The 108,369-nt window shown below is 37.5% G+C and overlaps 2 protein-coding genes across 5 annotated transcripts; one reads left to right on the forward strand and one right to left on the reverse strand.

The window, feature by feature from the left end:
* Positions 1–11,616: 11,616 nt before the first annotated feature.
* Positions 11,617–76,856, forward strand: LOC131683904 (phosphatidylinositol transfer protein alpha isoform). Of its 3 annotated transcripts, XM_058966306.1 has the most exons (9): positions 11,617–11,953; positions 12,013–12,215; positions 41,547–41,577; positions 57,650–57,761; positions 57,836–57,987; positions 59,052–59,129; positions 75,081–75,190; positions 75,263–75,442; positions 75,600–76,856. In XM_058966306.1, the coding sequence occupies exons 2-9, from the start codon at positions 12,199–12,201 to the stop codon at positions 75,736–75,738; spliced, it is 819 nt and encodes a 272-aa protein (XP_058822289.1). In that variant the 5' UTR covers positions 11,617–11,953; positions 12,013–12,198; the 3' UTR covers positions 75,739–76,856. The 3 variants fall into 3 exon arrangements, with proteins under 3 accessions (XP_058822289.1, XP_058822288.1, XP_058822287.1); XM_058966305.1 differs by lacking the exon at positions 59,052–59,129 and adding an exon at positions 58,576–58,653 and having other exon boundaries at positions 11,617–12,215; XM_058966304.1 differs by having other exon boundaries at positions 11,617–12,215.
* A 1,752-nt stretch (positions 76,857–78,608) lies between these two features.
* On the reverse strand, positions 78,609–92,454 carry LOC131683905 (cryptochrome-1). Of its 2 annotated transcripts, XR_009304585.1 has the most exons (6): positions 92,257–92,454; positions 91,457–91,791; positions 79,778–80,439; positions 79,479–79,727; positions 79,094–79,401; positions 78,609–79,036 (listed from the first exon to the last, which is right to left on the reverse strand). XR_009304585.1 is itself a non-coding variant. In XM_058966307.1 (5 exons), exons 1-5 carry the CDS (start codon positions 92,402–92,404, stop codon positions 79,161–79,163), a joined length of 1,635 nt encoding a protein of 544 aa, XP_058822290.1. In that variant the 5' UTR covers positions 92,405–92,453; the 3' UTR covers positions 78,611–79,160. The 2 variants fall into 2 exon arrangements, 1 of the variants encoding a protein (XP_058822290.1); XM_058966307.1 differs by having other exon boundaries at positions 78,611–79,401; positions 92,257–92,453.
* Between the last annotated feature and the right edge of the window lie 15,915 nt (positions 92,455–108,369).

Genomic DNA, 108,369 nt, shown 5'->3' on the forward strand with positions numbered 1-108,369 from the left:
CAACGAATATATTCACAGGGTATCTTTGGACGAATTGTATGTCAGAATATTCCCCAAAAACTGATAAAAATCAAAATTAGGCATGGTTTACTACGATCAAACTTAAAAAATAACTTTTTTATACTGACGGGGTAGAAATTTGGTGTCTTCGACAAAGTTTTAGAAATGCTCGTAATGAAGAATTTTGTTGAACAATTTGAACTTGTAGGACTTATAGTTATCGATTTATAAAGCGTTTTCTGAAGCGACACCCTTAAATTTAGTTTTTTTAATACAACTTTTTCCACTGTGACTTTTCGTGCAAACCATGTTCCAAACAAATGTGGAGGGCCTTAGAAAACGCTTTATAAATCGATAATATTAAGTCCTACAAGTTCAAGTTGTGCAATAAAATTCTTCATTCTACAACTATGTCGAAGACATCAACTTTCTATCTCGTCAGTATAAAAAGTTAATTTTTCTAGTTCAATCATAGTAAGCCATACGTCAATTCAATTTTTATCAGATTGTGGAGAATATTCATACGAACAATTCCTCCATTGACACCCTGTGAATATATTCGATGGTTTGGCCTCTAGTGAACGTTTTTGGTATTTCGGACCACTGTGCGCTGCCTGCTGGCTCGTGGTGGATTTGGATTGGTTTGTGGTAGTTGTTAAGCCAACCGACTAAACTTCAACCTCTTGTATCTCGCAAACATCATCCATCCGGGGCAACCGTTAGGTACTGTTTTGTGTTCTTACTTATTTTGTTTTGTGTTAATCGTCATGTTTTTATCCATAGCTACTTTTCCTTACTTGCTGTCCAACCTTTGCAATACGTCTGACCTGCTCAGGTCTGCTACAAATATCGTCACCTGTTGAGACATGAACCGATCCGGAGGTGTCGACCAAAAGGATTTACATATGTTTACAGCCACCTTCGCCGGACTTCCTACCCTTCTTGGTGGTAGTCGTTCCTATTTATCTGCTAGCTGGTGCTGAGAACTTCTCGGCGGCGGTATTTCACCCTATACCGATGCCCATTTTCGCGATCCATTTCGCTGCCATTCCAACGGAATAATCATCGGCGGTAAAATTTCTCTAGACAACGTGCTTTTTCCTCCTTAGCTGCCGTGGCTAGCCTGCTGACCGTCATCTGCTTTCTACTCACTACTGTGGCTAATATCGAAGCTTGTCGAAACGTGAACCGATCCCTCAGAGAAGCCGTCCAACTTGTCATAAGCGGCCCTTACACATTCAATATTTTTGTCAATACGCGTATTGACGATATTGTTACAATATTTCAGTCCCGTTTGAAATCCACATCGTCAATATTTTTTTTTCCATTACACGTACAATACTTTTGTCAATACACTCTAGTATTGACAAAAATATTGAACGTGTAAGGCCCGCTATACATTCCTTTCCAGCCACCCTCGCAAAGTTTTGTCCTTGGTTTCTTCATTGACTTTTTTCTAGAGTGACCGTACTCGAATGACATTTTATTTGTCAAAACGGTTTGCAGTATATTTTTTTCCTGAACAGGATGTTAATACATTTTTAAAAGTAATTCAAAACCTTTGGGGGAACTTCTTCCCAGATTTTCCTAACGGTGGTGAAAATGCGTCCTACAAAACCCAATCATTCAATGTAATCCAATTCTTTACATATATTTAGACCATTTTGGCTACGCAGCCTGGACAGACACCTACATGCTATTTCTGCAATCTGGCGCTACACGGATCCCGTGAATCAACGGAAATTGGCCTACATGATTTGGCCCATAGTACTGTGGAATCTTTTTTCCTGGCATTCTCAACGGTTTTCGGATGGTGCGAAAGCGGCTGAACCAACCTATACCGTCTTACTTGACTTTCAAAGGCAGATCATCTCAAGGTGTTAACTACGTACAAACAACGCCATGTACATACCCTGGACAGACGCCCATGTGCACGTTCTGTAACCAGATGGCACACTACGGTAAGCCATGCGCCAAAATAAAAATTCATCTACTACAACCAACACCACCAAACAGCCTTCGACATGTGCTGATACACCACAGACTGCCGGCCAACAAATAAATGCCGGACAAACAATATACCACGGTATCCCCATGTCAATAGTTAATATACCTAGGGAAATAATAAACTTTCAGAAGACGGCAGAGTGACTCAAAAACACAAAAAGCACCGGAAGTGTAACGGCGAAAGTCAAAACTCTAGCGACGACGACATGGAGACAGAAGACACAAGAAGGCAGATGGAATGATCAGTAAGCGGCAGACCATTGTAAACCTGACCATTGCTCACCACCAAGAAAGAAAATTAGCGCAGGAAGCGGAATCCAATGCGCCCAGCAGGCATGCACAAGAACGGTGCTGCTCCGTGTCCTATTGCTGTGCACTGACTCATAATGTGTCAGCGTTAAATTCATTGAGCTAGTGCTTGCGCTGGTTTCCGATGAGCTAGAGTTAGCAAGTAGCACGAGCACCGATGAGCGAGAGCCCTCGCTAGCACGGTGATTGCTAGCACGCTGCACGGAGCTATAGCTCAGCTTGCTATAGCAGAATAAAAAAAACAACGCGTTAGTGTGAGTAATGATGCCTGCATCGTTTTTTCAGCAACCTGTCGCACATTCACCAATGCATATTTCTTGCTTTGTCCTATTCTTTCGTTCTACTACTGCACCGTTCTAGCTCATCGGATAAGCTTACCGTGCCAGCTCATAGAGTTAACTCGTGCTAGCTCACTGAGCTAGCTCACCGAGCTTGCTCGTGCCAGCTTACCGAGCTGGCTCATGGTGCTAGCTTATCGTGCTAACTCGTTGTGCTAGCTCTTCGAATCCTACAGCTCGAGCACGAAGGTTACCTAGCACGAGCGGTGTCATTGCTTATTGCTTTTGGTTCGTTCAAAGCGGCCGATCAGCTCGTGTTAGGCTCTTGTGCTGTGCTTCATGCATCCCTGGCGCCCAGGATAGTCGACAGAAATAATATTCGATTATTTATTTTTTATCTATTTGAATTTTAAATCGAATGTGCATAAATAACAAAACAATAATATTAAAAATTAACAAACACATGCAACCATGAACATCAGAAAACAGCAGCTCCCTGAATAGAATGCAAACATCGGGTTCCTAAAAACTTTTTGGAGTAAACGCAAATAACAGCTGCCCTAATAAACATCGTTTTATTTAAGAGCCTAAAGACCTGTATCCTCCAAACAATAAGTGGAATCGTTGCACTATATGGGTTAAAGTTTGTGCATTTTTTATTATGGTGACGAACTGGAACTGTCAGCTCACATCAAAACCTCGAAACGTGTGAAAATCCCAAGTTTAGATAACATTTTCAACTCAGAGATCTAAAATGTTGGTGCCTTCCCCTTTAATAATCTTGCTTTAATCCTAAATCTATGCCCCCGACTTGGCTACTTCCCCTCGTCTTGAAAGTTAGCCAAGGTAATCCCCAATAGGAAACCTGGGAGGATTCTTCCTCTCCCAAAAACTCTTCACCCCTCCCTCAGGTTTATCCAAACCCTTCGAAAAAGCTATTTACAACTGTCTTCTAGCGTCTTCCGAGGAAAATAACGGACTGATATTAGAACAGTTTGGCTTTCAAGGCAGTCGATCCACCATCCACCACTGCGACCAGTATTTGACACGCTGAAGGTGTCCAGTACTGCCGCGCCAGTAACGTACGAAGGCGCCTGACTTCAGCTGGCCCAAAATATCTGCGGCCGGGACAAGTCGGGGAAGACGTCGGCGGGCATATCTCCTCCTGACCGCCAGGCGATCAGCCCTTTCATTGCCGTCGATGCTGCAGTGACCGGGAATCCAACGAATTGTGGTGTGTGGGTCATGCCTGGCCTTAATAGCCTGGACGAAAGGGTGGCGGGATTTTCTCGACTCAAGGGCGGATATGGCCGTCAGAGAGTCCAGTACAACGACGGGTTTATCCTCTGGTTTCTGAACCAAAGCAAGCGCAATAGCCGACGCCTCGGCAGAGAACATCGAGCATGGCGCCGGTAGGCGAAAGGAGAATCCTTCCCCTATTCCGCATACTACCGTCCGTAACAGGAAGCAGTCCTCTTCGGCGGTCTGCTCCAAAAATCCCAGCGCTAGTGATGGTGAGTGCAGCCCCCTAACGAAGGGGTAGAATCCCGGCCTCCATACAGGTCGCTTCAGCAGGTGTGCTGGGAAGCACACTAAAAAAAATAAAAATATCCCCGTAAAAAAATCTTAGTGTAGGTAAGTAAAATATCTCGGTGTAGATAAGCACCTGTCTAATATTCAGTGCAGTGCGACGATTGTAGCGCTTGGGCCAGGAGCTGATTGTTTTAATTAGCCCTAGCCGGCTACGGCATTCGTCTTTCATCCGTCGAAAGTGTGGCAGGAACGCAAGGCGACGGTCTATGGTTATCCCCAGGGCCAGAATCTTCGGTTCCTTGCGGTAGGGAACAATCACACCGTCCAGCAGGATTGGCCTCCCTGTTGCGATGTTAAAGCCGACTAATGCCGCCCACCTGCTCACCGCACTTACGGCGCGGCTTGAAGTTTACGACGGGTTCGTCCGGTGGTCCTTCCGATCGCGATCAGCACGATGCCATCGGCGTATACGAAGACGTAGATCCCCGCCGCAGGCTGACAAATAAAAAGTTCGTGAACACCCGGAAGAGTGTGACGGCGAGGACTGATTCCTCGATTCCCCGTTATCTTCCGAAAAGGCGTCGGATTGGGGACCCTCGATTCCCACCCGAAAGATGCTCAAGAAACGACCCATGCTTCTGGTGATACTCCAGTTGGCCAATTGTTGCAGTACTCTGTGACACCACATGGTACTATAAGCCTTCGCCATGTTGTGTATAGCGATATCGACGTGCAGGCCGTCAGTTACGGATTGACGTAGCACCTCTCTAAAGCTGGCGAGAGGCACCCGTCGGAACGCGAACTGTCGTTGATCCCATATGGACGCTATAGCAATGCACGCTGGTTCAATATTTGACTTGAACCGGTGAACAAGGAAATAGAAAAAGCCGTCACCCATGGCACTCTCGCTGCTGTTCCAGCCGTCGCTCATGCAGCTGCTCTATCCAGAGCATGCGGTGAGAGTACGAGATGCGTGCATGGCTGAGATTGAACCGGTCATGCGCAGAAAGAATTTTTTTGAAATGTACTTGCTTGATATGCTAGGATGGTTTTGTCGTTTGGATCAAATTGTCGAACTTCAAGGTTGGTAGATTATTACTTTCATTTAAATTAATTTGAGTGCTGCTGCTATTAATTTTGACTGAAATGGATTTCTGGTCAGTTTTTGTTTACCTGTTCAATGAACAGGTTGAACGTACCGACGCGTCGCCTCTGCATCGTGTAGTGAGCCTATTAAGACACACGTTCCAAATTTCTTATATACAGTATTGGACACATTTACTTATTTAAAGGCTTTAACCTACTGAGTTATTCGCCTTCCAGTAATTTACATCGCATTGTAATGTGTTTAATGTTTTATTGTAAAGGTATAGTTGTTCCTGTAGAGATGGTGTAGTCGAATCCATCACAGCTGGTCGAGTAATCCCGCGTCCTTCAGAAAGGCCAGTAACACTTCTTCTCTGGCGGGGTCGCTGACAAGGATCTGTCTAATGCAGCGGTAGTCTATGGTGCTGTCGGAGGCCACCGAACTTTGGACAGTTCACTAAGAAATGTTCCACAGTGGTTCGGATTTCACATGTAACGCATGTGACCTTCATGTGCCTAACTCTGAGCCGCGACAGTACTCGTTGTTCCCTCCTATCGGCCCGGTCTGTCCAACGATCGGGCGGGCCTTTGACACGCTGAAGGTGTCCAGTACTACCGCGCCAGTAACGTACGAAGGCGCCTGACTTCAGCTGGCCCAAAATATCCGCGGCCGGAACAAGTCGGGGGAGACGTCGGCGGGCGTATCTCCTCCTGACCGCCAGGCGATCAGCCCTTTCATTGCCGTTGATGCTGCAGTGACCGGTAATCCAACGAATTGTGGTGTGTGGGTCATGCTTGGGCTTGATGACTTGGACGAAAGGGTGGCGGGATTTCCCCGACTCAAGAGCGGATATGGCCGTCAGAGAGTCCAGTACAACGACGGGTTTATCCTCTAGTTTCTGAACCAAAGCAAGCGCAATAGCCGACGCCTCGGCAGAGAACATCGAGCATGGCGCCGGTGGGCGGAAGGAGAATCCTTCCCCTATTCCGCATACTACCGTCCGTAACAGGAAGCAGTCCTCTTCGGCTGTCTGCTCCAAAAATCCCAGTGCTAGTGATGGTGAGTGCAGCCGTCTAACGAAGAGGTAGAATCCCGGCCTCCACGCAGGTCGCTTCAGTAGGTGTGATGAGAAGCAGACCAGAAGCAACGCGGATTGTTCCGTGATATAGGGGGCTTAAAATGTTGATTAAGTCTTTCATATTGCAGGACGTCAGCTCTACCTCGTAAAATATCTCGGTGTAGATAAGCGCCTGTCTAATATTCAGCGCAGTGCGACGATTGTAGCGCTTGGGCCAGGAGCTGATTGTTTCAATTACTCGTAGCCGGCTACGGCATTCGTCTTTGATCTGTCGAAGTAGTGGCAGGAACGCAAGGCGACGGTCTATGGTTATCCCCAGGGCCAGAATCTTCGGTTCCTTGTGGTAGGGAACAATCACACCGTCCAGCAGGATCGGCCTCCCTGTTGCGATGTTAAAGCCGACTAATGCCGCCCACCAGCTCACCGCACTTACGGCGCGGCTTGAAGTTTACGACGGGTTCGTCCGATGGTCCTTCCGATCGCGATCAGCACGATGCCATCGGCGTATACGAAGACGTAGATCCCCGCCGCAGGCTGACAAATAAAAAGTTCGTGAACACCCGGAAGAGTGTGACGGCGAGGACTGATTCCTCGATTCCCCGTTATCTTCCGAAAAGGCGTCGGATTGGGGACCCTCGATTCCCACCCGAAAGATGCTCAAGAAACGACCCATGCTTCCGGTGATACTCTAGTTGGCCAATTGTTGCAGTACTCCGTGACACCACATGGTACTATAAGCTTTCGCCATGTTGTGTATAGCGATATCGACGTGCAGGCCGTCAGTTACGGATTGACGTAGCACCTCTCCAAAGCTGGCGAGAGGCATCTGTTCCTGCTTCACGTCGGAACGCGAACTGTCGTTAACTTTACGCACTTTCAGTAAGTGCATCAGCCTGTCTGTTGACCATTCGCTACATCGTCTTAGCGAGGCAGGGAAGCAGGCTGATTGAGCGGAAATCATCCGGCGTTTTGTGCCTCTGGCATCGCTTTTGGATGATAATTACTAGTTCACCACTCTAAATGCGGTTAATGCTGTCCAATATCGCTCGTTTGGGGCGGGGAACGTTGCATTAGGGAATAGCCAACGTCGTTCAGTTCGGCAGACTTGTCGTGTACCATTTCCAACGCCGCACAACGTTCACTTCCAGTGAACGGCAGGCCTATTTAAAATGCCAGTCAGTTTATCCGGGTGTATAACTAGTCCCGATCTATTAGATCGTCAACGTTCTCCTCGTAGCGGGTCCAGTCTGCCCGATAGTAAAACCACCTACGTCAGCGGATTATTGAATTGTTGGTCACTGTTGCATGGTTCGGTAAGGCCTGTCCACCCACAAGATCCTGCTAGCGCCCCGAGCAGATAGAGACATCGATGACTGATTTCGTCTGTCCGCGGAGAAAAGTCGAACTGCCATCGGTGAAAACCACGGCGTCGTTGTTTTCGGCGATGTCGTTTTCTCTCCTGTTGCATGATGAAGAATGGGGTATCAACTTGCTCAATGAACCACTGAAGTTTGTTATCCACATTCCGAATACTGCCGGGAATGTATAGGGATATAACGGTGCACTGGACTGGATATTCTATCCTTCTGGTTCCTGGCTATTAGTTCGGTATCCGAAGATATCGGTCGGGATGGCACATCGATCCAGATGGTCAGACCCACCGTCTGGTAAATGTTATCTTAACCGCGGCGTCTTACGAATACCAGTGTCCAAACAATGATGCTCTGATTCGTTTGATCCAGGATGTGCGTTTCCTGGTAATGATCGTTTGCAGGTCACCCAGGCATCCTCGCAGACCATTTGTGTTCCACTGGATGGCCAGTGTTGTTGCTTTTATTTTCGGAGCAGTGAAATGGAGGTACCCATAACCTCCGACGGCGTTGTTGTAAATATCTGTGGAAGATATACGAGCAGCAGATGGTTCCGGACTTATTGTAACGTACGACGAGCTTACTCGGGGAGAGGTCGTGTCACCCGCACCAGCAGCCACAGGAAGAGGGGGGCATCGCTACAAGGCGGAACGTCCCCGGTCAGGGCCGGCATGGGGAAGCGGGCGCTCGTGTTGGCGCCGGTCAGATTTTTATTCGGGCTGGTAGATCTTCGGTGGGGGAGCTGACACTCTCGTCTTGGTAACGATGGTCTGTTTGCTGGGTGCTTCCACGCCAAAACCTTTCCGCTAGCTGTACCTGTGAGTTTGCCGGCAGATGGATTTCGATTGGGGTTAAGTGTGTTGGTACTTACCCGGGTGGTGCCCGGGCCTCCCGCACAAGCAGCCGCCGCGTGTGCATCGCTATAAGGCGGAACGTCCCCTGCCAGGGCAGGCACGGGGAAGTGAGCGTCATGGGTGGTGATGGTGACAGATGTACTATTATCTGTCTTGGTTGGTATGGTGCTCTTGTTGGATGATTTGAATAGTACCGGGTGCCCGTTGTTGGTGCTTGTAGTCATCCCGGCTGAAAATTCTACCTGGTGGACCACCGGGTGCAAGGGTATCAGGAGACTGGAACCGGATAGCATATTTGGCAATACTGTTTTTCCTAGATTCCCTGACTAATTTCCTTCAAAATGCATCCCACAGATTGTTTATTTATATTTATAGACCAAACTAAGCCAAAGATATGAATAAAAGTTTATAATTGGCACTTTTTTTCTATGGAAAATTTTCCATGCACGATCATGACACGCCATACAAATTTTGTCATGAATACACACCTGTAACACGTGTGAGTGCGACTTTTGTTTACATTTTTAGTAAATACTCGCAACATAGTCAACCGATTTTCGTAATATATGAGAGATTAATATAGAATAGATAGAAGCATCAATTGTCTTCTTTGAATTGTTTATATCATTTATAAGTTTCAAGATATTCAATCTCAAACTTTAATAATCGTTTTTCTCGAAATGTGCTAAATGGCGCTTGTCATACACTCAGAAAAAAGATTTGTAGGTTCAATAAAATTATGCATTAAATTCAATAAATTAAATTATTGGTCGGGAGACAATAAAATTATTTATTGAATTCAATAAAATTTATTTATTGTTTCAATAAAACAAAATTATCGTTCCGTTTTTCAATAATTATTTTATTGAAATTAGGGTAGACGAGCCCTTATTCATCTCATTAGTCGGGATATCACACTCTTTCGCGGATAACTCGGCTTTCAGTGATTGGAATGGTCTTAAATCGGTATCAACATCTTTGCTTCGTCTCTAAGAAGCAGTAGAATAAAAAATCTTGCCTGGAAAATGTAAAATACTCCCGTTTGAGCGAAGCGAAAAGTCGAGTACAACGCACCCTTATTCGTCCTACCATTTGAGCCAATGCGTTGAATAGAGAGAGCAGATACTGCTCTAACTAATGTTTTCAAATGGGTAGGATGAATAGAGGCGCTAAGATGAATTAGGGCACAGTAACCCTAAAAGAAAATAATTGATACTAAAAATGTATTTATTGAAAGCAAAAATTTGTTGTTGTTCTAATAAAAAAATATTTTCAACCAATAAGTTTGTTTGTTAAAGTGATAAACAATAAATGATTGGATTCAATAACACATATTTTTGGTTTAAATATGCTAATTTTGTCTGCGTGTAAGATAGCACAACAGCGAATGAAAACACATTTAAAGTCTCGTAAATAAAAACAAACCAAAAAACAACAGCGGCGATATGCGAATCCATGTGTTCGAATATGTTTGAAAATTTTCGATTTCGATGTACGTGTATCGATATTTTAGTATTTCTATTAGAAATACACATGCGTGCATACTGAACTGACATGAGTCAACACGGGCACACATATTATGGGTTCAGATTGTTCTGCTCGTTTTGCTGCAAGCATGATCCACACTTGATAGAAACGATACGGCATAACGCGACCTTTAGATGTTTGTCGCCTAGCTAAAATATTGGACAATAAATTGAAGAAAATTTAATGTGTTGATATCAATATGTTGATGAATGGAAAACACTTTACATTACAAAATGATCCATCATTAATAAAACGAATTCGAACATCGCAGAATTGTGTCGTATGGAATCAATTCTGTTCATTGTGGATCGACCTTAATATGACGTTTGAGAGGGCTTGAAAATCATGGCGGCGTGCCAGATGCCTGGTTCTATGGCCTAATCACGATGACTCGAGAAATGTTGATGTTGATTGCAAAGTTTGGAAGATATTCTGGTTGCAGTTGAAAACTGGAAAATTCAACCAGCGACAATCGTTTTTTCTCTTGTTTAATGCTAATCCAAGATGTCGGAAATAGTCATAAAACAGTAAATATTATAGTTATTACCGTTTCATCTTTGTTCGACGCAGACTTCTCGCAGTAGATTTACAATAAAATTTCATGTAACAATCAATTTTACTGTTCAGCTAAAAACTGATACGGTATTGTCACATTAAATTCAAAATTAAATGCTTTCGAGAAAAAAATTGTCTAGAGAAAAATCGATTTTTTTAATGTTAAGATGCATAACCACCCTAATAAAAAAATTATACCCAAACTTTAACTCATATAGTCCAACGATTCCACATATTGTATGGGTGATACCCTGAACAGGTCGTTAGGCTCTCGGATCATAAGATGTTTATTAGGCACCCCTTTTTTACTGTAAAAGTTGATTTCACATTGAAATTTACTGTAGAAACGCTAAAGTTTATTGTTTTTGTATTGTAGCATAACACTAGAACTTACTGTCAGTTATTGTAAAATTACTGTACACGGTTAAATAAAACAACCTGCAGCATAAGTTCTTTTAACTTACTTTTGAGTTGTGCGTCGCTTTCGCACTCATTAGTGTTGTCAAAAACAAAACGAGAGATTCGACTCAGTCGAGGTCTTCCGTGGAGGAAGGTACTTTTGAGTTGTTTGGGGTATACTCAAAATTAGGTAAATTCAACTTAAATTTGAGTATAAAAAACCTATCAATGAGTTGTAATTTTTGCCGTGGTTAAATGGAAACTACCTTCAACACGGTTTACCTAATTTTAAGTTCCCCCACGATACCACGAGATTGAGTCAAAGGAACTCAATTTTAGGTAGTTTTTCGTTTCCGTGTACTGTCACAGTGAAAATCATGGTTTTGTTACTATATTCGGGGCATCATTGCAAGAATACAGCGCACTACTTCCGAGGTGATTCCATTGTTTAGAACCAGAGAAAATCCGATTGTCGCTGGTTGGATTTTCCAGTGTTCAACTACAACCAGAATATGCTGACCTACGTTATTGGTGACATTGGTTCGTATGCACACGTGTGTGCGTGTGAGTGCCTCATTCGCCGAGATAAAATTTTCATCTGTCGGCGTGTTCAGTCGAGCAAATCTTTCAGTTCGTTGAGTGATTCGGTTCTGTCAGGTTCTGCTGGTGGCTTGTCATCGTCGCCGTTGTTGTATCATCTCCACATTGGTTCTGTACGGGAGAAGGAATATCAGTCTATTGGCAACAGAAAAACGTGCGGAACAGCTACCTACCCCGATCATCGTCTAGTGCCGTGGTGTGTAGGCGTGAAGCGATTGGCCCCGAAAAAGCAAAAAGTTGCTGGTGACGAATTTCCCTCTGCATTTCCAGCACTAACCTTCAGCTCGTGGATCGACGCCCCGTGTGCAAATCTTGGTGCGGTCTAGCACGAAAAGTAGTTTGCTTCGATTCGAGAGGTTTTTCTGATACTGATTGGCCTCGAATAGTTTGATATTGATAAAGTTTACGTCGCTAGAAGAGTCCTGTGTGATTGCTTGCTTACGTTCGCGGTTAGAGAAGCCTTGTGTAACGTTTTGCTGTGCAAAAGTTGAAATCACCCGAATATTCTGGCTCGAAATCCAGCTCAGTCGCGAATAAATTGAGTGACTCATTGCTGCCTCAAGTTCCAACTCCGGCTTAACACGTCAATAGAGAAGCAAAGATGCTGATCAAAGAGTTGTAAGTACAATTGATTTATTTTTCTCCTGTAACGAGCTATCATGCTTCATTTGATGTCATTTGGAAAAGGTTAAAAATTTCTTTGTATTTGACGAGAATTAAGAACAATGAATCCTAAATAGTAATTTTGTTTCAAAACTTGTTAAAACAAGTTAGTCAACTGGACATAAGAAGGGACGTTGGTACGGCATCATTGCGAAGAAGGAAGAAAATTGATTTTTCCTCCTACAACGAGAAAATTGCTAAAAAGCGAGTGTTAGTCTGGAAGCCGTGCTGCCAGTTAGGTTTGATTGGGGTCTATTTGGATGTTTCTGAAGTGTTAGGGATATACCCTAAATAGGACCACGAAAGTATTATAACGAAAAATACGGCATAAATAATTTAGTGTCTTGCATTTTATTCATCTGACCTGTTCACATTTATATCTTAATCAAGAGTTATTGGCTATATTATGATCTACATGGTAGCAGTTCATGCAAAATTTCATGCCTGATTACTTCGATTGTATACGTTAGCTTTAATCCGTATTGGAACTTATTATACACGCATACGTTCAAAATCACTACTAACCAGATTTCTTGTGTCCGACTTGACGACCTAGTGTTGGCTGATTAATACTTTAAATGCTTCAAATACAAGACGCTAGATTATCAATTGCGTAAGGTTAGAATTTTAGCCTTTTTTCGGTGAGCACTTTGGGTAAGTCCTGTTTCAGTTTTGTGTATGTAATACAAACAAATAATCTATAGCGATTTGTTTTGGTACTTCTTATACGGACCAAAATCTTAGAACATTTTGAAATTCTAACTAAATTACCCATAAAAGTTATTTTGAAAAAAAGTGATTTTCAGGGGTGTATCATAGAAAACTCCACAAATATGTATTAAAATCAAAAGATAGATACATAGTCTCTTCAGCAAAATTGTTTCGTATTATATTCTCTACAACTTTGCTGATTAAAGTTTTTTTTATTAACTTCATAAATGACCAAACAAACATTTGCTTCTCAGCTTTAGGGGTATTAATCACCAAACTAATGCTTTGATAAGATGGGGAATATTTTATAGACAAATTTTGCTGAAAACGGTATTCCGATCACATTTTTACCTATTTGGAACCACTGTGGCGGTGAATTAACCAAAGCCCAGCGTCTATTTAAACCCACTTTGTCGCCATTTTGTTTATTGGGGTTATGAGACGACCAATCTCAAGTTCTGCACACATTTGTTTACCCGATTCAAAAGGAACGCGATTCTACAGGAGACTTCAGCAGTGTCAGTACTGAGTATGTCACTTCTAGGTTTTTTAGGAACCCCATAACGCCTGGAAAACGGAGCTGCTTATTGTAAAACTCTGTGTGATTTGAAATGTCAGTTGGCTAATTTCGATGGAATTCGCAGCACAACATTTCCAAATAGTTGGCGAGAAAAATAGTTTACGCGTTTCTGGCAACTCTTCCTTACATTAAACGACGGGTTTGTCAGTATGACGGATCACGCGGCTTTTTCCTTCTTTTTCGTTGTACTTCATTTCGTAAACTGTCAGAAGGTCACTCACTTCCGCAATTATAGTAGTATTAGTGAAACAAAAAAAAGAGTGCCTGCGAGCATGTGTTTATCGGACGTTCATCGTGTCGTAGTTGAAGTAGGTGTTGGTGAATGGATGAATGAATTGAAAGAAGCGCGGAAGCTTGCGAGAAGGATAACAGAAAAAACATGAATGGAGATTGTAGGAATATAGTGACGGCGATGGGATTGTTTTGTTAGCCAAAGGCTGCAGTTTGTTGTTGCTGCACTGATGTATCAGTAAATCTAATAGGAATTGTGGATTTACACTCGCGCAATGGTTGATAATCGGAATTTTATATGCAAGTAGTATACAAATAGTTGTCAACTCTATCTTCGCTGGATATTTTTGCATGTATCCTATTTTATAATTGCCCTCCAGATGAGTGAGTGTACTATACATTACATAACACGCTCTGCTGGGAGAATGCCGAATAAAACACGATTTTTTTTGTTTTGGAAAATATTGTTAGAGCAATTTATAGCATTTTGCGGTAACAGCAAACATTCCCTTGTAGTTTCTGGCTTCCTTCTCAAAATGTAAAAAATCCACATCGAGCATATCTGATTGCCAAGAGTAAATACAGTAAAGACCCTTTTTTATCAGCCCCTTGGCGAATTTTAAGCTGATAAAACAGGGACATTGATAAAATCGGGACATATATTTTTGTTTTTTTTTTAATAAACCGAAGCTCTTAAAATATTCTTCGTTGTTCCTTAGATATAGCCTTGAAACCTTTTTTGATTATTTACTTTAAGTTCCCATTAAGGGGTTCTGACAGCGCAAAATAAAAAAATAATATTTTAATTTTTGCATTTTTTGGATCTCTAAGATAAGAAATATATGCCCAAGAAAGGATTTACTCGAATTCAACTTGGTTCGTCTGCTAGAGCCCATCAAACTACCAACTATCAATTTTCATATGAAGCTGATAAAATCGGGTCAAAAAGCTGATAATATCGGGGGGTTGATTAAATCGGGGGCTGATAAAATCGGGTCTGCTTGGATGGGCTAAACATCAGTCGGTTGTGGGTAAGATTCAACTCCTAAAAGTGGTCCCTTTTTCATTTTTTCGGTTGGAGTAAGGAGTACATATAATATACTGGTGATTAACGCAAGCTTTTTCAAGATTACACCACGACTGAAGAAGTATCAGGCCAAAGAACCAATGTGTGGAACAAAAGTAACCGACGGTTCAAAGACTTAGAATGAATAGAAGAGCTGAGATGTATTAGAGAAAAGAATTGGATAGGACAACCCGGGAAACATCTATATCTATGCAATCTAAAGGAATACGAAATCATAAAAAATAACGCTCGCATGGTACTTCAACTGGCGAAAAACAACCGACCTTGACCTACGAACAATTCCTTTTAATTGACGTCAATTATTGTAGCGATATTAGTTCTCCATATATGTGCTAGGATCATTAGTCTGTGATGGGTGGTATGTAACGGTCGTTAATAGGATAATATTCGTATTGTGATCATTCTGTTCAAAAGCGAATGCTTGAAACGACAACGATGTTGAATGAAAGTGTTTCGAAAGCACCAAGGATAACGTAGTTAACGTTTGGTTTTTAACACAGGCTTCAATACCTTGATATAAGATTTTTTTTCAATAGAATAGCATATCAAAAGATTTATGAGTTAAGCGAGAGCAATATTATGAAAAAATTCCACCAGCAACTGTATTCAAACTTGGCCCTAACTCTTTGGATTTTATTCAGTCTGCTCATTTGAAACTGCACATGTGTTAGCTTGAAGCCACTAGGTCCTCTAGTAGCGGTAAGCTTGAATCTAGTTGGTACCGCCACACGGTACTATCTTTGATTTTAGGCCTGAGTTTAGTCCGGCCTAAGACGTTAGTACCTGTCATTGCAGAAATGACTGCATCCTGAAGCCAAATGAAAACAGTGTAAAAGGCCGCCATTTTCCTCTTGCATACATCTCAATAATTTGAATCAACTTTTCGAACTTTATGTGCAATATTATGGCCCATGTTGCACACAAACCATATAAGGGCAAGTAAGCAAGCTTTATCCCGTACGAAAAACAGGTGTAATCGAATTTTAAATGCATTTTTTTAAATATTCTTTATCGTCCTATATCTAGAAGGTGCTACACGCTCATTTAAAAACGCCACATCGAAGAGTTATATTGCAGGTTAGCAGAAGTCGAGTCATATTGAAACAAACTGTCGAACGAAATTTTATAATTGGATTGGATGAAAATTATTTTCGTTCGTTAGTTTACCTATGGCTATCAAAATGAGTGAAGTTTAATTTGCTCACAATTTTTTAGTTATTTTTACATGAGGAAAAGAATATATAATCACAATTTGTTCCCTTTTCTAGTTGTATCTTCTCACAAAGAACACCATAAGCAAGTGGAAGTTTATTTAGATTTTTACTGCTTTTGAACGAGTTCAAAGCTAAGATTGAATAACAAATTGTAAATGAAGCCATGCCATACAGCCTAAGTAACACTTTTAAATATGACGGCAAAAAAACTGTTACAAATATTCTCATTTTGATCGTTATTTAAATGTTATCGGAGCTTGCTTGTATTGTTTCGTAATTTATAATTTTCTAGCATATCTTGAACGATTTGCATTTCCGCTGTAGTACAAATTTTCGTTTAATTCTTTATGATAGAACAGATATGCACAGGGTATGAAAGAGCTGTGAAAGCTGAGACTAGACAGATGACTTGGCAAAATGACGCAAAAAGTTGAATACGGAAAAATCGCTGAAATCGTGTCGGAACTTAAGGGGGTTGTGTAAGGTATTATATATCGGCAAAAAAATGGATACTTTAATTTTTTTTCGATGCAAAGATTTTTTGTTTTTTCAGTCAGGCGCCACATCGAAATCTTGTTTTGCGGTATACACCATAACTCAAAATCTACTGGACAAACGATGAGATATTTGCACAGTTGTTTTTCACAGCATTTCACAAGTAATTAAGGGAGCTTTTATTTTTTTATCGATTTTCGATTTTTTCGTAGTACTTTGAAACCAAAGTCCGATTATTGCTAAAACAATGATTAACATGTTATTGTAAAATAATAATATTTAGCAGTTTGCAAAAAGCTCTTGTAGTTGCCTGGGCAATGATGTGAAGAAGAAGAATTGTGCAAAATTCAGAACGATTGGCCCAAGAAATTTTGTCTGCATCCAGTATCAGGTTCAATTTGTAAATTTATAATTGTCAATTCATTATCAGACAGAGGGCAGACTATACCAAGTAACTAATTATAATTTTTATTAATTAAAATTACTGGACTTTTGGTATTTCAGGCATGATTGGATAATCGTGCTGATAATTTGAATTACTTCATTTTCAGCAAAGTAGGTCTGCCAAATTCTATATGCATGGTTAGTTGGGTAGGATGGTATAATAAGCCCCACCAGGCTAAAATTTCAGATTTCCATTCCATGGACGACATAATTATCTGAAGCAAATAAATAATTCTTATGGCATTTTTCATGTGTTGCAGAACAGCAACTGATACAAACTTTTCAAAAGATGTAAGCTTCCACTCTTTTTCTAATAAGCATTTGATTTAATTTGGAACAGTCAGATTTGGCTGAACTGACAAACTACTAAGTGTAATGTTAGAGAAGCTCTTCAAGCCCTTGGAGTGGCTAGCGCCTAACAATACAACTCTATAACGTTTTCGATAGTATGCGCCATTATTAGCAAAATAACGTTTTAGTCAATTATGGATCTTAAATAATAAATTGTTTAAGCTGTTACTCCACTGTAGAATTTTAAAACAATCGATTTTTTATTTATTAGGCTAAAATGTGCTTTAGGATGTAAAAAATGAGATCCCAAAACATGGAGAACGAAAACAATTGTATGTATAACCCATGTGTACTGCAAACTTTAACCGCGTTTTTCTCGAAACCACTGACCGGAAATGTAACTCGAGCAAATGATTTTTGGTCGCTTTGAAATTTTCACAGCATATTCAAAATTGATTTTTCTAGTCACGTACGCAGGATTAAATTTTTTATTGTTTACCTTTTTATTGATTAACAATTTTGTGTAGATTTTTATGACATTCTCAAAACTGCGCCATTTCGCTTAAAATCAAAATATCTAAAAAATCCTACATACATCGCTATTGACATAAGGAATCAGAAAAACTTTAGTTTTTGGCGTTAGGTCAAAAATCACGGGAGATAGATTTCCGACCGTGGACCCCTTCCAAAAAAACGCGCATGAGGTGAAAATGCTGCAGAGCCGCCATCTTGTGATGAAATTGCTCGAAAAAATTATTTTATTTGATGCAATACTTATGTTATAAATCCCATTCAACAAGATGTCGATTCACCATTTCATTGAGCAATAAAAAAATTCTCGAAATAATCAGACTATTAAATAACATAAACAGTGAATTTTAAATTAACTTTATTGTACAGTTTTTTAACATAGCCGTGTATTGCTGATCAGAACGCAGCAATGCAAATGGCAGCATCATGTTACCGGAAGAAGACAAAAATATGCAAAAATTTGTCATGCTGCTCTTGCATACATTTCGTTATTTTCAATCCTCTTTTCGGCTTTCTTCTGGATAAATATGATTCTCTTTGCTCGCAATAAATAAGCCAGTTTATCAGGTAGGAGAGACAAGCACTGTCGAACTACACTAATCAAATAAAATACCAATTAATGCGTAGAAAACTACGCATTTTCAATAAAAGTGGAATAACCCTTTTAAGTGGGTAAAGAGTTCGTATCCATAAATGAATACAGCTCTTGTACGTCAACCTGGGTATGTTTTACCCTTTATTTTTTCGCAGAACTGTTACAACAAAATGTATCATGAAAATCGCGCCGGAATGAAAAATACTGCCAATAGAATTATTTCTGAATTAAAAAAAAACATAAAATAACATTCATTTCACATTATTGTCTCCTTAACTACTTAACAAAATAAAACCGCCAACTGGATATATTTTTAATGGCTGGATCTTTTGGCTGCTCTAAAAATGCCAAACGCATATTTGCAACATCCTCAGTAGTTTAAACAGCTATTTTTATGAGCATTGCCGAAATGTTCCGTTTCCGCCACGCACTCAGATGCAGGCCGGTAATTTGCAGCTTCCGCTACGAACCTTAGTTTGCAGGTTAACTCGCTTAAAAAATGCTTAATGACTTTTCACTCATTATTAAGATCAGTATATCCATTGACATTATCTCATCGAGTAGTTGTGAAATAAATAAAAAGCACCAATTGTTATAAGCAATAAAATACCCATTTTTTGACAGCTCGAATAACTTCCGAAAATGGGCAATTTTAATACATAAAATGGCTAAAGTTTTTTTATCGTGTTTATCTACCCGCATTTTTTTTTATTTCCCCGCATATTTGGTGATCATTCCTGTAAGATAACCGCAATGGTATTTGAACCTTAAAAAACCATTCCCTGAAATTTCCTCTTATCATTAACGAAACGATAAACCAACGCTACCAGCAATCATATTGACTATTCCACTTATGGTCAGCGCCACTTGTACCATTTACCGAATAGGTCGTTAAGTAACGTTACCATTCAAAAATGCCGATTTCCTCGAACAAATTTTAGGGCATATTATAAGGGGAATGGTGATCTTATAATCCATTTTTGCGGCACTACATTATGTTTATTGGATTTTTTTGACAATATGACAAATCGTGACACAAAACAAACATGGTACCATACCACAAATCGTTTCAATCATTTGGTGTATTGTGACCACAGATAACCATTTCTCGAATAGTACAGTTATAGTTTTCGAGTGACACTATGCCATAGGCAAAATGTGATGAGTGTGTATAATAAACTACTTTATCGACACTATCAAATGCGGCAGATGTAAAAAGAACTTTATAAAGGTTTTTTTTTTGATTCACCCAAGAGCCTCTTCCCCCTCCCCCCTCATCAGTTCGAATAACTTTTTTTATTCTATCGATTTATGGTAATCTGTGATTTGATCCATGTTCGCTTGTTGATATCTTATGGTGGTGGTACTGCCGCTTTTACCAATTCAGCTTTTTCTGTAATCTTGTGGAACGTATTTTGGTCTTCATAATAACCTAGCCACAATCGACTTTAGGAAGAGGGTAAATCGACATGTCATATACTAATAAACGGTTGATGATTACAAATGGCCATGAATGTAAGAGCTGAATAATTACGGAGCATACCGTATATGGTTGGAACTTCAATTCAAATTTTCCCTTAATTTTCCTTGAATTGGTTTAAGAGGAGGTTTGCGAGCCTTTCGGTGATGGTTAGCCGTGTGTTTGATACAATACATTCATATATAATATATAAACCGTTGAATCTGGTTGGTTAGGCAAATCGAGAATCTGGATGATGCATCCGTTATTAGAATTGACCGTCTCTCCTCGTCTTGACAGGTGTAGCAACTTCCGGCAGCTGTGTACTTACGTTGTTAAAAAGACTCGTGAAGTATACGAAAAATGTAATACATTTAGATTGATCCACTTAAGAAAAAGGTATAAGCTCGGATATTAGAGCAGGATTAGAAATTCTTGAGTTGCTAGAACTGCAATACATGGTGTTAGCCCTTCTCTAGAAGTCCATCCTAAATTCGTGAAGCTCCTTCCTACTAACAGAACTTCTTAAACGGCAGTGTTACTATGTGATATATTTTGCCATATACGAAATTTGATTATGATTAGTTTTACCATTTTGCTGAATGTGCTTATAAACAAATTGTTGCTATAGATGAAATGTGAATTAATCTAATCGACCTTCGCTGAGTAAAACATTATTGACAGCCTTGTGGATTCATTTCACCTTTTACAGAAAGGTATGAAACTTTAGATTTTGTCCAAAAACGAAACCTGTATGCCAAAAATTAAATTTGGAATTTCTTTTATCCAACCTAAATAATCTGATTTCCACTTGGTAAGAAATATTAATAAAGTATTAAAGCACTTTATTCATGGATAAATTATTTTTTTCCCAATAAATATGTGCAATAAACAAAGATTTGTTATTTCATTTTAACAACACATTCAATTCAATATAAAGGATTACTGTAAACTGTAACCAAACGATTCGACTTGATGTGAACATTATGGTAATCTTGTAAGGAAATTGTAACGATACACGTTTTTCTTTAAAGCAAACCTTACAGAACCATATGAAAACGACTAGTATAATTGTGACTTCAATACAAATCGTTTAGATATATTTTTTTAATAATCCTGCGGAAGCACCTCAATTCTTTTCTAACTTACAATATTATATTATAACCATTCCCTGTATTGTAACAATAACTCGTATCTTCATTCTATATTTTCATATAATTTTACAGGAAAACGCATTTATCGTAATATCATAAATAGACCTTAACGTATGTGGTTACCATAGCACTTATGATTTTTGTATAATATGGAGGATTCCAGATAAAGTTTTTATTTATGCGGGTCCTCCGTTCTTTCCCTCTCTCTACACGCTTGATTCCAATTGCACATCGAAGGGTTACAGTAGAGCACGTTTGGATAAATTGAGATCTATTCAATCAATTCAGATCAAAGTTGTTTTTGTGAATTAGAAACAGAACTACAATAAGAATTGCTTTGATTCTTTTCGTTTTGCTTATCGCTAAGAGAATAAGCGGGACCATTTAATTCGTTAATATAAATCGATAACATATTTTCACGAATGATTGCCCATATATCTATTGTATCACACATCAAAGAAAGTAAATAACGGAAAAAAATTATTGTTTTTGGGGGATAGATCCAAACAAATGACAATTGGATATAGATCGTAAAATGCAATATTTTATGAATTTACTTACACTGGTCGTTAGCAAATTGAATCAGAATGTTAACAGCTTAGAAATTAGCTCCACAAATACCCTAAGCTAAGAGTAAATAATTGATTTTAAATATGTGCAATGTTCCAATAAGAGTAAAATCACATAAAACTTCTGAATACAAAATGTTTTGAAATTTATTATGAACACAACGGTGATCAATATATTTATTTCGATTTTTGGCATAAATCGTTCCAATTTGCCTTGATGCATTATAGAAATATATCTATATTCTGTCTGCCACAGCGCAAAAAAAAATTAAATATAACGCTCGTGAATATAAATGATCATTCTGTCAAAGTTTAATTTTCTGTTTGATCTTTGTTTACTTTTTATTAAAACTTCGCTGAAAAACGTGTATAATTTTAATTCGCAGACCTTCATTGATAATTGATCTTTATTCCAAACTTGTGAAAATTCATTTGAAACGAAAATGAATGTTCTCCCCCACGTCGATAGGTATCATGTTCAATTAGAATGACACTCACAGTTCATTTTAAATTCAAATTGAAATATTTTAACCAATTATTTAATCAAAGTATGAAATCTCGACAAACATATAATTCCGGCATGAAAGCCAACTGTCAAAATTCTCTTTGAAAGGAAATTCCGGACAAACCGTTACTCACCAATCACAGATGTTGGCAGTAAACAAAAGAGAAAAATTTTCTCTTCCATTAACTGCTATGAACTGTGTTTATCCAGCGACGGTTTGTCCGGAATTTCCTTTCAAAGAGAAATTTGACAGTTGGGTTTTAACCAGTAGTCATATTTTTGTCGAAAAATAACTATCATGGCACCAATTACAACCGATGGTTTAGCCACCTCTAACTCGACGAGCGCCTATTCAAACTGAATAAAAACATGCATATGTATATCAATTTATTTTCTTTTGTGCATATTATGTCACTACAAAGTACTGCACATCATCGGCCAACTTTCAACTATCCAACACGTTAAAGTTCTATGTTCAGAAACATATCGGCAACAAGTTGACATAATTGTTCTCAAATCCTATGGAACGAGATATTTAACGAAGAAAAGCTATTTTACTGCAAGAAAATATCGGAATGAATTTACTCATTTTCTTTAACTTGAATTTGTTGTTTTTTAACATTGACGTGTAACGCAGATCAGAACGCAGCCATATAAATGACAGCATCGTTTGATTAAAGCTTACCAAATATTTTAGGCCGGTTTAAAAGTTAGTCCGGTTTAAAAACAGTTAGTACGGCTTTGTGCTTACGGCTAGAGGTTGATAACAGTCTGTTATCTCCCTCCGGACAAAACCAGCATTGTAGTATTTGGTAGGTTGAAGTATCTCAGCAAAGAGTCGATTCCTACCTCTAAGTCGTAAGAGGCGAATGAAAACAGAATTCCTTAAGTTAAGGTGTTCCTTCGCGCCGAGGACTGAATGACTGGTGAGACTAAAATATATTCCAGTCACGCACGGAGTGTCGAACCTTCCACATACCACGTGGACACGTGGACAGTTTAGGGGAGACTAGCAGTCCTAAGAAAGTTTACACTTGTCCATGGGGAGAGGGAAGGGGGTATGGAAAATTTTCATGTTTTTTCAACATTTCCATACCATACAAAATACCAAATACCATCACACGAGTTCGATAAAAAACTGACCTACTTGACCCCACTCTACTCTATTTATTGTTCTGAAATGATTAACCAAACCTTTCGAAAATATAATACAACTAACGCTTTCTTTGAACACATACACTGTCATGATGAAGCGTTGTGTTCTATATTTTAGGTACCGTACATGCATTTCATTCGGAAAATTGCATTCCTCTAAAAATGGTCGAATCAAAACTTCACCAGAGAAGAATGCAGGATGTTGCAATCGCATCCGCCCAAATCTCCTCATATATGGCAGAAGCGTCAACAAGTTATTCATTGTTGGCTACGTTACGAATGTGTTCCATGCAATCAAGACCTTGAGAAGCGCTTGGTATCTTGAGCTGGCAACAAATAAGCGAATCTGCTCATATCTTTTTCGATTCGCGGTACTGTTCACTATTGACCGCATCTCTTCTATCTACCCAAGTCAGCCCCGCCGCCGATAACGCCTGTTTGTCCCACAGCAGTGTATCCAGGTCAATGGTGACATTGATTTCAAAAACTTCTTGCGTCTACCAAATAGGGTCATCTACTTCCAGGCTTTATCAGAGAGTGCAACTACTTTTCCTTCACAGTTTCAGTGGCAGCATTATGGTGGGAGTAAGTTCATATTTCGTCCCATGACGCAGGCAGGCAAAGGAGTGCGCTGAGTGGCGTCATTCAAGGCTACTATTGCTTCATCCTCCTCCATCTTCATACGGTTTGTGCTGTGTATTACATACATATGTGCACTGTTTGGCACAGTTTCCTTTTTTTTTTTTTTTTCATAAAATCACTGTCAAGCAGCGGCGGTGTCGCCTGTCCTGCTGAGAGCACAAGGTAGTTCTCGTATTTTGTCCATTATGTTTGTACTAATCGTGCCTTAGGACTACCAATCTTGCACTGGGAGATGTGTGGGATATGCTGCAGTCGTGAAGGAAGATTGAGTTCATCTGTGTTATGAAAGTATCTTGATTAGAGAATGGCTACTTATATTGTATTTTTTTAAACAATCGGAAGCAATTCAGCACTGGTATCCATTGCCCCTTTTAGCTGGTTTTAAACTAAATGAATGGTAGAGCTGCACGACTAACAATATGAGAGATTTTATTTTTGATAAACGTAAATTTTTATCAGCTCTGCCCTTTATTTCTATTTTTTAAATATATTCTGGTTGGGCAAATTGTTGCGATGCGACAAGCATCATGTAGAAAACACGTGTTTTTATATTCACCATGGAATATGTTTCGTATATTGATTAAATAATTAATTACCACCAAGAGAGCGGAGTAACTGTAGTTGTATCTCACTCTGGTTTGGTTGTACAGAAAAAGGGTGAGCTGAGGTCACATTGTGCATCCACAGCGTTCCTACCAATAAGTTTTGTGTTAGAGATGTATAATGTCGCTCCAGGTCTCATTTCCCGCTAGCAAATAAGCGGGGGGGTGGAAGTGTGACCTTCTTGATAACATTTGGAAAACAACTTTTTTATATTGTAACGACATATAATTAGCAAGGGACTGGTGAAGTATTTTTCAAATATTAAGAGCCATAGTACTCAAGGGAGAGCAAGGATTTGAAGTAAGAAAGTAGAAAAGCGTGGAGTAGGGTCAATGAACAAGCTTAGAGTTTCCCGGTTACTTAGTATTTCTGGAGTGAGAGAAATATTAACACCGTGGATAGCACATGATAAATTCAAGTGATAATGACATTAAAAAGTGTCGCGAATAAGCCATTACTGGGATTAATTTTAGTATCTTACCTCATATTGTTTAGAAATTGTATCACTGTATGCAGATATGTAGCACAATCGGACAAAGAGCTTCGCTTCGTTGTTGATTCGCTTTGGGTATATGAAACTTTTAATTTTTCACAACAAAAACAACACGTGAGGGAAAACAGTCCAACTCTAATCTGAATTTACTACTAAGCCGACTGGTATATGAGAGTTCAACGGTCTCATATACCAATTGACTCAACTCGACAAATTGGGATAATGTCTGTATGTATGCATGTGTGTGTATGTATGTATATGCAGTAATATCCGTTGCGGTTGAACCGAACGAAACTAGTTTCAAATAAAAGGCCTGACGTGACAATTTGACACTATTATTTTTGTTTTTGGATATGTTGTTTGCGTTCTGAGATATGGGTGATTTTGTTAGAACAGGACATATTTTAAGCATATAACTTTCAAACAAAGCAGTCGGCGGAGATATCAAACATTTTATTTTTCTATTCCACACTTACCAATTTCCACTAACTAAACGTGAGAATGTTACATACAAAGTATTGCTTTATTGATGTTTTAGGGACAAAAGCAAGTTTGAAAATATGAACAACAACAACAACAAGTATGAAAAAACACCTACGTGACTCAGGGATTTTGATTCCGAACACATTTTGTGAATTTATTCGAAAATGAATTAACTATTTCTCAAAAATTAATTTGAAAGTTCATTTCAAAGACAAAACAATATTTAAGTTCACCTCATAGTGAATTTTTTTACAGAGTTGTTCTACTTACCACTTGGATTACGCGTTGCGTGCAGCCGTGAGGTAAATGCAAGATGCTATATGAATGTACAGATCGCCAAATAATCCCCCTAATAGTGAGAGAATAGCTTCCTCATATATTTCAAATTCATAATATATTCGGGGCATCACCGAGAGCTGCTCCTTACACGCCCCCTCCCCCTCTGTTCCTTTTTCTGTTCGTGGTCGTGCTACACATTAATCTTGGCATTTCTGTATCCATTTCTAAGTTGTGCCGTAAGATCTTCTATTAATCGAATATATTTGCCAATGTCCAAGACAGAATTATAAATCCCATTTTAGTGTAAAATAAAATTTTTCGCGGGAATAAATCATAGGGTGATGAGCCTATTTTGGCACCATTATGGAGAGGGTCGCACTATTTTTTGAACAACTTAAAAAGAAGCCATATTACCTATAACCTTTTCCAGAATAAAGTATCAGTGTACTGTTTCTTAAACATCTGTATAATGCTTATTTGGCAGAATTGTCTCAATTTTCAGCATAAATGAAAATAAATGTTCTATTCTGTGCATCTATTCCCACCTGAACGTTCCAATTATAGCCTCATGGGTGTGCCGATTTCCACCTCATCGAAAAACAATCTAGTTGAAACGCAATGCCTCATATTTCATTTGCGTCGATTCTAACTAGGTATCCAGATCATGGACGCCAACGCGTGATTTGTAAAACGAATCATTCTGCTTTTTTCAGCCGATCAAAACAAACGTAAACATCACGAACACGAAAGAAACTCATCAGCTGTTAGTAGAAGAGCGCCCAGAACTGCGCATGCAGGAAATAACCATGCGAAAGTTAACTGGAATATAAAGTTTCACATCACACATTACTTCCTCCCGATCCAAATTGTATGTGCAGATGAAAATAAAATATGCAATCAACAATTAGTTGAATAGCTTGAAATAATTGATTACCGATACATGAAATTGCATTACAATATATTTTCAAGTTCATGTTTTGGGTTGGCCGCACTGGTGATTCTTTTCTGTACGATGGATGCAAAAAAGTTTGTTTTGATTGTGGTAGTGTATTGGCAAAACATGGTAAAATTATGAACGCCAGTATTTAATATTTTCCTATTATTCCTAGTGTTTGACGATTGCTTTTAAAGTGAAATAATCGTAAAAAGGTTCTCCAGCTAAAATAAACGTATGTATCAGTGCAATATTTAATATATTTGTGCCGGAATAACGAGATATGAGGCAGTAAATGCTGGCTCGAAAGTGTTTATTTTGCTAAGCGCCGTTGCGTCCTGTTTCGGTTCACTACGCGAGTGAGGCGGATCAGCAGATATTTCAATAAGGTGATTTTGTTTTAATTAAAAGTTGGATTTAGTGGATAGTTCTGAATACGTATGTGCACAACAAATAAAGAATATAACTTGAGCTTATTTTTGCACACCTGTTTTAGCCAAATCGATATTGTCATTATCTCATATGCTTGGTTCGAAACCAAGGGGTACGAAATAGGGTCACAATAGGCTCTACTGCCATAATAGGCACATCACCCTATATTACATTCATGGTAAAGAAAATATTTGTAGTCTTGAGAATATTTGCAAATTGTTTGTATTACGTGAAAACTATAATTTATGTAAAAACTCTGCTTTCCGTTGAAGATGATGAAATGTTGCCCTACGGGAAGGCATGCGACTAGAAATCGAAAACCACATCAACAAATTCTAAATAATTTCTATACTGAGTGTTTGTGTACACTACAAGTAAGGAAATTCTTGAGTATATCAGAAAGATATTCGGCTTAACTGGGTAATATGGATGTTTTCAGATAAAAATTTTCAAAAAAGACATTCCACGAGCGGTTTTTAAACTCTTCGAACCTCTATTGAATTTTGAATGAAACATATATTCAAATATGTCATTTAAAAACTAAGGATACCGGCTTTGGTACGATATTATTCAAAAGGTATTTTCATTGTATTGGTATGCACGGTGTCTTTTTTCAATAACTTTTTGCAAAAAAATCAGTATCTCTAAAACTTCAGGGTATGAAAGAAGGGACTATCCCCTTTCATTTGCAAATAATTTCAAAATAATCCGTCGCGGGGGCCAGAGCAACTTTTTTTGAAGATTTTGTTCGTGAAACATGGGTTTTATGTTGGAACTAGTTCACATTTCTGTTCTAGATGGTGCTTTAGTAAACATTCGAAAAACATTAAAAAGGAGAATCTGATAGATAATTTAATAGACCACAGCTTTGTTAACAATTGAAAATCGATCTGAAATCGTCCTGAAAAGTTGTTTAAGATTTTGACGAAGTCAATCTAATTCCAGATTATCTATCAGCTTCTTCGTATAAAATTCATTTCATTGAACTTCAACCATTCTATTTGAACAAACTCGATGAAACTTGCAAAATTTGAGGAATTTCATCGCAACGATGGGTTAAGAACTCTGGCTTTTTTTTCAAAATTAACGTAATATAAGTGTCAGTGAACAAAAATCTTTGAATTTTGGGTTCATGATTATTTTTTGGGGTGCTTACCCCCCCCCCCCCCCCTAAGGTTGAGTGTGGCCGACTAGCGGGTCGACGTGGATTGACTTTTACTGTATACCGTGTATACAAATATTGTTCCACAGTTTGATGGCGATATTCGTGGACGGGGCTCACAGTGAGGCTCATTGTGTGTCCATTTATCAGTCGACTTTATCATCGTGAATAGGCTAATTAAATCAATATAATAAATAAATTAATTTAACAAATGCATAAGTAGAAACCTATTAGTTGTCGTTTATGTAATAATTGTAGTTATTAGTACTAGTGCACGATTGTTTTGTGCTAGTCGTATGTCTATCTGTGTATGTGTTTGTCTGAGTATTTGTGACAGTTGGGTCAGGGAATGGGTGTAGAACTGGCATATATGATAGAATAGTGGCTAATATTTTCGGTGTTCAATTTGTGGATTCGATTCTATTCATTCGGGAAAATCGGATTGGATAAATTAAGGTACAATAAATTTACAAGAAAGCCTAACACAATGCAATTGTCGTTAATGGTAAATAAACACCATTTGCTGTATTTAGATGAGTAAAAATAGTTTGATGGCATGTTACATGTATTTTTCTATTCTACTTCATTAGTCTGTTTCTTTTGTACATCTATTAGTTTACTTTTCCATTACTCATGTATACCAAAATAGTATCGGTCAATTTATACATTACTAATCAAGCTCTTTGCATCTTTTTTTCTTTATTCAGTTTGCTATGATTTCTTTTAATAATATATCGCGATATATTTGCGATAAGACAAACCTGATCACAAAGGCGAACATGCAATTGCAATCATCTACACATACTTTCGCCCGCGATTTCGCCAACATGAAAACACCCGGATAGTTATGTAAGCGTAGCACCTATATAAACTTCCAAACGTGGTCTCAAACATTAACCCACCACTCGCGCGATAATTAAACGGTCACGTCCGGAAGTCTAGCCTCGGTCCTAGTAGTCTAGACTAGTGTCTTCAGTTGAACCAATCAAAAAAGTGACGCTTATATTCACTAGACAACACGTTCTATGACGACATGACCTGGAACTCTAGTGATAGGGGGAAACTGACTCTCTTCTACTATCTGTACCATACACTAAAAATTAAGCATCAGATTCACGGTCCGCGCGTGATCATTCAAGACTACACGCTACATGATTATAAAATCTAAACTATACACGCGAAGTCACATATACGTGACAAACACGCTAACATACAAATGCTTGATCCCTTCGCGACCATCAGTGGCACCTACACCCGCGATCTCGCAAGCAAAACATCCCGGTGATAAGATAAGCCCTTAAAAATTTTCAAGCGCGGTCTCAAGTGTGACTCTAAGAACTCCCGCGCTCGCACGATCATGAATCGGTCACTTCCGGAAGTTTTTATCCTTGGTATCAGCAGACTAGGTGCATGCCTTCAATTGGACCAATTAAAAAAAGAAAGCTCTCGTATCAATTGGACAACACGTTCTATGGCGACATGACCATTAACTCTAGTGATATGGGGTAAATCGCTCCCTGTCAGAATATGAATTGTACACCGAAAACTAACTATCAGAATGAAGGTCCGCGTGACCATCCAAGAACGCACGTGTATATAGGAATGGCCACACGGTTACAAAATCCAGTTTTGTACACGCGAAGTCTCATGAACGCGAGCACACGTGACAAACGCGTTAACATACGAACGCTTAAGCCCTTCGCGATAAACAACGCACACCTACGTTCGCGATCGCACAAGTTTGATAACACCCCGGTAATAAGGTGAACGTTTTAGCACTTACGAAGTTTCAAGCGCTGTCTCAAACGCGAACCTACAAACGCCCGTGTTCGCGCGATCATGAATCGGCCACGTCTGGAAACCATTACTCAGTAGGACCAATCAAAAAATAAAGCTCATATCTACAAGACAACACGTTCCATGGCGACTGACCGGGAACTCTAGTGATATGGAAGATCTCACTTTCTTCTAGCATCTGAGCCGTACACAAAAAATTAAGTATTAGATTCATGGTCCGCGCGTTAGCATACAAGAACACACGCGAATATGCGAAAACACACGGCTATAAAAGAGAATTTATACACGCGAAGTTACGTACACGTTAGCACACGCGACATACAAACGCACACGCGATCGAATACGTTAATGTACAAATGCTCCAGTGATTCGCGATGATACACGCGATCGCGAAGTCCCTACGCCCGTATATATCTAAACCGTACAATGAATATCACATTCAGAATCACAGCCCGCTGAAATTGGCCTTAAGCAGTGTTTTAGTGGGTGTCCTTTCCCGTCTCGTCTGCAATTGTAGTGAGTGATTCTGATAGGGAGCCCGGCCGACACTCTAGCTCTTTAGCTCCCATAGGACAACTCTCGAAAAAAAAGTTTTAACAGCCATTTTTAGTACTATGTGTGGAATATATGCATTTTGTTCTGGAACGTATTGTATCTTCGACATTTCTTATCTCAAAATTTTTTTTGATAGCTGAGGTAATATCGTTCAAGTATATGGTTAATAATGAAGGGGACCTAATTTACGCTTCATAGGAGTCCAAAATTGCTTTGAATTGTATTAGATTTCACTTACTTTGAATTTCGTAATTTTATGTCTCTACACGGATTCTTAACGGAGGCAATGGGATTAACAATAAATAAAAGCAAATTTGGGTTGGGTTTGTTATATTCGATGCAAATGAGTTTTCGCTCTTGAGATCTTATTGTACTTTTTTTGTAATAAGTCTGTATTTTTTGTTTTTAGTGCCATAATATTGGTTTCATCCGTGGAAAACTCATTTTTTATCGAAAGTTTCCTAGTCTCCTGTAACATGTTAACAATAGGGGGACTATTTAGCTTATTTTTAGGACCAGTTCTGTTACCATATCTCTTCTTAGGACCGAAGTAGAGATATTGATTCGAAGTCCATTGATTGTAGACTGAAGAATAGAATAACAGCTTAGAGCATACTAATTAGATATCACCTACTGCACTAAATGTGCAAGTTCATAATACAATAGGGATCATCCATAAATGACATAGCATTTTTTGAGTGATTTTAACTCCCCTATCGTAGCATTTCGTCACAAACCTCTGTCTGGTTATTACGTATCTTGACGGTAGCTCTCCCCCCCCCTTGTCCCCGCAAAAATAAAAAAAAAATAAAAGGCGGTGTTAGATGAAACGGGTAAGTTTGTCGTGGCATCAGATCAACCCCTATTCCCCTTTAAAAAAGCGACGCAGCATGACATGACCCCTACCCCCTGTCGTCAGAAATCAATACAAAATATAAAACTCCCCCCTACCCCGCATAATGTTACGTCATTTCTGGATGGTCCCATATACTAATACAACATCGTTTAAACATCAAATCGAACAACCTTACTAAGCCTCTATGAAATTAATGTTTAAAGGATGTTATTTTTCATTAGATTCAATCGTGTGCACATCTTGTATAGGATTGTTTAGGTCTTCACCATAAGTTAACCATAACCAATCTACCATCGTGGACGCGAACTTGCCAACTTGCGGTGTGCCAAGATTGTACAACAAAAACCTAGCCGTTCATTATCAAGGTGCGCGCATCTGGCAAGCAACCTGATTATGCAAATTTGGTTTATGCGCATACACAACTATTTTTAGCAAACTTTCCCACGCCATCGTATCCCATATTGTTTACTAATGCGTGCGTAAACCGAATATGTTTGCATAAATAGCTATCGCAAAAAAATGAATTCTATTCGAAATGCTAGAGACGATCTGAGGTAGTTGCGAAGGTGTGGCGTTCCAGATGGTACGGTACTGTTCTAATCAAGAATGATTCTTGAGCAAGTAGGATCGTAACACTAGTCCGGTAATGTCTTATTTATTAGACAAAGTATCGGCTACGATGTTTGTTAAAATAGAGTGTTAAGGTTCCATAACAAAATGTACCATGTTCGCTTTATTTTTATTTTTAGTTTTAATTTTATGTGTATAGTTATTTCACTTGTCGAATGTTTATAAAACAAGGATGAATTCCAGCACATCGTCTCTCGTTAAACATTTGTTTTTTGTTGTCTTGGCTAGGTAGGTGGAACAATATTATGAAGAGCTTTTCTGCTTTTTGATTTGATTTTGCCAGCCAGATTTTGTATTCGACTTATTTGAGGTTCATAAAGTATTAGAAGGTTTTGATTTATTGAAGTTGGTGTGACCATAGACTGTTACTTAGATTCTGAAGAGATGTTGAGGGTTTGATATAGTTCAGCCATAAATTATGAGCTTGAGCGTGTGCGACCACCCCTGGCTGCCACTCCGTTATCGATCAGGACTAGCCGAAGTTGCACAGGGAATCAGTAGATAATTATGCTTGGGATTAGCGAAACATCTTTCAATGTGCAACTTCTGGTAATCCTAAAGTGTTTTTGATCAATACTGGCGCCGGCCAGGCCCGAACGTAGATCGCGGAAGGAAAGGGAAGGAATGGTTAGTCCGATACTTGCTTCTGCTAGAGGCCGTGTATACTACTGCGCACTTCACAAGTATCACGGGAGGAGGATATTTTTGTTAGTAAGAGTATAGAAGTTGGATCTACTTCTTCTTTACCGATGCCAGAGAGGTGATTCCACTACCTGGACTAGATATCGATCCACCAATTTCATGGCCAACTGAAATGAGTGGCGGTCACGCTTACCACTCAACCACCGGCGCCGTCAAGTTCAGCCATAAATTATGACAGATATAAAAAGGAGGATTATTAAGGTCTGTTTTCCTAGTTATAAGTGAAAATCAAATAGAAACAAATTGCATGACAAAGTGGATCGAAATCTAATTAAATCACATTAAAATAAGTCTCATTTTACGATTTTGGCTGTATATAAGATAATCCACCGGTAATAATCAACATTCTGTATATATGTATGTAAATCTGTCAAAAAATCTGATGCACACTGCTCCAATTACTAGATTCAAACTAATAGGATTAATACAGACTCTCCTACCCTGTAGTCTTGTATCACATGAACGTCAATAATTTTGCATAGAATTAATTGCATTGAATTTGATTTTTAAGATTAGAGTACTATGGCCCGGCGAGGTTCGATGACATAGCCATACTTCAATGCAATTTCAGAATCTTCTGAGCTAGACTAAGTGCTCTGTATCATTATTTATTATTTACTACTCAGATGTTTCCCGTGATACACTCGTGCAAGAAAGTGTGATGCGCACGCACACCACCAGCAAACTAAATGCACGTGTTGACGGTCAAGGTGGTCGGAATGAAATAAAGCTGACGGAGTTTTATGTGTATCTGTACATATATCATTGAACTTACCGTCTTGGCGTGACAAGCCGAACACACGAAAAAAAACCATGTTCTACCATTTGCAAGTGCTTAGTTGGCACTATTTGCTGTTGCTGACCTTCAAGCACACTTCTAAAACTGAGTGGCCGGCCGGTAAGCTGACGTGCCCTGGAATCATCTGGTTACGTATGTTTTGCTACATTCTATATGGTATTGTGACGTTAACGGACCCGGTGTAGTTATTCGTTTTGCTGAGTTTAATAAATAAGTAACTCATAAGCATCGGACTGGACGTTAATGACGCATACTTCTTCAATATACGGAGCATCTTGGAGTGTTGCACTCTAGACGATGAGTAATAGGGTAATGAGTCTATTTTCGCACTGTTTCCAGTATCACCCAACCTATTTGAAGTTGTTGGTTGGAGCAGCGTGTGCCAACTTTGTTCAACGCATTGACTCGAGTGGTAGTGCGATAAGTTTTCATTGCGTTCAAACTGATGTATTTCGCCATCATCATGTCATTTTTGTTCTTATATTAGTTCTTAGCAACGAAGCAAAGATGCTGATGCCAATTTATACGTATCGATTTTGGGCCTGGTAATTAATAATGTAGTTCGACAACCTTCCTAATAGGGGCGAAATAGCCTCTTTACCCTATTATTCGTCATTACACTGCTGACATCGTTAGTCGTAATATTTGTATTTGCTTATCTCGGCTGCTTTTTTTGTTACTGGTAATGTGTCAATTCCTCACTGTTTGGGCTAATGGCAATTTAATGGAAAGTTCAGCGAGAGTGATAAAAGCAGATTTTACGATTAGTGAGCAATTTTCAGTCTTTGGTCTACTGAGTCAATACAAAAACTTTCTCTAAACTTTGAAGTTTTCACATTTTGAGATCTTTTGCGTGTTTTCTATAGCTTAACCATTTCAACCTCAAGTTTTGTTCATACACGGTAAAAAAAACTTTATGTATTCAAATTGCCCATTTTCGGAAGTTATTCGAGCTGTCAAAAAATGGGTATTTTTTTGTTTCTAACAATGAGTACTTTTTATCCATTTCACAACTACTCGATAAGGTAATGTCAATGGGTATATTGATCTTGATAATGGGTGAAAAATCCTTAAGCATTATTTCAAGCGAGTTAACCTGCAAACTAAGGATCGTAGTGGAACCTGCAAATTATCGCCCTGCATCGGAGTCCGTTGCGGAAACGGAACATTTCGACAATGCTCCGAAAATAACGTCTGTTTAGACTACTGAGGATGTTGAAAATATGCGCCAGTTCGGCATTTTTAGAGCAGCCAAAAGATCCAGCCATCAAAAATATATCCAGTTGGCGGTTTTATTATGTTAAGTAGTTTTAGAATAGGATTTCTATCTAGATTCCTATACTTTTATGAGGAAACAAAAATGTGAAATGAATGTTATTTCATGTTTTTTTTTAATTCAGAAATAATTCTATTGACAGTATTTTTCATTCTGGCGCGAATTTCATGAATGGGTATTTTTTACGCATTTTGTTGTAACAGTTCTGCGAAAAATAATGGGTGAAACATACCAGGGTTGACGTGCAAGGTCTGTACTCATTTATGGGTACAAACGCTTTACCCATTTAATGGGTTATTCCACTTTTATTGAAGATTAGTAGTTTTCTATGCATTAATGGGTACTTGGTTTTATCAGTGTATGCAACATATTAGCAACTTTTTCAATGCATAGTTAGACTTCCTGCTTGTTTAAATATTTATTAAGGTGACCGTACTCGGTGATTACTTGAGTTTTATTTGCATATAATTTACGTGTTTACTGTGTAATATACGTAGTTGAAATGATTTTTTTTTATCAATAGTCTTTTAAAATTGTTAGTCTTCTGAGTAAAACCATCTCTAGCTTGTACTATATGTTAGCAGAAAGGTTCCGGGAGGCGGCCAGAACTCAAAATTAAGATTTATTTGATAAATTCAGCTGCCGTTTTTTTCTGGATTGATAGAAGATAAACATACGTTAAAATGCTTTTGCAATATTTGTGTTATAGTGGATATTTCCTCACAAACGATTGTGAGTAATCGAAAAATGAAAACAGAACTATGACGAGATCTGAAAGGTGACTTAGTACATAGGAGCTGCGATGAAATCAATCTGTGGGCACGTATAGCCGATGACAGATTACTAGCACCGGAATTCTTGGAGATTTAGCGGAAAATCGTGCGGCTGAGTAACAGTAAAATCACTGGCGATGACCAGCTCTCATGTGAGCCGTTCGAAGGTTTGGGAGTAGGAGACTTGTCTTAATGTTTTAAACATTGTGCAGTGTTTTACTTCTGTATCGATTCTGTTGGCTATTTTCGGCAAATTTAGGACTAAGAAAAACGAAGGCAATGAAATTGAAAGACGCATAGGTATTCTAGAGCGAATCAGTTATAAACTTAGAACGGACAACTAGGACTAGGCAGGCTCATATGGACGTGATCGAAAGGAATTGTGAAGAATCTTTTGACTTCTGCTGGTAGGAGTTGAGCTTTCCACCCAAGTCTACCGCGAGGTCGTTAATAGAACAACTCATCATGTTTTACCACCGACGCACAGAGGAGTAACTAGAACAAATTCTTGTCCAAAAACCAAAATATTTTTTTTTTCGATTTTTTTGTTTCGTTATATTTTTTTACATACCTAAGAACCTACTGTATAACGTGGCAAAATTAGGAGTATATTAAAAATTGTTAAAGAATTTTTGCATGTATGCCCAATGGTGATATTTTAAGGGATATTTTAATCGTTTTCGTTATATATTCAGCAAAATCGCTTTCTAGTGATGATGACTGTATTAGATAAGATAATATTATTACAAACGTAGTTCAACACAACCGTTTGTTTAACTTCAGCTTAAAACTAACTAAAAAAAGTAAACTTGCTATGTATTGCACCAACTTTAAAAAATACCTTGCTTTAACATTTTATTCCAAATTTGAATTATAAAAAAGTTACATTATACGGCTAGATCCGGCAAAGTTGCTGAAGCAGTATTACAATACACTCAGGTTTTTTTTACGCGGCGGATACGAGCCGCGTAAATGAAAACCGCGTAAATGAAAACCGCGTAAATTTCAAAATCCGCGTAAATGAAAACCGCGTAAATTTCAAAATCCACGTAAATGAAAACCGCGTAAATTTCAAAATCCGCGTAAATGAAAACCGCGTAAATTTCAAAATCCGCGTAAATGAAAACCGCGTAAATTTCAAAATCCGCGTAAATGAAGACCACTTAAATTTAAGAATCCGCGATAAAGGGAACCTCATTGATGGATACCGCGTAAATTTCAAAATCCGCGTAAATGAAAACCGCGTAAATTTCAAAAACCGCGTAAATGAAAACCGCGTAAATTTCAAAAATCCGCGTAAATGAAAACCGCGTAAATTTCAAAATCCGCGTAAAAAAAACTTGAGTGTACAAGATTTCAGCTATACAAAAAATATTCGAATTCTTCCGATCTTGTCCGATCCACCAATCCCAAGCGATTTGAAAATATTGAAATTTTGACTAATTTGAGGTACGCCGAAATGCTGTAGGGCCAAATATTATGTTTGCCAACATGTATCTCTATGAAAATATGCACAGGCGTCCCTTTTCTTCTCCCTTTCTGATCAAATGTTTATGCAACTGGAAAAATAAATGTATTCACAAAGATCACCTAGAAATTACTAGTATTTGAAAGGATATAGAAAATTGGCCTCTGCACTGGTAGGTGGGTAGATGCCAAATTGTTCCAAAAACTAGTAATTGTCTATTTTTAGTTCATATTAAGGCATAATAACAATAATTGCAGCAGCAAATAATTTTGGCCAGGATTCGACCCCAATTACTCCTCTGAGCGACGCCGGATTCTTCACATTTCCTCTCGATCATGTCCATATGAGCCTGCCTAGTCCTAGTTTTCCCTTTTAAGTTTATACCTGATTCCTACCTATCTTTCAATTTCATTGCTTTCGTTTCTCTTGGTCTTAAATTTACCGAAAATAGCTACATTAGAAACTTGTGGCAATTACAACATAATAATAGTGTTACTCTTCGGAAAACTCTTCAGTTGATCTATTAAAGTGCACTACAACACGAAACTAGTCATCTTTCAATTCGTTAATAAGACTGATTCTTCGCTATAGTCACGAAGCTTGGAGTGTGTTAGCGGAAGACCAACGCGCAGTGCTTTCGAGCGGAGCCTGTTGTGAATCATCTACGGCGGGGTGCAGATGGATCGTTAAGAGGTTATATATGTTACGGATCGAGAAGAATTTTCATCATTTTCTTTAACCAAGAAACAAGCCCGTAGTCAAGATTTTGTTTCGGGAGAGATTTAAAAAATTGATTCATATTTGCGACCGAAAATAAATGTCGCCAGAACAGATGCTTCATGAAACCCACTTCAAATATTTTAGAATGTGAAAATAGGATACCGTAAAACGGGGCATAATTGATCACCGGGGTAAGTTTGATCAAAGGAGCTTTTTTCAGTAACGTACGATAAGATGGTTCCCTCTAACAAAATCATCGAAACAAAAATACAAACCATATTCCTAATATGTTCAGCATCTATCGGTAACGATTATTTCGTTATGTAATGTACCTTTTATGAACACAAATTCAAATCGAAAATGATAGAACCCTCGTGCATAGTTTCAATCTATTCAAACAATTCCTTGTATATTAATGAAACTTCAATTAAACTGATCACTTTTTTAGAAACCGTAAATATTTTTGTCCAATAATTCATTTGAAAAATCCGAGATTTTTGTTGTTAATATTGTAATTCCGACTATTTTACTGAAAAAGTTTGATAAAAGTCAGTTGTATCCTCTTAGGCAACTTTGTTCTCTTTCGAGACGTCACAGTATCGGGCCAAGAAATTGCCTGCAGATATGCAATTTACACAACATTACGAGTTTATCTCTCATTCCCTTACACATATTTTGCTGATCAAACTTTCCCCGAAAACAACGAATGAAAATTTACTACATAGTAATTTTATTTTGATAATAAAACGAAATAAAATACCCAGCAAATTGAAGATTTTCAAGCTGTGGGTACCAGTACTTGTTTTAAAAACGCATTAACATAGTCACATACACTTGACAAACCCGTTAACATACAAATGCTTATGCCCTTCGCGACCATCCACGGTACCTACACCCGCGATCTCGCTAGAACATCTGCTTATGTTCTCAGCGCTTATAAATCTTCAAATGCGGTCTCAAGTGTGAACCTAAAAACATCCGCGCTCGCAAAATCATGAATCGGTCACTTCCGGAAGTTTCTATCCGTGGTATAAGCAGACTAGGTCTGTTGCGATTGCAACGAAAAAGAGACAGTTTTCCGATTTTCTGAACGTTGTATTTTACAGTATATGACAGCGTTAAAAAATACCTGCCGGAGGGATACATAATTTTTAGTGTAGGTGGTATATATTTCCAGTTAGTGGTTCGGTATAATGTTTAGTTTATAAATTTAAGAAAACTTACGTTTAGTGTCCCTTTTATGCCTTTTACAGTAGTTCAATTGGTGGTGGTAATACTAAAATAAGGTTTGTAGGTTAGGTTAAGTTTCACCACGTTTTCATACTGAATATTTCACCTCTTATTGTTTGTAGTATGATTAATTTAGTTTTTACGATACCGTACATGAAAGAATAGCAGCTAGATAGTACCTAAGGATTTTAGTAGTTTAATTTGATTTAGTTAGGAACAAATATTGGATTAAACTAACCAATTTCAATCAGCCGTACTAATATCTGTAGGATTCAATTGCTTTTAATTAGAATTTTCCAATTTACCGTACTGCACTTGTTTTTAATACTATAATTTTAGATTTACTGCACTGCACTTGTTGTTAGCTAGAATAATTAATCTACTGCACTGTACTTGTAGTTTTTAATCCTGAATTACAAATGGCAAATAATCTTTAGTAGAGCACAACTTTTCCTCGCTGACTTGCAATTCTTTTTGACGTTTCTCCCTCGATCATCTCCTAACGCCAGCGGCGCCCGATTTATAGGGGCAATCGAACGGGAAAGATGTTTACATATAGGTGCAGACTATTATTTTATTTGGATGTATGGTGCGGTGCAACGAGCAGTTGCGACAAGGTCCATGCCTTCAATTGGACCAATTAAGAAAAGAAAGCTCGCCATCTCGTTCCATGGCGAGATGACCGGAAAGTCTAGTGACATGGGGTAACTCATTCCCTGTCAGAATGTGAATTGTGCACCGGTTACAACTCAAGTCACATGCACGCGAGCACACGTTACAAAAACGTTAACATACGAACGCTTAAGCCCTTCGCGATAAACAACGCACACCTACGCCCGGGATCGCGCAAACTAGAAAACACCCCGGTAATAAGGTAAACGTTTTAGCACTTACTAAGTTTCTAACGCAGTCTCAAACGCGACCCTGCAAACGTCCGTGCTCGCGCAATCATGAATCGATCACGTCCGGAAACCATTACCCTCTGTCCTAGCAACTGAAGTCCATACATTTAGTTGGACCAATCAAAAAATAAAGCTCATATGCACTACACAATACTTTCTATGTCGACATGACCGGGAACCTTAGTGATATGGAAGATCTCACTCTATTCCAGCATCCGGGCAGTATACAAAAAATTAAGTATTACATTCACGGTCCGCGCGCGATTATCCAAGAACACATGCGAATATGCGAAAGGCACACGGTTATAAAATCGAATTTATACACGCAAAGTTACATGCACGTCAGCACACGCGATATACAAACACACAATTGAACACGTTAACGTACAAATGCTCGAGCCCTTCGCGATGGTACACGCGATCGCGAAGTCTACACACCCGCACATATCTGAACCGTACAATGAATATCACATTCAGGATCACGGCCCGCTGCAATTGGCCTAAAGCAGTGTTTTAGTGGGCGACATTGCCTGTCTCATCTGCAATTGTAGTGTGTGAGTCTGACGGGGTGCCTTTCCGAGAACCTAGCTCTACAGCTCCAGTAGCACATCTCTCGAAAAAAAATTTCACTCTACAATTGCAGTAAAAATTGAAAGCTGTAATCTTATGGCAATAAAATGGAAAGCGGTTGTATCTCGTCATTTTATAAATTACGGTTTATTAAATTGTGTAGAGTTTGGTATTGCGAGGAACCCAAAATTCATATTTTTGGGGGCATACCAGTGTAAGTCAGTTGAAAAATAATTAACTCTAACATTTACGGATGGTTCAAATTAAGCAGCATTGCTATGATATGATACGCCAACAAATGCTTCTACCTCAATCTCGGAGCAATGTCCATGACACTACCAACCTCTAGCTGTTTTCAGCGAATTATAATTAAAGAACGTATTTTTTAGTGTAGTTTACATCCATAAACACGATGAATGTAGCCATGTCTTCAGTTTTAATTTACTAATCAAACATGACCACTTAATCGAACAAGCTGCTACGTCGATGATAAACTTATCTGTATGAAATTACACCGTAGATATCACCCGCATATATTGAACATACCCAACAGGAAAACTGACTAGAACTAGCCAACTGAACAAAATTAGTAACGTTATCACTGCATTCATGTTTGCTGGCTGTCACCACACAAAGGCTAGTGCCAGTTTTTTAATTCCTTTGTGTGAAGAATGCTTGTTCAGCATGTCCATTTTCCATACGTTCGTTTTTATTTATGAAAGCGTGCAAAAATTGCCGGCTTCTTTCTCAAATGTTGCCTTCTACGTGCGATCATAAAATATAAACTCTTTCCTGCAGCTATCACCCAACAACCCTTTCCCCTGTAGTCCCTTACGTCCTGGAATACAACCAAGCCAGTGGCAATACAATCAGTGTTCCTGCCAGTGTCTACACTGTAATTAATTATTAAACTGAAGCTCAGTTCGAATAATGTTTCCTTTTTCTTCTTCTTATTCCAGTCGAGTGACGTTGCCATTGACGGTTGAGGAGGTAAGTGTCCCGTATCTGGTCTCGGATCTAGATGGCTCCGTAGTGAGATTCGATGAGCTCTGGATCTGCTGCTGACTGTGTCTGACGTTATTACTGTGTTCATAGCTAGCATCAGTGCAAACAACCTAGGGATAGTTTCTTTAATTTTTTTACTGTCTGCTGCCAATTGATTTTTTATTATTTTAATTCAGAAAGGTTACAGTATCCTGCGATTGGATCAGAAAGTATAGTTTGCGGAAACTGATTCGGTTTTTGATTGTCGTATTTATATTTGTTTATTATGAGGTTAGCCTTGCGAAACCTGGATATTGCAATTCCTTTGCGTTACGTTTACTTTCTATTTCAATAGACTTCGCAGATGATTCTTAGTGTCAAAAACAATGGCAGGGCTAGCACAAAACAACAACGACGACTGGTATATGAGTAAAGCCATGTCAAGTGATCCTCGATTTTTTCGCAAAATCACCGATCTTCTTAAGGTATATTTTATTGTATAGGGATTATGGTGAATAGCTTTTGGTATTAATATTTCGTTACAATTCCTTTTTTTTCTTTAAGATATTAACCCTTAAACTTTATTGCATGATAAAATTGAAAATTTTATATCTCAAAAACTACTGAAGATAATTCAATGAATTTTTGCACACTTATGGCATGATATTTGCACTATCTTATAAAAATATTTTTACTTTATAATTGCGTGAATAACGGTACTTTGCATCTATTTAAAATTTTCAATTGTATTTTTTCTTGTGTTCTTCACGCTAAAAATTTTCAAAACGTATGTTAAGTTATGCGGCAATCTTTCACCTTCAATAATCTGTATTTATAATTTTTCATTTTTGTTCCTATCGAGAGTTATGGAGGATTTTGTAACAGTGCGCTGTTTCAACGCATGGCCCACTTTGATGCAGCCCGCGAGAACGTTCATATTGGCAACGTCGCACGTCACTACGTCAGAAAGCGCATCGTGTAGGAAGTGCGCATCGCATGACTAAAAGAAACCATATTTCTCGATTAGCGCAAAAGGGCAAACTTTTCAATACGAATTATCGAAGGTAATTTTTTTCCGGATAATTTGAGATGCGTTAAATTTTTTTGACTGAAGTGCACAACGAAAATTATAGTTGTTAAATATATTTTTTATTATTATAATTTAACGCTACTAACGATTAACATCTTTAAAAACACTTTTGTTAGTCAAAATACATCTACGTTATATCCAAATTCTTTTTTAGTCTACAACATTACTATATGAAAGTGGAAAATCTTATGCCAACAGCATTTTATTTCACGTTTTTATTTTCACCGAGTGAACAACGATGTGTCTTTTGAAAAAAGTTTACGTAAAATCTGTTGTTCAATCGCATCGATGTTGGGGTTTTTTATCACTATTGCTTCTGTTAATTCTGTTGATTGGTGGTTCTCCAAGTTCTGGTACGATATTATTTATTTTTGTCGAATTTCAATTATTCATCAACGATCTTTATTTCAAAATCCTCGTTACAGTTTTCCGCATGTACCTGTTGAGTCATCGAATATTCCAGTTCCATTACTTTGGCAAACACTATAAGAAGAAAAATTAAACGCGTAAATTTTCCTATATTTTAAACGCGTTATAGAGGAACCCATTACTATAAACATTGGATGTAAAATCGAAAATTTAAGGAAAATTGTGTTTTGTTCATGTCCATATTTATTTTCGTTGTATTTTTTGCGCCCATTACGACATATGCTACACATGTGTTGACCAATATAATTTTTAAATTTATCACTCCACATGGATACCATAAAAACAAGATACGACGAACATATTTATGAATTTTTTTTAACGGAATACATCATTCGTGTGATCGACCCATATTTATAACATAAATCAATCGAATGTTTTTTTGAGCAAATATTGTATATCTTGAGATAATATAGCATTTCGTCCAGTTCTCTCTATATGGGAAACACCCAAGTGCGATCGAAACAAAAACAAACGTCAAAACGTTTTCTCACTCGCACTGATGCAAATTAAATGAGCGCGTAATTTAACGCACGACCCGATGACGCATGGCTGAAAAGGCGCTATGTGGATTTAAGAAAAGATTCACAATCTACCTCTTAGACAGAACCAAGTGAAAATAAAACGTGGTGAAGTATGTCAATTTGTGAAAAATATGCTAACGCAGATTAAAACATGCCCACTGCTCAACTTTGCTCATCGGCTGGCAATAACCGAGCGCACTTGTCCGAGGTATTGAGTGACAGAAAATTAAATAACTCTTGAACAATATAATAACGCTAAAGAGCATGCAAATTACTCAGAAAAAATTCACTTTCAATTATCCATAAAGAAAAGCTTGTCTTTTTGCTTTAATCTCAGAGATGCCATTTTTGAACATGAGATGCGCTCCTTCAAAGCGATGCGCATTAGGACGTTGCGACGTGCGGCATTGCCAATAGGTACGTTCTCGCGGGTTGCATCAAAATGAGCCATGCGTTGAAACAGCGCACAGTTACAAAATCCTCTATAACTCTCGATAGGAACAAAAATGAAAAATTATAAATACAGATTATTGAAGGTAAAAGATTTTCGCATAATTTGACATAAGTTTTGAAAATTTTTAGCGTGAAGAACACAAGAAGAAATACAACTGAAAACTTTAAATAGATGCAAAGTACCGTTATTTACACAATTAAAAACCAAAAACATTTTTATAAGATTGTGCAAATATCATTCCATAAGTGTGCAAAAATTCATTGAATTATCTTCAGTAGTTTTTGAGATACAAAATTTTCAATTTTATCATGCAATAAAGTTTAAGGGTTAATATCTTAAAGAAAAAAAGGAATTGTAACGAAATATTTATACCAAAAGCTAATCACCATAATCCCTATACAATAAATTATACCTCATGAAGATCGGTGATTTTGCGAAAAATTCGAGGATCACTTGACATGGCTTTACTCATATGAGATCAGCATATCACTCTCAGTATAGGCATCCAAAAAATGTATGATCGGGGGGATCATACATTTTTTGGATGCCTATTCGGAAATAAATATATGATCATAGTACCGTACATAGCAGAAAGAATCTTTCCCATCGTTGGGTGAATTGACTTCGAAGTTCGCAGCAATACAACAAAACTAAACTAAACTGATGGTTCTTGATGGTGACAATTGAGTCCGGGTGCTCTTGTCGGTTGCTAGAGTAGTGTTGAATTGAAGTGATGGGAAAGAAGAAAAGGCCAGGTCGTACTTGGGCAGTAAATTGAAAAGTGAAAATATGAGTGACAATTTCAAAGGATGATGCGATGTATATAGTCATACTGTTAATCGTTTAGGGCTCGGATGTATTGTTATTTCAATCTAAACTGAGTTTCACTTGTTCGTAGTACAGTACCTTCTGAAATATTGACAAATTTTATGCCATTTTTCAAATCCCTTGTGTTAAGCTAGCGATGGTTTTCCTAATAGCTCAAAACTCTTATCAACCTGGTTTCAATACCGGTTTTCAATCGCGAACTTATCTGTTCCTTCCACCACACCCCCGTTGGAATACCTTGATACGCGTAATCACATTGAACTTGTATCTTCACCTGATAAGATAAATCGTCGATTACAGCATTCATGTCACATTTAGGTTGAAGATAATAGTAATCTTGGCACTGTAATGAGGCGGATTTCTTGAATTGGTAGCTTTGCCAATATTTGACGTGTATGCTGTGGATATTAGTCTCTGTCAGCATTACGCTGCGAAGAATGCTATCAAAGCGGACTAGCACAAGGACGACAAACGGTAAAAAATAGTCTAGTAGACAGTGGTATTGCAGTGATTATATCATAATTGAGACACAGCTTCCGAAATGACTAATCGATAAAAAGTGAAGACGGAGCGGAATGTGTTGTTGGACGTGGATCTTAAACTGTGCTTCTGTTGGGGTTTGAATCTAGGTCCATAACGATTTTATCGCTGAGAGGGTAGAGCGCTGTTGATTTGCGTCCAATTCTAAATTCACGCTCATAATGTTAGATTTTATCTTAACCCAAGAATGAGCTGAATAATGCCAAAATCTCTATACTAAGAATATAAATATGGAGCTGTTGATTGCAGGAGTATAGGCGGATTTGGCGCGTTGTATGATCTCAATTTGATGCATCGTGCGGGTTTAGACTGACAATTTTCGACAACGTCTTTTTCAATCAGAATCTCTCTTAACACGTTCATTAACCATTTTGTTATTAAGAGGGAAACCGGCCAACCGCAAAATATGACCATCGTCGATTAGAACGAAAGTTTGCAGTTGTGTTCGGTTTATGAATCTCTATGGTTTTTTCTGGCAATTGCAATATTTTGATACAAGAGCAATTTTTCACGTTTCTACGTGCACTAATTTACAAAAAATGTTGGTCGATTACTCTATTTAATACAGCAAAAGTTCCTGAGAACGAGTTATAGGGAATGAATACTACTTCTCTACGAAAAAAATATCCACTGAAAAAAATATTGTCAAAATTTTATATTAAAAATTTAAATTGCAAAAAAACCCATTTTCCTAAATTTTTTATATTTTGTCAACAAAAACCTAAAAAGAAAAAAGACATTTTGAATGTAATTGCATGATGGAGAGCTTATTAGTAAAAAGTTTTTCTAGCAATAAATTTATATATGGGTCATTCCACGCGAAGTGATCAAAAAAGATGCAAACTTGAAATCGACCTTCACGGATTTGAACAAAATCTGGAGGAGTTGTTCATCTAGGGCCAATATATAAAAACCCAAATTTTTGTGTCAATTGAACCACCCCTCGTGTCATGGGAGCACCCCCCGTTTTGGAAAATTGCCAAAACCCTTGATTTTCTTTTGATCATATCTCCGGTTCTATTTACTCTAGAATCAAACCACAAGATGGCTTTTGAAGAAAATTGTTCAAGGAATCTATAAAAAATATTATTTTTTGCCGAAAGTGTTGCCAACTATGCAATTTTTTCAGTTAAATATTAAAAGTTAATTTTTCTCTCAATATGTATATTTTAGTTTCGAAAATTTTAATGCCATCGCGTTCCTCAAACATTTTTACATAAAAAACACTTATCGTCCCAATACAATATGAGCGCATCCTGAGATATACCGTTTTGAAGGGAAAAACTCCGATTTTCTCATATAAAAATCCATTTTTATTGGCCAAAATTGAGAAAATCTTCAAACTGTCATAATAATCGACCCTGATCTGCAAGAAGCAAACCAAATACGTAGTTTTTCATCATTTCTCGTCTACTTCACGAAAAATTATGTTTGAACTCAGAATACTCAAGTTGGTTTTTTAGTATTGTGCGCTTGCGATTTTATATGGGAAATTGCGGTTTTTTCTCTTCAAACCGGTGTATCTCAGGATGCGCTCATATTATATTGGGATGATAAGTGTTTTTTATGTAAAAATGTCTGAGGAACGCGATGGCATTAAAATTTTCAAAATTAAAATATACGTATTGAGAGAAAAATTAACTTTTAATATTTAACTGAAAAAATTGCATAGTTGGCAACACTGTCGGCAAAAAATAATATTTTTATAGACTCCTTGAACAATTTTCTTCAAAAGCCATCTGGTGGTTTGATTCTAGAGTAAATTGAACCGGAGATATGATCAAAAGAAAATCAAGGGTTTTGGCAATTTACCAAAACGGGAGGTGCTCCCATGACCCGAGGGGTGGTTCAATTGTCACAAAAATTTGGGTTTTTATATATTGGCCCTAGATGAACAATTCCTCTAAGTTTTGTTCAAATCCGTGGAGGTCGATTACACGTACCTTGATCACTTCGCATGGAATGACCCATATGTTTTTAAATTTCATACTAATTGACAAACAAAACTGTAATTTGTTTACAGAACATAAGTCTTAGTATCATTTTAAATCAAAATTCATTTAACCCTAGAACGTTGCTCTTGCGTTTTCCACCCTAGAACGTTGCACTGGACTATAAATGTACCCCACGCGTTGATCGCAATTTTCGCAGGTAAACAAAAGAAATGTGTAGTACGTCATTTTCTTCGTTTTTTTAATTGCGAAAACAGCAGTGAAAGTAAAAGTGCGGAATTTTTTTGAATAATTGACATAAATTGGCTTGAACAAAAAAAAGAGTGAAAAAATCGCGGTTTTAACTTTTTTTACAAAAATGACTATAACTTTGCAAATTTTCAACCCATTTCAAAAAAATCAAATGTTTCTAAAAGTTGAAAGAATGGTCTAGAAACGGTATAAAATTGAATTTCGATATTTTCGAAAAAGTGCAATTAAAAGTTTAAAAATAGAGATTGGAAAATACCACGAAATGGAGTGGAAATTGAAATGAAAAAAATATTTCTGACCAGTAATACATTGGGAACACGCAACGTTACTGTTACAGCAGTTACTGTGCGCAAATTATACTTGCGAGCCATTGTTTTGAACAACTATAAAATATAAAAAAATACAACAATAAAAATCAGCAAAAATCAGATCGATTTTTTTTCTACTTCAAAATTAAATTAAATTAATTGAATAAATGATTAAAAACGATTTTATAATACTAATTGTTACTAACGTAGTACAACAACCAGCACAAAGCTTGACGAAAAGCTAACGGAAACCGTACACTAGGGTACAAATATACTCCACGCCAACTTTGACACCTGCTTCCACGAAGGCTATAAGCAAACTGGCTATACCACCTTTTCCTGCTCTTACTAGGAACTCTAAATTGAATTATGGTTAGGGTCCCAGGTCGATAAATGTCGAATTCTCGTCTTCACACGACTCCAAAGAAGGCGTGGGGTACATTTGTACCCCAGTGCAACGTTCTAGGGTTAACAAAAATCTTCTAAAATGCGATAGTTTTCGAGATATTTGGAATTTTGCTCCAACAAAAACCAATTATTCGTGTATTTAAGCCCTTTTTGGCAATTATTTGCGTTACCCCATCATAAAATGTCAAATATCTAATGTTTATCATTTTAGAGACGTAAAAGAAACTTTTTCAGTGTATTTGGATCATGGAGAAGCTTCAATAAAAAAGTTTTCCTAACACCAACTTTTCACATATTTTTATAATTCATGCTATTTGCAGTAAAAAATACAATTTTATTTTTGAATGTGATTCTAAACGCCATTTTGAATCAAAATGCTAACAACAAAAAATGTGGTAGTTCTCGAGATATTTTAAATTTTGTTTTAACCCTCCGGCACTCGCGCCAAATTTTGTAACACGAGCACTCGCGCGTTGTACTTTGTACAACACAGATAGTCTTTAGAATACTTCGTTATCCGTATCATTTGGAGCACTACCTTCATCTGCAAACTTGGGCAGTAGATAATGGCCTTTCGGATGGGCGAATTAACATGATGGAATTCTACCGACAGACGGCGCTAGTGAACATTAATTGTTTTTCGATCTACTGTATCTAAAGTGTCTGATTTTTCAGCAGATATGTGTCTTCGGTAATGTTGTTCTGGTGATCAAAGCCTACGAGGTGGTGTGCGAAATAGTTTGATATTCTGCTACTATGTGGCGCTAGTGGCCATACCATTTTTGGCCTACTGTATCTCGAATTCCTGATTTGTTAGCAGGGCGGTATCTTCGATAAAGTTGCACAAGAGATAAATACCTACGAAACGAAACACTAAATAGTTTGGGATTCTGCCACTAGGTAGCGCTAGTGAGTATGCATATTCATGATTTCTGAATCTCAAGGTTGCGACTATTTAGAAGCATGATAGTATAATTCATGTCACAAGTGATCTATACTATTTTCGAATCAAACCAGTACGTTGAAGAAATTGAAGAACAATTGTGCTTGTTTAGAATTTTTCTGTACTAGGGAAGGTTGTGTCATTATTTCTGTGCATGTTATAAGCAGCCCCTTTTACAGATTACCATCGTGAGTGGTTGATTGGTGTTACAGATGGTACACATGAGTTTTATGACTTACAAATCTTAATTTCTTTGCGTACATATTCCAAAATTATAAATGAATAAATTAGTTTAGTTGAGTTAGAGGAGCGTCATCTGACAATTTAGTGAACTTACTTTCGAAATATCATCGATTTATTCTTTCCCTTGGTGATATTCACCATTTTTGGCTTTAGTTCGAAGAAAAAATAGAACAGTAGGTCGAAAAAATTACACGCTCAAGTTCTCTAGCGCCTCCTAGTGGAAGAATCCCATATTATTCTATGTACCACCTCGAAGGTTTTAATCTCGTGAGCAACTTTACCGAATGCACTTACTCGCATAAAAATCAGGAAATTGACATACATTAGGTTGTACAACTGACAAGCTCACTAGCAGCGCCTAACGTAGTTTTCTGAAGCACCTCATAGGTTTTGAGCTGCTTAGCAACTTCGTCGAAGATACTGACTTTCTAAAAAATCTGGATCTTGAGATATAGCAAGCTGAAAAAATAACATGCTCACTGGCGTCACCTAGCGGCAGACTTTTATATCAACCTATTTTATCTTCCACTGACTGGCTCTTGATCTTCTGAACAAGTTTGTCGAAGGATCCACATGATCGAGATCACGAGATATGTTGAACAGAATATTGTTTGATCGAACTTCCCACATCGCGCGTTCTATTGGTCTGGTTTCATCAAACAATTTCAGATTGTATTGTTGCACTTGAGGTATATCAGTGTACAAAAATGAGTGTATCTTCTCTAAAACATGATTTCTGAGGAATACATGGTGGTTTGGCATTGATAAATGCCTTTGCAACCTCATCGATAACGTAAAATCCCAAAGTGTTGTACAAAGTACAACAGCGCGAGTGCTCGAGGATTTATAAAACAATTATTTTGTTTTATTACGACCTTTTCATAAGTTAAAAATATTTCAAAAGTTGTTGTTAGGAAAACTTTTCCATTTTCATTGAAAATTTCCTTTAAAATGATAAACATTACATTTTTGACATATTATGATGGGGTAGCGCAAATAACTTTTAAAAAGGGCATAATTACACGAATTGTTGGTTTTTGTTGGAGCAAAATTCCAAATATCTCGAAAACTATCGCATTTTAGAAGATTTTTGTTAAATGCATTTTGATTTAAAATGATACTTTGAATCATATTCTGTAAAAAAAATTACAGTTTTGTATGCTAATTAGAAGGAAATTTAAAAACGTATAAAATTATTCTTAGAAAAACTTTTTTACCAATAAGCTCTCCATCATGCAATTACATTCAAAATGTCTCTTTTCTCTTTAGGTTTATGTTGACAAAATAAAAAAAATGAGTTTGTTTGCAATTTAAATTTTTAATATAAATTTTTGTTTTTGTAAAAAATGACACAATATTTTTTTCAGAGCATATTTTTTTCGTGAAGAAATATTCATTCCCTATAACTCATTCTCGGAAGCTTTGCTGTATAAAATAGAGTAACCGGACAAAAGGAAATTGAAATTATTGCACATAGAAACATCTACGCCCTTTTGAAAAATTGCGCTTGAATCAAAATAATCTTATTGACTGTGGAAAATGTTTAGTCTTCCATGCCGATGAAACCTGTAAAGTTTCATCGGAATATAAAATGGTCGGTCTCGATTTTGAAGATTTTCGGACGGATCTTCGTGGAATTCCTCTAATGGTAAATGTATACTAATAAATTTTAATCCAATCACTCCATCACTCGAAGAAACGACTGTCGGAATTAAATTTTAAGCTCTGTTTTTACCGGTGCAGTAATCTCCAGACTCTAGAAGCTATTCACAGCAATTTGTTTCCCAAAGTCTTTATCCTGTGCAAAGTTTTAATGGGTTGCATACCCTTTTGTGAGAAAAATGTCAAGAAAGTTTGAATTTACGTAAAGGCATGAAGCAATGATTTCATTCCATCAAACTTATAGTATTTTAGTAGCGATTTTTTCAGAGAAATTAATGAGCATAAGTTTGTAAAAATGTATTGATACTTCGCGGAGGTATGGCTTGTTCCCCGAAATTCTTTTTTATTCAACCTTTTATAAGGCCCAGAGTTTGTGGCAATTAATGAATGTTATATTAATAGAAACACGGTTCTTTCACTTAGATTTGAATATATTTACATTTATTTTGTAAAAAAAACTGTTTTAAAAATATGCTTGCTACCGCCCGTTAGAAAACGTCAGTCTTCGTAATGTTTGATGTATTTCCAACGAGATCGGTCCGAATATAAAGCCAATCCGAGCTGGATCAGATATTCAGAAAGAAATGAAGGTGGGTTACTGATTATTACCTGATTAACAGTAAATAACCCCTGGATTCTGAGGATAAGTTGAAAAATAAAACCATAGATTACAGACGTTCATTTATTTATTTTATTTTTTTTACAATTTTGTACCACTCGTAAACCATATTTTCGGATTAAAAATAGTTGGTTTTACAAATTTGCGTCGCCAACTTATAGGGTTTAGAGCAATTATATTGTCCAAAAGGAAATCGCTTTATTTTTTTCAAAAAACTTCACGAATCTGACACTTTCCACTGCATTTCAATATAATGTAATAAGAAGAGTTGCCAGACTCCTAACAAGAAGATTTCATAAGATTGGAACACTTCTCACTTCATATTTCTACGTTACGAATGAAGCGAAAAGGTGGCAATATAGTTGCCACCGCCTTATAAAGGGTTAAGAGGTCTGCGGTGATCACGATTGATGACCAATAGATCAACTAAATAAAATCCCAAAACTCAAAAAAATCAAATAGTAGGGTGATGAGCCTATTTTGGCACCATTATGGAGAGGGTCGCACTATTTTTTGAACAACTTAAAAAGAAGCCATATTACCTATAACCTTTTTCAGAATAAAGTATCAGTGTACTGTTTCTTAAACATCTGTATAATGCTTATTTGGCAGAATTGTCTCAATTTTCAGCATAAATGAAAATAAATGTTCTATTCTGTGCATCTATTCCCACCTGAACGTTCCAATTATCGCCTCATGGGTGTGCCGATTTCCACCTCATCGAAAAACAATCTAGTTGAAACGCAATGCCTCATATTTCATTTGCGTCGATTCTAACTAGGTATCCAGATCATGGACGCCAACGCGTGATTTGTAAAACGAATCATTCTGCTTTTTTCAGCCGATCAAAACAAACGTAAACATTACGCACACGAAAGAAACTCATCAGCTGTTAGTAGAAGAGCGCCCAGAACTGCGCATGCAGGAAATAACCATGCGAAAGTTAACAACTGGAATATAAAATTCACATCACACATTACTTCCTCCCGATCCAAATTGTATGTGCAGATGAAAATAAAATATCTGCGATCAACAATTAGTTGAATAACTTGAAATAATTGATTACTTATACCTGAAATTGCATAACATTATGTTTTCAAGTTCATGTTTTGGTTTGGCCGCACTGGTGATTCTTTTCTGTATGATGGATGCAAAAAGTTGGTTTTGATTGTGGTAGTATATCAGTAAAACATGCCAATAATAGGAACCCCCGTATTTAATTTTATCCTATTATAACACTAGGCCTATTCTAGTGTTTGACGAGTGCTTTTAAAGTGAAATAATCGTAAAAAGGTTCTCCAGCTAAAATAAAGTATCAGTGCAATATTTAATATATTTGTGCCGGAATAACGAGATATGAGGCGGTAAATGCTGGCTCGAAAGTGTTTATTTTGCTAAGCGCCGTTGCGTCCTGTTTCGGTTCACTACGCGAGTGAGGCGGATCAGCAGATATTTCAATAAGGTGATTTTGTTTTAATTAAAAGTTGGATTTAGTGGATAGTTCTGAATACGTATGTGCACAACAAATAAAGAATATAACTTGAGCTTTTTTGCACACCTGTTTTAGCCAAATCGATATTGTCATTATCTCATATGCTTGGTTCGAAACCAAGGGGTACGAAATAGGGTCACAATAGGCTCTACTGCCATAATAGGCACATCACCCTATATGAATATTTCTCGTACCTTAACGATTAGTTGAATAAATAATAATGTTTCCGTTTTGAGCTTTAAAAGTTGTATTAAAAAAATCTCATCTTCAAAACAAAAATTTATGCTTAAAAAGGAATCGTTAAGGTACGAGAAAAATTAATTACGATCAATTGAAAAAATGAAGAAAATCGGTTGAGTGGTTTTTCAACGCCAAATGTTTTAAACGGTTGATATGAACGTAGGATAGTGAGTAGACTGGTTAAATTTTTGACTTTTAGCTTCACCAGGTTCTATTGATTCCTTTTATGGGCCTTAGTAATTGTGCAAATTTTGGTACCGATCGGTTGTGTCTACGGACCCTCCAAAAATTTCTAAGTTTATATGGAAGTTTGTATGGAAAATCGGTTAACATTGAAAATAAATTCTTAAAAAATCACCTCATCAATCAATTAATCAGAACTCTATTTATTTCTAAAGGTATTCTTCTACTGAACACATTCGGGGAATAGTAAGTTAGTAAGTTTATGAAAATTTGTTGAGAAAAGTTATTAACTAAAGAAGCAGCATGACTTCAAAACAAGTGGATTTTATTTTTAATCATAGCAACCCTGTTTGAATAGCTGAGGGATTCCATGAGAAACCGGCCGACCGCAAAATATGACCATCGTCGATTCGAACGAAACTTTGCAGGTGTGTTCGCTGTATGAATCTACATGATATTCTCTGGCAATTGGAATATTTTGATACAAGAGTAATTTTTCAAAAGGGCGTAAACGTTTCTACGTGTACGAATTTCAAAAAATTTTTGTTCGATTACTGTCTTTTATACAGCAAAGCTATCTGAGAACAAGTTACAGGGAATGAATACTTCTGTCTGAAAAAAATATACACTGAAAAAAACGTTGTGTCATTTTTCAAAAATACAAAAATTTATAATAAAAATTTAAATTGCGAAAAAAACCCATTTTTTTATTTTTTTTATATTTTGTTACCAAAAACCTAAAGAGAAAAGAAACATTTTGATTGTGATTGCATGATGGAGAAAAAATCGGTAAAAAAGTTTTTCTAACAATAACTTCGTACATGTTTTTAAATTTCATACTAATTGACGTACAAAATTGTAATTTTATTACAGAATATAATTCTAAGCACCATTTAAAATCAAAATGCATTTAACAAAAATCTTCCAAAATGCGATAGTTTTCGAGATATTTGAAATTTTGCTACTTCAAAAACAATTAATTCATGTAATTATGCTCTTTTTAAAAGTTATTCGCGTTACCCCATCAAAAAATGTCAAAAAATTAATGTTTATCGTTTTAAAGACGTAAAAGCAACCTTTTTAGTGTATTTGGATCATGGAGAAGCTTTCAACAAAATAAGTTTTCCTAACAACAACTTTTGACATTTTTTTATAATTCTTACTATTTGCAGTCAAAAATACAATTTTCTTTTTGAATATGATTCTAAACGCCATTTTAAATCTAAATGCTCTTAACAAAAATTTTCTAAAATGTAGTAGTTCTCGAGATATTTTAACTTTTGTTTTAACAACACAATTATTTTGTTTTATTACGACCTTTTCATAAGTTAGTCGCGTTTCTCCATCAACAATAATAGGTTTTTCAAAAGGCCCGTAAACTTTCGTGCCACTTTCTCTTTGACATCAAGGCGATATTGTAAACCATTTGAAAGTTACATGAAAACAACCGCGCGTACAAGGAAATCGATTTACCAACTACGCTATGCCACCCCTCCCCCCCCCCCCCCAATCAAATAATATCCAAAACAATGGCCAAATTCTCTCTGGAGGAACCCTTCTTTTATTACTATATTTCAAATTAGATCCATGCTAACACTCACTAACACAAATTGCTTATTCTCTCATGTACACTCACAATCTTTCATTCCAAACGTACAAACGTGGCCTTTGCGATAACACAAACCTGGTTACTTCCGGAAATCTTTACCCTCCATTCTAGCAACTTAGGTTACATTCAGTAATACTAATCAAAAAATAAAGCTCATATCCAATAGACATGACTGGGCACTAGTGATATGGAAGAACCCACATTCTGCTAGAATCTGTACCGTACACGAAAAATTAAGCATCAGATTCACGGTCCGCGTGCGTTCATTCTAGACATTCGTTTTTAATATAGAATTTATACACGCGAAGTTATATACACGTTAGCACAAGCGACATACAAACGCACACGCGATCGAACACGTTCACGTACAAATGCTCGAGCCCTTCGCGATGATACACGCGATCGCGAAGTCCCTACGGCCGCACATACCTGAACTATACAATAAATATCACATCAGAATCACGGCCCGCTACAATTGGCCCAAGGCAGTGTCACATGCCTGTCTCGTCTGCAATTCTAGTGTGTGATTCTGACGGGGAGCCCTTCCGAGAACCTAGCTCTACAGCTCCAGTAGGACAAGTCTCTTGTTTTTCCGGTGATCCTTGTTAAAAATTTTATCCTTCCCAAGTATCAATTAAAGTTTTATAGCGCGCTACAAGTGCAATCTAAGTTTGGTGAGTGGCAATACTGCCGCTAACGCATAACTGTCTCATGTGTTTAGGAAATCCCGTAGCACATGGGACAGTTATGCCAATAGCGGCAGAATTAGACTACAATAAAACCTCAATTGTTACTAGGGTTCTGTTCTTGAAATCAGTAGGCTGTGAAATTTTGAATACTTTGGCAATTACATTTGTTATTTTATAGCAAACAACTTTGCCGAAGGCAGCAAGCCTCTAGGACTCGTCGCTATTAATTTTGTCTTGCAAAAATATATCTATGGCCCAGTGCGCATTTCGCGTGCTACTTTTCGAATGTTTCCGTCAATCGATCATAAATTAATTATGAAATTAGTGAGTATAACGCAATTACACTGGAGCAAAGCGTAATAAAAATTCGATGTTATAAAAATATCTGGGATTTCTTCGGAAACGATATGCACACATGATTTTTTCCGCCGAATCTTAGCTTTTTCGCATCTTTTGCCGAATTCTCTACAGCTGAGACACAGCAAAAATTTTTTTTTGCTATCTCAGATCTCCTCAGTAAAAATGACGTTTGAGTGCTAAGACTCGGAAATATTTCACCATCAGCAAACTAATCTTACTTTACTGAGATATCAGTTTCTAAATTTGCTGACTATACGGCTGTCGGGAAAATACCGAGCCGAGTCGAGTGTTTTTATTTATTTTTTTTTGAATTTGCTCATCAACACTAATGCGATAAAAATATGCAAGCAAGCACTTTGCGCTGTCGTTCTCGGTTACTTAACCGTTATGTGTCCAACAAAAAACACCTTTAACAGGCCAACGAGGGTACACGGGTACCCACAAATTGAAATGCTCATCACTATGGATTCCTTTAACCGATTTGGACACTTAGATGTTTTGGATTTAGGAACTCGTCCACTTTTTGATTCTGTAAAATTATACTAGATGAATGGATCTGGTTCTTGGTAATCCGAATTAACCGGAGTAATGTTCTAGTACAAGGGTATGATTTGTAAATTTTAATAATGCCCTAGCGATATGAGTTTCAAAACTCTTCAAATTTTGTCAGAAGTATGTTATTTATTGTTACGGGATCCAATGTTACGGGATGTCAATGGAATTTTACCAAGTCTAAAAGTGGTACCCGGGTACCCATGTCGCCCTGTTACGTTGTAAAAAAATTCAGGAGCCCTTCCTCACTCCCCCTTACTATATCAACCATATTATTAACCCAAAAGCTTGACTTAGTGAAGCTCTAAGATGTCACAAGTTTTCAATTTCCAGCTATGGATAAAACATGAGAATTTCATTATTTGAAACCCAAAATGGTAGGTACCCGGGTACCGCGTCGGACACAAAACGGTTAAAAAAGAATCTTGCAGTATGCGGTGGCAGTGCCATGGTTCAAAAACAATCTTTCCTCTGGAACAATATGTCTAAGCAACTCTTTCCCCCCATATATACACGCACATAGTTGATATCCTGAGGGGATAAAATATAAGTTTGTTTGACCTGACTTGTATCGAATTTGCTGAATAGCTAGTTGGCAGCAAGGAATAAAATTGCTCATATCCATCGAATATGTATGCAGATCATATTTCAAAAATCTCCCGCAATCTCTTAATAGTTTCTTATCTCGTTCTCTTTTTCTGCAGTATCAAGTAGCACAGCTCTACTCAGTGGCAGAGGTGTCGAAAAATGAAACGGGTGGCGGAGAAGGCATAGAGGTGTTAAAAAATGAACCATTCACCAACTATCCACTATTGGGTAAGCATTATTTAGCATAAACAGGTCCAACGTGATTTCAATGCTGGAAATGATACTCATGTTTTTACTTCTAGGTGGCAAATATTCCTCAGGCCAGTATACGTACAAAATCTACCATCTGGCATCAAAGGTACCGGCATTCATTAGGCTACTGGCCCCCAAAGGATCTCTAGAAGTGCACGAAGAGGCTTGGAATGCGTATCCCTACTGCCGGACAGTAATAACCGTATGTATGATTCCATAGATTTTCCCTAGAGGATGGCGAACGTTGGTACGAGCGGTGCGAGAGTGCGATTTTGTTCTACAATGTGAAATACATAATCGCAATCTCTTTTCGGTTCGGTTGGCATACTCTACAGGGTGTACAGAGAAGATCTGGAATAGTAATGGAAACGAGAATTGCACACTAATCGTCCATGGAAGAAGTGGTGGAACGGTTAAGAGTTATTGATTTCTGCAAATGATCCGGTACTAATTTGCTATCCTTTGCTTTTTATTTCGCAATTCACTAGAACTACCAAACTGTCTTGCGTGTCTTGATTACTTACTCAGCTTTTCGAAGAAGCAAATTATAATGCACATTTTCAACAGTCGTAGGTGGAAATATTTCCTTTGAAATTGAACGTTTGCATTATACTAGGTCAAACGGAGCTGCACAACATGCCTTAATATTCAAGAGTTAGCTCTAATACGATTCAATTGTTAGAAAACCCAGAAAATTCTCTGTACACTCTTCGTTCGAGATTTGGAATAAAGAAGCTTCGAGCCTGAAAATTAGAGCTCGCAGAACTTAATATGATCTCAAACCATACAGAATCCCAAATGGATGAAGGAGAAAATGATGTTGATGGTGGAGACGCTACATGCCGAAGGAGATGGAGAAATGGAAAACGTGAGTGGTTCGTCGTCGTGAAAGATCTAATCCTTTCTTCGTTTTTTTCTTTCTACTCCTTCCACATGCGTGAATTTGCTCGCGCGTACACAAACACCTATTGCGTTCACTAATTCATGTTTGGACTTTGGAATTCCGGTGGATGGTGGTGCTATTGAAACTAACTCATGACTGCAAAATCTTTCCGAAAATGCTGATATCCATTAATCACAAACACAACTGTCCTACGTGCGTGTGCATGGTTTATGACCTGCTGACCCCCTCCTTGCACGGTGATGCCGATAAATTCCAAATTGACGCGAATGGATTCCGACATGTGCTGTTGTTCCCATTTCAACTGTGGTGTGCGGTGGTGTGTGGTGAAAATAAATCCTAAAATGTACTAACCATCAATCAAGAATCCCGGTTATATGAAGGAAAATTTCATCATTTGTATCGAATCACTTCATGTCGCCGATGTGGGTGATCAGAACAATGTGAGTGGTTCATCAGCTGCATATATGAATGCTTTGCAAACGCTAGAACAGTAGAACTTAGGTGTACAATAGTCTCAATTGAAAAAAGAAACGGTTACATACATACATCGGGAGAGGGAAAAACTACTTTTTATTTACTTGCTTTTATGACACAACTGCGTTAGATTAACAGAAAACTGTTATGGAGTAATGTTTCAAAGATTTTCTTCCATTTAATTCCACTATGTTTTTATAGTTAGATGCACTTGCACTTCACTATTTAACAGATACCGGTATTTCGATTACTACTTGTAATCTTCTTCAGTGTTTGTATCAGTCTATATAGACTGATACAAACACTGAAGAAGATTACAAGTAGTAATCGAAATACCGGTATCTGTTAAATAGTGAAGTGCAAGTGCATCTAACTATAAAAACATAGTGGAATTAAATGGAAGAAAATCTTTGAAACATTACGTACATTCCACTAAGACCTCCGTTCGCGTATATATTGTGTTATGGAGTGTTCTTCGGATTCGTGCACACAACTTGCTATTGCGGAGACCTTATTTCGTAACAGAAAATATTTGTTTGTTCGCCTACTGCATTATTGCATATTATCATTCATTTCTCTGTTGTTTTCATTCATGGTGTTATAGGAGACCGTATTTTGGATTATTTTGGCATTTATGAGCGGGTGTTGATGTAGACGGCGCCGGTGGTTGAGTGGTAAGCGTGATCGCCACTCATTCCAGTTGTCCTGGGTTTAATTCCAGCCGAGGTCGTTGATTTTTCTGAGGTGAAAAAATCTGTGGTCACGTCTTCCTTCGGAAGGGAAGTAAAGCCGTTGGTCCCCGGTCCATGAAATTTGTGGATCGATATCTAGTCCAGGTAGTTGAATCACGTATCTGGCGTCGTTAAAGAAGAAGTATATCCAACTTCTATACTCTACTAACAAAAATATCCTCCCCCCGTGGTACTTGTGGATTGCGCAGTAGTATATACGGCCTCTAGCAAAAGCAAGTATCGAATCTGCCCTTGATAAGTGCATAGCGTTGTTCGTGTAATTATATTCCCGTGTGTTTTGAATTGTATTTAGGAATAGGTCTTATGCCCCCATTCTCACTACAAAAATGGCGTGAGAAATATCTGAGAAATATTTTATTAGGTTACACTTGTCCGCATTAAAGGTTTGCTGATGAACATGGGTCAAGTACGCGATGGCAGACCGTGTACCCGATCAAATACTCATGGGTTCAAACACCGCACATCCCCTTGAAAAGACCTTAAACATGGTCCATGCCAACATTCCCAACCATCAAGACACCATAAAATGGTCTCAATAACCCATAAATACACCAACATATGGTGTTTTATGTGGGATCTACCGGACCATGGTAATGGTGTTTTCATGGGTTGAACCCATTTCAAACACCTATGTCAAGCCCCATGAGCATGGGGGTATTATGGACTTTCTGTTTGCTCGGGTAGACGTACCTCTATTTTATCGTCTTCTATTTAGACGGGAATCTCAATTTTAACATTTTACCTTCCAACCACGTATTCTATTTTGTTCTACAAATCTGAACTACTTGAGATAACATGTTAAATGATATCAGTGCTGAATGGCGCAGGTGGCGAAACTGCATGGACAAGAAAGTTTTCCGAAGTGGAAACTTTTCGTATTTTTTCTAAATTTTGTGTATCTTTGTAAAAAGGTGAGTTGAAGCCAAATACAATATATACCTAAAAAAATCGATCATCAAAATCTTAAAAAAATAAATAAAATTAAAAAAACCCTCCGAAAGAACATTTCATAGTTATGCTCAGATGAAAGAGGAACATTTAAGCTTTCGATTAGTGAGTACTTTGGTGATATTGATTTTTTGTCTAAATCTTTTCTACTAGAGACACCGTGATGATCTTTACTTTCTTCAGTTTTCTTTAAAAATTGACCATGCCAAAAAGTATATTAGAACTAGAACAGCGTATTGAAATTTTTGAAATTTTCAATCGACAGTGACCATTCTGTCAAGCGAACTTGTCGTAATATGCCGCCAAGAAGACATCTTTACAGGCGAAGCTCATTTCTGGTTCAATGGGTATGTAAAAAAACAAAATTCAGTGTGATGAGCAACCGGGCTTAGAAAATTTGACGTCCCTGGGTGAGCTTGAAAGAAGAACAAAATTCAATCTATGTCTGCCGCGCTGAATCAAATGTATCGTTTTTTTGCCTCGTCATTCGTTCGTTCGGTGCAGCGCATTCATTCAGTTAGTTTCTGTGCTGGTTCTGAGGAGGATTATCGAGCGAAAGAGCACCAGATATAGATTACGAACCTCACTTATGCTCGAAAATGTAAAAGATGTGACCTACTGCCCTCAATTTGTCCACATATGGTCGGTGTTAAGTCAGACCGAACTAAGTCGCAGAACATCAAAAAATGAGATAATGATAGCACTGGATAAAGAATTTCGTCAGCTACAATCGACTTTTGCCAGATTTGATATATTTAACAATAAACAAGAATTATGGCAAAAATAAATTTCCAATTATAATGTAAAAGGATGCGGCGGTTCAAACTTTAAACTCGTTTTTCTCGAAATCAATATTTTGTCACTTAGTCCGGTCTGACTTAACACCGACCATATAACAAATGAATGGTTTGGTTGGTTTATATAGCCTCTGTACCAAAGCATTCGATTCTGCGTTAAACTTCAGTCAGTTTGGAAGTGAATCATCGAGGAAAGCGTTGACATTAAATGCTGGTTTCGGTAAATTCAATCTGAAATAGCCAACTGAGTTTGAGTTGTCACACCACTGTCACCACTGGGCTTACCGGGTGGGCGGTAGTATTAAAATGCGAGATCTCAGTTTGCGTACTTTAAACTTCAAATATCTCAACTCTTTTTCTTCAAAAATGATGCAGGAACCAACGTCAACATCACCAGAGAGCAATATCGAGACAAGGTTGAGGACTGGATGTTTCCAAATGCTGTATCAAATGATTTGTAAGACTTGATTTAGATGGTGCAACACGGCATACGGCCTTGGCAACCATCGGTTCTTTGAAGACGAATCATGAGAAATCAAATCGAAATATGGCAATGAGACTATTCATAAATTACGTAACGCAAAACATGTCCTAAATTGACTCCTCCTCCCCATGAAACAAATTGTCACAAATTTCTTTATACCTTTCTACAGTCTACTTTCTCATCTCTCCCAGAGCGGAGGTAAACACTGAAAAATGTGCAACCAAAGTACTGTAAGTTTGATGTAATAAAATCATATCTTGATGCCTTTACATGAATTCAAACTTTCTTGACATTTTTCTCACAAAAAGGTATGTAACCCCTTAAGTGATAGAACGATGAGCGATGTTATAAGATACTATTTTTCAACCTCTGACGTAGTAGATCTAATTCTAAGCAAAATCTTCCATAAACCTGTCAATATGGGTATTTTCGGAATAGGGTTGACGAATAGACGATAGAAATCAATGTTCGGCGCGTTTGTAAAGTTCAAGATGGCGACTTCCGGTTAAGAAAAATGCTCTATAGCCCTATAAATGTGGTTATTTACTTAATAAGTGGAAAAATACATGATGGGAATCCATTCTTTAATTCGGCGAATTCCGTTTAAGAAAAATGGTCTATAACCATAGGAACGTGAAATGGGACTTCTTGCCGATAACAATTCTAGGTTGTCAGGATCACAAGTAGATGATCGATCGAATGATATTTTAGGATTCAGAATGGCAGCTTTTGGTTCAGTAAAATCAGTATTCTCGAAATGGGGTTGAGTACCAGATGACGAAATTCCATGCATAATACCATTGTAACATCTACCATGGTATTTTCCGGTTAGAAAACATGATTTACAACCCTAACAAGCGAGTATTTACGTTGTAAAAAACCTGTTTTAATCCACCTAGCGGTGCAATTGTGCCTTTCTCATTTCTCTAAACTATGGCACGGAGGCTTTTTATGTTCAACATAATCGTGGAAATGTCCATTACATTCTTAGTACACTTTGCACTTATACACAATGGCATGCCAGCCACGAACTTGGTGAGCTACGTGTCGACGGTGAAACACTTGAAACAAAAAAATATCATACTCCATTAGCCTAATCATAAATATAAATAAATTGGTATGCTTTGTGATATAGTGGTGGTTTAAAGATGATGGGGTTGAAAGGGAGGAGTATGAGGGCTGGATGGGGTGGTGGTCTGAGGGGTGATTTAAGGAGATTTTTAAAGGAGGGGCGCGAACAGTAGATGGGGTGTGTAACCCCTCTCCGAAAAACCATCAACTACGCCCCTGTTAAAATCCAGAAACCCTAAACGAGTCGAAAAAAAATTAGGTTGACGTTTTTCAGAGTGATTGCATAACCTTTCTATATGAGAAAGGCAAAAATGTGCCAAAATCCAAAAAAGTGAATCGTAGTCAAATTTTTTTTTCGAGTTTGCATAGAATCTCGACGTTTCATGCACCTTGAACACATTTAGCATCAAAAATAAAAATTCTATTTTTAATTTTTCCTATAGTTTATATGAGAAATTTCTGTGTGACCGCACTCTGAAACCCGTAATTCCGGAACCAGAATTCCGATCGATCCAAAATTCAATAGCAGCCGATGGGAAGGTTGCACCTTTCATTTGAGACTAAGTTTGGGCAAATCGGTCCAGCCATCTCTGAGAAAAATGAGTGACATTATTTGACACATACGCACATACATACACACACACACATACACACACACATACATACATACACACACACATACAGACTTTTTCCGATCTCGACGAACTGAGTCGAATGGGATATGATACTCGGCCCTCCGGGCCGGGATTAGGTTGACGTTTTTCAGAGTGATTGCATAACCTTTCTATATGAGAAAGGCAAAAAGGATATAAATCAATGCATGTGCATGTGAAAACTTTAGGCTATATACTATGAAATGATTATGCGGCTAGAGACTAGAGCAGAAACACGAAAAATATTTCTCCTAACCTGAAGTCGCAATCTTGAGTTTCAAAATGGCGTTAGACATCGATTTTCAACGTGTACTCGTTAATCCTGCTTCGAAATATTCCATATTTTTCTTCAAAAATACATTTGAAGAAAAATATGGAGAATTTGAAACCGCCATCTTGAATTTCAAAATCGTGTCAAACGTCGATTTTCGTCGTCGCCTTGTCAACCTTATTCCGAAAATATCCAAAGTTTCGGCTTCACTTGTGTCTCATCGGCATAAACAGAACTTCTGCTCGAACGGGACATCACGTTTGATCAGTCGTTTGATTGAAACACATAGTGTGTTTTAGTTTTAAGGGATTTGCGTCAAGCCGGCGCTAATCTATTCCGACAATGTGTTAGTGTCGGTTTCTGATGAGGCGAAGCCGAAACGCAACATAGTATGAAATAAGGATTTGTGCCCTCCTGTACAAAGACTGGTTTTTACCAATAAATTTTCACCCTAGTGAGAAATTTTGGTTTTTACCAATTTTTCCTCCTTAGGGTGAAATATAGCATAGTTTATTTAGTTTATTTTCATGCACATATTTGGAGCATGAATATGAATATAAATGTAAGCTCCACCACAAATACACACGACTTGTCGTGCTTTCTTCAACGAATTTTATTATAATTTTACACGTGGATTGAAAATTACAGTTTCTTTTATTTTTACTCGAATACTGCTGTAAAATGAATGACATGTAAAATTTTGGATTCAATCGTTGTATGTTTACATTCGTATGGATTTACATGTCGTTTAAATTTCATTATTTTTTGATGTGAACCAAAATTATGTCTGTCGCTGATGTTAAATTTGGCATGTAGAATATAAGGTCTTTTGAGGAGAAATTTTAATTTTATTCTGAAAATGGTGTTCAGGAATCAGTAGCGTCTGGCTCAAATGGCACGTTCCCCATGTTGATCGGAGATTTGTGCCTTGCCAAGAATCGTCTTTTCATCATTTTCCTGATGGGAAGGATTGGGGAAGTGGTAAGGTTAAGGGTAAGGAAAACGACACAGAACAATCAAAACAGAGCATTCTGCACCCCCGGAGTGATGCTGAACGATCTGCAGGTGCTACAACAGCAGGAATAAAAATTCCCGGAGGGATTTAGAACCTGTACTCAAACGGTGAGCGGATATATCAACACCCCCGAGGGGATATTGAGGTAACAGAACGACAACACCCCCGAAAAGATATTGTCATTCAAATACGGCTAAAAAACTATAGCTCTTCACCACACTGGGTTAGGAACAAAAGCATATCCTTAAATTTCAGCTCTCTGTACATAGGTTCATCTATGTATGGAGAACCAAAAATTCGGATGCGCAATTGCATTAATACAGGGCAATAGACCTTTCTCGTCCGACCTAACCCCCTTTTTTCTTATTTTTATTCAAAAGACTACACATTTTTAAGAATATTGCCGTTGAAATGAGACTATTTGGAGCTATCGTGATTTTTTAATGATTTTTTTAAATTTGAAAAATGCAAGAATGTTGAGTATTTTTTTCACCTTTGCAAGAATGGTGGTACTCAAAATGTGTGTTTGGGCAACACTGTTTTGTATATTTTTGCTTGAGTTCCTGGCAACGCGGCAAATGAAGTGGTGAGTCGCGGTACAAAGTTCATTGGTTATGTAAACAAACTAAAGTGAACCTCTCGGTGGAGAACATTGCATGATAATGTTTAACCTCACTTTTTTGACAGTTCAGAGAGATTGTTTACATAGTCTTGGAATTTTTGTTGATTCGATCATAGTATGAGAAGCTTGGTTTGGTTCGCTGCCAAATGTTAACACTTTCCAAACAAGGTCGCTCAGCTGTAATTTTGATTTTTGATTCATTGAAGAAGTAAGGAATTTCTAGCCAAACATTTGAAAAATGCCTACTGCCAAATGCAAACAAATCGAATTTTCATGTTCTCTGGGACAAAACCTGTGGATAGATGTTTTCTTTTTCATTTTTTTCTGTTCATTTGATCTCTTGTCTTGCATAGCCACTCTTTCTTCCTCACATATTTTAAATGGACTGGCTACATTTGACAGTTCCCCCTCATTGCATTTGACGGTTCCCTTTGGCTGCATTTGACAGCTCCCCCTGGCTGCAATTGACATTAGGTTTTTTCGTATCCACACGTCACGTCCCAGTTAAAAACTATCTATCTGACCATGTGCATAAACATAACGCAACAATGGATTATGAAGAATTTTGATAATGATTTTATAACAAATTATAAAAGGGCCCGGCTGATATAAAAGTCCTAACTAGCAATACGCATATTATAAAATGATTATAAAGGATTATTGTAACTGATTCCAAAAGGATTATAAAGGCAGTGAAATACGTACACAATGAATTAAGGGGAGTGTCTGATGTAAACAATTTGCGCAATCAAACTAAATAAAACAGTATTAAATTTTTAAATAGAATTATAATGAATTCGACCAAAACTTCTTTTACCTTTTTCTCAAGGTTTACGTTTGGCAGTGACCCTTTTCAAATGTTTGGGTAGAATTTAGATTATTTTATCGCTGTTGCGATCAATTTCATTTGGTTTGTTTTGTTCACAATGTTAGTCGCAGAGCATTTTGGTGATCTATGGCAATTGAAGACCTTTACACCCAATACTAGGTCCGCTCCTGTTGCAGCTGTTTCGCCCCGTCCGGCACCGAGTCAACCGACGGTCCAGCCTGCGCCGCACTCGTCTGTCGCTATGCCAATGGCAGGTACTTGGATTGAAGGCTAAAATGTCAGCTACGGCTGGTGGTGTTGCTGCAATCGGTTTGCCTTCGGCCACGTTGGACATTCGGCTAACGGGAATATTCAGCGATTCCAATTCGAAGGAAGCAGCGCAGACTGCTTCGGGTCAGCAATACGCTCCGGTATCGGACGAAGCTAACACTCCGGCAGGACGAAGGTTTCAATGAGGGGCTCAGGCATAAGTAGCAGAGTCCTTGCACTTACTGCTTGTCGAGTGAACAATTCCGACGAAACCACTGCCGCTCTCGCCAAGTTTGATCACCGTGATTAGTACGACGTCAGCGGTATAGTGCCAGGAATAGTCGAGGAGAGTGCCAGGACTGACTTGCCGAGAGCTACAAGATTAAATAGCAGGGCGTTTTTAAAGTGACCGTAGTATAACGTAGGGGCTTTAGGCAGATGATTTATTCAGCAGAATAAGATAGCAAAATTACCCAAAACATAAGAGCTGGCTGCCGAAGTGAACCCACACACATCGTCACCTACAGAGGCAAGCAATATTGGAACGCAGCGAAATTCCTCACAATGAATTGATCTCGTTAGATGAAATTCCAGGAAGTACAATTTTCATAGCATAATTTAATCGACCGAAATTGTAGTCCTCAGTCGAGAGAGAGAGACTGATAGAGTAGCAGCAGCTAGGAATTTTCTTTCGAAAGCTAGCTGCGGTTTCGCGTATCCTGCGCTAAGTAGAGAGCGTTAAGACAGATCTGACCAACGGTTCCGTCCGGTACCACCATAACACACGGCACCGGCGACACATATATTCACAACATACTAATTACTTATCCTTCAGAAAAAGTAAATAAATTGACTATGAAATCTATCATTCGCTGCCTAGTTATTTCGTGCCAATTTGAACAAGACAGCAGTTGCAGATAGCTTTTATGCGGTGCCAAAATTAATGCAACTCGGGATATAATATAAATTTACATATAATTTCTCCTCCCTGATATTCTACCAGAATATATAATGCTCTGCATTATTATCACTCCAATCAAATACTTCTTACTCCTTGTCGTCAGTGCCGAGCGCTATTTTGCATTTTCCGGCTAAATCAACGACAATGCGATAATCGACGAAACTTTTACTGTAATGGAACTTGAAACCGAATAATAAATGATTGTTCCATTCGAAAGCGATAACCTTGTTGTCCTCATGTTTGCAGCTATCATACGCTGGTAGGCATTCTGACCAATGGAAACGTTCTTCGATATGGGCATTGAACGATCAAAATCATTTCAACAACTTATCATCGACCGAATTCGTTACCTATAAAGTTCAGGTAAACTTCACCACCTAAAAATGAATAATCAATCGGATCATCTTGTTAGGAATTAACCCACGAGCAAACAAACAAACGTGTACAAATCCTTATCCATCATCCAGAAAGCAATCGTTTTATAGCCCAATGCTTGATCTTTCGATTCAGCATATGCCACCGGGTTTTACATCCAGCGCCGATTGGTCAATGTATGAACCAGGTTACCATTGTTCCAATCCTCATCCCTCTTGAGTTGATATTCTTTCAAAGAGCATCGAAAGTATTCAAGTAATGTAAATTTTAAAAGTCCGTGTAAACAAATCTTAGGTAAACAAGTACACCGAACTGTCAGAAAAGTGAGGTTATACATTTTCACACAATGCTCTATATTTTTGACAGGTATATGAATGAATCATTTCAGCATCAGTGATGGCAGGTCTATTTAAACAATAGCCTGCAGTAAAAATATAAAAGTCTGCAGATTGCTACAAAAATCTTCAATAAATGCGACGTAGAAATGTAGTATGTATATAATTTAAATGATCAAAAATGTTGAAGGCTGGTGTATAAATTGGCTGGCATAGGCTTTGTTCTGCTAAATATTTGTAATCTGCAAAAGATCTGCAGTGAAAACGCAAAATCTACAGATTTACTAATATATATGCAGATCTGGCATCCTTTTAGTATTCCCCACAGGAAATTCATCCAAATGGTGTAAAAATACGGGGAAACAAGGCAAGATAGGTATTCAGAATATGGGGTTAAATGAGCAGCTTGCACTATTTTTGATTTTTTCAATAGTTAGAGGTACCAAATCATCGCGGCAATAGGAGGTAACGAATTGGGGATAAAAAAGAAAGCATCCTATCATATACAATTTTTTGACGAGAAAGGTCTATTGCATATCAAATGATATGATGTTCCGTAATCGGATTCACAAAGATCACATGAATAATACTCAGCGCGCTGAATAGTTGCCATGTGATAATTAAGTTTGCAATGTCCAGTCAGTGCTCTGACCAGAATACTGCAGTTGTGCTTGGAAAAATGCAACAAATTTCTTGACATTTTCGGATTCACATCCGGCAGAAAAGCCTTTGTTTGAACGCAAGTTTGCAAGCTACGCCAATGGTTGGCATGTTCGAATGCAGCCCAAGAGCGAATCTTGTGCTTTATCCAACTTATTGACAGTGGTAGAACTGGTTCTGGAGCAACGAAATCAGTCGCAGCGCCAGCTCTAGCCAATTCGTCCGCCCATTCATTTCCAGTAATACCGGAATGACCGGGTACCCATAGAAGGTAGATAGCATTTGAAATGCTAAGTTCTTCGATTTGAGTTCGACATGCGATTACTAATTTCGATCTCGAATATACCGAACTAAGTGCTTTCAGGGCAGCCTGACTGCCAGAGCAAAAATAGATTCTTTTACCGCAAATTCCCTGTTGAAGTGCGGATTGTACGCCACACAGAATCGCAAAGATTTCTGCTTGGAATACGGTACAGTATCTACCATGCGAATGAGATTGGTTTAATCTCATCTCATGACAATAGACAGCAGCACCGGCTCGGCCCTCCAACAAAGAACCGTCCGTATAACAAACTACGTATTCTTCAAGTTGTCGCTCCATCCAGCCAGACAGCCAGTCCTCACGAAGAGGAATTCTCACATTGAAAGTTTTAGAAGGAAAACTACATGTGAGTGTAAGGTCACTGGGAACAACTGTATATTCATCCCAAGTAACCATTTGGGGCCACAGTCTTGTGTGGCTAGTTACACGATCTATTGGGTTACTATTCCAGAGCCCAGTAATCTTTAGACGGTATGCACAAGAAAGTGCTTCTTGTTTCAGAAACACATGTAGTGGTTTTATGTTCAAGAGTGCCTCGAGAGCAGCAGTAGGTGTTGTCGAGAACGCACCAGTCATCGCCATCAAGACCATCCTCTGAAGATGGTTTAACTTTGATTAGATTGTCATGACTTCTCCCTTCTGGCACCAAACAAGGCACCCGTATGCCAGTATTGGTCTAACAATTGTTGTGTAGATCCACTGAATGTACTTGGGTTTGAGTCCCCAAGATTTGCCGAAAGCCCGTCTACATTGGCCAAAGGCCATGCAAGCTTTCTTGATCCTGAAATCGATGTGAGCTGTCCAATTACGTTTTGAGTCGAGAATTACCCCAACGTACTTAACTTGATCTTCGACAATAATTTCAGAGTCAAAAAACTGCAATGAACGAGCTCCGCAGTATTCCTTCGGTTCCTCTAGGGGTCCAAAATTTGTTGGTAGTCCGGTCTGACCTAACACCGACGATATGTGATACGGAAACCTTACCCCAACCGCATATTTTATAGAGCAGTATTTGAAAACAACTTTTGTTGATAGGTGTTACACACTAGTTCAATTCTGAACATTTTTATATGATTTCCTTGGTAAAATGACCTGCTGAAATCAAAAATGCACACGAAATTTTTGTTTTCGGGCTTTGTGAATTTTAGGACGATAAAACGGAGACATTGACAAAATCGAGACATATATTTTTCTTTCTTTTTAATAAACCGAAGCACTTACAATATTCTTCCTTAATCCCTAGATATATACCTTTTCTGATTATTTTGTTTAAATTTCCATTAAGGGGACCTGACAGCGCAAAATAAAAAAAAAAATTAAAATTTTCATTTTTACATATTTTGCATCTTCAAGATAAGAAAAATAAGCTAAGGGTTTACTCGAAATCAACTTGATTCGTCTGCTAGAGCCCATCAAACTACCAACTATCAATTTTCATATAAGGCTGACAAAATCAGGTCAAAAAGCTGATAAAATCTGGGGTAGACAAAATCGGGGGCTGCTAAAATCGGATGCTGATAAAATCGGGTCTTCACTGTATTGTAGAAAAAAGTGTCCACACCTCATCGCAAATATATCCAGTTCTACTTTGCTGATTTCGACAAAAATCATTTTAAATTGTCAGCAATTAGATAACCCATCGATTGTTCATATGGTCAAGGCTCCGAAAATGGCAACCAAAGGTGAAATTATTTTTTTATCAAATTTTGCGTCAAACTGTTTGTTTTCTGTATGTATATAACCTCTAATATTAAAAACATGAATGGTGATCCCAGAAAAAAATTTCATGTCTGTCATTTATGAAAGTTTGTTGATGCTACTTGCATGACCTGAAAATGACTAAAAGACCGTAAGCTTGCAACCACATTTTTCTATCGTAGTCTATTTTAAATTTGATGATATTGCTTGAAAAATTTTGATGAATATGGATTATTGCTTATTTTCAGTTGTGAAGTAATGGAAACCAAATAACTTGTAACGTGACAGATCAAAAATTCAAAAAAATTTTGTGGACCACACCAACAGCATGCATACAATGTTTAACCTGCATTTTTTCTTACTACTTTGAGTCTACTTTTTGAAACTGTATTGTGAAAACTTTAAAGTTTTATTAATTTTTAAGAAAACACAGTTTATCTTATGTAACGTGACAGATTTTTTCTGCTGTAAAGCAATTCCATCAAGTTTGATTCAATTGCGTCAATATTGGTGACCATCTTTGATTCTGATGAAACCTTTTACGTTTCATATATATGGGAGACTAAGTATTTTTCAATATTAAACAAACAATTTTTATTCAAGAGTAATATTTAAAAATGGCGTATGAGATCTTGAATGCACTACTTTCAATATATATTTTTCGAAAATCACCATTTGTGCAGCAAAACTATATGATAGCGAGTTCTAGCGAATTAATTGTTCTGTGTGAATATTTTTTGGTGAAATTTTTCAAAAAAAAGCTAGAAAATGTTAAAAATACAAATACACTGTTAAAAAAACAAAAAAAATGAAAATTCAATTACAGAAAAACAATGTTTTTTGTTAACGAAAGCCTATAAAACGATGAAACTATAATTGCACTATGAGGAAGTTATTAGTAAGAAAGCATTTGTAACTTCAAGTATTCTTCTAAATTTCTTAGTATTTGCCAGTCATAAATATAATTTTCTTATACAATATTAATACTAAATATAATTTCGAAGCAAAATGCTCTTAAGAAAAATTTTCCGAACCATTTTGATTTTTTTTTCAACAAAATTATCTAGTAGTGAAAATACGCCCTTTTAATAAATTACTCACAAATGCCAAACGCAAAAAATATAACACATTTAAAATTTAATTGCAAATAAAAAAACTTTAAAATATAATTGCATCGTAGAGAAAATAACAATAAAAAATTTTAACATATTTCAATAATTCTTTTAATTTTGAATTTTTATTTAATTTTTTTTCTTGAAATAATTCAGTTATAGAATGTATTTCACAATGGGTTTTTAATTCAAAATGCTCACGAAAAATTATGCAATGTTTTCAAGTTATTTTGGATTTTCTTTCAACATAATATGTTACTTCGTGAAATTACGACCTTTTCAAAAGTTTTTCACGTTTGTTCAACAAAACCAATATGTTTTTCAAAATAAACATGAAATTTCCCGGTAATACTCAGTTCCTAGCTTAAGGATGATTTGTGTACGATTGTCTTGATAAGCATGCTTCAATGAAAATTCAGAACTGTAACGTGACAGATACTGGTTGTAACGTGACAGATCATTGAGAATACTTCATAAAATCCAAAACAAAGTTTTTCTTCAGGAAAACTATATTTCAAACTCTTCCTTGTTTTCTAAGCTTTAACATAAAAGTGTTTTCATGCAAATTTGGGGGCCAACGGAACAGACTTTTTCTATTTAGTCGGGCAACCTCCAAACTAGCTGCGAAAATTGTGTAACGTGACAGACGTATCAAAATGACAATAAAGTGAAAACGGCTCATTATAGAAAAAAACTTTCTGTAGAAAAAATATGCGGTTTATGGACCTTAATAATGTGCAGTTGTGATAGAATATGGTTTTATAGTTTTTGCTGACTTATCTTATGAAATATGCGTAAGAATGTAACGTGACAGACAAAAGCCTTGACCATAAGTCGATTTTGCGTCACGTTAGTTATACACGTCACGCTAGTTATACATTTGTATTAAAAAAATATAATGTCATATATAATGTAATGTCATTCCAATTTTTTTTTGGATTTTTGTTCTGTTTGACTGACAATTAAATTAGGGGGGAGTAAATTAGATCGTTACGTTACCTGTTTTTTACACAAGAAATATTCTTTTTAAAAGGATTCGTTACATATGTATTGGGGTAGAAGGTTACAAAAAACTTTTATCCTCAGGAATTCATGAAATTCGTTTCGTTGCAAAAATATACATTGTTGTTCACACGATGAGTATGAATAATTATTCATCATTTATCATCAAGTTGTAGAACAGAAACAACAGCAAACATATGTCTTCTTTACAAAACATACCAGTTCTTAACATTCACTTTCTTCAAAATAGTATTAACAGTTTTACCAGTTCCATCAATACCCAAGTAACATTTCAAGTTTATAACACAATACAAGTGCATTCTAAGTTTTAAGAAGGGCTTCAAGCGTGCCATAAAACCTTGTTACTCGGGTAGTATTATGTCGAGTATTCTGATGATAGTTTCTTTTTTCCCTGATGTATGTAACCGCCGAACAATCTTGTACGTCAAACATTATTAATGTACACATTCCACTTGCACGACATTCCTTTTTTATCTGGTTGGCTGATGCGAATTTCTATCGCCAACAAAATTGAAATATATCATAGCGAGATTGAACTCAGTTGCGGCAATCATTTCCATTGGAAATATTTATTATACTATTTAACTTATTCATTTGGATTTTATGATGAGTGGTATACAAATGGTTATCGAAAACTGAAACGTGAGATAGAAACGAGATTTTGTGGTTGAAAAATTTCCGTCTAATACTTTTTAGAAATACATACTGTATCGTAAACATAACGAAATAAATGTAACCCAATAAATTCTCGCGGATCAAAAGTGCTTGGAATGTGTCATTAGTTGTATGACGTGTAACAAATCAACAGAATTTATTTACTTAGTTTTTTTTAGATAACTATAGATTGAGACTATTATTACACAGCGAGTTTGGTTTTTGTTTATCAACCTTCTGTATTATAAGCTTATTGAGGGGTCGTTCATGTGCCACGGGAACACGGGAAAACCATAATTTCAAGTCTCCTCCTACATGTTCGTGGTAAATTCTGTTACTCTAACCCTCTCCCGGCTATATCCACTTAGACTTTTACGATATTTTAACTAGTCAAGCGAGATGGAGAGATATGCGGACAAAATAACAACCTTCGATTCCATTGTTAAAATCTAGCAGTGCTCCCAAAAAGAGGTAGATTGGCTCAAGATGGCGTCTTCGCATATCTCTCCCTGGAATATAACTAATTTTAGGTTTCGATTGTTTTGTGATGACAGCTTGACAACGATGTTTTCATGGAACACAAATTCAAGCACACGATATTTATTTGTTAATGCTTCATCGCACACATATGAACAAGTTCGAAAGTGGATGCCATGCATTTATGCTAATGATACAAATTGGTTTTTCTTGAAGAAAAAACAAACGAAATAAAGGAGTTTCGGGGGGGCATTTTTGATACTCCAACCATCTTCGCCATGGACGAGCGTGGGTTTTTATTCGTTCCCTCTAAATTATTCACGTAGTATATGGACGGCCCCTAATACTAACTGCTTATTAAAGTTGCTTTAAAGAATCAGTACATTTAAACTAACAAAGAATTGTAAATAGACCGAATGAATATTATTATCAGTGCTTTCAAACCTATATGATATTGAACCAAGTTTTATGTAATCTTTCGCTTTGCTGAGTAGCAAAATGCTGTTTTCTTTCTTTCGTTTTCGCGCAAATAGTAGTAGCTAACACTAGACTCATTCAAATCATCCAATCCTTTTCTATACCTTTTATCTAAATTGGCCTTGAACACAGGCTCACGAGCTGCCAGCAGAAAAGCTGAAAATGCGTGATGTGGTGCACATTGACATTGCCAACGATCCTGTGACTGCCGCCGATTACAAAGAAACGGAGGATCCTACTAAGTATGTCCACGCTCTACTCCATAGGAGTCGAGGATGACAACTATTTCCTACATTGATTCATTTTCTCTTTAGATTCAAGTCGCAGAAAACTGGTCGAGGACCGCTGGTCGGACCCGACTGGAAGAAAAAGGTCCAACCTGTGATGACCTGCTACAAGCTCGTTACGTGTGAGTTTAAGTGGTTCGGACTGCAGTCGAGAATAGAAAGTTTTATCCAGAAATCAGAGCGAAGACTGTTCACGATTTTCCACCGGTGAGTAACAGAGAATTTAATGTTTGTTCTAAAAATAGTTCAAAAGTGCATACTAGTTCCGGCTATAAAGTCTTAAAATTGTGACTAGGTCGATTTTATGCCGCTTTCACAATTATTCTCACCAGTTTTATTCGTTTGCCTTTGAATTCCGTTTCAGACAAGTGTTTTGCTGGATGGACAGCTGGCACGGTCTAACCATGGAGGACATCCGTGAGTTGGAGGACAAAACCAAAGAGGAACTGGATAAGCAACGTCACCTCGGCGAGGTTCGCGGTATGCGTGCCGAAACGGATTAGGCGCACGGTTTAACGGTATTTTGAGGTAACAGATTACACCATCCTGGTTTACGGAAAGTGGGAGCAGCATACTGCACTGGAGGAGAGGTATAGACATTAAATCTATTAAATGAAAAATAACAGAGCAGATTTAAAAAATACAACAGTTATTAAACGAAAAAGAAAAAAAAATAACAAAAATCTACTGCAGCAGTACACACAATAAGACTTACACCTAAACCTACACAAAACTAGACACGCAGACACACATGAAGCAACTGTATTAGGATTCTTTTAGAAAGCCACGAGCAAATCTAAAGCATATGCAAAGGGTTCTGTTTAGGGCGAAACGGCCAAGCAAAAAATAGCACGTAGCGTTTAGCGGAGATGGATGCAAAATGTTAGGCGTTAATATTCTGAATGGTGAAGAAGCAAAACAACAACTAGATAAATAGGATACAGCAATCAGTTTACTTCTTATTTATGAAGCGAAAGAGCACTACATTTTAAGTTAGATGAGAGTAAGCATGGAGGTCCATGCGGGAAATAGTCAAATTTGTTTTAAACATGATGCTAATTTAATTCCATCGCACCCATTATCAAGTTCCGATGAGTTTTTATGTTGATATTAAGTTGACGCATACACACACGCCTTAATTTTTCCTACCTTGTTTTAACGGCAATTTCATATTTAAATGGATGACCAGAGTGAGCACATCGTGCTTATGCGTGCGTGAGTGAAGAAAAATCTAAAATGGCATACGAGTGTGAAAGCTATTTTAGTTCAATCGAGGATATTCCATGGATTTCGGTGCGCATGTAGTTTCAGTTCTAGTAGGCAAAGTTAACTAAAACAAAAATAAGCAAATCGATTCTTTCCATTAACATTAATGTGATTTAGTGGAGAAGTGCAGTGTTAGGCGACCGATGGAAACTGAAAACCAAGTCATAATCAATTTGTGAGTTCTGTCGTTCGCATTTGCAGGTGCCGATATGTATAATACATCTTTCTGGTACACTAGAACTATAAAAAACAAACAAAAAACACTGACGACGAAACATGCTATTCAACAAACGATTTGTTCCGGCGATAAACTTGGTGAACGTTATGAAATTAAAAAATGAAGTTCGAAAAAATATGTCAGTTTTGCGTTTTGGTTTTTCATTTCACATCCATGTTTCTTCTTAGTCGTTACTTGGGCCCCTACAACGTTTATTATAATTTTATTTACAAAAATAATTTATCTGACAAAAATATTCTTAATGTTCCCCAAACTCGAACAGATCCTCGACCGTGAGAAAAGTTCGGATATATGCTGTTATCGGCTCGTTGAATCCAAACGTCGTACGGTGAAATCTAGGTTGTAGTAAACCAGATGGGCGTAGAAAATGTTGCGAGGTACAGAAATCCCCAAGGGCGTTTGGGAGTAGCTTTGCTTCAAATACCACTTGCTGAAGCGATCTACGTTGTTCCAGTGTGTTACTATGTTTTAATTGCCGCAAGGTTCTACTGTATCGATTTTGTTGGCTATTTTCGGCAAATTTGAGACTAAGAGAAACGAAAGCAATGAAATTGAAAGACGGATAGGTATTCTAGAGCGAATCAGTTATAAACTTAGAACGGAAAACTAGAACTAGGCAGGCTAGAGGTTCTTTCTGGATATTATAACGGTTGCTCAATAAAAAAAAATGATAATATTTTCAGTCATGTAGTTAAAACAAAAAAAATCATTGAATTCAGTATTTCTTATTAAAAATATAATGAATGAACAATAAAAAAACGTCAATGAATATTGGAGAAGGAGCCCTGGTCAGCCGTATGACGCAACTTAATCGCGATGCTCTCACAAGAGCGCTGGGCGGACCTGATGTCCATCTTCCTGATCCTGGTTGTCAACTGCTTCGTATCCTTGGCCCACCAATTATTTTTGTACACTTTGGCACTGATGGAGCCAAAGAAAAAAATCCTTAGTAGGACGGCACTGGGGCAAATTGGTCGGGTTATTTTCTTTCGGCACGTACGGTATCTTTTTCTGCTCAAGATACTCCAGCGTCTTCTTGGCGTAATGGAAAGACGCCTTATCTGGCTAGAAGACGTACTTCCCATCCGTAATATGCTCCTTTGAGAACGGCAGAAGAATTTTCTCAAGACAATCCTCATGGAACACTTGTTGATTGATGGCCAGACCGGTTGGCTTGAACCACGGCTTTGAATTCCCTGTGCCCGATATGGCGATGTACAGCATAACATTTTTTTTTCAAATTTAGGCTTAAACTTTTATTTTACTTCGAAGGGGGGTGGGCGACCTGTCGCTGAAATAGTAGCTGTCATTTACTGGAATGGTGGTCTTCGAAAGTGGAAAGCACGAACGACGTCCCGCGGTAGTTCTTCTTCATCCACCGGCACTGTGATTTCACGATCGCTATCTGCTCGTCCGTGTACTCCGAGGACCGAGTCTTTTTCCGACAGATGATGTCCTTTATCTTGAGGGTTCGGTGAATCAAGGTATGGGAGCAGTGATATTTTCGGCCGGCGTCACGCAAACTCGAACAGCTTTTTCAACGATTCCTTCTTCTTCATCTTCGCCAGACGGCCGCTACCGACCTTCCGCTCCACACTCAGGGACGCCAGGATCCGATAAACTGTACTCACGGGCACGTTTTCGTCTCGAAAGTGCTTTACTGTACTTTGTTTCGACGCCATCTTCGTACTTGTTGTTTCGACGCCATTTTCGATTGAACTGACAGCACCCGAGCAAAAAGAAACATGCCACCCATTTGTAGGGAGTACAGAGAGCAATTCTCTTGGAGAAAAAAATTACGCTCTTTACTTTAGTTACAGAAAGGTATTGAAATCATTCCCATTTTTTATTGAACACCCGTTAGGTAATCAATCGTGATACTTCTGGAATATTTGTTGAGTTTGTTAATGGTTTACGTACTACATTGATTTTGACAAAAAGATGGAGTCGCGTGTAACAATCCAGCCAAGCCGTACTTTATTCTGAAAATTACACAACTTTCGAAAGTGGCCTAAATTATCCTTGACTTCTGTGCCAGTCAACTCTACAATGGTTCATTTATTTATAAATGTTTATAAGCTTTTCTGGGCTGCCATACACAGGAAATAATGGCAACCAATCAGAGCATCACTTTTTGAAAGTGTTTTTTTTTTCATTATTTATGCTTATCTTACTACATGTTTCTAAATATAAGACATAATAATTGATTCGATCATATAAAATTATATTATTCTGCTGGTAGTGGAGGTCAAACGTAGTCACGATAATATGTCCATTCTCTTCAAGAGTGTTGTAATCTAGCGCATTAGTAATACAATATATTCTATAAGACAGATTGATATCGTCGTTTGTACCTGAGAATTGATTTTTTATTGGCAGCCGGTTCAGTTGGTTTAATGTATGTTAAAAAAAACAAATTGTTTAGCAATCTGCAATGACATCCTCGGGTAACCAAAAAAATTGCCTAATTTCCTCCATGTCCGACGGTCGACAGTGTGGTGGTGTAGATCCACGTTCCATCAACTTCTTGCGAATTCCATTCATAGTGTGGACGTTCCGTTTGCTGGCCTGATCTAGGTCAACAATAGGGGCCGGATAATCCTGACCTATAATGCAGGTATATTCCTTTTGCACATCCAGCGGCATCTTCCACGGTTCGTGGCTGAAAGTATCAAACAAAAAACAAACAACTCGAATTGACTGCGCGAAATAGTCCAAGCCAGTTATTTACACACTTACACATAGATAGTAGGCAGCTTGCTTAACTCAGGCAAGTATCGTCTTACGTAGTCTCCCTTTGGGTCTAGTCGACGAGCCAGCACAATGGGAGACGTGCATGAAGACGAATCGAGCATTTTCTCAAAAGCAGACGACGAAACCCACATCCAATTTCCTGAGCATACTGACCAGTCCGCATCAAGCAAGTGTTTGAGAAAATGTTCGACTCCAGCCTCCCAGCTTATCCATAAACATCCGCGTGTCAGAAACCTGCAAGGAACAATCACACAATAACACCATCATTTCTGATCAGTACTTACGTTGCCGTGATATTCCTAAGAATGTGGTGCAGCCATCCCTCGGCTAGCAACTGTCTCATGGCGGCATCCACAATCGGATATCCGGTACGTCCTTCTTTCCACCGATCCAGTGAATCATCCTTTGGCTCATACCAGGGAATGTTGAGGCAGATTGGGTTCGCTTCCATCACGGCGTAATGAGGATTGTGCACCGACATCGTGTAGAAATATTCCCGCCAAATCAGCTGTCCAGTTATATGATGACCTTGCGGATTCTTGCATTCGCTCTTCGACTGTACCTTCTCGAAAAGATCGTTGACACACCAGTAGAACATTCGCACCGATAAGCACCCAAAACGCAGCGCAGCACTTTGCGACGTTGATGAACCCAAAAATTCCGGTTTGGCCTGGTTTGGCAGATAGTACCCATCGCGGAATGCTTCCTCTTCCTGGTTCAGCCGACGACTGAGATTTTCGAGTGCTTTGGTTTCTCCACCCACCCATCGATTGTGCGAAATATCCGGATTGCCTTCGTAGTAGATTCCAAAGTCTTTCGTAGTCGGATGAATGGTGAATAGTTTCAACTCGGCAGCCAGAATGGCCGGCACTTTGCCGATTTCTGCAAACTCGAAGATTGGTGCTTCCACGGGGCGTTGTGGTTTGCCAATTATGTTAACCGTGTGCTGAAAAGAGAATTATTCAATGCAGTTTTAGTATAATCTTAAATCGATCTTAAATCATCTGAAAATCTGAAATGCTGTGGCCGAAATTGGTTTCCTCTAATAATCGGCAGTTATGCAAATGCCCACCACATAATTTGGGGCAACTCAGATATCAATTTGAGAGGCACCGAATTGATGGAATACCTAAGCAGCACAAATCTACATATACTTAGTGTACACACTTAGAAAAAAATGAAAATTACATATGACGTAAACAACATTGCGATGTATTCTGCTGTCTAATAATGGAACTTTACATGTTTTGACATGTGAAATAAAATATTGTGTCTCTTTTGATGTAGCACTCGGTTGAAAGGAAATAGAGAATAGTGAAGAAACCGCATTTTGACATGTTTATTTATTTCCTTATCTTCGATATACACCGTACAGACGCATTTTAAAACTATATATTTCTTATTAATATCTTATATCTATGCTTGGAAATGTTAAAATCATACACTGAAGAAGCTTCGTTAAATCTGCGGCAACATCTTTCCAGTGAATTATTTTGTCCATATGAAGTACGGTGTCTAGGGATCCACAACAGAGTGGGGTTACGGAGAACACGAGGAGGCGCATACAAATTAACGCCCGAGAGAAGATCGGGACTGTCGATATTACCTGACAGCAAGTCGAAAACAAAAACTCTTTGCAGGAAGATACGGCGAGTCGCCAGAGTCTGCAGACCGAGTAGCATACATCTATCGGCATAAGGAGGCAACACAACTGGATCATTCCATGGAAGTTTCCTGAGGGCGAATCGCACAAAACATCTTTGTATACGCTCTAGTCGGTCAATTTGAACGGCATGGTATGGTGCCCACACTTGCACAGCATACTCCAGAACACTTCTGATCAGGGCACAGAAGAGTGCTTTTAGTGCGTAGAAATCATCGAAGTCCGCCGTGTTCCGCTTTAAGGGACCACTTCAATGAAAAAAATATACTGACAGCGAAAGTATACTAGGAACACTGTTGGTTTTGACAAGACACGCGGAGCAAAAAATCTAGGGTTACATTAGAAAATGTCCTTTTGTATTCACCCATATGCATAACCTGAAAATTAAAATAGTGTTCTTACTATGATGCAAACTTCATATTTGACATTTGCTTTTATCCAACGTCACATGGAGGTGCCACACATATATTATGTAGTATTTGCTGGAGACTAAAACTGATTCAGTTGCGAACCTAACTAGTTTCAAAGCAATCGTCTTCAAAATTGAACCAAAAATCGGATTACTAGATTACTAGGATTACTAGTAATCTGATGTAAACCAGGGATAATTTATATCATTCAACCAGTTTATTAAAAATGTTTGTTATAATAGAAAATCGACGTGTTCCAATGTATAGCCCAATGGCGATGCATTCCAATGTACATAGTCCAATGAACGGCGATTGATACGATTCGGATGCAATATTATTTCAATCATGCATTCATCATCATGTTGAAGCCAAGAACATATTTCATCTGTTTTACATTCTTTGTCTTGCAATACAAAATGATTTTGACGGTATATTCTAGATCTCATGTTCTATTCGATTTTATTCCGATATTTATGTATTATTTTACTAAGCACGCAATGTTAGGTTGTATACCTATATTCGGTACAACAACTAAAGACTGACCAATTTTTGATTTTACACAGTGTGTAAAGCGCTATGTGTAACAAAGACGGCTATATTTTTGCTCATGCACTGAAGTTCACCATAAACGGTTCGCAACATCTTCCGCTCGAACATGTTGGTCCTTTTCTCAGCTTAGAGATTTGTTTATGCTGTCAGTTGCGCCCTAAAAATCCGTTTTACTTACAGAGTTATCTCTAGTTTTCTCAATTATCAATTGATTTCTACCAAACCACCTGCAAGCGATAATTGATTACTGATTTATACAAATATTTGACCCAATTCGAGGGTCATTTCAACCATATTCATGTAAATTCAATAATATCGCATCAACATATCGTGTATATAATCCTTCTAGATTCATGTGGCTAGTTGCATCAAAAATCGTGTATAGAAACCCAAATGAATTTCACTTGGAACCGTTTTTGGCAGTTTCGTGAGAATTCGAGATTATGTGGCCAACTCTGAAGAACCTTGCAGAGGACTTTCATTCATTCGATCGAAATCTATGAAAACAAAAACTTATTTTCGCATGGAACATTGGAACCAATATTGATTTCATTTACGTTCATTGAGCCCTGCCTAACGACTAATGATTTCAATAGAATGGCTTTCTTCCTCATCCCCCAGCAGTCGCACGATTATCTTTACGTAGGTGACCACCTGAGTTTTTATAACGATTTTACCTGAATTTCAGAACACTCTGCACTCAGTGCACTACGCGACATCCGGAGGGTTGTCTGCACACAAATATTTTTTTTTTTTTCAGTATATGCATTATACATACCTAAGTGATACATTCTGACGTTTCTTTCGCAAACCATACGACCTAGGAGCGTAATCGTAATCGTATACCACATTCACCATGTTTATAGAATGTTTTCACTGATTTTTTTCGATGTTCATCGCGACGACCCACGCCAAAAATGTAAAATGTATACATTGTGCTCCATACTAAACATTTTCTGAGTTTTTCATAAGTGTACTTCATCTAGTTTCTTACGATCCGTTATCCCGAAAAGATATAAAAGATACCTATTACTCATGACTGTTGTTTTGGTAACATTTATAACTGTTACGGCCAATTTCTTCACTTGGATGAAAACCGGTTTTCGGCTAATTGGTCACCAGCAACCCGAAAACTGGTTTGCAGCGAAAACCGGTTTTCATACAGTGAAGAAATTAGTCGTTAGTGCTCGTGTTGTCTACTCAACATTGCGCTTTGATTGAATTTGAAAAATCAACTAAAGCATTTCTTTATTTTTCACCACATCGATTTCCTAAAATTGATATAAACCCTTTTCAATTTGCTTGCTAGATATAGGTCTTGACGTCAATGGAAGTCATGTTATTTTTATCAACAAACAAGCGAATCTACAGCTAGCTGGCCATGGGATTTGATTTTATGCAAGCTGTTTTCACACTGTAAGAAACGATCGAAAGCGAATGGTCAATTATGCTGGCATGTATACATTAATTTATTTCATAAAAATGAGGTAAATGCTTGCCTACATTGTTTCTTCCGGAATAAAATCCACTCTCGATGATTTATCTCACATACACACTTGACTATATTGTCATATATGTCATTCGAAAGATTGAATATTCAATTGTGACCACATTTAGCTTATTATCACATAGTGACTAAAAATCTTCGCGTATGCCATAGTGTTGCCGAAGTGCATGTAAACAAACATGCGTTTACCAAAAACTTCCGGACAGGTAATTCCGGTTTCCGTGCTATTTTTCAAGGAACGGTAGATTTTAAAGGTTCCCTCTACTTACTACGAAGGGATCAAGGTATGTTGAGTGTTTTAGATTATGCGGTTATGTAGATAAATTGTCCAGAAAGCTGCAGTGTCAGAGAGCGCCATAGTCAATCGATCTGAACTGCACTTACAATTTTTCGGACAGGAAATCTTCATAACGGATAAGTATTTTTATTCAACGACTATTTTTAAATGTTTGTTACACTTTGTTTTAGGTATTGAGGAAATTTGAACGCAATTTAGATTGTCACAAACGAGTAAAACATAAAATAATTCAGGTACAGAATCACCACAGTTTATATTGAAGTGGTCCGTTAAGAAGCCCAGCATTCCGAAAGCCTTAGCAGTTGTCGCGGTGATATGGTCGGAAAAGCTCAACTTCCTATCAAAGAGCACTCCCAAGTCACGGATCGAGTCGACGCTTTCAATTGTTCTACCCTTTAGGCTGTATTCATAACGTCCTGGAGTAAGCAAGCGTCCGAAACTGATTACTTTGCATTTATTAACGTTGACTTCCATTCCGTTAAGCGTACACCATTCTTGAATAGTACAGATATCTTCTTGAAGCACTACGGCGTCAAGTGCAGAAGCGATAGTTCGGAAGATTTTGAGATCGTCCGCGTACAGCAATTTCCCAGACTTGATCCGACTACAGATATCGTTAATAAACAGAATAAAAATAAGCGGGCCCAGATGACTGCCTTGCGGGACACCTGTGGGTGTTCTGAATGTGCTTGAACGCGTGTTTTTTATACTCACGAATGCCGAGCGATCGGAAAGATACGACTGCAACCAGTTAGTCAACCAGGTGGGAAATCCCAAACGCTTTAATTTCAAGATTGCGATGTTGTGCGGTACTTTGTCGAAAGCTTTTGAGAAATCGACGTAAATTGCGTCCACCTGATGACGCTTCTCGACGGCGGGAAACAACTTAGAAGTGTAGGCTATCAGGTTAGAAGTTGTTGATCGTTTTGTGACAAACCCGTGTTGATACTCCGAGATAATGTGGGATGCAGCTGCATACGTGACGTTGTAGACCAGCTTTTCGAGAACTTTGGAGAGACAGTTTAATAATGAGATACCTCTGTAATTTTCGACGTTGTGAATATTTCCAGCCTTGTGAATGGGAACGATAGCAGCTTCTTTCCAGGCGATAGGAAAAATGCCTTCAGCGAGAGAGCGATTGAATGTAAAGTCAAGTGAATTGTGACGCTCCTTTTACATGCATCTTGCGAGATGTAAATATTTTTAAGTGCGTACATAATTGCCCAACATTTGCACGATCTGACAGAGAAGAGGTATGAGATGCAACTCTCTGCTCTGACGGTATTATGCATCAGTTGGCACACTAGCTCGTACCCAACAAGCTCGAACCGTCTGTTGAAGCTAAGAAAAATCGCTCCGTCTGGCAACACTAAACGTGATCCACACTGCGAGAATCACTTGATATCATTTTCTCGTACGCAAAGTATATGCACATTTCGTTTATCTTATCACGAGTAGGTAGTAGATAGCAATAGGTATGATCGATCGGAGCCAATATTCACCACTTGCTCCGTCGCTTCGTACGAATTACGGGAGCAATAGCAGTTAGAAATTATATCTCGCATCGCATTCCACTTCATTCATAAATTTATTATACACCGTATTCTAAAGCGTGCAGAATTAAAGAGCTCTTTCAGTTACATTTATTGGTCCCTCGAGCCGGATAGTTTGAGCCAGAGGACCGTTGGGCGAAAGTTTCTAGTGGTGAAACAGACGTTGCGACCTCGTGGAAGTAGGACAATAATGCCTGTCCGGAGCAATAATGACGTCAGTTCATCCGCCGTCGCGAATGTGGTGTCCACGTACGTGGCCTGGAAATCGCCATTGTTCATTAGGTGAGCGTGTCAGCAGAGATCGAGGGAAGGCAAAGTGTGGAAGGTGAAGTTCGGAGTGCTTGGAACGCTCACTGTGAGATACGTAGGTACCAGGATCAACAATTGAGCCTAGAAAAAGGGAAGTACTGTTGAGTGCGACCTGGGGTGCCGTCATGCATGACGTTCTTAGTCGACCGTTACCGGTAGTAGACGTAGTTGAACGGTGGTACGCTACAAGTATTTATTTGATTAATTTAATTCAAGCCGCGCGCGATTTTCGAAAAAAATAGTCAGCATTATGTCGTGCAGTGTTCGATCGTGTTCAATTAGTTCAATGATCGTTTCTTATGGAAGTGCGAGTTTTGCAACAAATTGTATCACGCGGCCTGTGTAGGAGTGCAACGGCACCAAGAGCATCACATCACGTCTTTTATGATTCCTCTATGCTCGGATTGTCAGCATAATCTTAAAACGGGGATTGATACACGTAAAGTGCTTTTCCAACAGGAGCAGCTGTTTAATTTAATCAAGACGCAAACGGATTCCAATCTTCGAATGGCTGCTGACATAAAAAAGTTGAACGCATTTGGTGAACTGTTCGACAACATTGATCACCAGCTAAAAGTGACTAATGTAAATAATATCACCTGCGCGAAAGTTGATTATGCGGTGTCAACATTATCGCGCACCATGGAAAACAACGCGGTCAATAAGGCCGATGAGCTCGTTGTTTTAAAAAATCATATAACGTCATTATTCAACATATCTATGGAATCCACAAGGAAGCGCATTGAGGAGTACGTGGTGGAGCTCACAACTGACCTGATTCGTGAGCTAAAAAAATATGCTGCGAAGTTCAAAATTTAAGCGTAATAACCATTGACATGGCGTCTCAATGCAACGAACATACCGGTAACCAGTCATTTTCTGCTCGTGATGCTCTTGACGAAATAAAATCACAAGCCAACGCTGTTGACGATGATATTTTAGACGAAGTAAGGGCAATTGCCACGACAATTAGTACCCTGGAAACCAGTGTTAATAATGCTCGTTTGACACCTGCGGTGTCTCCCCCCAGTCTGATGGACGAATTGACCGTCGTTTTAAATAGAACTGTTATCTCAGGTTCGCAGCATAATCAAGTGGCGAAAGATAGATGGCGCACACTTGGTTCGAAAAGAGTTTTGCGCTCCGACTGGTCAGAATATGACTTACGTAAACAGCGTCGTATTAAACAACAAAAAGAGAAAGATGAAGCAGCAAAGAGTAAAAAATCTAGAAGAACACAGGGTACAAGATACAGCAATATCAACAGTAATAACAATAACAACTACAACAACAAAGATAGCAAGTGCAATAAGAACTGGAACCGCAATAAGTACAACAATAACAATAATCACAACTACAACCAAAATAGAAACAACAACGACCACAACGAAAACAGAAACAACAACATTAACAGCAATAACAACACCAGCAACAACAACAACAACAACAATAATCACAGAATAAGCAACTACAACGGAAACAGCCACTACAACAGCAACGACAACTACAACAGAAATAACAACCACAACGAAAGCAGAAACAGCAGTTACAGCAACAACAACAACAGAAACAGCAATTGCAATAGAAACAACAATGGTCTTAACAATCACCATAACAATCAACATCATAGTTCATCTTGCTCATGTGAACGTTCGTGTATTCGCCAATTTTAACGCACTTCTCAGAGGCAGACCAGGACAACCATGACGCAGCTGGTAACAGTACAATAGTTTTAAACAATATTTTTACGAATAACGAATCACAACCAACTTCTTCGAAAGCCACTGAAATTTTGGTTTACTGTCAAAATTTTAATAGAATGAGGAGCGCCGTAAAGATGAACGAAATCCATAAGAATATATTAGGCTTCTCATTTTCGATAATTCTAGGTACCGAAACAAGGAATGAGGATATAAAAAGTGAAGAGGTTTTTGGTAGTGACTATAATGTTTTTAGAGATGATCGTGATTTACGACTAACCCAAACAATGTCAGGGGGAGGAGTTCTCATCGCAGTTTCATCTATATTTAATTCCGATCTTATTGTCTCACCAAAATTCAAAGAATTTGAACATGTAATGGGTTAAAGCACATATCGCTGATGAAATCCACATTTTTGTCTCAGTGTACTTTCCACCGGATCTAGCTTGCAAATCAACATATGAGATTTTCTTTCAAGCAGCTGAAGAAATAATCTCTAATTTTCCTCCAGAATTTAAAGTTCATATTTATGGTGATTTTAATCAGCGCAACTTAGATTTTATTCCTGACTCTGAAAATGAGAGCATTCTACTTCCTGTCGTTGGTGAAAACGAAACATTACAATATATGTTTGAGAAAATTGCATTGCTAGGACTCAATCAAATAAACCATATAAAAAATCAACACAATCGTTATTTAGATCTGCTATTAACAAACATTAATGAAGATTTCTGTGTTGATGAATCTCATTCTCCCTTATGGAAAAATGAAACATTTCACACAGCAATAGAATTCTCTATTTTTGTGCACAAGAATCATAATTTCATTGATTGTGACTTCGAGGACGTCTTCGATTATAGAAAAGCAAATTATGAAAATATTAAATATAAATTAAGCAGTGCTAATTGGCAGTCCCTTTTAAAGAATCAAGAGAACGTTGAATGTCCAGTGGAGATCTTTTATAATATTTTATGGCAAATATTACAGGAGGAAGTTCCATTCACGAAAAAACGACGAAATCATGCATCCAAAAATCCAGTTTGGTTCAACAAGGAAATTATTAATTTGAAAAATCGGAAGCAAAAAGCTCACAAAATTTACAGAAAACACAATAATCAGGATAATTTGGAAAAATACCTTAACATTCGTGACCAACTAACTTTGGCTATTTCTTCGGCACTAACTGTATATAATACAAAAACTGAAAATGAGATCAAGTCATGCCCAAAAAACTTTTTTAATTACATCAAAACTAAGTTGAATTCATGCAACTTCCCATCAAAAATGTCTTTAGATGGGAAAAAGGGTGAAACTTCAAAAGATATTTGTAATCTCTTCGCAACATTTTTTCAAGAAACTTATTCTAACTATTCAGACAATGATCGTGACTTTGAATATTTTTCTTATTTTCCTGATTATTCAAGGGATGTTGGTGTCAGTCACATTAATGTTCAAGATATCTTGTCTGGTCTCAATGATCTAGATGCCACTAAAGGCCCTGGACCTGATGGAATTCCACCTGCTTTCATAAAGAATTTAGCAACTGAGCTTACGTCACCTTTATTCTGGCTGTTCAATAAGTCACTAGAATCTGGTATTTTCCCAAAAGATTGGAAAAAATCTTTTTTAATACCTATTTATAAATCGGGTAAAAAATCTGATATTTGCAATTATCGTGGAATTGCCATTCTGTCTTGCTTTCCCAAACTTTTCGAATCCATCATAAATAAAACCATTTTCAACCAAGTCAAACATAAAATAACAAATTCACAACATGGGTTTTTAAAGGCCGTTCAACTAGTACAAACCTTTTAGAATTTATTGATTACTCGTTAAATGCCATGGATAAAGGAAATCATATAGAAGCTCTTTACACTGACTTCAGCAAAGCTTTCGATAAGCTGAACATTCCCATGTTAATATTCAAACATGAAAAATTGGGAATCGAGATGAGACTCCTCAATTGGATTAAGACATGGCCAGAATCAGAAGTATTCCAGTCAGAGCTGGATAGTTCACTTTTAGAAGAAAAACCCTTCGCGTTACTTTCTGTTCAAACGAAATGACATATTTTTGCTGAGATCCTCGTTCGGAGCGTAGCATGGATTTGTCGCTTCGCATATAATGCACTGCCTTGCAACTACAGTAACAGACGTATAGAACATTTGTCATTGACGTAATACAATGAAGCTGTAACTATGTTGGTTCGAGTTGCTCAACACGAGAGCTTTCCTGAAGAAATAGCAGGTCAAAAGGTAGACTAATAAAGTCATTTTTTTGTTAGGGGAAACTTTGCCACTGCGACCACTATTCTTTTGCGGCTTCCAGAGCAAACACATGTTGCCCGAATCCAATGTAGTTGGAAGCGAGTTTTTTGTTTGTCCTCATGTGTCGTCCCAACCGGGTAGTACATTATTAATGTAGCTAAGGATCCGTTTGGGGAAGGTATGCCTTCCGAAGTATCGCTCCCTTCGAAGAAATAGTACTGCACACTGGCAGAGAATATGTTCCGAGCTCTCAGGCTCGTAGTTACAAAATCGACAAATGTCATCTTGACTTTTGCCAATTTTTTTTCAGATGATACTTAGCAGGACAATGTCCCGTAAATAAACCTGTGATTATATAAGTCTACGTTTTAGATCCATTAGCTTTTTGGCTCTCGTTGTATCTGGATGTATGAATTTCTTAGCTTGTCGAGCGCCTTCTCCGTTACGCCAGTCGTTTAGTAGTTGGTCTCTTGCCCAAGCCGACAGTTCTAGTTTAATGACACAGGTAGATATACCTAGAAATAGTTCTGGTCCAACAAACGTGTTTGATGAACCACGCCTGGCTAATTCGTCGTAAACTTCGTTAACATCGATTCCTTGGTGGCCAGGTACCCAGAATATCATTACTTTATTCCGAGTTGCCAGTTGTTGTAAAGATGTGATGCACTCCCAAACCAGTTTGGACTCACATTTGACGACCTTAATGCCAACAGTGCTGCTTGGCTGTCCGAGAAGATTGCGATTTTTGCATGTCTGTGGTTTCATTTCCTACAGACCTCCGAGCAACAGTAAAGTCGTCTTTTAAATTGCTCTCGTCAAATCCTCGTCGGCGTTCGATTAGCACATGTACTTGTGTAAAAAATTCGCAAGCATCCAATGATTCTTCATCATCAACACCCACTGGTGAAGCTGGTCATGGAGTATTATCATCATAAACTGTTTCACGCCGGTCAGCAACTACGATTCTAAACTCTCGTCCATTGCCACCCTTGAGTGACGATCCTCGTATCTTCATGACAGCGCAAACCGTTTATCAAAAGGTATAACCAGAATGAGTGCGGAAATTCTAAAAGTAAAGCTCGACCAACCATTCCCGGTGTCCCCTATTATTAGGTTCTCTCCGAATAGTGATTTGATGAGGGTATATTAATATAATCCTTATTCGCTGGCAATTTACTGAGAAGTTCTGAGAACCAAGTAGATCACAGAAAAAATTCAGCAGTATTTTTGCAGTATCGACGACCGATCTCAGGAATTTTTCTGGGGACACAAACTGAACTATGGTTTCCAAAAAGTCACGGCGAAAGTTTATCACCCTAAATCAGATTAAGCCGAATTTGAATGAAAATATATCCTCGGGGGTGTTAGGTTACCTCAATATCCCCTCGGAGGTATTGATTCCTTCGGCGGTGCTCATCGAGAAATACCTTTCATTCCCTTGGGAGTGAAGAATACTTCCGTATTGTCTATATTTTCGTTATTTGTCTTATCCCTAACCTTGCCACTTCCCCAATCCTTCCCACCAGGCAAATGATGAAGACCAATTACGGCAAGGCACAAATCTCCGACTAGCATTGGTATGAGCTGCGAATCATGAATACACGGATGAATGAATCATGGATGTATGTATGTAAGTATGTTGTGACTTGCTCCAGGATCTCGAGCTGTGTAAACTAATTGGCTTAACTAAAATTTTCATAACCTTACCAGAAACATTTGGTACGTTAGTGGAGGGATTCCCCCATTGACCCGAATCACCTCTTCCGGATCCCATAGCGTGTGCGATACCTTCTCTACGCATCTTACGTCCATCATTTTGCACAGATCCGAAATTCGTTCATCCCGCTCTTTCCAGATGGGTTCGCAGTCCTGTTCGAAGCAAAGTTTTTTAATGTTCAACTCTTCAAACAATCGTCGCATCACATTGACAGCATTGCCGCGAAACATGAACAGCTGGCCGCCAATCTCCCGTAGCTGGCGGTCCAGGTCGGCTAACGACTCTAGCAGAAACTGCATACGATTGTAGCCCACCAGCTTCGTGCCTGTAAGTGTGTGAACATTACGTAATGTAAGGTAAATGGTAAGATTTAACTGATTTGGTAATTGCATATAAGAGACCTTGATAGGATAAAAGTATCCAATACACAAGGCTGGGTAAAGTGAATCAAGAAGTATGGGATAAGAGAGAGTTTCGTATTTTGTGATGATGTGTGACGACAGGGAGGTAGGGGCCCATATGCTACGTAGATTGTTTAAAGGGGAAGAAGGGTTGACCTGATATCACGACAATCATACCTGTTTCATCTAACTAACATCGTTTTTATTTTTTACGGCGCAGATAAGTTGATAAGTTCATTTTAACTAAATTATTCATTAGTAATTTTTATCTTAGGAAATTTAGAGGACGGCCTTCGGGATTTTAGTAAATTGTTGAGTAATGTCGCGTTTGTGACACTTTTTCCCACTGTGTAACGTGCTGCAGAAAATCCAGATTTTAAATCACTCACCAGCGCTTTCTCCGTCAAAAATGAAAATTGGATACAGCCGAACCGGTTCCGTGTGATCACCGTAGTCGTTGCGAAGGGCCTCCAGCAGGCTTGGGTTGTCGTGAAGTCGTAGTCCATGGCGAAACCAGAGAATGTTGTTTACAGCCATTTTCGTCGATTAACAGGTGTTATTGTCAAGGTTGACTGACGTTAACAAGGTTCTCTTGAATATTCCTAAACCTTCCTCAAGGTCGCCGGATGAACAATAGATCGAACAAATCTGAAATTCAAATTAAGGTCAATCTTAGTTTTTATCTATGATGTTGAATATATAAGGTAATTTCGGGAGAGATGCCGTGTCGGGTGAGATGCCATACTCTCTATATCTCGTATGTAGAATCATTTTGGTACGGTAATGTGATATTGCGAGTTTGTCTTTCGAAGAATTACAATACTGGAGATGTAAAATAATCCTCACAAGAATATTATTAATGATAATCTGCGTCCAGCTGCATCGCGAAGTGCTGAAAATTTTCAGAACCGCATTAAAACTGGAGCTTCCATTTCCCAACGGTTTTAAGCTTCCCGGGATTCGGGAAATAAATAAAAAAAAATTCCCGGGATTACATAAGAAAAAAAGAATGACTTGTTCCCTTGAAAATGAAAGAATAAATTAAAATTTTTCAAGCTTGATTGATTGCATGCATATCTGCCCTAAATCAGTTGTCAGAAGATGTCGATTTGACGGACTACACAGTATTGAATCATTTGATAACTCGTCACTCAGTTTATACAATATCAATACATAGTAAGCAAGAAACTTGTATAAAATTGTGTTGTGAAGATTGTTAAATTTACTTTCGAACAAGCAGTAAATTATTCAAAAACTGGACAAAAACACCAAACGCCAATACAAACAGTAACAGGTAACAGTAACGGAGATAACATGAAGGCTTACAGAGCCTGGGCTACAGAAGACGACGAATCGTGTGGTGCATGGTGCCTTTTATATACAAGTCATATTCACGAATGCGTTTTGCCTCATTCATCCGCTAAAGCAAAAATTAGGATAACGATTCGAGCGCATTTTCTAATTACTTTGCTATAGTAGCTTTATTATATCAAATAACAGATACTACTGTTCAGCAATGTTGAAGCTTATATAATTTTACACAAGTTTCTCGCGTACTATGTATCGATATTTTGCTTTTAAAAAAAGATATAATAAATTTTCCGAATTATGTACACATGACAAAACACTAACGTAAACGGTTTTGTGGGGTACATTTGTACTCCAGACAAACTTAAGTTGGTCAAGTGAAACAAATAGGTTTCACCTGCCTAAATTGAAGTTAAATAATCAAATTGATTTATGATAAAGATTGCTTGCAGCCAAAATAACCCGTAACGGAATAACAGGGATTGAAAATAGCCCTGGGGTACAAATGTACCCCACAAAACCATTCTTGGTTTAAGAACTTTTACCTGGTACAAATGTTCATTTAATGACATTACGATGTGAAAAAAAATACTTTTTAGCTACGGATCCTCCGCCATCGAGTGCTGCATCTCACCCGCAATTTGGTCCGTTCATCGAATGCATATTTCGTTCAATGTGTTATACTGGAATTGTAGGGGAGCCCGGGGCTAAGTTTGGGGTAAGTTGGCGGGATCCCTTTTTCTCTGTTTCTATTAGACATATAGCGCTGCCTCTTCTTGTGTACCTCAAGTTATGTGAAACCCTTTATCCAATGTGGTTTTGTTGCAAAGGTATTTGTTCGGGTGATATTGTGTTTTCGAGCATACCGAATAAATTTTCTAAATTTTAAATACTTTGCGTTATTTAGGGTGATTTTCAATCTATTTCCCGAATGATTACATTTTTCGATATCGCCCGAAAAGAGCTTTCAGTATCCGTATGGATATTACATCTATCCACAAACAAAAGTTATTTTTTAAATAGCTTTTAATAAGATATGCGGTTGGGGTAAGTTGGCGGTGCTGCACGCGGGGCAAGTTGGCGGTACTATTTACAGTGCAAAAAAGTCATCAAAAAATTTTATTTCTGGAATTCACTCCAAAGTAAGAAAATCTTTTTCTTGTATATCTCGCCAATGTAGGAGACATTTATTCCGGCCAATTGCATGAAGAATTTCGAAAATTTGCTTTTGAATAGGGAGTACGCGTCAAAGTCAAAATGCCGGGGTATTGAAACTGAAATGTAATAGCAAATGTCGGTTAATATACAGTTTTCTCGAAAAGACATTCAGCACGTTCCAAAAAAACTCTTGAAGTAATTGAATCTCCATTTGATTGCTTAGTTTTTGGCATATACTCACATACCGCCAACTTACCCCCGGGGCCGGGGTAAGTTGGCGGGTTTTCCGCGTCACATATTTTTGTCTCTAAAAATAGAGACAATGCATCAAACACTTCAAAAAAAATCAGAGATGTTGCCAACAGTCTGCTCTTTCATGCCGCGTGTTCTATTTTGCGTTGCGTTGCGTTGTGACGATGATTTTGGCGGATTGCACACTGACTTCAACATGTTTGACTGCAGATTATCTAATAAGAGTTGCTTAGGAAATGGTAAGTATGAATTCATACCAATCCGACCCACATTAAAACCTCAACAGCATGATAGCCATCATTGCCGGCTGCCTCCATCTTCATCGTTCACGGGGAAGGATAAGGTAGACAGGAAGTGTTGATGCTCCACCTACGGAAGGATGACGATTCATCAGACTCTTCCATAGGTGTCGCGGAGTTGGTAGTTTGGAAGGGTATCAGGTCTGGGATTCGCTCCAAGCAAGCGATGCGACCTATAAAGCATATTTTATTAGGTAGTTGTTTAGTTAGTCTTCGATGACTCGAAAAAGAAAAGATCTTGTTAAGTTTTTGGTTCCTTTTAAACTCTGGGAAGCCGGCTACTGAGAGTATCCTATGTTCCCTAAACAAAAGCAATTTGAACTCCACACAGCCGACCGTGGAAGTATTGCCTAGGTAAGCTAATATTATCTGCGTAATGGGCCGGATCACTATTTATTGAAACAGTATTCATACGGAATTTGTTACTTCTTTTCTACGATATATTTATTGGCTTGAAAACTACCGAGTGATAACAAATTATAAAGGGCAAAGATAGCGCGAGATGTTATAAATCATGGAAAGTATTTCTTATTTTCCATATCGGATTGTTTTTGGAATACAAGTATACGAGCGATAATAACGAACACTGAAGGGAAATATAAAGGATTGTTAACCTGATGCACGGGCTTGTTAGCAATAACGGAACTTGAAATTAGGTTCATAAAAACAGACGCGGCGAATTTTCAATACGTATTGACCCGTCGATACTAGTCAGATTAGTCGTATTAGGGCTAATTTCCGATCAACTATTCATTTTTACGGTAATGTTTTCTCGACAAGATCTGTTCGCACCCTCTCATTCTGCTACTATTGGCAGAAGGCTGATAGCACCCAGTCGTCGCTGGTCTAAGGACCAAATGTCATCAATAGACTTAGACTCGCTTGGAGGCATGAGATAGGAAACTTGTGAGAATGTTGTTATCCCACCAGTTGGCGACCTTTTCATGCCGCGTGTTCTAAATTGCAAGATATACCTACATCAAAGCGATAAAAATTGAAAGCTGAAAACACCGCCAACTAGCCCCGGTCTCCCCTAATATCATTTTTATATGAATTATACATACATAAAATTTTGCATTCCGGGATGTTTAAATTTGTATGAAAAGAAGTAAAGAACGCCGTGTCTGTCTAATATTCTACAAATCCAAACTCTTTCAATGTCGCTTTCAAGTATGCATTATTATTGAAGATTAAGTAATTCGGATACTCGCTCGTAACAGGAAATCGATGGTAGACTTCAGCCATCGCTGCGACGTACGTCCATTATCCGCTTTATTTTGATTCAATCTTTATTCGGAATGATGCTGATCCAACTGTGCCGGGAACGAATTCGATATATCGCGTTTTTTCACTTTATCTTACGCTACCCTAGAGCAGCTGAATCATATCATCCAAGGTAATCAAAGATTCTTTGCGTTAAATTGATACCATCCCATCGAAATGTTCGGCAAACGAATTCCAATTTTGGAAGGTAACTCTAGTAGCTGAGTTCAAAATATCTTCCCAATCGTAGTCGTGATTACCAGAATTTGGGTTATCCGAGGTTGATCCAAGCAAAATCGTTCAAAATAAATTGATATTGTATAAACTGAGTGACAAGTTATCAAATGATTTAATGCTGTGTAGTCCGTCAAATCGACATCTTCTGACAACTGATTTAGGGCAGATATACAATGTATTTTATTCATGCAATCAATCAAGTTTGAAAAATTTAAATTTATTCTTCCATTTTCAATGGAACAAGTCATTTTTTTCCTATGTATTCCCGGGATTTTTTTTAATTCTTTCCCGAGTCCCGGGAAGCTGAAAACCGTCGGGAAATGGAAGCTCTAACCCAAGCACAGAATTAAAATAAATTTTCCACTACGAAGAATCGAATTTGAAATTATTCTTCAAAAACGAAATAATCAAAACAGCCGAAAGGATTGCACTTTGATTTGTACATGATCGTGGTTGATTTTTGAAATTGAGCTCGATGTTTGGAAATACGCAATCGATAAATTCTTCAATGGACATCTAACATCTATCGGCAGGTCCCGTCCCAGTTTATAACAAGTGTTCACTTCGGACCATTTACTTTAACTTAATTTATTATTAATTCAACTAGAAGTGCTATACTTGCACATTTTCAACAAAAAATCTCTTCGATCTGATTAAAATTAAAGTATTAATCGAGTTTTTAGATGGAATGTTTAAGACTCATCTCTATTACTACATTATTATTACTCTACAAACGAATGTTGAATTGATTCGCACATTTCTTTGTAAGAATTAGTCAATGATTCAAACAGCTTCATTCAACAATAAATTGATCATAAATAGATTTATTAGCTTATCTAACGGGTCGTTGAACTTGTCTAAAAGCACAACGATAACCGGTGTGCAGCCACGTGGCTCTAATACGTAGCAGCGTGGTGTTTTTACGTCAAAGCAGTGAGGAGAAAAGGCTGATCAGATTTATGCTATTGCATAAACATGTGCTCTGCATTTGATCCGGGTGCCACAGGGGGAATATTTCTATCAAAAGAAACAGCTTCATAATTGCTTCAACATTTTAGATGTAGTTACGTAAAGAAGGATAATGCTTGAAAATTTTGCTAATGATTTCCTTTCATTATTGCGTGCTGCCAAAACACATTAGGCACGGAAATTGTTTTTTGTAAAAAGTTTGCTGTACAGATGTCAATGAAAAGTTGTACAAACTGCAAAACCAATGCCAGAAAATTGTACGTGATGGGGATTTAAATGGTCACCTGAGTATAATAAAGAAACTCAAACTAAACCTCCAAGAAAAAATGGAGGCTAAACCGAGCTTCGATATCTCATATGAGGTCCACATAGTGGATCGTCAGATGTAGGGGGTCCCATACTACATCCAGGTACAATATCACTAGGAAAGTAGCCTACAGTTTTCCGGGCAGAGGTATATGCAATATACACCTGCTCGGAGGTCTGTAGGAAACCAAACTACAGACATGCAAAAATCGCAATCAGTTAGTGCTTGTTTCATATATGTACCACCGTTTTGATGGTGGCGCTAGTATGCCTTCTCTGTAAGAGTACCACGAACAACGAAACGAAAAAGTTTCAAGAGAAAAGCGTGTTTCGTTACGTGTGTTATGAACGCCATCAATGCGGCTAGAACAACATTTAGAAAAAGCGTTTTCCAAAATGTGGATAAAGCAAAGTATTATTAGAGAATAAATTTATTCCTAACTGGAAATCGTCAGCAATGTTACATAAATCTTATTATAAATTTGGCTGGATGTCGTTGTTTTTTGCAACCGGCTCACCTCCTTCCTAACAATGTTTTAGTTTTCTTGTTGTGTGAAGTTTGTAGTTGGCAAATCATTGGTGCTTTTTTCTCGAGAAATATAAATGAAAAACATTTTAGCCAATGAAAGCACATCACCAAGCTTAACAATTCGTGAACCTACGACTTGTTCAAGTTCATTAAGAACGTCAAGAATTCTAGTATTTTCATCGGGAAAATAAACAATATATATTGGATTTTCTACCTATTTAGTTTTGAATAGAATTTGTATGCTTTTATCAGAATTCTGGCAACAAACCGGTAGTGCTCGGTTTCAGCAAGAATGCTGTCAGGAATGTACAATTTTGTTCGACTCTTGCCAGATTTTTGTTCGACTTTTGCAATTATTATGTCCGGTAGGGATTGCGATGGTTTTGGTACGGATCCCTTCAGAATTATTCTGCCAATTTATTCCAGTCTGAAAGAAACCTAACGGAACGGCATCTACCGGAGGATTTCATACCTGGGGAAATGTTGATTCGATCCGGAAGATTTTCGGGAATTCCAATATAAGTGGAAGTGGTTTGATTTTGAAAGTCATCTTCTTGTATTTCCGAAAATCGAATTTATTTTATTTTGGATTTTTTAAATTCAAAATGGAATCTGTGTTTCTGTTTAAGTATAGCGGAATGAGAATAGCTTCTAATTTGAACAGCGAAATAAATTTGATGATAGAAATGCTTAATTTTTTTTTATTTTTTACAGATATGGAAAATAATATATGGGTTGCGTCTTTTTTCAAATTTTGCTCCATTCGAGGCGCCATGACATCACCAAATCACCACAAAATTTGCTTATGAGTTCAATATATGGGAGCTGTTAAGTTGTCCCCGGACTGCTTAAAACAAACTAAAACAGTTATCATCGAGGAATAGGAAAAAATCCGCCAAAAACAACACGGAAGTTGGTCGCACTGATAAATAACATAGTGTAATGTGTCCTTGTTGTGAAGGAAGGTTTCAGTGTTTTGTATTTGGACGTAATCTGTAGACAAATGGTTGGCGTCTGTTTTAAGTTTATTTACCAAAGTTGCCCTCCTTTGTCAATTAAAATTTATTAAATATGCAGTGTTGGAGTTGTGCACGAAGGTACAAACAACAAATAAAGATGACTTTTGAATGCAAATTCGAAAAATTAATGCGTTTGGCTATCATCCGTTTCTAAAGCCATTTCCTGTACGGGCAATTTCTGTGCCTATTGTATCTTTTTCACTTTCTTCACCAATTATTTTGACGGTTATACCCTAGGTTATACCGAACTTTTATCAACCAGTGATGTTGGCAATTCTAATGTAGCAGTTTGTCAACTTTCACCTCACAAACAACACAGAACTCTAATGATTGTTTTTGTCACAAAGTTTGAAAGAGTATAGATACAAGATCGAAGACGCCGTCGCAAACCGATCATCCAAACCTCCTGAAATTTAGGCAAATAACTTCGTATGCTACATATTTAATAATATAAAAATAAATTTGGAACGAAATTAAAACGTAATTTTTTTTGACTTTTTTCCGCCTCGGTATCACTGTGCATCGGACTGTTCACCGAACTACTTTTGAACGTACTTACCTGATGGAGAACCAGAACCGTAACTATACGTAACTGCACTTTTGACGTTGCAACGTGAAATGGCCAGAGATCTACCTGTGGAATCGCATTTAACCGATATAACATCAGAGAAGACATGCCGGTCCGCGCATGCGATTTGGTAATATTGGGTAGGAGAGTTCGAATAATTAGAATAGCTTTCGTTTGGGTTAATTGAAGGAAAAAATATTTATTAATGTAGAATACAATCATTGGTAAATAATTGAAATTTGATATAAGAGCCGAAAAAGGAAGGCGTAGGCACTAATCTTAAAGGTTATCCCAGCAGGTAGAGTATCGGCAAAAAAATGCCCGGCGTTTATAATTTTAATAAAAACTTCTTGAAATATTCAATGCTGCAACTTTTGCACTTGTTATATTTTAAGAATGATAATTCAACCATAACCTATCTAATAATTTATAATAATAATTGTCGATGCACCATAATTAGAAATGTCATACAAAGTAAGTACCCACAATGGAAATCGATATAAATCGTATGGCGACTCATCCGTAGGCTCCTCGATTACGTTTTAATGTTTGGAAACAAAATGGTTGTTTTGTTGTGGGTTTTAATGAGTTTGCTTTGTTTTAAATTACTTTCCAAGAAGTCCTGGGAAACATAGTGTTTAATAAATCAATTCTCCTGTATGTCCGAAAACTAGCGATACGAGATGTGAAAAATGGTGAATTACATTGAACTGTTGCAGAAAAGTATTGCGAATCTTTTCTAAAATCCACATCGTGACATATCAGCCATGCGCCGCCAAGCCGTGCGCCGAATCACGCGCCTATTCACTTTGCATTAGTGCAAGCGAAAAAACGATTTGACGTTTATTTTTGTTTCGTTCGCACTCATGTGTGAAACATATAGCAACAAATCGACGAAAAGCTAGTTTATCTCGGGATAGACAATACGATATAAGCAAAAAACAACAAAAAATGCTTGAAGTGTAGAACGGTTGGATCGGTGGTGGATCGCCCTGGCAGAGGTTGGAAACGCAAAATGATTGCCAGATCGGATACGAGAAACATTCAGAAAGGGGACTGGTATAGCGTAGTTGGTAAATTCCCGTATAAATAAATACCATTCCAGAAAGCTTCGAAACCATTTCCAAACTATTCATATTATACTCACCATATTGGGAATACTATTGATATATTCCATCATTATAATTCAACTATTGAACTACCATACTCATTTTAGTAACAATTTATTTATTTATTTATTTCGTCAATCAAATGTAGACTACATTATATAAATATTAATTGCTTATATACTATCCTGTAAACTATTTCTATGTACTATGATGCCGTAAAGAGTTGAAAAACTGTTTTAAACTTGTTCGGGGCATGGTAAGGTCAATACTTTCACAATGCTCGTTATACACAGCCATCATCTGGTTTAGTGGTCCGAATTTAGCATAGTCTGTACGGTGATGACCTATCGCGAACAAATTTCTATTGCGTAATTGACGAGTAGGAGCATATAAATTTAATTTTGACAAAATGTAAGATGAGTCAATACGCTGCATGACGATATCGTTTAGAAACGAGATCATAGCATAGTCCCGACGTTCTTTTAATGTTTGAATATCTATCAACATACAACGTGCTTCATAAGATGGAAGAGGGAATACTGTCCATCTTAACTTGCGTAATGCATATAATAGAAACTGTTTTTGGATTGATTCAATTCTCACTTCGTGTTTTTTTATGAATGGTGACCAAACAATACTACAATATTCTAAAATAGACCGAACATATGCTACGTAAAGAGTTTTAATTGTGTAAGGATCTTGAAAGTGATATCCGAAGCGTTTTATAAAATTAAGCATATTACTAGCTCTATGAACAATTGTGTTGTAATGTTCCACAAAGTTTAATTTTTTATCTAAGATAACTCCTAAATCTCTTATTTTATCGCATTTCTGAACGGTTTGATTACCTAATGTAATTGACACGGAAGCCGTGATTTGTTTTCTGCTAAAAGTCATAAGATTACATTTTTTAACATTTAACTCCAGTAAACATTTACAACACCATGTATAAAAGATTTGTGTTTCATCGTGAAAAACATTATAGTCATTATTATTTCTGATTTCTAAAAATAGCTTCATATCATCCGCATATATGAGAATATTAATGTTTTTTAAAATAAGAGAGATGTCGTTGACATATAAAATAAAAAGAAGAGGTCCTAAGTGTGAACCTTGCGGAACCCCCGAAGTAACTTTAATAATATCAGATTTCATCTCATAGAATTTTACTATTTGCTGACGATCTGTTAAATACGACTTAATCCAATTGAGGAGTCTCATCTCGATTCCCAATTTTTCAAGTTTGAATATTAACATGGGAATGTCCAGCTTATCGAAAGCTTTGCTGAAGTCAGTGTAAAGAGCTTCTATATGATTTCCTTTGTCCATGGCATTTAACGAGTAATCAACAAATTCTAAAAGGTTTGTACTAGTTGAACGGCCTTTAAAAAACCCATGTTGTGAATTTGTTATTTTATGTTTGACTTGGTTGAAAATGGTTTTATTTATGATGGATTCGAAAAGTTTGGGAAAGCAAGACAGAATGGCAATTCCACGATAATTGCGAATATCAGATTTTTTACCCGATTTATAAATAGGTATTAAAAAAGATTTTTTCCAATCTTTTGGGAAAATACCAGATTCTAGTGACTTATTGAACAGCCAGAATAAAGGTGACGTAAGCTCAGTTGCTAAATTCTTTATGAAAGCAGGTGGAATTCCATCAGGTCCTGAGCCTTTAGTGGCATCTAGATCATTGAGACCAGACAAGATATCTTGAACATTAATGTGACTGACACCAACATCCCTTGAATAATCAGGAAAATAAGAAAAATATTCAAAGTCACGATCATTGTCTGAATAGTTAGAATAAGTTTCTTGAAAAAATGTTGCGAAGAGATTACAAATATCTTTTGAAGTTTCACCCTCTTTCCCATCTAAAGACATTTTTGATGGGAAGTTGCATGAATTCAACTTAGTTTTGATGTAATTAAAAAAGTTTTTTGGGCATGACTTGATCTCATTTTCAGTTTTTGCATTATATACAGTTAGTGCCGAAGAAATAGCCAAAGTTAGTTGGTCACGAATGTTAAGGTATTTTTCCAAATTATCCTGATTATTGTGTTTTCTGTAAATTTTGTGAGCTTTTTGCTTCCGATTTTTCAAATTAATAATTTCCTTGTTGAACCAAACTGGATTTTTGGATGCATGATTTCGTCGTTTTTTCGTGAGTGGAACTTCCTCCTGTATTATTTGCCATAAAATATTATAAAAGATCTCCACTCCACATTCAACGTTCACTTGATTCTTTAAAAGGGACTGCCAATTAGCACTGCTTAATTTATATTTAATATTTTCATAATTTGCTTTTCTATAATCGAAAACGTCCTCGAAGTCACAATCAATGAAATTATGATTCTTGTGCACAAAAATAGAGAATTCTATTGCTGTGTGAAACGTTTCATTTTTCCATAAGGGAGAATGAGATTCATCAACACAGAAATCTTCATTAATGTTTGTTAATAGCAGATCTAAATAACGATTGTGTTGATTTTTTATATGGTTTATTTGATTGAGTCCTAGCAATGCAATTTTCTCAAACATATATTGTAATGTTTCGTTATCACCAACGACAGGAAGTAGAATGCTCTCATTTTCAGAGTCAGGAATAAAATCTAAGTTGCGCTGATTAAAATCACCATAAATATGAACTTTGAATTCTGGAGGAAAATTAGAGATTATTTCTTCAGCTGCTTGAAAGAAAATCTCATATGTTGATTTGTAAGCTAGGTCCGGTGGAAAGTACACTGAGACAAAAATGTGGATTTCATCAGCGATATGTGCTTTAACCCATACATGTTCAAATTCTTTGAATTTTGGTGAGACAATAAGATCGGAATTAAATATAGATGAAACTGCGATGAGAACTCCTCCGCCTGACATTCTTTGGGTTAGTCGTAAATCACGATCATCTCTAAAAACATTATAGTCACTACCGAAAACCTCTTCACTTTTTATATCCTCATTCCAACTTGTTTCGGTACCTAGAATTATCGAAAATGAGGAGCCTAATATATTCTTATGGATTTCGTTCATCTTTACGGCGCTCCTCATTCTATTAAAATTTTGACAGTAAACCAAAATTTCAGTGGCTTTCGAAGAAGTTGGTTGTGATTCGTTATTCGTAAAAATATTGTTTAAAACTATTGTACTGTTACCAGTTTCGTCATGCTTGTCCTGGTCTGCCTCTGAGAAGTGCGTTAAAATTGGCGAAAACACGAACGTTCACAGGAGCAAGATGAACAATGATGTTTATTGTTATGGTGATTGTTGTTAAGACTATTATTGTTTCTATTGCAAATGCTGTTTCTGTTGTTGTTGTTGTTGCTGTAACTGCTGTTTCTGTTTCCGTTGTGGTTGTTGTTATTTCTGTTGTAGTTGTTGTTGCTGTTTTTGTTGTAGTTGCTTATTCTGTGATTATTGTTGTTGTTGTTGTTGTTACTGCTGTTAATGTTGTTGTTTCTGTTTCCGTTGTGGTCGTTATTGTTTATGTTGTGCCTGTTTCTATTGAAATTGTTGGTGGTATTATTGGACTTGTAGCTGTTGTTTTTGTTGCTATTGTTGTTGTTTCTATTTTGGTTGTAGTTGTGATTATTGTTATTGTTGTTATTGTTATTGTTGTACTTATTGCGGTTCCTGTTCTTATTGCACTTGCTATCTTTGTTGTTGCAGTTGTTATTGTTATTACTGTTGATATTGCTGTATCTTGTACCCTGTTTTCTTCTCGATTTTTTACTCTTTGCTGCTTTATCTTTCTCTTTTTGTTGTTTAATGCGACGCTGTTTACGTAAGTCATATTCTGACCAGTCGGAGCGCCACACTCTTTTCGAACCAAGTGTGCGCCATCCATCTTTTGCCACTTGATTATGCTGCGAACCTGAGATAGCAGTTTTATTTGAAACGACGGTCAATTCGTCCATCAGACTGGGGGGAGACACCGCAGGTGTCAAACGAGCATTATTAACACTGGTTTCCAGGGTACTAATTGTCGCGGCAATTGCCCTTACTTCGTCTAAAATATCGTCGCCAACAGCGCTGGCTTGTGATTTTATTTCGTCAAGAGCATCACGAGCAGAAAACGACTGGTTACCGGTATGTTCGTTGCATTGAGACGCCATGTCAATGGTTATTACGCTTAAATTTTGAACTTCGCAGCATATTTTTTTTAGCTCACGAGTCAGGTCAGTTGTGAGCTCCACCACGTACTCCTCAATGCGCTTCCTTGTGGATTCCATAGATATGTTGAATAATGACGTTATATGATTTTTTAAAACAACGAGCTCATCGGCCTTATTGACCGCGTTGTTTTCCATAGTGCGCGATAATGTTGACACCGCATAATCAACTTTCGCGCAGGTGATATTATTTACATTAGTCACCGCTTCTTTTAGCTGGTGATCAATGTTATCGAACAGTTCACCAAATGCGTTCAACTTTTTGATGTCAGCAGCCATTCGAAGATTGGAATCCGTTTGCGTCTTGATTAAATTAAAGAGCTGCTCCTGTTGGAAAAGCACTTTACGTGTGTCAATCCCCGTTTTAAGATTATGCTGACAATCCGAGCATAGAGGAATCATAAAAGACGTGATGTGATGCTCTTGGTGCCGTTGCACTCCTACACAGGCCGCGTGATACGATTTGTTGCAAAACTCGCACTTCCATAAAAAACGATCATCACTAATTGAACACGATCGAACACTGCACGACATAATGCTGACTATTTTTTTTCGAAAATCGCGCGCGGCTTGAATTAAATTAATCAAATAAATACTTGTAGCGTAGCGCCGTTCAACTACGTCTACTACCGGTAACGGTCGACTAAGAACTGATGATTTCCAATATATATCGTGTATATATTGAAGATTTGTATACTACATTTTACTTTTGTACCAGAGGCTAAAATTACCTCATTCGTATACTTGTTTACCCTGCTCCAAAAACCTGTAGATTAAAATGATCAAAAATCCTGATCTTACAATATTACGGCGATAGCTCAATCGGATAAAGCGTCAGTCCACATAGCGTCAACGAAGTTTTCTGCAGAATATCCAGTGCAACGAAATAAAACTTCATCGATCGATAGAACTGAAATGTGAACGGGAAGAGACATTTTTCCCCACCTAATATTTTATGCATAGCTAGATCTAAAATACGCATGTTACCATAAACTGTATGGTTCTTGTATGGTATGTTGTCAAAATGTATATGGAAAAAAGCATATTTTGGTATGGTGACCGTTCTTAACAACCAACGAATAGAATCTGTACAAAAACTATTCGTATTATTTGCCCTTCGTAAACTAGGCTAGACAGCATTTCCCCTGCCATCTTATGAAGTACGCTGCATGCGAGCTGCATGTTTATCAATATACAAACATTGAAGGAACTTCGTGAATTTGCAATACTTTCGTTCATTAAAAATATCGTCTCGCATCGTAATGATTCAGCCGAAATTTTATCCAAATTCAACTTTTATACACCTTCTCGACAGCTACGAAATCGAAGTATACAGGTAAACTTCGATATAACGTACATTTCGATTAAAAAAATGTACGTTATATCGAATTGTACGTAATATCGAAGCATGCAAAAAAACTCACAAAATTGTTGTTCATGGTACATTATTTTGAAGAATTTTAACAAAGCGTAACTAATTTTTACAATCTTACCTACGTAGCAGCGTGAAACAACTTTTCTTATAAGAAAATTACGTGGTTCCATGTAATTATTCTTTTTTGCTTATATGAATTAAATTTTAAAGCTAAGCCAAAGTGCAATTATCATAGTATTATATTGAAAATATTCTAATTCCTATCCTAGTTATTAAGCCATTAGTCAATTATGATTCTGTCTGAGCTCGTGAAATGTTTTTTTTATATTCACGCCGTATACGCCTCATCAAATAAAAGCAATTTAAAAACTTGAATCATTACAATAGACTAACTGACTGATGGAAGAATTTTTAGAAAATATTATTCATTCCATTAACCAGTTTCCCAAATACCCAAACCGGTCGTAAAACGTGCAGAGTTGTCCGTATAACTACAAATATGATCTCTCACTCTTATTTGTTTGGTGTGGCACATGATAGGATACGAAAACAATAATTGGTCCTTGTAACCGGATTCAGGAGTCTTTTGATAAACATCACTAGATTCCTCGTAGGTCGTCAAGGTAACGTCATTTCATGGGCCACATGATGGCAAACTTTAAAATTAATCATAAGTCCAGGGAACTGAATTCCGCAATATGCGATAACGGAGTTAAATGTGTCCGCATTACTTTCAATATGATTCGTAGATCATATGGTTGATGTAATTTGGTGAGCCACACGTCGAGAATGATAAAAAGAATCTGTAATTCGAAGAACCTAACTCCGGAGTTTCGTGAAGCAACTGTATCTGATTGTTATTAAGTATGATTGCATTTCACGTGCTGTTTTTTGTTGCACAGCATTCCATGGAACTTAAACATTGTAATTCAGCCCAGAGAAGCAGATTTCGTCGTCCCGAAACCATCCATCAATAGCCACACCAATAATATTAATTCTAGTTTTTCTTGTTTCCAGTTAGAACTTACTGATCATGTATTATTTATTGAGATAAATGATTGGTTTTGATAAACTACGATCATACGCAAATAAAATTGGATAAAAACCACTCGAAACCTTCAATGAAGTAGCCAATTGCTAACATCCTCAATAGAAGCCCAATTAGTACGTTTTAAGATTGTGTATAACATATTCAATTCTTAAAATATGGAATACATGCGTAATTGAAGAGAAATTGGGACAGAAAATAAATTTTAAAATATGTACGTTATATCGAGTGACGCTATATCGAGAGAACGTTATATCGAAGTTTACCCTAGGGGCAGATCACTCTAGGAATTATAACAAATTTGCATCAACTTGGAAAAAATTCATTTAATTTCCATTTTTGCATCAACTTTGCTCGCTGATCCACTTTGTTCGATGTTTTGTTGAATGTAGGGTTTTGACAACGTTGGTTTTGACGTCTTACATCCAACGCAAAATACATAGCATGCAACGCAAAATGCATTACAAATATCTATTTTGATGGAAGGAAATGCATTTAATTTCGCTGATTTTTAAAAATACATCACAAGTGATCTGCCCCTAGAGTTTACCTGTATTTTCAATATCTCCACATCGTACAAACTATGCAAAATATGGTCCCATAAATCGAATGATGGCTATTTATAACCACTATTGCGAATCAATTGATTTTACAATGTCCAAACCAAAACTAACAGAACATTTTATACATAAAAGAAATTCTAACGCATAAGAAAATAATTCTGTATAAATTGGAATTGTTTTATTCATAATAAAATGATTTATATATAATTTAGTAATTAAGAAAAAATGTAACTATACCAGTAACTATACTTGTCTACATCGATTGACGAAATAAATAAATAAATAACTAAAGACAACTGCACATGGATTAGTCAATAGGGATCT

Source organism: Topomyia yanbarensis, chromosome 2 (assembly GCF_030247195.1).
Source record: "Topomyia yanbarensis strain Yona2022 chromosome 2, ASM3024719v1, whole genome shotgun sequence".
NCBI lineage: Eukaryota > Metazoa > Arthropoda > Insecta > Diptera > Culicidae > Topomyia > Topomyia yanbarensis.

Excerpts from the sequence above, each read along its gene's own strand:
- LOC131683904 (XM_058966305.1), top strand. Across the intron at positions 75,191-75,262 it reads GAAACGGAGGATCCTACTAA|ATTCAAGTCGCAGAAAACTG; the intron begins GTATGTCCACGC and ends TTTTCTCTTTAG. Across the intron at positions 75,443-75,599 it reads CTGTTCACGATTTTCCACCG|ACAAGTGTTTTGCTGGATGG; the intron begins GTGAGTAACAGA and ends ATTCCGTTTCAG.
- LOC131683905 (XM_058966307.1), bottom strand. The coding sequence starts at position 92,404 with ATGGCTGTAAACAACATTCTCTGGTTTCGCCATGGACTACGACTTCAC. Across the intron at positions 80,440-91,456 it reads TAACGTACCAAATGTTTCTG|CACACGGTTAACATAATTGG; the intron begins GTAAGGTTATGA and ends TTCTCTTTTCAG. Across the intron at positions 79,728-79,777 it reads CTTAGGAATATCACGGCAAC|GTTTCTGACACGCGGATGTT; the intron begins GTAAGTACTGAT and ends TGTTCCTTGCAG.